At 51.6% G+C, this 138,103-nt stretch overlaps 5 protein-coding genes and 2 long non-coding RNA genes across 22 annotated transcripts in view; 3 read left to right on the top strand and 4 right to left on the bottom strand.

Annotated features, from left to right (window-relative positions):
• Nucleotides 1-6,076, top strand: part of LOC106828458 (G patch domain-containing protein 4) — an 8,882-nt gene extending 2,806 nt beyond the window's left edge. For all 6 annotated transcript variants that reach the window (XM_014836962.3, XM_014836963.3, XM_044758141.2 and 3 more), the window contains 7 exons: nucleotides 5-141; nucleotides 590-663; nucleotides 772-864; nucleotides 965-1,051; nucleotides 2,593-2,684; nucleotides 2,943-2,993; nucleotides 3,210-6,076. In XM_014836962.3, coding sequence (XP_014692448.1) covers nucleotides 63-141; nucleotides 590-663; nucleotides 772-864; nucleotides 965-1,051; nucleotides 2,593-2,684; nucleotides 2,943-2,993; nucleotides 3,210-3,993 — 1,260 coding nt within the window. In that variant the 5' untranslated portion in view covers nucleotides 5-62 and the 3' untranslated portion in view covers nucleotides 3,994-6,076. The remainder of the gene's footprint in view (nucleotides 1-4; nucleotides 142-589; nucleotides 664-771; nucleotides 865-964; nucleotides 1,052-2,592; nucleotides 2,685-2,942; nucleotides 2,994-3,209) is intronic.
• NAXE (NAD(P)HX epimerase) lies at nucleotides 4,836-7,646 on the bottom strand. The gene is made up of 6 exons (XM_014836964.3): nucleotides 7,166-7,646; nucleotides 6,932-7,040; nucleotides 6,676-6,786; nucleotides 6,477-6,590; nucleotides 5,560-5,707; nucleotides 4,836-5,198 (listed from the first exon to the last, which is right to left on the bottom strand). The coding sequence occupies exons 1-6, from the start codon at nucleotides 7,345-7,347 to the stop codon at nucleotides 4,996-4,998; spliced, it is 867 nt and encodes a 288-aa protein (XP_014692450.1). The 5' UTR covers nucleotides 7,348-7,646; the 3' UTR covers nucleotides 4,836-4,995.
• A 2,941-nt stretch (nucleotides 7,647-10,587) lies between these two features.
• On the bottom strand, nucleotides 10,588-17,993 carry TTC24 (tetratricopeptide repeat domain 24). Its single transcript, XM_070497748.1, is given in 13 exon segments — nucleotides 10,588-11,513; nucleotides 11,922-12,018; nucleotides 12,139-12,181; nucleotides 12,183-12,233; nucleotides 12,235-12,254; nucleotides 12,694-12,803; nucleotides 12,929-13,026; nucleotides 14,058-14,156; nucleotides 14,491-14,603; nucleotides 14,776-14,904; nucleotides 15,507-15,710; nucleotides 15,912-16,615; nucleotides 17,882-17,993. Coding segments are annotated over 12 exon segments (1,746 nt in total). The 5' UTR covers nucleotides 16,612-16,615; nucleotides 17,882-17,993; the 3' UTR covers nucleotides 10,588-11,431.
• Nucleotides 17,994-21,226: 3,233 nt separating this feature from the next.
• IQGAP3 (IQ motif containing GTPase activating protein 3) lies at nucleotides 21,227-60,972 on the top strand. 5 transcript variants are annotated; one of them, XM_070497376.1, is made up of 39 exons: nucleotides 21,227-21,465; nucleotides 23,712-23,799; nucleotides 28,274-28,430; nucleotides 29,067-29,144; nucleotides 30,425-30,501; nucleotides 31,246-31,313; nucleotides 31,403-31,516; nucleotides 31,762-31,940; nucleotides 32,403-32,490; nucleotides 33,064-33,227; nucleotides 33,754-33,841; nucleotides 35,492-35,655; nucleotides 37,139-37,296; nucleotides 38,730-38,851; nucleotides 38,952-39,115; nucleotides 40,303-40,393; nucleotides 41,298-41,465; nucleotides 41,559-41,698; nucleotides 41,803-41,973; nucleotides 42,694-42,873; nucleotides 45,345-45,428; nucleotides 45,567-45,638; nucleotides 45,745-45,814; nucleotides 48,538-48,746; nucleotides 49,434-49,586; nucleotides 49,880-50,043; nucleotides 50,379-50,603; nucleotides 51,476-51,616; nucleotides 53,061-53,145; nucleotides 53,565-53,797; nucleotides 54,140-54,272; nucleotides 54,406-54,508; nucleotides 55,172-55,298; nucleotides 56,380-56,467; nucleotides 57,335-57,547; nucleotides 57,995-58,161; nucleotides 58,472-58,573; nucleotides 59,013-59,121; nucleotides 59,808-60,972. In XM_070497376.1, exons 1-39 carry the CDS (start codon nucleotides 21,429-21,431, stop codon nucleotides 59,919-59,921), a joined length of 5,088 nt encoding a protein of 1,695 aa, XP_070353477.1. In that variant the 5' UTR covers nucleotides 21,227-21,428; the 3' UTR covers nucleotides 59,922-60,972. The 5 variants fall into 5 exon arrangements, with proteins under 5 accessions (XP_070353477.1, XP_070353475.1, XP_014692452.3 ...); XM_070497374.1 differs by having other exon boundaries at nucleotides 21,319-21,465; nucleotides 32,412-32,490; XM_070497375.1 differs by lacking the exon at nucleotides 21,227-21,465 and adding an exon at nucleotides 22,220-22,349.
• Nucleotides 60,973-70,409: 9,437 nt separating this feature from the next.
• LOC139041990 (uncharacterized) lies at nucleotides 70,410-72,917 on the bottom strand. The gene is made up of 2 exons (XR_011498136.1): nucleotides 72,758-72,917; nucleotides 70,410-71,072 (listed from the first exon to the last, which is right to left on the bottom strand). It is a non-coding gene; the product is annotated as an uncharacterized lncRNA (long non-coding RNA).
• A 6,267-nt stretch (nucleotides 72,918-79,184) lies between these two features.
• Nucleotides 79,185-112,337, top strand: MEF2D (myocyte enhancer factor 2D). Of its 6 annotated transcripts, none has more exons than XM_044757662.2 (12): nucleotides 79,185-79,544; nucleotides 95,620-95,811; nucleotides 96,432-96,635; nucleotides 98,371-98,505; nucleotides 99,349-99,559; nucleotides 99,780-99,836; nucleotides 101,529-101,719; nucleotides 102,218-102,238; nucleotides 103,521-103,650; nucleotides 107,155-107,383; nucleotides 107,842-108,148; nucleotides 108,482-112,337. In XM_044757662.2, exons 2-12 carry the CDS (start codon nucleotides 95,758-95,760, stop codon nucleotides 108,491-108,493), a joined length of 1,551 nt encoding a protein of 516 aa, XP_044613597.1. In that variant the 5' UTR covers nucleotides 79,185-79,544; nucleotides 95,620-95,757; the 3' UTR covers nucleotides 108,494-112,337. The 6 variants fall into 6 exon arrangements, with proteins under 6 accessions (XP_044613597.1, XP_044613599.1, XP_044613596.1 ...); XM_044757661.2 differs by lacking the exon at nucleotides 98,371-98,505 and adding an exon at nucleotides 98,177-98,314 and having other exon boundaries at nucleotides 79,187-79,544; XM_070496828.1 differs by lacking the exons at nucleotides 79,185-79,544; nucleotides 98,371-98,505 and adding exons at nucleotides 80,121-80,258; nucleotides 98,177-98,314.
• Nucleotides 111,813-120,021, bottom strand: LOC123280550 (uncharacterized). 2 transcript variants are annotated; one of them, XR_011497999.1, is made up of 3 exons: nucleotides 118,480-120,018; nucleotides 113,108-113,269; nucleotides 111,813-112,591 (listed from the first exon to the last, which is right to left on the bottom strand). It is a non-coding gene; the product is annotated as an uncharacterized lncRNA (long non-coding RNA). The 2 variants fall into 2 exon arrangements; XR_011497998.1 differs by having other exon boundaries at nucleotides 111,813-113,269; nucleotides 118,480-120,021.
• Between the last annotated feature and the right edge of the window lie 18,082 nt (nucleotides 120,022-138,103).

Genomic DNA, 138,103 nt, shown 5'->3' with positions numbered 1-138,103 from the left:
AAAGGGATGATGGTGACCTCCTCTTCTCTAATGAGGGCCTGAGGACAGTGACTCTTCTCACCATGAGTGTCACCCCGGAGGTCAAGAGTCGTGGGATGAAGTTTGCTGAGGAGCAGCTGCTAAAGCACGGATGGACTCAAGGTGATCCCCGTGGGGCCCCTTCCACATCCTGCCAACTCCCTGCCTACTGCCCAAGGGAGAGGCAGCATCCTGGATTACCCCCATGTGGTCCATTCAGTTGGAGGAGGAAAAGCGAGTTTAAAGGGAAATTTGCAGAAGAAAATTTCTGACTTTTCCAGAAAAGGGAAGAATGGAAGAAATTTGACAGTGAATAGTGAGAAAGAAGTGGCTGGGAGGACTGGGAGAGGGAGAAAGTGACATGACCTCTGTCCTGAAAGAATTATGAAGGAAAAGATAGTCTGGGCTCAGACAGAGGCAGGGGGAACTGCCCGGAGTGGGCTTCCAAGAGGGACAGGGCTTGCCCAATGCTAGGTGTGTGGAATGGCAAGCAGTGGCATGTGTTGGGGGTGCCATGTGAGGGCTGGGGGCAGGCAGCAGAATAAGCCAAGTCACTCACTGTCTTCTGCAGGCAAAGGCCTGGGCCGGAAGGAGAATGGCATCACCCAGGCCCTCAGGGTGACACTGAAGCAGGACAATCATGGGGTAAGATTGGACAGGCTGAGGGAGGTCAGTGTGGACGGGAGAGAGGAACCCTTGAGGATGGGGGGGGGAAGGGGACAGGTCCTGAGTTCATACTTCTTCCCCTGGCAGGTGGGACACGACCCTGCCAAGGAGTTCACAAACCACTGGTGGAATGAGCTCTTCAACAGGACTGCGGCCAGCCTGGTAGTGGAAACTAGGGAGGTATGAGCTCTAATAGATGGGCACATGAAACATGAGGGCCTGGGACCCATGGGGGGAGGGAGACATGGCACGTCACCCACTCACTGATACTTCCCCACAGGATGGAGTACAGATAAGGCGCCTTTCTAAGGAGACCACCCATCGTAATCATCCCAAGCCCAACTTGCTGTATCAGAAGTTTGTGAAGGTATTAGAGGCTGCGGGTGAGAGGGTCCATCCTTTTTTCCTTCCCTGGTCTCCCCTGGGGCCTGAACAATTGCCTTGTATGCCCTACCTGTTCTCAGGACTGTCCTAACATAGTGGAATCCTGTGACCGACCTCACTGTTGCTTCCTTAGACTGCCCAGACCCTCAGCAAGAATGGCAATCTTCGGGTTGCATGGATCCCTGCCATCTGCTGATGGGGCAGCAGTAGGGAGTGGGAGCAGGGACACAGTCAGGAGCTGCCAGGGCAGGGCAGGGAGCGGGTGTCTAATTCAGAGGACTCAGAAGCCAGGAGAGACCTGAGAGATCATCTGGCCCATCCTCCTTATTTTGCACACGTGGCCAAAAGTGGGGCAAGTGTCTTGCTGTAGAGCCCATGGCTGGCTAGCAGTGGCAGACAAGACTAGAAGCCAGGTCTTCAGACTCCTGCTTCCAGCATACCAAGAGACGGGAGCTGACATTTACTGATCATCTGTATGTGCTAAGGGCTCCACATGTTATCTAGCAAATCTGTCCCATTTCTCTTCATCTCTCTGGCCATCTTCTACCCTAGTTCAAACCATCATCTCCTGCTTAATTTCTTTCACAGCCTAGTAACCAGACTCCTCACCTCTAGTCTCACTCCCCACCCCAATCCTCCACAAAGCATCCAGTGTTCTCGCTAAAACACGTTTCATTGTCAGTGGCTCCTTTTCGACTTAGGATGACACTGTCTAGATTTATCAGACTGGCTCCTGTGGCCCTTCATGCCCGTCCCTGCCTTCTTCTCTAGCTTCATCCCTTGCCACTTCCCTCAGGACCTCTACACTTTGGCCAGATGGAATCTGATTCTTTTCTTTGAAGGTACCATTTTCTTTCACCTTCACGTTTTTGCACATGCTATTTCCCCTGCCGGGGACACACTGCTCCCTTTCCCCCTCTATCTGCTGACTTTTTCTTGTCTTCCAGAGCTCAGCTACTTCAAGAACCTATTCCCCAAACCCTGCAGTCCAACTTGGGTACCTTTCCTTTAGCACAGGCAACACTTGCATCACAATTGCCTCTGTTCTGCCATCGTCCTTTCCCCCTCATCATGTCGATTCCATCTGGGCTGGACCCCTCTCATTCTTGTTCCACTCTGCATCCCCAACCACTTGGCCCATAGGTTGTCAGTTAATCTGGTTAAGTAAAGTACTGTGCATAGGTATGGGGGTGTGAGAAGTGCCATCTTTATTGTCAGATGGCCACCAGGGGGCACTTGTCCCACTGTGAAGACCTGATGACCTAGAGCACTTCTTCCTCCCTTCTTTTGCCCACTAGCTATTGGTGAGCCAGGGAGGCCCCACCCCCCCAGGCAACTGCCACCCACTTCCTGCCCAAGTTGAAGTATGCAGTTTGGCACATCTCTCTGAGGGTCTGTAAGGAGTGACATTGGGGGCTGGCAAATTTGTGTCTATGCCTAAATTCGTGGGGGACTTCCAGGAGGGAAGGGGGATGGCAGTGGTGTTTCGTGGGCCTTGTCCACCCCCATAATCCCTCCTTCTAGACGGCCACACTGACTTCAGGTGGGGAGAAGCCAGACAAGGACTCGGAGAGCTGCAGTGATGACGACAACCGGGGGCCCGAGCCTCCAAAGATGTGAGACTTCATTTTAGCGCTGGGGGCACGTGGGAGGAGATGTCTTCAAATCTCAAGACAAAGGACCAAATCTAATGCTTGAGTGTGGGTTTCTTCGGGGTGGAACCATGCGTACTAATCTTTGTATCCCCAACACCTAGAAAAGTGCCAGGTCCTGAATAGGAACTCAGTGTAAAAGGAGTGTTTTAGAGGGGCGGAGAGGTCCAGCCTTTCCACCAGATCTGTTTGTAATTCCTGATCTCCCCATTCTCCCAACAGTCTGACCGATGAGATGCTGCTCCAGGCCTGTGAGGGGCGAACAGCACACAAGTAAGTAGTGTTTAGCTCCTTGGGCTCCCTTTTCTTCCCATCCCAAGCCCACCCTTGAGGAGGGCCTGTGCCTAGGGAAATAATTCCTACTGTCTGCCCATTGCTGAAGCTGCCTGAAGATAGGCAGCTCCTCCCCTACCAACTTTCCCTCCAGTCTCAAGGATTAAGCATATTTTCCCTGATACCTCGCTCTGACCTTGGCCCCATCTGTTTCAGGGCTGCCCGTCATGGGATCACGATGAAGGCTAAGCTTGCTCGGTTAGAGGCCCAGGAGCAGGCCTTCCTGGCTCATCTCAAAGGCCAGCACCTTGGGACTCCTCACCTGCAGTCTGAGAGCAAGCCCCCCCAAAAAAAGAAAAAGAAAAGGAAGCAGAAGGAGGAGGAAGAGGCTACAGCAACTGAAAGGAATGCAGAAGAAGAGTACCCAGAACACACTGATCAGAGCATCAGGAAAAGCAAGAAGAAAAGACATCATCAAGAAAAGGTCTCAGAGGAGAGAGAGGGAACAACCATAGGGAATGAGGAAGAAGAGGACGCAGGAGCAAGTGGGCCTGGGGAATTGAAGAGCAGAGAACATCAGTCTATCAGGAAAAGGAAGAAGAAGCAGCACCATGAAGAGGAGGAGGAAAAGGCTGCAGGTGCGGTCAGGACAGAGGAGGAAGAGAGCAGAGCATACCCTGACCCACATAGCACAGGCAAGAAGAGGCGGCAGCATGAGGAGGAGGCGGCTGTTACAGGTGGTGGGACCAGGGAAGCAGAAGGCAGAGCACGTGGCGATCGGAAAAGCAGGAGAAGTAAGAAGAAAAGACAGCGGCATCAGGAGGAGGAGATCTTGGATGTAAGGGATGAAGGAGATGAGGAGGATGGCAGGACTGGGGAAGTGGAGAGCACTAGCTCAAGCAGCAGAAGTAAGAAGAGGCGGTGGCAGCAGCCAGAGGAAAGAGCTGGAGGCAGCACTGACCAGAGAGCAAAAAAGAAGAAACAGAAGAAGAGAGACTGACGGTCAGGTCAAGGTGGGGCTCAATCGATTCCTCTTCAGGAGTTGAAGCCTCAGAGACCTGAGTCGGTGCAGGCCTTGTGCACCCTCGGGGAGGAGTCCCTCCCAGGGAGGAAACAGCTCAGGAACACCAGTCTGCTGTGAGAGCAGTAGCACCATGCCTTAGGTGAGGGAACGGGCAGGGTCCCCTCTGCAGCTTCTAACCCAGAGAGCGTCAACTCAAGTGCCTATTTCAGGGCTGCCCATCTTGGGATCACAAGGAAGGCTAAGCTTGCTCGGTTAGAGGCCCAGGAGCAGGCCTTCCTGGCTTACCTTGGCAGCCAAGGGACAAGGAGTGCTTAGGGCTGTGGGAACAGAAATGCAGATACCCTTTGAAGGGGGATCCTTGCTATAAGAAGCTGAAAATGTAGACTTATGTGAAATGTAATGGTTATCTAAATATTGTGAAGGCTAAGAAAAACATACACATTTAGGTCTCTGGGCTGCATTCAGCCCATAGGTTGCCAGTTTCTAACACTATACCAAATGATTGCATAAACATCAGCTTGGGCTCCTGTCTATAATAAAGTCCTGACTGGCATCTCCATTTCCCAGTCTGGGAACATCCTGAATACAAAGTAGAGTTTCCTTGGACTCCTTTGAAGAAATGCCTTCTGTTAACCTCCTGTCATCTTGCTACTCTGTTAAGCAGAAGGAGAAAGCTTAGAGAACCTCCTTCAGCTCCCTGTTTCCCTAATGGGTAAGAGTCTCGTGTGGGTAAAGGAGAGCACACCCCACTTGGGAGCCTCTTTCAGCATCTGAAAGTCAGTTTTCATTGTCCCCAATGCCAGAGCAACCTCTCTTGCCTCTTCTGTTCCCCTAGAGATATGGCACCTCGTCTCCAGTGTTGCTTTCTGGCTCCCGCCACCCATTAACCTTTATTGCCGGAAGAGCTCCCAGGACGCCACAGTTCTGGGAGAGAGAGGCACTAAGTCTTTATTGGGAAGAATGCCCACCCACCTTCCCTCATTGCAGACGATAGACACACTCAGTGTCAGGGTAGGGTGGCAGATTCAGCTGGTACTTCTTTTCCAGAGCAGGTGGCACGAAACGACCCCCCAGGTAGTGGTAGCGACCAGTAAAGTGGGTTGCAGACTTTTTGGGTGCTGTCAGGGAGATGAGCAAATCTGGCTGGATCCCTCCAGAGTTTCCTTTCTCCACATCCCAGCCTAAAAAGAGGGTGGTATTCAGGAAGAGCAGAAGAGGCCAGATGTCTGGTCTCCTTCCATACTTTCCTCAACCCTAGTCCTAAAGAAGTGGGAAGCTCCTCTGTGTTCCCACCTGAGGAACTCGCATCCTTGCAGCTCCACGTACCCCTGTGCTTTGGTCTCTTGGAGCTAATGTGTGAAGGGAACTCCTGAAGTCTTTGCTCCCCAGCCCTACTGTGGGATCCATAGGCTGTGTTCTGCCCCTCTAGACTCAACTCATTTTAGACTTGGTCTGAGCCTTGGGTCAACAATCAGGACTCCTAGGTACCTACCTCAAGACAGGGCAGGGCCCCAATCCCCCCAACCTCCTTGGACCCAGCACCTGAGGGAATGTCGATGCTGGCAATTGGCACAGTGAGTCCATTCAGGACACTCAGGATGCTGCGAAATGGCTCCCGAACGTCACCCTTGAAGCTGAAGCCAAAAATGGCATCTACGACCAGCTCATAGAGTTCATCAATCAGCATGGACTGTGGTGGAACAGAAAAAGGAAAGGATGCAGAGCCAGCAGCTGCACAAAGAGCCCTTAACAGAAGAGGGTTGTCCTCTGCACCCAGAGACTATTCAGAGAGGCACAAAGGTAATTTTCTCTCATTCAGATGGCACTCTGAGGCCTAGAGTTAAGTGCAAGTTGGTCACTGATCCAGGCCAAGCTGAGTCCAGACACATTTTCTGTTCTGAGTGCCTGCCAGCCCTTGGGGAGGCTACAGTGTGGGACAGCCTGAGACTGGGAGTCAGGAGGGCCATGATCTGGTTCTGTGACTTTGGACAAACCACTTCTCTGCACCTCAGTCTCTTCATCTGTAAAATGTGTTAAGAAATTTAAAAAAACAAAACAAGTTCTCAATTTCCCACCCCTAAATCCATGCATCTGCAGAAAGGGTCAAGGATGAGGCAGTCACTTCAGCCCCTAAAAGGGGCAGATAATGTGTTTACTGCATGCTGGAGGCAGAGGAACTGACTAGAGGGAAAGGAGTGCCCAGGGGAGATGAAGGGGACAGGAAGCTTTAGAGAGGGGGTGTTGGGACTCCGGGAGCACACCTTGAGGAGGAGAAGGCTCTTACACTGCTTCTATTCACAGAACATACTTCAGGCACCTTCTGTGCCAGACACTATCCCTACCCTGTAAGAGCTTATTGGGTAAAGAGGAAGATAAATGAGCGCAGCCTGGAAACGAGGGAAGAGCAGAACACAGGCAGTGGTTATTGTGGAGGAGGCCACTAAACTGGAGCCACCTACCTCTGGGGGCATTTCACCAAGGAAAGGGATGTCCATTTTCTGACACTGGGTCACCAGTGCAGTGAAGAGTGGCTTGTTAGGCCTTTTGGGGTAATAGATGGTTGGCTGGTAGCCCTACGAGGAAAGGAAAGGGGTAATTCAAGCCCAGATCCTAGAAACCTCACGCCCACCCCCCCACAGCCCTTCCCCAAATACTTACAAAGAGTTTGAGGTGTCGAGCACAGACCAGGCCATCTCCTCCATTATTCCCAGGGCCACAGACGACCAGGACAGTAGGGGGGCTCCTGGACATGGACGTTGGTGGATAGGCCTGAAGGCAGAGTCAAAGGGGATTCAGAGGGGCTTTGGGCACTAAGAGCCCAGGCTTGGTCCAGCTTACCCTCCCACTCCGTTGTGCCTAGGCCAGGGGGCTTGCACAGTGACTCGTCCCAAAGGTCGAGAGTTGCACCACTGACCTTGGCAATGGCTGTGGCGCAGCTCAGCCCAGCCAGCTCCATCAGTTGGTCCACGCTGAACTGGTACTCGTTAAAAAGCTCCTCGTCCACGGCCTGGGCCTCCTCCTGGCTGAGGAAAGCCACAGCCTGAGTCCCCGCCCCGCCGCGCAGCAGTGCCGCCCCGATCCCGCCCCCGGGAGTACAGCAGGCCAACCCCGTCCCGTGTCCCGCGTGCCCGCCCGCAGCCTCGCCTACCTCAGGTACTTCACCCCCGTGCTCGCCATGATCCCTGCGTCCCCGCGGCCGCCCGAGCTCAGGCGCCGCGGCTCCCACCACGTGGGTCCCGTGCGACAGACGCCGGCCTGGACTCTGACGCGCGACAGGCGCGAGCCCGCAACCAGCAGCCCGAGCCCCAGCAGCGTCCGCAGCCCGGACATCCAGCTCGCAGAGCGCGCGCCCCCGACCCGGCCTCCCGCCCCAGCGCATGCGCGGCTCCTCGCCCCGTCCCCGAGAGGCCGGGCCCTCGCGCCCCTGCCGGAAGCGGTCCTGGCGCGGGCGCCGAGCGGGTGTTTTCTTCCGGCACTTCCAGCCTGCGTCCCAGCCCTTCCCAAGAGTGTGTACGTATTGCCTCACACGTCCAGGTGGACCAGGAGCGCTTTGCTCCCAACCGCCCTTTGACGATAGTTGGTCATGTTTAGCATGGCGGTTAACCTGAGGCCCTGCCCTCCCACTTACTAGCTGAGTGAGCTTGGACGCTTTTGGTTTCGATTTCCTGTCGGTGAAACGGGAATACTAGTACACACTTCACAGGGTAGTAATGCAGGTAAAGCCGTCGACAGCGCCTCGTACGTAGAGCACGATAAATTAAGCTAATTTTTTACACTACTGTGTTTTGTATAACTTCGGACCCCTCTCCCCACTACGTTAGTTTCCCCTCTTTACCGGGATAGCACGCCATATTCTCTAATCATACGTAATATTTATCCCTCTTTATGGAGATAGAAAATTGTAAACTCTAAATAGGTTGAATATGCTACGGTTAAAAATGTAGTTGAAACCATAGACTCCATGTCACAAAAATATTTCAAGAAAAACCTGGAGAGAAAGACTTAAATTTTTTACCCAAGACACACTCTCGTAGGGTTAAGGGAGAAGTCTGCAGAATAACAAACCAGTTACCATCAAGGCACTAAAATGAAGATGAGTCTCAAGGTGGGGTGAAGGTCCTGTTTTTATGCTATATTTATTCTTTTTCTGTTTCATGAATTGCATTCCTGGCTAGTTCACTGAGAAAGGCAAGAACAAGCCCTGCTTTTAACTACTCCTCTGATGTCTCCTTTTTAATTATAGGAGGTTTCTCATTTCCTATAAGATATACCCTTAGCCTCCAGCTATGCTTGTTTTACATGTTTGTTGTGAGAAATTCAATTTATCGGACTGTGATTGTGGTGGAAAATTGTTTTTGTTAGACTGTGTTTGTGGTTGGAAACAGTTTATTCATCTAAATTGTAATGTACGGTGTATGTTACAACTGGATAATCTTATCAAAGGCCTCATTAACTTTGTTTTATAACTTCACCAGTATATAAGCAGCTTCACTTTTATATATTAGTCAAGTCGAGACTCCCTTCAGGCCTATTTGAGAAGATAAGTTTGGTGATTATGAAGATTCATTTCTAAAATGCGATGTGAAGTGTGTTTCTTTGACATAAGTAACATTTTGAATACTTATATGTGCCAAGTACTAACGTGAATCATTTCATTTTATCCTCACAGCAACCCTGTTGTTATTCCCATTTTACAGATGAGAAAACTGTCTCAAAGATGTTGAATGACATGCCTAATGATACAGTGATAGCTGTAGGTGGAGCTAGGATCCAAGTAGCTTGACTTAGAGTCTGCGCTCTGAAGTGTTATTTTATACTGAACTGCCCTCCCCAAATGCAGACATATGTAATTAAAGGGATGTTGCTGCTAGCATTTTGATGAGGTGTAACTATAGAATAGTAACACAAAACATATCCCACCACACACACCCAGAATTTATAAAACAACCAAATAAGGGCTGTCCCCAGGAAGGCAGTGCCCAAGATCTAGTCCACCTTGTTGCTGCTGCCTTTCTGACGTTTGGAGTTTTCTTGGGGAAATGTCTTCAAAACCCCTTTAGGAAGGGCACGTGGATGGAGCGCCTGCTGAGTTCCAAATGCGTTACATATGTTATCTAATTTAATCCTGTTGATCCTGTGATGTATTTTTATCCTCGTGTTATAGATGAGGAAATTGAATAGCAGAGAGAAGTCACGTAATTTTCCTAAGATGATACAGCTATTAAATGGTAGAGCCAGTGATGGTTGATGTTGGGTTGACCTGACCCAGTAGCAGTACTCCTGTGTGGCAGATGCTGCTACTTGTCCCTCAAAATCCATCCTCCTTTCTTCCTTTGGTAACAGAACCCCTGAGTTTTATCTGGCCACATGGCTGCCCAGCTAAACACTACATTTTCCTTCTCCCTTGCAGCAGCTAGGCATGCACCCATAGCTAACTTCTGACCAATTAGATGTGAGCAGAAATGATATATGCAACTGTGAGGTCATACCTTAAAAAAATGAATGTTTTCCTCCACTTCCTCTTTTCTTCTTATTGGCTGGAATGAAGGTATTACGGCTGAAGCTGGAGCAGCCATTTTAGACCATGAGATGGAAATCCTGTATTGAGGATGGCAGAGCATTCTGCCTGACTCCCCAAGCTCTATGGAGCCATTAAATCAGCCCTGGGCTGTTTATATGAGAAAGGAATAACGTTCTCTCCTTTTAAAGGCACTGTTATATCAGTCTTTCTTACAGCTAGTGAACTTGCATCCAAATCAAGACATCTTGAATGCCTGACAAGATAATAAGCTCCATTTAGATAAGGAAGATTGACAGCTGTGTCCCCAGCACCTAGTTCCACGCTTGGCTTATAGTAGGTGCTCATAAATATTTTAATGAATCTTCAAAATCTCATTGTGAAGTGGTTCACAGTACAGTAGCCCTCTTATCTGACATGATCAAGAGTGGATTATTTTATTTCAACTTAAAACAACACATTCATGGGGCTGGCCCCGTGGCCGAGTGGTTAAGTTCGTGCGCTCCACTGCAGGCGGCCCAGTGTTTTGTTGGTTCGAATCCTGGGCGCAGACATGGCACTGCTCATCAAGCCACGCTGAGGCAGCGCCCCACATGCCACAACTAGAAGGACCCACAACGAAGAATATACAACTATGTACCAGGGGGCTTCCGGGAGAAAAAGGAAAAAAATAAAATCTTTAAAAAACAACAACAACAAAAAACACATTCATTTGCCATCTGTCAAAGTGTGGTCAGGGTCTTTTCTTTGAGGATGGGGCCAATGATTGTAATTCTCCATCTTTCTTGCATAAACCTCACCAGTTATGTATCACCTGCAATTTCCAGTTTGCCTCCTTAAGGTGGAACAGACAGTTAATGGCATGTTTGAAGCGAGCTGAGTGTAAAATTCATCTAGATTTTTATTATTTTCCCTCAATCTGTAATAATCTTCCTGCTCACACTAATTCAACGGCAGTTTTTAAAGTGACTCACCTTAATCAAGTCTTCTAAGGATTCAACTTAGTTTTCATAGAAACAGTGCTTGTTTTCACACACTTAGCTCATTCATTTGTATAGTATTTAATTAAATTACAAATTACAATCACACATACAACCAGCATAAACACATTTGGTATCAAACGTAACCGGCTCTTGGTAAGCAATGGCTTAACTGGGGGAGTGGAACTGCACAGCATTCTGGAAGGTGCTCACTGTCTCAGTTTGAATCCTGGCTTCTCCACTTACTAGTGTGTGACCTGGGAGGACAGACTACATAACCTTTGTGCCTTCTCCTCATCTGTGAAAGGGGATAATAATAGCACCTCATAGGCTAGTGGTGAGGGTTAAAGGAGAAAACCCTTGTGAAACACTTGGAACAGTGTGTGGCAGGGACTAAGTGATCAGTAAATGTTACAGACTCTCTTTGTTGTGGCTGCTGGCAGCAGTTGTCCTCCAGGCTACAGGCTTGGGGTCCCGCAGCAGCATCCCTGCATCTCACGGAGGAAGCTGGGTGCATCAGTTGGTTAAGATGCATCTTCTGTAGTATCATGGCCCCATTTCTCATATGAGAAAATGAGGTCCAGAGGGAGTCAGTGACTCCAAAGCCTCTTGACCAGAAGCCTGTTTTAAGAACTGGCAAGGGCCTTAGCAGTCATGAGGTTTGGATCCAGAAAGAAAAGGGGAAAATTCACTATCCATCTTCCTTTTAACTTTTTCCTATTGAGTCCAAAACTCCCAGTGAGGAGCAAACTGAACACCTCCGTGCTGAGCCCGTAGAGCTCACTTGCTGACCATGTTGGGTTCCACGTCCATACAGCGCTGAACAACTGGGAAAGAGGCTCAATCCCAGGAATCCCTGCCATGTGTATGTTGGGGAGACACCGCGGGGGCCAGGGCCACAGCTAGGAGGATGGGGTCACATGATCGTGCAGAAGCCAGACTTGGTGGATCTCCTCTGAGGGTTCCTGCTGGGGGTTTCCTTGGGCCCTTTGAGTGACCTGAAGGAGGCAGAGAGGGGCTTGCCGTGGGAGGGACTGGGGAAGGAGCAGAAGGCAGCCTGCTCTGGCTCCAGCTTCTGTTGCCCTCTGGCCCTTACCTCTGCTGGTGGGCTCCAGGGCAGGAAGGAGTGGGCTTAAGCTGCATATCCCCCCATTCAGCAGGACTCCCCCTTTCTCCGAGGCCCACAGTCAGGCTGTGTTGGAGGCAGGGAACAACCCTGGATGAGGGTTGTTCAGATTGCTAGCAGGCAAAGACAAGGAGGCTCGGAGCACTACATCCCTAGTGACCAGACCACATCTCCCTCCAGCTTTAACAGTAATCATGTTCTGTTAAAATCATCCAAAGCCACGCCTCTCCTACTTTGTTTATCCATTCCCCAGGCCTCTTCCCCTCCCCTAGGGACCCACCTATTGGCTTGGGGACCATTAGGTGCCAGAATGCCAGGATACTTCATTTTGAGGGGGCCTTGGCCTCCAAATGGGACATGGGCCCTGGGTCCTGGACCTGGATGGAGAGGGACAGACACATTCATCACAGGCCTCTCTGCACCAAGAACCATCACAGTAGAAAAGAGAAAGCTTTGGGAAAACAAAGAGGGTGGGGGTTAGGGGATACGTTGGTCACTGTACACGGAGGGGGCCCCAAGGACTGTGCCATGTATGGGGCAGATGCTTGGCAAACCTGGGCCAACTAGAGGCTAGACTGTGGGAATGAATCACCAGTGCCTGGAAGAAAACACACTGAAAAGAAGACATCAGTGAATTCAAGTCAACAAGTAGCAAGCAACTCTGCCCCCAGAGTCCAAAGCCTTTCGGGGAGGAGAGTAGTAAACAGTGAGCCAGGGTAGGAAAAGTGCCCAGTGCCCAGGCACACAGTAGGCTTCCAACAAACCCTAGTGCTCTAAGATGCAAAGTTCTGGAAATTAGGAAAGCCGTGGAAGCAGGGAGGAAGAGGGGATTCAGGGAAAATGGGCCAGGGCCTTGAGAGAGGAACAGAAACCGGGGAAGGATGATCTGGGGCTTGGGACCCTGGAGAGCTGGTGGGGCAAGCCTCAGCATCAGGTCTGATGCTGAGACCTGGGCACGGGGGCAGGGGGGAACAGTAAGGGAAACGGGGATGGGGCTGAGGAGAGTGCTTCTGTTTTCAGGGAGGAGGAGCACACCAGGGACTTCGACTCACACTCCAGTCCCTGCGCCCAAGATGACTGCATGGAAATATTCACCGACCCCTCTTCCTCTTTCTCCTCATGGCCCTCCTCTAACTCTTCATCTTCCCACCCACCCGAAGATCTGTAGGGGTAGAGAACAGGGGGCAGAACAGCTCCCTGGAGGTCCCACCCCTACACCCAACTTTGACACCTCCCAACACCCTCCAGAGCCACATCCATCCCGGAAGCTCCACCCTCATCCTTCACCTGTGCTGCGCTTCTGCTGTGCTCCATCCCACCCTGGCGGGGGTGCCGACCGCCGGGCAGACCCCACCTGGAGCCTGAGGCCTCCGTGGAGCCGAGGTCTGAAGATGAAGGGGAGTAAAGGGAATCAGTTTGAGAAAAATGCCCATCCCAGCTGTGGATGTGTGTTAGAGTGTATGTTCCTTCTAGACACAGTGGCTCCAGAGAGACGGAGAAGTGCCAGACAAACCGGGGTGTGCTGCTTGTCTGAGAATGAAATTGCGGGGCAAGGCCCTTTGTTCTGTTAAGGTCCCACTAGTAACTCAATTTAGAACTCAAGCTCAAGGACTAGCAGACCTGGCCAGAGCCCGACCACCACCCCATCCTGCCTGGGCCCCCAGGGACAAAATCACAGAAAGTTGGTGGATGACTTCTGATGGAACCCAGGTCTTCTGACTCCACCCCCCATCCAGTCCTCTGCCTGTACCAGGCTAATTTAATTTCGCTTGCAAATTATTAACGTGGTATCCTAGACTTTAAAATAAGAGAGGATGTAAAACCTATTACATAAATATAATAAAGTATAATTTCAATTCCTGGGGTGGGAGGCTGCCTGAGGGTATCTCACAGTGTGAGGGAGGAGGCCGTTGGAGAGACATGGCCTGTTGGGATGGGCTGGGAGGTAGAGAGAGGGTAAGATGGAGTCCAAGAGAGGGGTATGGTGGAGACCCACAGAGAAATGGCCCCCAGAGAACCGCAGGTGGGAGAAAGGGACTTCCTTGCAGCACTGTCCCCATCCTGTGGCCCTTTCAGGAACTGCAACCAAGGCCTTAAAACTTTCCACCCCCTCCGAAGTACTGCTCAGGATCCTTGGTTGCACCCCGTGGCCTCCACCCACTGGGTTAGTCACCACTCAGCCAAAGCTCTGGCACAGCCCTAGTGTTGGAGACGTGCCACAGTCCCCAGCCCACCTCCCCACCCCCAAGTGGCTTCGGGAAAGTGATATATGTCCCATAAGCAGGCCCCAGAGCAGATGAACACAGATGAGCAGTCAAGCGCAACATCCCTGAGGACATTGGCTCTTCTTACCACCACCCGCTTCTCTGGGTAACCTCTCCCCACCCCTTACTCTTTGTCTCAGGTGTCATCTCACCAGGGTGTGAGTTGGGACAAGCCCACCCCGGGCCAAGTAGATCCTCATGGTGTCTGTCAGCTTGGCCACCAGCCGCTCTCGCACAGAATCTGGCTCCTTCTGGGGACAGGGTGGATAATGGGGTAAAGGGGAAGGCCTGGGTTTTGTGGTCCTCTGGGGATTGGGGAAGAAAGAAACAGGAAAGGGAGGAAGGAAGGGGGTTTGTCTCCCCTTCTTCTACCTCATCCCCGTGCCTTTGACAGGGTCCTGCCACTGCCTGCCCAGGGGACAGAGACGGACTCTCCCTCACAATAGTGTCCTGAGACCTAGCACACCCTGTGCCCAGTGCATGTCTGATGAGTGGATGAATGGTGGGGAGAAGACAAGGAGTGAAGGCAGGAGTGTCAGCTGGAAGGACAGCAGGGACATTAGATTCCGGGACAGAGGGTCTCACCTGACACCGGGCCAGTGCTTCCTGATAGTACTTCAAGGCCTGATCATGCTGCCCCAGTCTGGCTGCAGCAGCCCCCAGACCCTCACAGGCCTGCCACTGCCCTTTCACGTCCCCTGGGGAAGAAAGCCTGAGAGGTCCTCTCCTGGTTCCCTGCCCCACTGACCCTCCCCTCCAGAGGTACTCCCCAGCCCCAAGTCCCCCCATCTGCCTCTCCACCAACCCCGAGGACCCTCAGCCTTTGCCCACCCCCAACCCCCAAGCCACCTGCTACCCCCTCACCCTCACCAGTGTCCCGGGCAGCCTGCAGAGCATGCAGGTAGTTGTCTCTGGCGGCTTTGTGGTCCCCCAGCTGGCTCAGTGCAAATGCCAGGCTGCCAAAGCTCCGGCCCTGCTCCCACCGCTGCCCCATGGAGCCTGATGACAGAGCCCGGCCCACCCTGAGAGGGGGCCTTGGCTGCTGGGGCATCCAGACCCTACCCCCCAACCACCAAGGGAGGGTCCCAGGAGTCCTGGTGCTCAGCCCCAGCACACCGCCAGATGCTCCACAGAGGCCTGAACTGTCCACACCCAGCCTCTCCTCAGTCCTGAGTTTTGGCCTGACTGCCTCCCCCTGGCTAGTTGGAGCCATGCAACAACCCTGTGAGGCAGGCAAGGCAGATATTAATAGCTTCATTTTTATACGTGTGGAAACTAAAGCTTAGAAAGCAAAAATGACTCGCTGAGTATCACACCGTCATTCAGTCAGAGGAGGCACCGGGCTCCACATCAGGTTCCTTTTCCCAGCCAGTGCCCTTCCCTGTGCCCATTGCTGCCTTTCCAACCCCAGGCTTCAGCCTCTGGGCCCACAACCCTCTGTCCTGTCTGGCTGTCCTATCTCCTGCACCTGCCCCCTGGTGGTGGGCTTCCCGGCCCCATAACTAGTCCTAAAGGTCCATCTACTCTTCAGCCTTGAGGCCCTGAGGAACCCCCTCTTAGATCCTTGGACCGATTCCCATTCCCCAGCCCCTGGTACCCACCGTGCAGGTCGGCAGCCTTCTGGTGAAGCTCCCGTGCTTCCTGATAGTTGCCAAGGGCGTTGTGGGCCATCCCAAGGTTTCTTAGCACGGTGGCCTCCTCTCCTGGCCCCTGGCACAGGGGCAGGGCCTGCACGAAGGCCTCTGTTGCTAGCGGGAACAGCTGGAGCTGGGAGTAGCCCAGGCCTAGGTCATTATAGAGTTGCCCTAGAGGGCACAGCCAGGGTCACTGGTGGCCAGGGCAGATGCAGCTGAGGTTGTACTGGTGCAGCCCCTGTCCTACTCTCCCAGGGCTCCCCCAGCGCTTTCCCCAGCCCTCGAAAATGCCTCTGCTTCCACCCTCCTCTCAGAGTATCACCAGGTCTGAATCTCCCCACACCCCACACCTTCTCTGCCCAAAGGCCTCACCCAGCAGGCCCCGCTCGGTGCTCCTCTCGGCAAGCCTCCAGCTCTCCTCCAGCACCTGCACCACTTCACCCACCCCATGCTGCCCGCTCTTCAGCATACACCCCGCCGCAGCCCCCAGTGCGAGGGCTGCAGCCCGGGGCTGCCCTGCTTGTGCATAGGCCCGGCTTGCTTCCTGCAGGCAGTGGGCTGCTAGCTCAGGCTGTCCCAGAGCCTGGTAGCAGGCTCCCATTTTTGCCTGGGCTTGCCCCTGGTCACCGAGTGGCTGGTAGTGGCCCTGGGCCTTATGGTACCAGGCCAAAGCTTGAGGCAGGTCACCCAGGGCATGGTAGGCCAAGGCCACATTGAAACACTGGTCGCCATGACACCTGCCCTGTGCCTTCTCTTCAGGTTGGGCTCGCAGGAGCAGCTCAAGGCCTCTGGCTGGGTCCCCAGTCTCCACATAGGCAGCCCCCAGGTTGAAGGCACAGGCCCGGAGAACAGGAGTATCCCTTTTTCGTGGGGCCTTCAAGGCCAGGAGGAAGGCCCTTTGGAAGCTGATCAAGGCCTCATGGTTCCTGCCAGCCAGTAGGGCCCTGTGGCCAGCCTTAGTGAGGGTTTTGATGCTGGCCTCTTGCTGTGGCCACTTTCTTTTCTTCTTTTTCTTCTTGGAGCTTGAGGGCTCAGGCTCTTGGCGGGTATCCTCAGGGTTGGGGGAAGACATAGTGCTGACAACGGGGAACAGAGGGGTCAGTATGTCACCTTTGGCTTCCTCCAAAGCAGGATCCCTCAAGGACAATTCAGCTCTACCTGTGCCTGATGTGACCCTCAGGGTTTCAAGGATTTCATTCTACATCTCAATTTGCTTCATCTATCCCATTACGCCCCATATCAACTCTCCTTCTAATATCCCAACTAATTCTCATTCCTCCTTCAAGACTCAGTTCAACTGAGAGCTTCCTTCAGAAAGCCCCTCCTGAACCAACTGACTCCTTTACTCCCATAGCATCTTATGCCTATGTCTTTTATGGCATTTATCACCCTGGGTTAGAATTGCTGACTTTCATGTCTATCTCCCTTACTAGATTTGCAGTGACTTGAAGGGTCTGGCACATAGTAGATGCTCAATAAATGTTTATTGAATAAGATGAAACAGTTCTGGAGATAGATAGTAATGATGGTTCTAAGCAATGTGAGTATTAGTGCCACTAAACTGGAGACTAAAAAATGGTTTAAAATGGTTACTTTTATGTTATATATATTTTACCACAATAAAAATGTTCATTGAATGAATAAATGAATGGATGAATGAACAGAGCACATACAGAGCCTCTCCAACATCATCTTCACACTGTGACTCCACATGCACCCATCCACTCATAATCTAGTACTCCTACTGTCTAATCTCAAGATATAGCTCAAGTCAGTTCAACAAATACTCAGTGAGCTCCTGCTATGTGCCAGGAGCCATACAAGGTACTGGGGGCACAAAGTTGAATAGGCTATTGAAATGGCAAGGAGCCAACTTGCAGGAGCGAGGATTCTGTCTCTCCATTTACTGCCCACTCCCTATCTCAGGGGGAACCTCTTTTTCCCCTATCTCCTTGGCTTTCTGTCTGCTGCTAGTTCCGGTTCCCCAGCATCCTGCTGTGATCTCCAGAATCCTCTTAAACCCAAATACATTTCTCTCATCAGCATGTGTTTCCCATTACTATCTCTCCCCTTGAAAAGCAAAGCCTTTTCATGAACTCTCCTCCCAGGAAACAGGAAAGGAGTGGAAAAGACCCAGGCACTGGGCTCTCAGCCCCTCCCATTTTCTTCGTCCTTTTTTTCCGCCTTTTTTAGGAGAGGCAGGCAGAGGTGATTCTCTTTTTAAAGGAATTCACCGTGCTCCTAAGAACACCCAGGAATCCTGCCTCTTCAAGGCCCTCATCCCTGGGGCATTTCTGGCTACCCGCACCAGGTCTTGGGGCCCCAGCCACCGGACACCTTACCTCCTTCGATCTTCTCTGCAGCTGGCTTTCTGGAATGGGCCCTCTGGCTCACATTACCTCCCCTAGATCTTAACGCAGAGCCCCCGGGGTTACCAGACAACCAAGTACCGCCCTCCACTCCTACGGAATTCTTTGATTGACAGCTTAAGTGCCCTATCTCAGTGCTGAACCCTGTTGGTGCTTGGACACAGATACCTGGATTCCATTGCCCTTCCTGCCCTGCCACTCTCCACCCCTGCAGACACACCCCTCAAGTTCCTCACTTAAAGAAAAGAATCAAAGCATCATGGGCTTGTTACTAGTTACAACCTCAAAGATCATCTATCGCATACCCTCATTTCACAGAAGAAGGGACCAGGCTCAGAGAGCAGGTGTGACTAGCCTGAGGTCACAGAGCAGTCCTGTAGCTGGCATTAGACCCCAGGTTTTCTGATTCTGGGCTGACAAGCCTAGATTCCCTTCCACTACACTGATTGCAAGCTTTAATGAGGCTTGGGCTGTTCCAGAAGTGAACCCTTTCACGCATACCTACACGAACACACACACACTCTTATGCACTGTGCTTCTGTGTGGCAGTTTCTCATTTGGGAACAGGGTGAAATGCTGATGATCATGAAAGCCTTGGAGATCAGAAGAGCCTCCCTGGCCCCTGACTCCTCTTCTCAGTTCCACTGATCTGCAGCCTCCGAGTTCTGCTTAATGAGAGGACAGCGGGCCCCAGGACAATGGGCACCTACTGCCCTCACTCTCCAAGGGTGGCCTGCATCAGACAGCAAATGTCCTCATTTATCTGGTGAAAGCTCTCTTCTAAGTAAATGCCTTTGCCAGAAACAAAATTATAAGGAAGTAGTTGCGCTCACCTGCATTTGCCGGGCAGCCTTTGCTGAGTGCCTGCTGTGTGCGGGCACGGTGCTGTGTGCCACAGACAGTGCCCACGCCCAAGGCAGGCTCTCCCAGCTATCTGTAGCTTCTGTCCACAGGCTGGGCCTTCAGGATGCTACCACAGCCTGGCAAGGGCCAAACAGGCAGTACCATCTATCGCTCATTCAGCAGGCTTTCCTTAAGAGGAGGAGAGGATGATTTGGGGAGGGGACGGGGACTGCAACTGCTCTCATTAAGGTTCCAATGACCTCTCAATGATCTAGTGATGATTTCTGAATCATTTTCTTGTTTGATTCCCACTGTATCTGACATATCCCTGCAACTCTCTCCTCACTCAGCTTCCATGACCCACTGTGTCCTGGCTCTTTCTTCTGCTCTGACAACTCCTCTCTGTCTCCTTTGCTGGGCCCTCTGTCTACTAAACGCTAGTGTTCCCCAACACTCTGCCCTTTGCTTTCTTCTCTTTTTACTTTACATACTCTTCCACAGACATTTCACTCCTCTGATTTTGTTTTCTCTCATGTGGGTCCACTCCTTTGATTTTAACACCACCGATAAGCCAATAACTTCTAAATGTATACTTCTAGACTTGCCTTGTCCAAGCAAAATTCCTGTTTCCTCAAATCTACCCATCCTATGCTCCCAGTGTTAGCTGGTAAACCACCAACCCAGTCTCTAAGCTAGAAACCTGGGAGACACCCATGACTCCCCTCTCTCTTCCAGCTCTCTGTCCTGTTGGTTCTACCTCTGAAACCTCTATCCAGTGTATGCTCCCTTTTGCAGCCTCATGGCCATGGCCTTGGATGTGGTATAGTATATAGTGGTTAAGAATTCAAGCTTGGAGTTGGCCTATCTGAGTTTGAATTTTGGCTCTACCAGTTTTTACTGGTGTGACAGTTCTAAGCCTCAGATTCCTCATTTGTATTGTGAAGATTAAATAAGATGGTCCTTGTAAGATGACACTAAATATAGTACTGGCATATAGTAAGCACTCAGTGCATATTGTTTCAAGCCCCTATTCCACCAGGAAGGAGGAAACAATGTGAGTCCATTTAGTTTGTCTCCTCTTTTCTGCCAGGGTGGAGTCCAAGTTGGGGGAGGTATCGGGTGCTAAGACTTGAGAGAGAAGCCTATCTGGTCCATTTGCTATCCACTGACACCACCTTTCTTCTCATCTACCTGGCCCTTTCAGGTCCAGGGACCCTCGTGTCAAGCAGAAGAGGGGGTAACTCATCCAGATACTTCCTTTCTGGTTGGATTGGGCAATTTCTGCACAACTGTCTAAGAGCATACTACCTAGCTCATTATGCAGCTGTTCCTTCTCAGGGTCCTGTGCTTCCAGGGTCCTTCCCAGGAAGCAGGGAGTGGGACTTCTATCACCAGGAGCCACCAACATCTAGATTCTCTCTACTTCCCCCTGGGGGGGGGGGGGTGACAAAAGGGAATCTCTTCTGATTTCAGGTAACACTCACTCTCTTCAAACCCACGTCTCCCAGTTTTATCTCAGCCCTGAGGCACCTCTGTTCCTCTGAAGGTTTGTATATTTTCTGTTTTCTGCCCCTTCACATCTCTCCTCTGAGGCTATGAGCCTAGGCTGCCTAGCTGCTTGAATGGGGCGTTGGGGGGAAGGGCAAAAGGAGAAATACCCGATGGGGGAAGCCTATTAGGTAATATACCCAAAAGTATTTTTTCAGCATCGTGGTTGTTATAATTATTTTTATTAGTTCAGACCCTTATTATCTCTCACCTGTGTTACTGCAGTAAACTCCCAATTGGTCTCTGTCCCTAGCCTCACCCCACTCCAAGCCTCTGTTGCAAAAGAAATCTTTCTAAAATATAAATCTGGCTCTGACCTATGTCTAAAGTGTTCTTTGGCTCATGACTGCTCCCCAGACCACAGCCCAGCACCGTAGCATGGTGCCCAAGGCCCTGCAGGATCTGGCCCTGTGCCACTCCAGGCTTACTTCCTGCCTCTCCCTGGTTGAGCTTTGTTCTCCTATAAAACTGAACCGATTTTAATTTCCTGAACTCATCTCCTTGCTTTTGCTCATGCTGTTTCCACAGACTGAAATTCCTTTCTCCTCCAATCTGATTAATTCTTTTTAACTTTTCAACCCCAATCAGCTGTCACCTCCCCTAGGAAGTCTTCCTGTCCTTCACTGCGCTTAATTACAGCAATTACCTCCTCCCTCTGTGAATCATTGACCGCTGATTTACTTGACTATGTTTATCACTCTTTCCAGAACAGCAGGCTTCTTTAGGGCATTAACTCTGCTTATTTATTCCTACATCCTCACCACCTAGTTTAGTGCATAGCACCAAGTAGGCCACCCAGTTAGCGGGACCCAAGAATACCATACGAAGCGGAGCGTGGATATTGAAATAATAGACGCAAGGGCAGGGGTAGGCTCTACTTGAAATAAGACGGTTTAGCAGCAAAGGAGCCCTGGAGGAACAGCAACCCAATGTACCGTCGGTTGGGCAGCGCCCCTTCCCTCCTCGGGTGGTGCCTTTTTCCTCCCCACGGGCCGGCGAGTCTCTGCAGCCTGGAACTACAAATCCCAGTTCCCCTTGCGGCACAGGCCGGAAGTGTCTGTCCAACTGTGGCTACGGTGAGGGGCGGTGGCCCAGCGGCGGGAGATTCAAACCTGGAAGAAGGAGGAACATGGAGGGAAGAGGAGCGGGCCGGGGCCGGGCGATATGTGAGTGCCAGAACAGGCCGAGGGGGGTCCAGAAGTGGTGCCCTGGTCGAGGACTCGACAGTCCAGAGAGGGATTGGGGCGGGGGCTGGGCGCGGGGTCTGCCAGGCAAGGGCGGCGGGACTGTGCTCAGTGCGGAGGGAGCATTCCGGACTCCTGCGGGACCGGAGGAAAGCTGTGAGCTGCGAAACGCACAGCACCCCCCCCCCCCAGCCCCCTCCCCGCGACTTCTGTGCTGAGCTTCAAAGCTTACAAAGAGTTTTCTCCCTTATTCCCGAATTCTAAGGCTCTGGAGCTGGGAGAATGTAGGTAGTCTGGATGGCCTCTTACAATTCAGCAGTTAGGACGGCTACCCATACTTGTCAAGCGCTGCCAGGGGACAGGACGCCTAAAGAGATGGGGAGGGGGGCTCCTTCAGTTTTTGATACCTCTTTGAGACAGTGATTCTCAAATTTTAGTGTGTGGGAATTACCTAGGGAGCTTGTTTAAAATGCAGGTTCCTGAGCTTTAGCTCCAGTAGGTCCGGATGGGGGTTTATAACAAGCGCTGCCGTGCTTCTTCGTCACCCCAGGTAATTGTGATGCAGGTAGTCCTTGAAGCACACTTTCAAAAACGCTGCTGTATAAAGAGAGTCTGGGGTCCACAAGGATGGGAAGGCGGAAAGGTTTCCATCTGACCTTCACAATGAAAGGCAAAATCTGCTCCTTCTTCCACCCTCTTCCCTTCCTCTCCATTAGGATTCAAAAAGCAAAGTCCGCGTTTACTGATCTGTTGAAGGAAAGCTAGTTCCAGACCTGAGAAGAGAGACTGATTTTTTTTTTAAGACTCTGTGTGTGTATGAACAAAGTCCCGCCCTTCTCTCACAGTCTTCAATTCATAACTCTGAGGTGATGTCATTCACTTACTGGCTTATTTTCCAAGCTTAGCAACCAACACTTATTCCTTGTACACCCCCTCGGAGGAACTGATGGATTTCCTGCAATTGGCCAGTGCTTTCAAATCTTAACATGGAGCGGGGTGTGTGTGTGCATGTGCGCTTTAACTTGCTTAACTGCCAGTTCGAAGAAGCCCTTCCGCTCCCCCAAATCCTATTGCAGGGTATGCAATATAAGGAAATAAGATAAAGAATGGGAATGCTGTTAAGTGCTGAATCAAAGACAGATTGAGTAAGCTGTTTCTCCTTTCAAGCCCTCTGAGTTTATTTTCTTAGTGTATGTGTGTGGCTTTCTCTCATCCTCTCTGATTTTGTGTTGTCTTCCCTATGGGGACAAGAGAGATGAGGAGAGGAGGAAGGAGAATGATAAAGGGAGGCTGTGGCTAAGGCAGAATATGAGTGCTGTCTCATTTAAGGGATTCCCTGTTCTTGAGTTTGGGAGTCAGAGTATTTTCTGAGTTTTATTTAGCTTGGAGATTATTTTCCTCCTCGGGTGACCTACACAAAAAGGAGAGTAAAGATACCTTTGTGGTCTTTTAAAATTCTCTGTCCTTCCTCGTAATCCCAAGTGAGTGGCCTTTGTCCCATGGTTCCTTCTGTTGATCTGCCTTCCTGTTCATTCCTTAAGATTCTACTCATATGTAGAGCCCTTTACTTCCTCTGCTGCTTCCGTAGACTAATCATGGGCTATAGTCACATTTATCACTTTAGGTTGGAGTTTTTTACTTACATGTTTTTCTCTTCTAATAATAATCTCAGTATTTCTTGAGAGTGGGGGGCCACTAGCCCAGTGCCTGACATATAGGGGGTATTGAATGAATGAATGGCTGTTGGATGATGAGTCCTAGCTGGTTCTGTTAACCTGAGCCTCTGGGAGAGTACCTGAGGAGGATGACACAAGCCCAGTTCTTGAAAATCTCAGAGTCTAATTAGGGATGAAATAAGGAGCTAAATTCTCAGCCAAGGAGGGATCCGGACATCCCCGCTGAGAGTCACTGAGTGAAGGATCATGAAGTATATTTGGGGAGGAGGAGGTCAGGAAGATGGCTGGAGAGGAAAGGAAGGGACGCCTCTGATACAGGAGGGATCCCCCTGTTAAAGGGTAGAGAGGCCACCCTTTAACAAGCTTTACTGGATGCAAGCAGAAGATTGGAGCCTGGGGTGCCCTGGGAAGAGCAGGACGGACATATGGGACATGCTTCCGGTTTCTGAGCAGAGTTGCCTAAGAAAGTCTGTTAAGAAGAAGCTTCCATGCTACGGCCTGGCCCTCTAGCTAACGCTCCCTTCATTGACCTTATCCTCCTTCACTCCTCAGATGAACGCCTCACAGCTGAGGAAATGGATGAGCAGAGGCGGCAGAATGTTGCCTATCAGTACCTGTGCCGGCTGGAAGAAGCTAAGCGGTGAGCAGAGGGGCTGCCTCTTTCTTGTCCCCCTTTCCCTCCTGCCTACCCGAGGCGCCTGCCCCCAGAGCAAATGCAAAAGGACAAGAGTCCATTCTGTGGGAAAGGGGGAGATGAAATAGCCTCTTTTTTTTAAGACTTAATTTTTTTAGAGCAGTTTTGGGTTCATAGCAAAATTAAGAGAAAGTTACAGAGATTTCCCATAAATCCCCTGTCCCCACACTTGCGTGCCTCCTGCATTATCAACAGCCCCCACAAGAGTGGTACATTTGTTACAATTGATGAACCTACTTTGACATGTTGTTATCAACCAAAGCCCATAGTTTATCTTAGAGTTCACTCTTGGTGTTGTACATTCTATGGTTTGGACAAATGTATAATGACGTGTATTCATCATGATAGTATCAGAGTAGTTTCACTGCCCCCAAAATCCTCTGTGCTTCACCAACCCCACTCCCCCAGCCTCTGGCAACCACTCATCTTTTTACTGTCTTCATAGTTTTTTCTTTTCCAGAATGTCATATACTTGGAATCATACAGCATGTAGCCATTTCAGATTAACTTCTTTTACTTAGTAATATGCATAATGAGATGTCTCTTGACATTGTCTTTTGTACCACAGAAATTTTTAATTTTAGTGAAATTCAGCTCATCAATTATTTCTTTCAAGGATTGTGCTTTTGGTGTTGTATCTGAAAAGTCATTGCCATACCCAAGGTCATCTAGGTTTTCTCCTATGTTATCTTCTAGGAGTGTGATCGTTTTGTGTTTTACATTTACGTTGATGCTCCATTTTGAGTTGATTTCGTGAAAGGTGTGAGGTCTGTGTCTAGATTCATTTTTGGCATGTGGATATCCAGTTGTTCCAGCACCATTTGTGGAACAGACTGTCTTTGCTGCATTGTATTGCCTTTGCTCCTTTGTCGAAAATCAGTTGACTGTATTTGTGTGGGTCTATTTCTTAGCTCTCTTTTCTGTTCCATTGATCTGTTTGTCTCTTCTTTCACCAGTACCACACTGTCTTGATTACTGTGGCTAAATCAGGTAGTGTTAGTCTTCCCACTTTCTTCTTCTCCTTCGATATCATGTTGGCTGTTCTAGGTCTTTTGCCTTTCCATATAAACTTTAGAATCAGTATATTGATATCCACAAAATAACTTGCTGGGATTGTGATTGGGGTTCCATTGAATCTATAGCTCAAGTTGGGAAGAACTAACATCTTGACAATGTTAAGTCTTCCTATCCATGAGTATAGAATATCTCTCCATTTATTTAGTTTTTCTTTGATTTTGTTCATCAGAGTTTTGTAGTTTTCTTCATATAGCTCTTGTACATATTTTGTTAGATTTATACCTAAGTATTTCATTTTTGGGGTTGCTAATGTAAATGGTATTGTGTTTTTAATTTCAAATTCCACCTGTTCATTGCTGGTAAATAGGAAAGCAGTTGACTTATATATATTAACCTTGCTATATATTATCCTACAACCTTGCTATAATCGCTTATTCGTTCCAGGAGTGTTTTGGTCACATTCTTTCAGATTTTCTACGGACAATCATGACATCTGTGAACAAAGACAATATCACATCCTTTTACCCTCCTACATACTACAATACATATCTCTAAAATATATGGAGGAACCACAAAAGACCCCAAATAGCCAAAGGAATCCTGAGGAAAAAAGAACAAAGCTGGAGGTATCACACTCCCTGATTTCAAAATATACAACAAAGCTATAGCAACCAAAACAGCATGGTACTGGCACAAAAACAGACACACAGATCAATAGAATAGAATCGAGAGTCCAGAAATAAACCCACACGTCTGTGGACAGCTAATTTTCGACAAGGGAGCCAAAAACATACAATGGAGAAAGGAAAGTCTCTTCAATAAATGGTGTTGGGAAAACTGGACAGCCACATGCAAAAGAATGAAAGTAAACCATTATCTTACACCATACACAAAAATTAACTCAAAATGGATTAAAGACTTGAATGCAAGACCTGAAACCATGAAACTTCTAGAAGAAAACATAGGCAGTACACTCTTTGACATTGGTCTTAGCAGCATATTTTCAAGTACCATGTCTGACCCAGCAAGGGAAACAATAGAAAAAATGAACAAATGGGATTACATCAAACTAAAAAGCTGCACAGAAAAGGAAACCATCAACAAGACAGAAAGACAACCTAACAATTGGGAGAAGATATTTGCAATCCATATATCTGATGAGGGCTTAATATCAAAAATACACAAAGAACTCATACATCTCAACAACAAAACAACTAACAACCTAATTAAAAAATGGGCAAAAGATCTGAACAGACATTTCTCCAAAGAAGATATACAGATGGCCAACAGGCACATGAAAAGATGTTCAACATCACTAACTATTAGGGAAATGCAAATCAAAACTACAATGAGATATCACCTCACTCCTGTCAGAATGGCTGTAATTAACAAGACAGGAAACAATAACTGTTGCAGAGGATGTGGAGAGAAGGGAACCTTTGTACACTGCTGGTGGGAGTGCAAACTCGTGCAGCTGCTATGGAAAGCAGTATAGAGAGTCCTCAATTAAGAATAGATCCACCATGTGATCCAGCTATTCCACTGCTGGATATTTATCCAAAGAACATGAAAACATGAATGTATAAAGACATGTGCACCCCTATGTTCCTCACAGCACTATTCCCAATAGCCAAGACTTGGAAGCAACCTAGGTGCCCATCAAGGGATGAATGGATAAAGAAGACGTGGTGTATATATACACAATGGAATACTACTCAGCCATAAGAAGTGATGAAATCTGGTCATTTGTGATAACATGGATGGACCTTGAGGGTATTATGCTGAGTGAAATAAGTCAAGTCAGAGGAAGAAAGTCAAATACCATATGCTCTCACTCATAAGTAGGAGATAAAAATAACAACACGCACATAGAAACAGAGATTGGATTGGTGGTTATCAGAGCGGAAGTAGGGAGGGAGGAAGGCAAAAGGGGTGATTAGGCACATATGTGGTGATGGATGGTAATTAGTCTTTGGGTGGTGAACGTGATGTAATCTACACAGAAATCGAAATATATAACAATGTACACCTGAAATTTATATAATGCTATAAACCAATGTAACCGCAATAAAATATATATATATATATATATATATATTTGCTTACATAACCACAATGCCATTATAATATCCAAATAAGTTATCCATTAATCCTTGGAAAATCAATACCCAGGGCCATTTTCAAATGTTCCTGATTGTCTAAAAGGTAATCTGTTTTTACAGTTGGCTTATTCAAATAAGGATCTAAAAAACTTCACGTATTACATTGGGTTATTATGTCTCTTAACTCTTCTTTAATCTAGAACAGCCTGCCTCCCCTTTTCAGTTATGTCATTGACTTGTTGAAGAAACCATGTCATTTGCCTTGTAGAACATCCTCCCTTCTGGCTCTGTCTGTTTGCTTCCTGTGTCGTTCAACTTCTTCCTCTTTACCCCATATTTTCTGTAAATGGATATTGGCTCCAAAGTCAGGATAAATCCTTAATTCTTTCCTTTAATCAATAGTATATTTTTAATGTTTTCCCAAAAAGTAGGTAGGATGTGATAGACAGGAGATCAGGTGTCTGTGGCAGGGAAGGTGTGAAGTGAGATGTGACTGACTCTCTTTGAAAATGGTTACTTTCCTATAGCCCCCAGTATGTGGAGAAGTTTGGACATTCCATCTGAGGAGCTCTTATTCTCTCCCTCATACAAGCATCAGCAATAATATACTTTACATTTATATTCAAAGTGTTTTCACATTCGTTAGCTCATTTAATCCTGGCAGCTGCCCACTGAAGCTGGAAGTACAGGGGGTGTTTCTTCATTTTTCAGATTATGTAACTGAGGCTCAGAGGTGAAATGGGGGAGGTAGTGTGGAAAGCAGGTCTTCTGATTCCAAGGGCTGTGACCTTTCTGTCCCTTTGTGCCACTTCCTTCCCGTCAACTCTGAGGGTCCCCACTACCCTCACCGTCATCAAAGCTGGGTTATGGGCTGTGGAGATTGTTCAGGCAGAAGTGACTTTTCTGTCCCTGGGTTCTCAGAGAACATGCAGAATGAGAGAAGGGAGCAGATTCAGTCTGGTTCAACAGTCAAAGGCATAACCAGACTGAGTGAGAAGTTCTATCACTTCACAGATAAGAGCCTGTTTAAGCCTTACTGAAGATGGGCAGGTTCAGGATCTGTCAGGGAAGGATTTCTGGGATGGGTAGGGGCTGAGGATTGGCCAATCCAGGTGTTTAGGGCCACTTGGGAGAAAGTGGGAACAGCCAGGTAAAGGCCAGGGAGGGGAGCTGGGCGTAGGGCAGGAACAGGAGGTAGGAGAGAGTCAGGCTGCTTAGGGGAGAAAGGGAGGGAAGGTCCTGTGATTAGAAGGAGCTGCTGTCCTGCCAGAGTGGGCAAGAAGGTGCTTTCATGCTTTCAGCTGGATGGAGGCCTGCCTGAAGGAGGAGCTTCCTTCCCCCGTGGAGCTAGAGGAGAGCCTCCGGAATGGAGTGCTGCTGGCCAAGTTGGGCCACTGTTTTGCGCCCTCTGTGGTTCCCTTGAAGAAGATCTATGACGTGGAGCAGCTGCGGTACCAGGTGGGGAATAGCGGTTTCTGCTTTCCACCTTCTTCCTCTCAAACGAACCCTGATCCTCAAAGCTGTGAGGTAGGGTGAACATATAATTTATTGTCCAAAGCTGGACACTTTGGGGGTGAAGGAAATGCTATTAATCATTGCTCAGGGACAACAGTTATTAATGGGTGTCTCCCAGCCAGGCAGTGTGTACCATCTTTATCAGCAAGGGACACTTGCTAGCTGGGCTTTGAGATGCCCCTGATATGAGAACCTCCAGGCAGACTTGTCTACCCACAGTCTACACTCAGAGGCTTGTGGGCTGTGCCACCCGGAAGCATTTCCTGGGCACGCTGCCCCTTCCCTGTGCTCTAGCCAGCCCCACCCTCCCTTTTTTCCCCTCCCAGCTCTGGACTCCCGTTTTCCAGGAATACTAAATTGTTATTCCCACCCTGTGCCATCCTTTCCAAATGACCCACTGGGTCATCCATTCCTCGTGGTTTCTGTGTCTGTGTGTCTGTCCTGGGGGGATGGGAAATCCATAGGGCAGGGTCCTCCAGCTCCCCCTGCTCCTTGAATCTCCAAGCTGTGGTCTGGGCTCTGCCCTTAGGGAACCCTGAGGATGGTGGAAACGTTATCTTCTCTTTCCTTCCCTTTCAGGCAACTGGCTTGCATTTCCGTCACACAGACAACATCAACTTTTGGCTGTCTGCAATCGCTCACATCGGTCTGCCTTCGGTAACACTGAGCCTCAAGATTGGGGTTCCTCTTTGCTCTTCACCAGCACCCCCAGACATGCTTTATCTCCCTGGGACCCTTCAGCCCTCATCTCCATGTGTCTTCTAAACTAACTTAATCTAAGAGTTTAAGTTCTTGGGGACCGTGTATCTTTGAGCCCTGTTACTTGGTCTCTGCCTCCACTTCCCTGTGGGTAAAAGGAGGTGAAGGCTCCCTGGCCCAGCTTGCGTTGTTCCCATTAGGCAGTGAGGCCCCTGTGTAATGTAGGAGATGGGGTCATAGTGGCCAGCTATCTTTCCACCAGAATTTCATAGTGTGGAATTCATCCCCAGGTGGTAGATTGGAAGCCTAGGCCCAAGACCCCAGTAGGACACATGCTGCATGTCCTCTCAGCCTTTGAATCTCAATTGGTTTCTCATATGTAAAATGGGCATAGTAATCCTGGCCTTGTCCACCTTATAAGGTTGTCAGGAGGATCACATGATCTTTGTGAATTCCATTTGTGAATTGTAAAGAACTATGCAAATTAAGGCACAATATAGGATTCTACGATGTATAATTTCTTTCTGTTTTGTTTTTCTTCACTGTAGAAGGGAATTATAAGACCAGGAAATAGCAGTAAAGAAAGACGCTTTGGTGGGAGGCAGGAGCAATGGAGGCCATGTGTCCTCAGTGGGACTGGAATACTTTTAAGTCTTTAGATTTGGTCCTTTCTTATGAATCTAAAGTAACTGAGAGGTATTGAGGTTAGACCTCATTCTAGTCACCAGGTAGCATGGGAAGCCATACATGGGATGACTCGGTTCTTAGAAGGGCCCCACTGATCAGACACCTCTGGCTTGGAGACAGGGATGACATGCCTCTTTGTGGTCCTTGGCAATATATGCCTCATTGGGCCCTCTGTGGGAGCGTGGTCAGCTTCCCAGCATGCCACCTTTCTATTGAGAGTCCAAGGTGAGGAGCACAGGTTTGCTGTGTCTATAGGATGAATAGGGGCCTGTTTCTCTTGGAGGATATGGCCTGCATCCTATAGCCTTGATAGCTTTGCGTAGTGTTTGGTTAATGTGGGGCTGTGTGTCTGTGGCTGGGTCTTGGCTTAGTGTGTATCCCTTGTGCCTTTCTTTTATACCGGGCTGGCTGTAAGTAGTTGGGGAGACTGACCTAGAAGCCCCAGACAACAAAGGAGCACACACCCCAGGTTGGAGATGAAGATCCATTCTCTCCAAATCTGGTGCTGCTTAATGGTCTCCAATGGCAGTAACCAGCAGTTTCCCCTCCAGACCTTCTTCCCGGAGACCACGGACATCTATGACAAGAAGAACATGCCCCGGGTGGTCTACTGCATCCATGCACTCAGGTGAGATACCCAAACTTTCATCATCCAAGTTCCTGTAGGTGGAGGCAACCAACGATTGACAGCAACAAACATTGCAGCAGGAAGGATGGAGGCAGACCATAGGGAGCACTTCTCAGGAGAGTGGGGTCTTAGAGTTCTGTAGTTGTGTTTGGATTTATGTCTATGTTTGTGGGCACATTTATATGTGACCTGTGCGAGTGAAGGAAAAGGGCAGGCAGGGAAGGGTCTTCAGCTTGTGACTGGGGTACAAAGGAATCAGAACAGGACCCATCAAGAGTGTCACATGCCAGTCACTCAGTGTGAATGGCCACGGCTGTTTGCTCTTACTCACAGCCAGCCATCTGCAACCAGTTGGCTAAATCAGAAAGTGATTGACCAGTTCCTGTGTCCACCATGCCATCTCTTCCTGACTTCATTTCCCATGTCCTTTCAAGCCTCTGTGCCTTGGCTCAGCAGGTCTCTTCTTGCTCTGCCCTTCCCACCCTCCGTCTCCATCCTGCTACTGCAATGTGCCCTTCTCTGTGAAGCCCCCCAATTTCCCCAGACCTTCCACAGCATCTTATTTATCTTCTATAGCGCTTGCCTCAGGCTGACTTACAATAACATCTCTCCCTGTGGAATCGGGGTGACTTGAGGGCAGGTGCTGAGTGGTCTTCATCTCCAGGTCCCCTAGTATCTCCTGCAAACCCATTATGGGCAGCATGTCACAATGAACAGGCCCCAATGCCTTGCATTTTTTCCCAGTCTCTTCCTCTTCCGGCTAGGATTGGCCCCTCAGATACATGATCTATATGGGAAAGTGAAATTCACAGGTAAGCCCAGCTCCTTCCTCAACTACCACAGTCCCGGCAGGGTCTTGGGGTTCTGGGCCTGATGCGGGGCACCTGTGGTATCATTGCAGCCGAGGAACTCAGCAACATGGCCTCTGAACTGGCCAAATATGGCCTCCAGCTGCCTGCCTTCAGCAAGATCGGGGGCATCCTGGCCAATGAGCTCTCGGTGGATGAGGCTGCAGGTAGGGGGTGGGCTCTGCCCTGCTAGGAGTATGCTCGGCAAGAATGGGAGGACTCTGAGCCTCACAACTCTCGGATGGATTCTGGCTACCTCTCATCCACAGGCAGGGCCATCAGGCTACCTGGTTTCCCTGGCCCCTGTGGCTGGAAAAAGGGGATGATGTCGGAGTGGCCTGCAGCTGGTTGTGCTGCAGCTGGTCTGGGGTTTGTTCCGGCCTCCTGACCTTGTTTCCATGCCCCCTCCCAGTCCATGCAGCTGTTCTTGCCATCAATGAGGCAGTGGAGCGAGGGGTAGTCGAGGATACCCTGGCTGCCTTACAGAATCCCAGTGCTCTGCTGGAGAATCTTCGAGAGCCTCTGGCAGCCATCTACCAGGAGCTGCTGGCCCAGGCCAAGATGGAGAAGGCTGCCAATGCCAGGAACCGCGTAAGGAGGAGCCCTGGAGTTCGGGGCCTGAAAATCTGAGTGGCCTGGAAAATCTCAAGTGAAACCAGGACTCCTGTCTGTCCTGTCTCTTAAGTTCCAAAGTTGCTTAGAGAAATTGTAACTCATCAGTCATTTTAGAGAAGTAGGAGAGAAACTCAGGAGAATGATGAGATTTCAGAAGAGAAGACAGGAGAAGAGGTTCTGTGGGGATGGATCTTCAGAGGGGCTGAGAGAGACTCTGGAATGTAGAACTGGATCAGATTGGACTGGAGATTCCAAAGGTTGCTGTTTGACTTAACTGTTTCAGTGCCAGGGGCTTGGACCCCACGATTTCTTCAGATTCCTTCCAACCAGACTGACCTTTGGCCTTGGGAAGGACTCCAGAAGAAGAAATAGGAATAGATGGGAGGGAGGAGTAGGAGGAGATTGGATTGGTTTTCCCAGGTTCCCCTCTCAATGCAGTCTTTGCAGGATGATGGAGAAAGCCAGGACATCTATGACCGCTACCTCACTCAAGCTGAGATCCAGGGCAACGTCAACCACGTCAATGGTGAGAGAGAGGGGCCACGAGGGGCTTTGGGGGTGCTCTCAGGGTAAGCCGCCACACAGGGGGGTTTGGGGAAGGCTCTCAGGCCAGAAGGCCCTATGACCTCACTTGGGCCAACCCACGTCTCAGGGAAAATCAGAGTCAAGGCAGTGTGTGCTCTGTTTTATGGCTATCAGTGTCTGGAGAAGTGGTCCCTGTCAAGGGGGCTTCTGTTTGAATGGAGATCAAACAGATCTTGGTGCTGCGGGCAGTTGAACTGGGGTCCTTCAAGGACGATGGAGGATGGATAGGAGAGGGGGCGAGCAGAGCAGGAGGGGCTGCTTGAAGGCTCAGGATGGATGGGCATCTGCCTCTTTGAGTCAGGATATCCTCAGAGTCTCGGGTGGTGAGATGGGAAAGCTGGGAGGATTATGCTAAAGAATTTGGGCGGGTCCAATTAGGCCCCAGGAACCTAGAGGGCAGAGGTGGGGGTAACTCTGGGCAGGCAGGAAGAGGGCAGACTCCTAGGGCTGGGCTGGGGATGGTGAGGGGTGGGCTTTCTCACACCATCCTTTATGGAAACTTGGTCTTTTTCAGTCCATGGGGCTCTTGAAGTTGTTGATGATGCCCTGGAGAGACAGAGCCCTGAGGCCTTGCTTGAGGCTCTTCGAGACCCTGCGCTGGCCCTGCGAGGAGTGAGGAGAGACTTTGCTGATTGGTACCTGGACCAGCTGAGCTCAGACAGAGAGCAGAAAGCACAGGTTGGGCTCTGTCTATCACCTGCAGCCTCCTCTCTCTGACTGTAGGATGGGGGAGGGCCTCTTAGGCGTCACCACTGTCAATTCTTTATATTCAATAAGTGCCATGTTTACATGGTTAAATCACCCCAAAGCCTAATGGAGTAGACTGATCAGCTTCTGCCTTTGAGTCTCTCTCAGACTGACCAGGGGGACCCAGGGGCAGACCAATAGGCAGTGATATGCTCCCCTACTGCTGAATTGGGTCCTCAACTCAGCAATCTTATTTTCAATACTGTTGACTCTTTCCCTGATACTATTTATATTTGTGCTGCTTCTGTTGTTATTTCAGATGTTTGCTGGGTAATAAAGAGCCAGAAGTTAGAGATGGGTTAATGGGGACGGGTGGGCCTGGCTGGTCTGCCTAAAGGGGAGAGGCGCGATTGAAGGTGGGTGACCAGGTGGACCTGAGAGCTCATGCTGGCAGCTCCTAAAGCATGTTCATGGCCCCAGGAGGACTTTCTTCTACTGCATCTCCTCCCTCTTCCAGGAGCTGGGCCTGGTAGAGCTTCTGGAAAAGGAGGAGGTCCAAGCTGGTGTGGCTGCAGCCAACATGAAGGGTGATCAGGAACAAGCCAGTAAGTCATCATCAGGCTGAGGCCTGGCCTAGGTGTATCGCTGGCTCTTGGAAGAGCATCTAACCCCTTTGCTGGCCTCCGTGTAGGACAATGCAAACTGCTGCCCAATTTTCCAGCCTGGCAAGGGACTTCTCCCCTCATCTCATGTGCCCTATTCCTGGCTGCCTGCAGGGACACTACAGATAAGTTCATTAAGGCCTTAGAGATAATGACGGCCATGACTGCACTGAGCTGGACTCCTGGAACAGGCAGTTTCCTTCTAGCCCTTAGCCTTACTCTGTATTTTGACAGTTTCAACCTTGAGTTCCTTTGGTTTCTGAAATGTGATTTCCCAGATAAGAGAGAAACTCATGATCCAACTCAGTTTTCCTTAAAAACATTATATATAAATACAATTCTTTATTAAAAGAATGTGCGTTAGTGATTGTCTCCCTCCAAGGGGACCAACCTGGATAGCAGGAGGGAGGAGAATTAGAGTGCTGAGGTGCCACGCAGCAGCCTGTGACACTAGACCTGTGACAGGTGCTTGACTCCATCTTGACTTGCTGTCGGGTTTTGAGGTTGTGCCCTAACCATTCCCCTTTGTCTAACAGAGCTCTCAGATGCTAGCTCGAACAACCCCCAGCCAATCCTGGCTAACTCCTTGCTTATCTCAGTTCATTCCTGTTGACAGAGTAATCTCTCAAGCACAGATCTGGTCTGATCTTCGCTATTGAGCTTCTTCAGACCTTTGTGGGTTCTTTCATTTTGTATCCTAGACTTTAATCTCCTCAGTGTGGCAGATAAGACCTTTTGAGTCATCCCCATCCCTTCTCTTCACATTCCACCCAGCCCAGCTGAGCTAGATAACCTGTTCTTCCTTGCTTGGCCCCAGCCTTTCACACTTCCAGGCCTCTGGATTACATTTCTCCCACATTTTCACCTGTTGAAAGCAGGTGAAAACCTCCTCCAGAGCTGCCTCAGATGCGTCCTCCTCTGGGAAGTCCTCCTACTCTCTCCCCCAGAATCCCTCCTCCCGGCACTGCCATAGCATGTGGGGGGAGGGGCAGTACCTCTAATGTGGCATTGACAGCAATGCACTGTAAGTCTCTTTGTATCCTTATTTCTCCCCAGTATTAGTGCGCTCCTTGATGCTAAGGCCATATCTGCTTGGCATTTTATAAGCCCCAGCGTTTGAAAGCTAAAACTACAGTGATGCACCCTTGCCCCTTTTTAGCTTACTCCTTCCCTCTGCAACCCAAATGGCTCCCCCTCGGAGCTGGTTCCTTATTCCTCTGCACTGTCGTCAAGATTTGGTCCCTGGAGCCCCTTGACTAACCTCATCTTAGTTACGCTCCATAGCCTCCTGTCAATCTTGTGCTCCCCACCTCAGGAACTCACTTCTGCCATGACAGCCCCTCCGTGTTACCTGCTGAGCTGCTCAACTTCTGGGCCTGACAAATCGCTTCTTCCAGAGCCTCTTCTTAAAGTGACCCAGCCCCTTTTCCTCCTGAACATTTAGAAATGCATTTGAACCCAGCAGAGTAGTTTTCAAGAGCAGTTACAAAGCCTTTTCCCCTCAGAGATCCCTAGCAGAGCCTAGTTGGCCAGGAGAGAAGAAATGGCACTGAATGCCCAGCCCATGCAGCCCCTTTCCCTCCTCCCCTGCAGTGCTCCAGGCCGTGCAGAGGATCAACAGAGCCATCCAGAGGGGAGTGGCAGCTGACACTGTGAAGGAGCTGATGTGTCCCGAAGCCCAGCTGCCTCCAGTGTACCCCTTTGCTTCGGCTGTGTACCAGCAGGAGCTGGCAGTGCTCCAGCGGCAGCAGCAGGGGGTAAGCCCCAGAAATGACGGTCTAGCTCTTGGGTTCCTGAGCAGCTGGAGGATCAGGGCAGTCAGTCCAGAGCACCCTCTGAGGGTACTCCTAGATGCTGGCAAGAGATTAGGGGAGCGAAGAGGGCTACCGTCCTTGCCACCCTGAGCATATTATAATAGCCAATACCCTTGAGCAAACACTGCTTTACTAGCTCATTTAATCCTGAGAAGAGCCCCATAAAGTGAGTAGTAGTATTTCCACTTTAGAGATGAGGAAACTGAGGTGCAGAGGTTAAGTAACTCATCCAACTCAGCTGTAACTGGCAGTGCAGGGTGAATGCTCTTGAGGCCCATACTTCTAAACCACTCTGCTATCCCATCCCCGTCCTTCAGCTTCTCTGACTGTGAGGTGATCGGGCCCTCCCTTAGGGACTTCCTAGTCTGGTGGAGGAGTTAGAATATACCTGAGGGTCCAGACAGAGACAGGGAGGGAAGAGTAGATGATGTAAGTGGAAGATGACTTCCCAACAGGGAAATGGGTGGAGCAGAGCTGGGGTAAGGCTTCCTGGAAGAGAGGAGACTCGGTAGAGAATCATACCCACAGCAGGCGTTGATAGAGCATCGACTCCAGGCACAGCCCTCAGGAAGGGCTCAGTCTCAACACAGGAGTCTATGGTACAAGGGAGCAGACAATGAGTGCTAAGAGTAAAGCACAGTGACTGAGGCTGTGGACTTTAGAGCCACACTGCCTGGGTTAAACTCTGGCTATGCTCCTTCTCAGCTGTGCGAGCTTGGGCAAGTTATTTACCTTCTCTGCCCCTCAGTTCACGTGTAAAATGAGACAATAATCTATCTATCTTATAGGATCGTTGTAAGGATTAAACAAGTTAACATATGTGCTTTGAAACCAGCCTGGCGTGTACGTTTTAGCTGCTATTATTGCTAGTATTCACAACACTCTGTTTGTAGAGGACAGGAAGGGTGCTCTAGACAGAGGGAATAGCATAAGCAGATGTTTGGAGAGGAGAAGCCTGGGCAGGGAAGAGGGGCCAGGGCCTCGGATGTGTGGTGCAGCGTGCAGGTGCCCTGCCCACTTGATCTTCCTCTCTGAGTGCCGGGGTGGTGCAGTTCTTGATGAGTGGGAGGGGCCAGAAGGGAGCTGGGAGAGCTCACTGGTTGAGTGTGGGCTCTGGAATCAGGCAGCTTGGTTTAACGTACATTACTTGACTATGGGCTTATCTGTGAAATGAGGATATTAATGATACCTACCTCACTGGCTTGTTATACAAATTAAATGATAATGTGTGTGAAGTACTTACACATTGAGCATATAGTAAGCATTCTTGAGTATTAAGATGATTAACTGTTAGTGAATGAATCAGGCCATTGGGGTTTTGGGATAGAGACTCTGGGATGTAGGAAAGTCTTGGGGACAGGATGGCAGGTAGGCCCCCAGACCCTTTACCAGCCCACTTGGGAACCAGCTCTCCCCTCTGTTGTAGGAGCTTGGCCAGGAGGAGCTCTTCGTGGCCGTGGAGATGCTCTCAGCTGTGGTCCTGATTAACCAGGCCCTGGAGGCCAGGGATGCCAGCGGCTTCTGGAGCAATCTGGTGAACCCTGCCACAGGCCTGGCCGAGGTGGAAGGAGAGAATGCTCAGCGGTGAGAAAGGTTTACCCACATGTTGAGAGTGAAGGGATGTGGGGAATGTTACCAACACCCTGAATTCTCCTGCTTGGAGATTAGCCTTCTGCGTGATGCCCTGTTCTGGGGCCCAGGCCCACCCTCTGCGTCTGTTTGCAGCACCTTGGCCTGTGTTTCCTCCTGGGAGTGGGTGAGTTCACGCTCATGCCCCTTTCCTCCATTTGTTCATCCTTTCATCGTGAAGGTTTGAGTACCCACTCATGTCAGATACTGTTCTGGGTGCTAGGAAATGACACTGAACAAAACAAAGTTCTTGCTCTCATCAAACTCACATGCTAGTAGAGGGAGACAGACAAAGAACAAACATGTCAGATGATTAGAGGAGAAGAAGAGCTCTGGCGAAAAGTAAAACAGGGCAGAGGGGTTAGAAGGTGGGGACGTGGTGGGGCGGTTTGTGTATTTTACAGAGTATGGTAATGGAAGTCCTCTTTGTAAGGGGTCATTTTGAGAGACCTAAAGGGCAGAAGTGATGCCACGAGGCTGGCTAGGGCACAGGCCCTGAGAAAGAAGCATGTTTGGTGTGTCCAAAGAACGCCAGGAAGCCAGTGTGGTGGAGCAGAGCAAGGAAGGGGGAACAGCAGGAGATGAAGAAGCAGAGGCCAGACCATGCAGGCCTCTGGCTTTCACTCTGAGCGAGGAAGCAAGCCGCGGGAGGGTTCTGAGCGGACAGGGAGATGATCTCACCCACTGTTAGCGGCATCACTCTGGCTGCTGTGCTGAGAATCAACTACAGGGTTAGAAGGGGAGAAACAGGGAGGCCTTGTTAGACGCTTGTGGGAGGAATCCAGGCCTGGCCTAGGGCGGTAGCAGTGGAGGTAGAGAAAAGGAGTCAGATTTCAGATATGTTGTGAAAGCTGAACTGACAGGATTTGGTTATATAGTGGACATGGGTGTGAGAGAGGGTAGAGTAGGCTCTGACTCCAAGATTTTTGGCCTGAGAGGTTGGAATGACTATTTACCAAGATGGGAAAGATAGGAAAGAGCTAGGGGGAATTGGGGGGGATCGGGAGCACGTGGGGTTTGAGTGGCTCAGTAGGCATTTCCGTGGAGATGCCCAGGAGGCAGCTGGGACTGATGAATGGGCTAGAGGTGTGCTTTGGGGAGTCCTTAGAATATTGTGTTTAAAGCCGTGAGGATAGGTGAGATCACCTAGGATAAGAATATGGAGAGAGAAGAGGTCTGAAGACTGAGCCTTGGGATGCTCTGATGTTTAGAGGTCAGGGAGGAACCAGCACAGGTGGCTTAGAAAGAACAACCTGTGTGGTGAGAAGAGAGCCAGCAGAATGTGATGTCCTGGCGGCTGAGTGAGGAGGGTAGTTCAAAACTTTCCCCTGACTTCTGGCTGATGATACACGCGCTGCTCACTGCTCTCTCTCTCACCCTGCTGCCAGTTACTTTGATGCTCTGGTGAAGCTGCGACAGGTGCGTGGAGTGGATGGGACCTTCCTGAGCTGGAATGACCTGCAGGCCACTGTGAGCCAGGTCAACGCCCAGGTCCAGGAAGAGACTGATCGTGAGTGGAGTCTGGGGCTGGGAGAAAACGGCCCAACACAGGCAGCCCATCCCTTAGCCATAAGTCTGGGGCTCTGCCTACCTAGATCTCTCTTCCCCAGAAGTCCTTGCGCTCAGCCTCATCAACGAGGCCCTGGACCAGGGCAGCCCTGAGAAGACCCTGTCTGCCCTGCTGCTTCCAGCGGCTGGCCTGGACAATGTCAGCCTTCCTGTCGCCCCTCGGTACCATCTCCTCCTTGTGGCAGCCAAAAGGCAGAAGGCCCAGGTGAGGTTCGGGTGGGCTGGGTTGGTCACCGGAGCGGGAAGAACATCCCCTGTGGGTAGAGCTGTGCCCAGTATGCACCGTGGGAAAGCCCCTGTGGAATGGACACAGTCCCTTCTCGGGGTGTGTATCAGGAGGGGTTCCGGTCTGATGGGGGAAGGTAGCTCCCATTGCCAGCACTGGACAGAGCTTAGTTGGCAGCACAGAGAGAATGTTGGGGGCCTTGTGCATGGGAAGAGCACAGGCCTGGGAGCCAGAGAACTTGGGTTGGATTTTCTGCTGTGACACTTAGTGACCATGTGACTCCTAGCAAATCCCTAATGTCTCTGAGCTCTGCTTATTCACCCGTAGAACACTACATGCCCTGGTCCTACCTACCTCCTGCAATGGGGGTGAAAATCGGATGAGTTGAAGAAGGCGGCAGGGTTTGGCCTGTAATTCCCTGAGTATGTGGCCGTTTAGAGAGCAGTTGAGGGCTAAAACTCCTGACCCAGACTACTTGAGTTTGCATCCTGGCAGGCTGACCCTGCACATGTTACTTACCCCCTCTGCCTCAGTCCCCTCACCTACAAATTTGTGATAGTAGTGAACTTATCTCAGAGTTGTGGGGTTTAAGTGAGATGATATGACAGTAGAACCAGCTAACGTTGGTTGAGTCCTCACTCCGTGTCAGACATTGTTCTATGTGCCTTATTAATGTTCATGGCAAAGTGCTTTAGAACACTGCCTGGCACATAGTGCTTATTCAAATGCTAGTTTAGAAAGTCCACTCTGTTAATGAGCAGAGTTGGGAAGGAGAAGAGTCTAGGTTGGGGTTGGGTGAGGCCAGGGAGGGAACAAGCCTGACAATTTGGCAGGCACAGGCTCACTTGACCTGTGGTTGCACGTAATCTGCCCGTCACCTTGTGTGGGAGAGGAGTGCTGAGTGGGAATGGGAAGGAGAAAGTGGCGGTCAGGGTCAGGATCAGCCTGAGAAGGTGTGAACGGTGGCAGAGGGGAATGGGGAGCAGGGGCAGGGAGGTGGAGCCTGCAGCGTGGGCTCCCCCTGGACGTGGCTGAGGCGCGAGGGCAGGAAGTGAGCTGTTGAGAAGCTGGGGGATACCGAGTGCTGCAGGTTGGTTCCAACAGGCCTGGGAGCCTGGGGAGACCTCCCTGGGCTCTCATCTTTTCCCGTCTCCTCAATTTATCAGGTGACAGGGGATCCTGGAGCTGTGCTGTGGCTGGAAGAAATCCGCCAGGAAGTGGTTAGAGCCAATCAGGACACAAACACAGCTCAGAGAAGTAAATGGGCCGGGGAGGTGGGGTAGCTGCAGGAGTGGAAGGGAGGGAAGGCGATGTGGGCTCAGCAAGAGCCCAGATGATCAAGTAGCCTCCCCAGTCACCTCCCTCTCCCTTTCACCCTCGGTGGGGAGGTGGGCCAGAGTCAGAATAGGAGGGTTGCTGCTTGGACCATAGGATGGATTTCCCAGCAGTCAGCTGGGCAGGAAATCCTCAGGAGTTGAGAGCCGATAGTCCATCCGCTGCCTCCTTCTGTGCCTTCCTGTGGTCGCTTTGCCCTACAATGTGAGCCTGTGAAGTCAGGTGGTGGCCAAAAATCCATCCCATTTTCTGCTGGTAGCTTGAGTTTGGGTTCCCACGATCAGCCCTGGCTAGAGAATCTTTAGTCTTAAGGGTGGAGAAGAGGGGTTGGCTTTGAGAAAAAGCAGGCAGGATCAGTGCAAAGAGACGCTGGTGTTCTGGTGTGGGGTGCTGATGGTGTTAGTTCTCAGTGCTTGGAGGCCCTCTGTCCATCTGTCTGTCAGTGAGTGCCTGGAAGGCAGGTATTGCATCAACCACTCCCACTTCTTCGACTTTATTCTCCTCCTAAGTAGCTGTCCTGAGGTTCTCTGCCCACAGCCTGCCTTTGAGCTTCTGTCCGAGCTGACTTTCCTTTTACCAAGCCCTAGCCCTGCCCCATGCTGCCTCCTTCCAGGAAGCCTTCCATGACTGCTACCTTTTCCTCCAAGCACAGCTGTGTGCTGCTTCTTTTCATCTGTGTCTGCCTCCATCCTGGGATGTTCCCTGTCCCCTGTATCAGACGGGGTGTTTTTGTGTCCTCCTCTGAATCTCTCCCCCGTGGACAGGACAGGGCCCATGGGAGGGACTCAGGGAAGGATTGACTGCTCCCTCCTGATGCCCCTGTCAGTGGCTCTTGGTGTGGCCGCCATCAATCAGGCCATCAAGGAGGGCAAGGCAGCCCAGACAGAGCGGGTATTAAGGAACCCCACCGTGGCCCTCCGAGGAGTGGTTCCCGACTGTGCCACCGGCTACCAGCGAGTCCTGGAAAGTGCCATGGCAAAGAAGCCGCGCCCAGGTAATGGCCCCAGCCTGAGCCTCTGCTCCTCTCTCTGCCCCCACCACCTCTTGCCTCCTCTGAGCCTTCTCTGCTTACTTGGCTTCTGCTTAGGGGACGCAGCTTACTGGGTTCAACATGACATGAAGGATGGCACCACCTACTACTTCCATCTGCAGACCTTCCAGGGGACCTGGGAGCGACCCCCCGGCTGCCGCCTCAACACCTCCCACCTTACTCGGGAGGAGATCCAGGTTGGCAGGACCCCTGCGAGGGAGGGGGATCATGGTTGGGGGTTCCCTGTGGGAGGGGCTCCTACCCACCAGGACACCACAGTCCCTCTCTCCTGCCTCCACAGTCAGCTGTCACCAAGGTCACCACTGCCCACGACCGCCAACAGCTCTGGAAGGCCAATGTTGGCTTCGTCATCCAGCTCCAGGCCCGCCTCCGTGGCTTCCTGGTTCGGCAGAAGTTTGCTGAGCATTCCCACTTTCTGACGACCTGGCTCCCGGCAGTCATCAAGATCCAGGTGACAGGTTCTGGCTCCCTAAGTCTTCAGGGCCTGGACTTATCTGAGTTCCAGGATTTCCTTCCTACTTCCTTTTTGCTGAGTAGAGTTAAGATGCTCTTTGGCCTCTGAACAGTAGTGGCTAACAGCATGGATTCTGGAGCCCAGACGACCTGGGTTTGAATCCTGGCTCTACCAGTTATGAGCTGTGTGACCTTGACAAGTTACTTATTCTTTCCCAGTTTTCTCACCCAAACAATAGGAACCTGAAAATTGTAGCACGTACCTTATAGGGTTGTTACGAGGTTGTTACGAGGAGTCAGTGAGATAATATCTGAAGTGCTTCTAAACAATGCCTGGCAGATAGGCAAGAACATGGTGTAAGTGCTAGTTACTATCATCATCATCACTATGCAGAGGGTGCGAGAACGACTTTTAGCTCCCCACACGGAGACTGGGATAAGATTTAGTAAGACATTGGGTTTAGATGCCAGGAGGACTTCCTGACTGGAATAGGAGTGGTGAAGGGGTGGTGGTGGTTAAACAGAAAAGGGTGCGATCCCTTAGGGACAGAACTGCCACCTTTTCTCTCCAGCCAGTCCTTTCCACATTTTTTTTTTTGAGGAAGATTAGCCCTGAGCTAACTACTGCCAGTCTTCCTCTTTTTGCTGAGGAAGACTGGCCCTGAGCTAACGTCCGTGCCCATCCTCCTCTATTTTATATGTGGGATGCCTACCACAGCATGGCTTTTGCCAAGCGGAGCCATGTCCACACCCGGGATCTGAACTGGTGAACCCCGGACCGCCGAGAAGTGGAACATGCGAACTTAACCGCTGTGCCACCAGGATGGCCCCTGCCCTTTCCACTTTTATTATTCCAACCTGTGGAGGGTCCAATGTGACCTCTGAGACCAATCCACAGGTAACTGAGACACGGGGCCAACTGGGAAGATAGGCCTTGGACCTGGGCACTTTACAAACCAGGAATTAGGGGAGTTGAGCAGAGACCTCCCTGGGTAGATGTGACGCGGTGGGCCTCGTGGAGAAGTTGGCAGTGTAAAGAGACTTTATTTAATAAATGTCTCTGAATGCCCAGGATCTGCAAAGGCTGCCACTTAGCACTGGGCACGGGAGGGAGATGGGTGTGAGAGACACAGATGAGTGATCACGTCTCTCCCCTCGAGGGAACTGGAGTACAGTTGATGTTAGACGTCGTGATAGTAGGGACACAAAGACAACACCAGAGAACCCCAGGGGAGACAGATGCACGGGCTGAGACTGGCAGATGGCCCGCGATTATGATCTAGGACGTGTGGGGTTTGGTAATTGAAAGCTCAGGCTTTGGAGTCACAGACTGGAGTTTGCCTCTGGGTCCTGCCACTTCCAGGTCCTGTGACCCTGAGCACCTTACTTAAGCCCTCTCCCACACTCAGTTTCCTCATCCACAATGACAGTACTTGCCTCATATGCTGACTGTAAGGATTAAGTAGGAACTTTACACGTAGCACTCAGTGCAGTAAGCGCTCCATTGGTGATGGCCATCATGAGATGTTACATTTCAGGGCATTGGTCCCAGAACTCAATCCAGAACCTTAGGAATCAGCATTTAGTGGTTTGAATCATAGGGATTCCTCCCTCCTGAGTCCAGACTGGAATTTCGCACCAACTCTAAGGAGCTGAAAAGCCACATCAAGAGTGTAAGAGGGAATATAGTCAGAGGGTTCATTTGCTCCACTCCTGGAGCTGTGCAGGCTCTGGCCTGGGTCCTGGGAGACAGAGACAGGGAGAGGTGGCCTAGAGCTGCAGACCACTTGCCCTGCAGCTCTGGGGAAGTGAGTCAGAAATGAAGCCACTTGGGTGTGCTGAGACTCTAAACTCTCCAGAAAGCTCTGACTCTGGCTGGGACCCAAGTTGGGGTCCTGAACTGTAAGCAATCCAGATTGGGAGGCCTCTTCTTTAAGGAGGAGCCACGTGGGGGTGGGTAGCGGGTAGGTGCAGAGAGGAGGCCCCTGTCTTTCACTACTGGAGCTGTCCAGAGGGTATGTCAGGCAGTACCTGGAGTAGGAGAGGAAGGAGTGCTGAGTAAACACATGGAAGTGGGGCTTCCTGGCCTCTAGGCTCCAAGGTGGACAGCAGTGTTGTGGGGCCAGGCTGCACCTTATACATCTGTCCCAGCAGAGGGGCAGTGTAAGCCTGAGGGGAAAGCCTGGCCAGGAGAGCTGGCTTCAGGAGGGGCTGGGACGACAGTTGGCTGAAGGAGGATGTTCTTAATGCACCAAATGCAACACTGTCAGTGGCGGAGTATCTTCCAGGGCCTGAGTGCCCGGGGGAGGTCTGACAGGCACTGAAAGACGGAAAGGATCTCCGTGGGTAGAAATGGGGCTGGGGGGCGGGGGGCATAAACAAAGGTTCAGGGGCTGGAAATCATAAGCCTTGTTTAGCAGAAAGTGAAATGTCTGATGTGGCTAGAATCTTTAAGCAGGGACCTGTGGAAGGTCAGATGGGAGTCAGGGGTCAGATGGTTGAAACCTCTTGGAAACTTGGAGGCTGGGAGAGACGTAGGCCGGTGGTGCTTTAGGAAAATTCGTCTTACACAAGCTTGGGATGAAAGGGAAGAGGCCCTTAGGGAAGAGACCAAAACGAAAGGGGGCCATGAGATTGCTGTCTTAGAGACCAAAGGCGGCGTGATTTAGGGAGGAGATGGTCTTTTAGACCCTTTGCCGCAGACTAGTCAGTCTGATAAGACTGAGAGCTGAATTCCTGGGGACCTTGCAGGGAAGATTTGTTTAGAGCTGGGGTAACGAGCCGGATGGTGTAGTTGTAAAGAGAAGCGCGAGTTACCAGAGCTTTAGTGACCTGCTGCCCATTAGCAGAGATGGTGGGTGCACAGCTCCGTGCCTGTACACCCTTTCCATCCATGCCACCGTGTGCCTCTCCAGACTGTGCATGTGAGGGAGACAGAGTGGCTGATAGTGTGTGGGTGATCTCTATATGGGTGTATGAGTGAATTTGGGGGGGATATGGTGCATGCTTTGGTGAAGTTGGTGAGTAGGTGTATGCTTTATAATATCTTTTAAGCTTGTATCTTATGGTTGAGTTTCTGTGAGGAGGTGTTGGTTAGCATGGTGTGTGTGTTTGATTGTACAGTGCATGTGTGTGTTGCATACAGGCTGGGACCGGGGAGTGTGGCAGAGGGCACGGTTGGCTACACGCAGACATTTGGTCTCCCCCATGAAGCTGGAGGTTCTTTGAGAACAGGGCCAGTTTCCCCTTCCCCCTCTACTTGCCTGCTCCTGCCCTCCCCTGGATAGCCCAGCATGAAGCTTTTCCCACAAGCCTCTCAGGCCAACAGAGACCAGCTGGGGTTACCTCTTTTTCTCTCCTGACGCACAGGCTCATTGGCGGGGTTACAGACAGCGGAAGCTTTATCTGGAACGGCTGCAGTATTTTAAAGCAAACGTAGACGCCATAATCAAGGTAGCTATCGTGATTGGGCGGGTTCCTATCTCTCTTCAAGGACCCTCTGGGAACAGTTTTTCAGTCCTCTCACCTCCCTGTGACCTCTGGAGATGGCTGACTTGGCCTGGGTCTGAGGTAGCACGTCTCTCCTCCCAGATCCAGGCGTGGGCCCGGATGTGGGCAGCTCAGAGAAGATACCAGAGGCGTCTGGACTACTTCCAGAAGAATGTGAGTGTCATCCTGCCCCCCCATCCCCCGTCCACATAGCGAACGTTTACCCGTGAGACCAGGCAAGCACAGCCAGCGACCCTTCCCCCACCTGTGCTCCTGGCAGGTTAACTCTGTTGTGAAGATCCAGGCATTCTTCCGAGCCAGGAAAGCCCGGGATGACTACAGGATGTTAGGTGAGCTGCCTGCTGTCCCCTCTGTGTTGTAAGTAAACTGCCTGGTTTCCCTCCTCTGTCTGTGCGAGTGTCTGTCTGCGTGAGCCTCCTGGCTTTCAACAGTCAGCAAGGCAGAAAGTCACACCATTCCACAGCTTACAAATTGGGGCCTCAGAGAAGTTGTCTGGCCTTCTTGGGTCCTTTTCTCTCATCAACAGCGGATGTCCCCAACCTTGAACATTTCTTAGGACCCAGGGCAGGTGGAGGAGTGAGATGTGTTCCTGCCTTTGGGGATTCCCCAGTTTGATGCAACAGATAGGAATTCCGCCAGAATCAGAGTGGTCTAGATATCCCTCCTGGAGCTGCCCAGCAGATAAGGAGAAAGGTACAGGTTGTCTGCACAGGAATGTCGAACAGGGATTGTAACAAAGGCCCCCCTGCCCACCCCAATAGCAGCCTCATCACAGGGAAAGCCTCTCTCACCAGGTTATGTCTGTACCAGGCTTAGATTATCTTCGTGTTGCTACCACCAAAGCCAAAAAAAAAGAGAAAGATCTTTCTCCTCTCCCTAGAGGCCCAGGCTTCTCCCACTTTCCCCTCTTCCCTGGTCCGTGCCTCTTTCACCTCCCACCCTCTGTGGCCCAGCACACACGCAGCCAGGTGAGGTGTGTGGCATTCTTTATGCGGTGCTGGGGAGCTTGCGGAGAAGCCCTTGCGGAAGCCCCGTCCTGCCCCGTACTTCCCGTGGTTGGGAGTGCATTTAAAGCCGTAAAGAGGTCCTTCTAGGCTGCTCTTGGCTCCTGTCCTTAAAGTCCAGAAGCCCAGCCGTGGAGGTCCCCCTCCTTTTTATGAAATGGACTTGGGGTCCATCTCCAGTTCCCCTCCAGCCCTTGGCTTCCTGAAGAGGAGGCCCCTTTCCTTTCTGGGCCTGAGGCCACACTCCTGGGCTTCAGGTTGGACACACTGTTCAGGAGTCATCTCCTCCGCCTCCTCGGTCCCTCTTCCCACTCTGTCCTGCCTGCAGGGGCCCCGTCTGCCCCTCTCCGGCCACGGACACTTGGCCCATCACTTCCAGGAGCCAGCTGCTTTTCATCCTCACCCCTCCCCAGCCTGGCCCCTCCTATTTTTTTTCTTACTGTTGTGCTAATGCCGCTGCCCTGGCCATCCTTTATCTGCTTTTCCTTCTCTTTCGTTTATAGTTTTTCTGGAAGAAGTTGTTTTTCCCACGTCTGTCTCCCAATTTCACTAACCCAGGCTGCACTCAGGGCACTGCCACGTGTTAGCTGTGTGGTTCTAGGCGAGTTCCTTAACTTCCTTACTGCCTCAGTTTCTCACTTATAAAATGGAGATAATGAGAGTGCCTCTCTTGTAGGCTTGTTTTCAGGATTAAATGAATTAATGTGCTTTATCGCTGTATTTCATCGAATCTAAGAGGCCATCAGTTGTCTTTGATCCCGCCATTCTTCACTCCTCGAAGACCTACCCTCCGTGCAGTAGCCAGATTCACCCATTAAACCTGTCCCTTGGCTCTTGTCACTCTCCTGCTTAAACCCTGTCAGGGACTCCCCGTTGCCCTGGGGATGAGTCCCGTCTCCTAACGCCAACTTCCAAGGCTCTCTGTGATCCAGCCTCTCCCTGCACTTCTGGCCTCACTGCCCCCCAGCCCTGTCCCTCGCCACCTGTGCCTTCTGCACTGTGCTCCAGACATGAGTGACTTCCAACACTCCCGCAAACAGCTGCGTTCACACACTCTCACCTCCTTTACATAGACAGCAGGTTGGGCCTCACCTCCTCCGGGAAGCCTTTCTTCACTCCCCAATGGGGCTTAGGTGGCCCACTTTTGTTTTCCCAAAGGTCCCCCTGCTCCAAGCACTAACCACACTGTAGTGAACTGTGGTTTATTGGTTTAGTCCCCTTCCTGGACTGCCTTTAAGGACAGGGCCTAGTTTTATTCATCTTCACATCTGACTCCTTCATTTATTACTAGCTGTGTAACCTAGGGCAAGTTGCTTACCCGCTCTGTGCCTCAGTGATCTCATCAGTAAGTTACAGTATCCTGACCTCACAGGGTTGTTCTAAGTGTATAAAGCACTTAGAACACTTTCTGTCCCAGAGTGAACTTTATATGTCTTAGTTTGTTGTTATGCCCTGTAGCTTAGCTCAGACGCTCCTCTTTGCCCAAACACCCATTCCAGAAGAGATTCAAGGACAATTGCCACCTAGCTCTGACCTCCCTATATTATAAAATCCACTGAACAGTCCCACTATCCATGCTCCCCGCTGTGCAGACCCTCCTGACAGAGGAGGGTCGTGTGAGGGGCAGGCGGGGCTGAGTGGAGCTATGGATGGAAGTGAACTTGGGATAAAGGAGGAGAGTAAGGTGGCCGAGCAGGAGTGAGGAGTAAATTGGAATGGGGGGCCTTGGTCAGAGGGAGTGAGGGCTCCGACTTTGTTGTGGGAGGTCCCTGGGATAGGCCCAGGTTGGGGGTGAGTCCAGAGGCAGGGGAAGGACAGCTCTTACGTCATACCTGCATATAAGACAAGGAGCCCAGGGCCAGGACTGGCTGGGAGGCTGTCACTGCCCTCCAACTGCAGGCAGAACCAGTTAGAAAGGGAGCTGGGGTTGGGGGCCTGCTGGCCCAAGCAGGATGGGGACTGAGGGTGAGGTAACCGGGATAGGGGGCTGGCGAGGAAGCCTCTGGTGAGGGCATGTCTAATCCCGACGCCTCTTCCCTTCCTGCCAGTCCACGCGCGCCATCCCCCTCTCAGTGTGGTACGCAGATTTGCCCACCTCTTGAATCAAAGCCAGCAGGACTTCTTGGCGGAGGCAGACCTGCTGAAGCTCCAGGAAGAGGTGGTCAGGAAGATCCGGTCCAATCAGCAGCTGGAGCAGGACCTCAACCTCATGGACATCAAGATCGGCCTGCTAGTGAAGAACCGGATCACCCTGCAGGTGAGGGGCCCGCTGGCCCATCCCCTCCCCCAGATCCAGCTGCTTCTGGAGAGGTGATGCTAGTCATTCTCTGGTTGCTAATCAAATATTTTTTAAATGTCTGGCTTTTATCACCTGGCTCAGGTCCTTGTTTCAGTGGTCCTCTGCCCTAGTAGTTTGTTGGGGGCACGTCATCTAGTGGAAAGAGCACTGGACATGGAATTGGGACGCCCGGCTCTGCTGAGATGGGACTGTAGGCTGCTCATTTAACCTCTAAGCTTGATTCCTCGTTAGTAAAGTGGGAATAATGAGAGTGCCCACCTCACCAGGCCAAATGTAGAGACAGATATGAAAACTCCTTAAACTGTAAATGACCATACAAATATGCAGTGACGGGGAAGAAGTGATATGGTGATATCTGCACCTCAAATTTGTACCACAGTCTAATTAAAACCGAGACACAGTGCCTCAGCCTGGCAGCCCAGTTCTCTCTAGGGACTCACCCTGTGAGAGCAGAGGTGCCAGATGGAGTCTCAGCGCGGTAGGAGGGGCCGTTTCTCACCCTAGACCGTTTCTCTCCCTTGGCTCTGCCTTGAATACCCTGAACGACAGAAAGCCCTGGCTCTTGAAGGCGCTGATTCTAGACCACGTCTTCTGTGCTGTGTGCTGGCCTGGGCTGGTTTATCACCTGCTCCCCTGCCCCTGCAGGAGGTGGTCTCCCACTGCAAGAAGCTGACCAAGAAGAATAAGGAACAGCTGTCAGATATGATGGTTCTGGACAAGCAGAAGGGATTAAAGTCGCTGAGCAAAGAGAAACGGCAGAAACTAGAAGCTTACCAGCACCTCTTCTACCTGCTCCAGGTGAGCAGAGGACTCGGGAAGGAGAGGACTCCACCATCCCCTGGGGGTCTGAGACCTTGAGGCCTTCACGTCTGTGCCTTTGCTTCCATGTAAGGTGTCCTTTCCCACAATCCTAATGCCTTGGCCCCAGAGAAAGAGACTGCCTCCTGTGTGTCTGGAATGTTTCTAGTACCCCCAGGAAAGTGTGGCAGTGCTTTCTCCATTCCAAGTTCCCATCAGGAAAGCCTGTCTTTATCCGATCACTAGTCCTCGAGGTGCATTATCAGCCATTCCTGTCTCCCCATTGCTTGCAGACTCAACCCATCTACCTGGCCAAGCTGATCTTTCAGATGCCACAGAACAAAACCACCAAGTTCATGGAGTCAGTGATTTTCAGTCTGTACAATTATGCCTCCAACCGCCGCGAGGCATATCTCCTGCTCCAGCTGTTCAAGACAGCGCTCCAGGAGGAAATCAAGTAGGTTTTTCAGATGAAAAGGAATGGGAAGAGAAAGGGTTAAGAGTTGCCACTGTTGGCTCCTTCACAAGGTGACCATTTACTGAGGTTTGTGGGTAGAAATGGAATTAGAAAACCTCTTTTCTCTGCCTCATGTGTGGCAACTGTAAGTAAGACATTTCCTAGGACAGCACAGTAGGAGGACATCAGCTGACATGTTGGCACAGAGGATAAGACAGAGATATCAGGACGCTTCTTAAGAGGAGGGACACCAGAGCAGGCTTTGAAGAGCCAAAATCTCAAAAAGGAAAAGCAGCTATTTGTCCTACACAGCTTCAATGACCTCTTCAACACAGGTCAAAGGTGGAGCAGCCGCAGGACATGGTGACAGGCAATCCAACAGTGGTGAGGCTGGTGGTGAGATTCTACCGCAACGGGCGGGGACAGAGTGCCCTGCAGGAGATCCTGGGCAAGGTTATCCAGGATGTGCTGGAGGACAAGACGCTCAGTGTCCACACAGACCCTGTCCACATCTACAAGAGCTGGATCAACCAGACCGAGGCCCAGACAGGGCAGCGCAGGTGAGCAGACAGGTGGAGGGAGAGCTCTCTTTGATCCACTTGGTCTTGGGCCTCACTGTGGGAGTTTCGGTGTGCTTTGAAGGTGGCATATAAATGAGCATGCTGATTTATGCAAATGTGACACCAACCCTGTAGGATGAAGTAAGGTAGCCTTTTAGACCTCCTCTGGTAATTAACATGGAACTGATGTAAATGACACTGGACCTGGTGTGCCTACACAGAATGAGCACAGATGAATATGCAAATGTGTTTAATTGCTATATCAGCTCTTGCAAACGATATGTCAAATTTGTTGGGAGTTGGGATATGGACTCCTCATTGATGGGGGTATAGATGAATATTTAGATTTACAGACGAATAGGCAAGTGAGATGGTAGGAGAAATAGGGCTGCCTTACAGATTGAGGCATTACTCAGGTGCATAGGTACTAGGGAAATGGAGCTGCTGAGGAGAGCAGACAGTGCTGGTGGCTTCTCTGGGTGGCACGCAGGCTTGTCAGTAGGGGGACTGCAAGGCCCTGGCCCAGTCTACCCTGTTGCCCCAGTTTCCAAAGACTAGATGCAGGGAGGCCCTGGTCTCCTCCGGTTCTCCTTAGGATCTTTCCACAGACTCCGGATTTCCCATTCCCTCCTACTCTCTTCCTCCATCCTGTGGGTGCTCCAACTCTTTTCTCTTCTTCTTCCACCCACATTGCTCCCGTCCTTTTTGAGTCCCTTCTCCTTTTCTGGCCTGATCCCCTTCAGCGTGCTGGGCTGCCCTTAGCATGTGTGTATGAAATCCTGTTGTTTGTTGAAACTTTAAGGGGTAGGGTCCGGGGAGGGGAGGCCATGGGAGGGGACTCTGGCTGACACCTTGTCTCTCTCTGCCCACAGCCACCTCCCCTATGATGTCACCCCAGAGCAGGCCTTGAGCCACCCTGAGGTCCAGAGGCGACTGGACATCTCCCTCCGCAACCTCCTCACCATGACCGATAAGTTCCTTGTGGCCATCATCTCATCCGTGGACCAGATTCCGTATGTGCAACCCCACCCCAGCCTGGGCACGGGATCTCAGGAGGGCCAGGCCACTGTGGGAGCAGAGCAGTCCTGAAAGGAGGAAGGCAGGAAGGGAAACAGGGCTGGGGGTGCTCCAGGGCTTCCGGGAGATGGGTGGAGAGTGCTCGAAGCCCCTGCTAGAGACCTGAGCTGGAATACAGCACACGGGTCTGCGTGCGGCCTGTCAGGACATCACTGGAGCCGGAGAAGGAAACTTCAAGTGAATATGGCGACGTATTATTGTCTGAGAGCAAATGGGGAAAAAGTAGATCTCTCAGTCCACAAAGTCAAAAATAAGAAATACTTCAAACCAGTAAAGCACTTTATAGTTCTCTCCTTTCTTAAAATTTGGTCAATAAGTGTTTTTTAAAAAGCAAATGATGGAAAACGCTGACAAGGCAGGTCTCATCTAGATCATCACTCAGCCAGCCAGCCTTCCTGGTCTCAATGCTGCACGGGGCAAGGTGGGGGCGCTGCAGAGGGGACCCCACAGAGCTCATGCCCCTACTCCCCAAACCTGGGGAATGGGATTAAGGGTGTACAATTAGGGCTCAGCAAAGATCGTTCTAGGACTGATAAAGAAAGTATGCAATGAGCTGTAAACTTCTGTCTGCGGTACCCTAGGAGGTGGAAATATCTTTGAAACAAATGTAATTAAATTTGTAGGTGGCACATCCATAATAAGAATAATAAAAATGATAATAGTAATGAAGGCTAGCTCATTTGAATAGCACTCTACTGTTCTACATTACTCTCACAGACATATTTTCACTTGATCCTCACAAAAAGCCTATGAGATAGAGAGGACAAGGATGATCATTCCCGTTTTCCAGACCAGGGAACGAACTGATAAGCGGAAGGAAATAGCCTCAGCCATCCTCTCTGGTTAGTGGTAGAGTCAGGACTGGAGCTTCTTCTCCTGGTCACTGTTCTCCTCGGGCCCTGCCTCTAGCCTCAACCAGGCCCCACATGGGTATTCCGAGATGACAGACAAGGTTGGCCACCTCAGAGCCTCCTGGGCTGTCCTGGGACAGGGTTCTAGCTGTGAGTGTCAGACACCCAAGGTACAGGCTAAAGGTGCCTCTGTTGGGGAAGGTGGGATGCATACTGGGATCTGGGGTGTCCCCCAGGGAAGACTAGAGGGAGCCAAAGAAGAGACTCTCAGGCCAGGTTGGAGACTGTGCAAGCTCAGTGGATGACAGGGCCCTGGTCCTGGGTAGTGACTCGAGGGCAGGAGGGAGGGACAAGGCCCAGAGCTGTCTGGAGGAAGGCAGCAGGGAGCTGGCTGTGGACAGTGGAGGGCCGGTGCTTGAGCTCAACTCTGGTGCGGCTGAGCCCGGTGGAGAGAGATGGGAGTGCACTCAGGCCCTGGACTCCGGTGGAGGTGGGCAGAACCAGAGTACACCTATTGCTTTGTCCCCAGCTATGGGATGCGATATGTGGCAAAGGTCCTGAAGACAACTCTGGCAGAGAAATTCCCCGATGCCACGGAGAATGAGGTCTATAAGGCAAGTGTTGTCTTCCCTCCTCAACCTCCCGAGCTGACCCTGCGGTGCCTGTGAACCCCCAGACTAGGACCAAAGGACAGAAGGCCCTATGCTGTAAAAACCAAGGATATTATGCTCCACCCCGTAAATAGACCCTGCCTCACCAGCAGGACTTCAGGTAGCAGACGGAAAGGCACCTGGGACATGAGCTAACAGAGTGGACAACTCTGGACTTGTCGGGAGTTCTGGGTTCTAGTCCTAGCTCTTGCTCCAGTTTGCTGTATGACCTTGAGCAAGTTGCCTGCCAGCTCTGGGTCTGTTTTCTGTAAAATGATGGGGTTGGCCCAGGTGGTCCCTTCCAGCTGAGTGAGCTGGGAGAGGGGCTGGGGCTGTCAAGGTGGACCCCAGGCTGCTTCTGAGATAGTCTCCTCTGCCCTCAGGTGGTAGGGAACCTCCTGTACTACCGCTTCCTGAACCCAGCTGTAGTCGCCCCTGACGCCTTCGACATTGTGGCCATGGCAGCAGGCGGCGCCCTGGCTCCCCCCAAGCGCCATGCCCTGGGGGCTGTGGCTCAGCTCTTGCAGCATGCTGCGGCTGGCAAGGCCTTCTCTGGGGAGAGCCAGCACCTGCGGGTCTTGAATGACTATCTGGAGGAGACACACCTCAAGTTCAGGTCTTGGGTCCTGGCATCCTATTCCTCCCTGTCTCCCTTTTCTCTTCCCATCCTCCTTCACGTCCCACTTCCCTTCTCTGGAATCCGTGAGGAAGAGAAGCATAGAGGTGACGAGCATAGTTAGCAAGCCAGAGGCTAGACTGTGGCAGGGGCTCCCCAGGGGAGAGAAAGGAGGACTAGTGAAGGAAGTTGGCTTGAGCGGACACTGGGAGAGGGGTAGGGCAGGGCACAGGGGCCAGAGCCGAGACCAGAGACTCAGAGTCGGCTTGGGCTGAGGGGAACAGCACACGTGTAGGGGTGCTGGCCCGCCCCACAACCCACATGCCCTCCCTCTGGAGACAGGAGGTTCATCTGCCGAGCCTGCCAGGTGCCGGAGCCAGAGGAGCGTTTCTCGGTGGACGAGTACTCAGACATGGTGGCTGTGGCCAAGCCCATGGTGTACATCACTGTGGGGGAGCTGATCAACACGCACAGGGTGAGGGGCCACAACCACGGGGGCACTGGGTAGGCGGGCAGGGCTTTGGAAGTCTACCATGGGGTGGTGGGCTGGCCCTCAAAGAAAGGCCAGGGCCAGACCTTGCATCTCTTTTTCTCCCTCCGTCCTGCAGCTGTTGCTGGAGCACCAGGACTGGATTGCCCCTGACCACCGTGACCCCCTGCATGAGCTCCTGGAGGACCTTGGAGAGCTTCCCACTGTCCCTGACCTCATCGGTGCGTGCCATCCTTCACAGCTGGGGCTATGGGGGGAGCCTGCCGGGAGGGACAGACAAGCAGGTGAGCAGGGCATGTGAGCATGCCCTCTCTTGAGGTTTTGTTCAGTGTGGGATGTGTGCCAGGCAGCTAGTTACACACCCTCCCTCCCTGTGGTTCTGAAATGGACACATGGACACAGACCGATGTGGAGAGTGGGCTGATAACGGAGAGACCCAGTACCGTCATATAAACGGCCAGTTAAGTCACGTGAGATAGCTGTGGAGGGACTAGGGCCTGTTTGGGGTCTCACAAGGTTTCTCTGGTGAGGAGGGATTTCAGGAGCTGTGGAATGGGAGGCAGCTGGCATATTGGGGTGGAAGGGCAGGATGAAGGTGGTGACAGACAGCTGAGAGCCAGGGGCTCCAGGCTCAGGGAGGCACAGTCCCCACCCCCAGGGCACCTCGGCTGAGGGTGTCACGGAGGCACATCCCCAGTAACGCAAGGGTACGCTCTGTGGGTAACAGCCCTTCCATCAGTGCTCAGGGTTGAGGGCACAGGGTGGTGCCACAGGGCAGTGTGGGAAGGCTTCCAGGAAGAAGGGCGCATGGAGCAGCGCATTTGCCGTGACCCCATCTGAGCGTATGTGTATGTTTGTCTCTCTCCTTCCTCACCTGACCTCAGGGGAAAACATAGCTGCAGATGGCAACACGGATCTGAGCAAGCTAGAAGTGTCCCTGACACTCACCAACAAGTTTGAAGGGCTGGAGACAGACGCTGACGACGCCAGTGCCCGGAGCCTGCTTCTGAGGTGGGCGGGAGCCGCTCGGCCTGCTGCCCTGAGCCGCTCCCTCAGGCCGGGAAAGTGGCCCTCTCTGAAGTGGCCATTCCACCTTCTCCCTGGGTCTCTTATCCTTCCGAAAGTTCTCCCTGAAGCCTAACTGGCGTTCCCCGTGCTGCAGTCCCAGCTGTTTTCCTTCTGGCAACCTCAGCTGTTTGCTGTGTTGTAGCTGAAGGCCAAGGAGCAGTTAGGATACTGGCAAGAACAGGTGTTTGCATATTGCTGTGCTGTTTACCAAATGCCTGTATACGTTATCATTTAATCTTAGAAGCAAACTACGAGGTAGATGATGGTTTCCCTGCTTCCCAGTTGAGGAGAGAAACAGGTTGAATGACCTTCCCAAAGTCTCACAGCGGGCTGGTGGTGAGCTCCGGCTCTAAGTCCTTGTCCTTGTAGAGTGATGGTCAGGAGATGGGCATGAACTCTGCTCCCCCAGTTCTGCAAAAGTTAAGGAGGACCCCCCCGAGGGCTGGGCTGGGCATCTGGGCAGAGGAGGACTCAAGTCATCACCTCAGTGTCTCTCCCAACAAGTCAACCCCCTCCATTCATCCATTCACCCCAATAAACAAGTGAGCTGGGTATTCAGCTTGGTCCTGCAATCGAAGGTTTTATAGCAGGGTGGGGCTAGGAGTGGACACATAGCCAGAGAGCCAGCAAGAGGGAGGTGGGTGTCAGGTGCATTGAGAGCTCAGGAGAAGGGACACCTGGAGAGGGAAAGGTCTCACAGAGGACGAAGTGCATAGTTCAGCCCAAGGACTCAAAGGAAGACAGTTTATGGGAAGGCACTGTAGGCAGAGGACACAGAGGTGCAAGAGAGCACAGTGTGTTCAGAACTATGATAGTTCTGTATCATCAGGCCCATCAACCCACCTCTGGGTATCCCTCCTGGGTTGCATTCTCCTCACAACACCTCCCCGTTCCTTGCTCGCTCTCCCTTCCCAAGCATCCCTGGCGGCCATGATGCAGGGCAGAGTCCACTTACCCTCAGCACTCTGGCCAACCCCATGTCCAGACCCTTCCCCTGTTCCCCATCACTCCCCTCCTCCTGCAGCACCAAGCAGATGCTGGCTGACATCATGCAGTTCCACCCTGGGGACTCCCTCAAGGAGATCCTGTCCCTCTCAGCATCCAGAGAGCAGGTGAGTGGCCAGGCCAGCCCACGGGTACTGTCTTGTCCATCCCTCCCTCACCCCACCAGCATTGCTGAGTCCTTCCCCTGGAACCCCCCGACAGTCTCCCACCTGTGCTCACCAGTGATGAGAGCTCTGGAGGGCCAAGGCCTTTGCCCTTGACCCCCAGAGACCCACAGGCTGAGGAGAGCGGCCCTAGCCTGCAGATCCCGGGGCTGCGCTTCACCGTCCCCACTCCCCACTGAACCTGAGTGAGCTCTGCAGGGACGCCAGGCTCTGATGTCAGTGCCGGCTGTCCAGGAGGGGCTGCCGAGAGGCAGTTTGGGCAGCTACCCTGAAGAGCACCGAAGGGGGGACTCAGCAGAGGGAGTGGGCCCCCTGAAGGCCTGGAGGCAGGAGAGGGTGGTGAGTGCGTGGGGGCCAGGGGCAAGTTGGGCCAGCTGAAGTGAAGACAGCCAGGGGCTTCCCAGAGAAAAGGTAGGGACACCCAGCAGAGGCATGTCTCCAAACACAGGGAAGATGGAGGGAAATGCCCCCAAATACCCTGGAGCCGTCACAAAGCTCCATGGTTGGGAAGTCACAGCCAGTGTCTATCTGGAATTCTTTATGCTGTAGCTTCTGTTTGGGTCTCCCTTGGGCCAGTCCTCCCTCTGTGGCAATCGCTGAGGTCCTTCCATGTCCAAGATGTCCCACTTTGATGTTCTTCACAAGCCACCCAACCCCAGTCCCCGTCCCTGCCCCTCAGAAGCTGGGCTCTCCTGATGAGACCCCAAGTGCCCACATTTCCCTTTGTTGCTGGTGCCTGTGGGGCCTCCTCTGACTTGGGGGCAGAATGGTAGAGCCTGGGTAGATCCCTCCAGCATCTCTGTCCCCCAGGAAGCGGCCCACAAGCGGCTGATGTGCCGACGCCAGGCCTGTGAGGCCCAGACCCCAGAGCCCCTGCGACGACACCGCTCACTGACAGCTCACTCCCTCCTGCCGCTGGCGGAGAAGCAGCGGCGGGTCCTGCGGAACCTGCGCCGACTCGAGAGCCTGGGGTTGGTCAGTGCCAGTGACGGCTACCAGGGGCTGGTGGATGAACTGGCCAAGGTGACGACCTGGGATCTGTGTGGGGGTGTGTGTGTGTGCACGTGCCTAGCATTGGCCCCTCAAGGGCAGGCCTCTCCCTTGTAAGTGCCCACCCAGAATTGTCACCAGCCAGAGGAAGGCCACGGGACCTCCAAAGGGTCCTTTTTGAAGGAAAGATCTTCAAATTAGTCAGGGAAGGGGGTGTTCTTGCACCTCTCTTTACTAAAAATCCAGGAGCTTTGAAACAGTCACTCCTCAGCAGGGGAGAGGTCCTGAAGACATCCTTTGAGGGCTTGGGATGGAGCCCGTCAGACTGTCCTCCTCCCAGGAAAAACAGCCTTGAAATATTCCTCTTCCTGCTTTTCCCGAAGATCCTCACAGTGGGCTGTTCTCGGGCCTGAGTCAGGCCCTGAGCCTCTCCTGCCAGGAAGGGCCAACTCACCCCTCCCTTGGTCCCCCCAACCCCAGGACATCCGCAACCAGCGCAGGCACCGGCAGCGGCGGAAGGCAGAGCTGGTGAAGCTTCAGACCACCTTCCAGGGCCTGAGCGCTAAGACCACCTTCTATGAGGAGCAGGGCGACTACTACAGCCAGTATATCCGGGCCTGCCTGGGCCACCTGGCCCCCAGCTCCAAGTAGGTGCTGCCTTCCTGCACTTGGGAGGTGGCTGTGACCTCTCGCCCCTGCCCATGTCGACCTTTGCCCCGCTCCCTACCAGCTTTGAAAGGGGCATCTCACCCCAGCACAGCATGGTCCCTTCCTGACTCTGGTCTTTGGGTCTCACTTACCGAGTCATAGGCTCAAGTGCAGCCCCCTCCTTCGTCATCTACCAGTGAGAAGTCTTCCTCGGCGTCTGCCTTCCTTCCTGCCGCCCCCAGAGAAAGCTAGTGTCTTTGGTGTTACCGAGTTTGGCGGATGAACTCTCTGGGGCCTTTTTTCAATTAGGAGTTCTGGGAAAGGGAAGAAGCAGTCATCTCTTCATTACACTGCTGCCCAGCTCCTGGAGAAGGGCGTCTTGGTGGAAATTGAAGATCTTCCCACCTCTCAGTATGTGTCTCTGGAGGGCGGTGTCAGACCCTTCCTGTGCGCTAACCTGGGGCTCTGCACCCGGTGGGAGGGAAGGAGAAGCACGGTGCCTGCCTTGAAGGAACTGTTAGAATGATGGGCGGATAGGACACCTGTGGTCAGAAAGTTTAGGGCCATGGGCATGGTCTGGCACAGTTCACACCCCAAGGCAGAGGAGGCTGGAAAGCTTCCTGGAGAAGAGAACAGCTGATTAGGACCGGGCAGATAACAGACATGTGGGTGGTCAGCAGATATAAAATTGGGAGAAGATGAAGGGCTATGCCCCCCGGGAGCGATGGAGGGTAAGTCTGGGCTCTGGGTGATACACACCGCTGCCTAGGACGAGAGCAGTGGATGGAAGAGTGAGGCTGGGGCCCTGAAAGAGGCAGTGGGTCCCCATTTTGAATCCTGTTCCTGATAGCTTCAGAAACGTGATCTTTGACATCACCCCTGGAGATGAGGCGGGAAAGTTCGAAGTAAATGCCAAGTTCCTGGGTGTGGACATGGAGCGATTTCAACTTCACTATCAGGTGAGGGGACACTCCCAGGAGCCCTCAGATGCCCGCTGGGCTTTAGGTGCTAGCCTAGAGACAGTAGGCTGACCTCGCTTCCCTAGGCCTCTGATGACATCAGCTCTGTTCCCCACCCAGTCAGTATCGTCTGTGCCTGAAGAGAAGGGTGAGGGTCTGTGCAGGCTCAGCCCGTCTGTCCCTGTGCCCTGACACAGACCCCACTGCCAAGCATCGGGAGAGTGGAGTGGGCTGGTGATGTCGGGAGCAGGATTAATATTTGAAGCCCTATCGCATGTCAGGGACTTTACACGTTGCGTCATTTAATCCTCTCCACCGCTCTGAGGCATTATCCCTATTTTGCAGGCTCTGAGGCTGACGGGTTAAGAAGCTGGCCTAAGTCATAGGACAGTGTTCAGGGAAGCAGTCATTTTAAATCTAAATCTTTTTGCTCTGCTATTTTGCCTTTTGAATGAGAGAACTGATTTCAAGCCCTGGCTCTGCTTGAATTGACGTCTGGTCAAGTCACTGTACCTCTCTCTTGGCCTTGGTTTCCTCATCTGTAAAGTGGGGTTTCGATGCCCCACTTCAGTGGCCAGTGCCAAGGATGATTGTGAAAGGCTCCAAGATGTTAGTGTGCTGTCGCCTGGCTGGACCACAGTGAGGAACCCTCAGACTCCCCTCCCTGCCCCTTCCCTCCTTCCTAGGACCTCCTGCAGCTCCAGTACGAAGGTGTGGCTGTCATGAAACTCTTCAACAAGGCCAAGGTCAATGTCAACCTTCTCATCTTCCTCCTCAATAAGAAGTTCTTGCGGAAGTGACAGCGGCAGTGGGTGCCATGCAAGCCCTTGTGACCTCGCTGGATGCTTGTCTTAACACTAACTCACTGCCACGCTTCCCTGCAGACACCCAGAGCTCAGGACTGGGCGAGGCTCGGGGAGTCTCACCCCCTCTCCGGCTCAGGGGAGCCTGTCTACCTGGCCACAGGCAGGGTCTCTGACTGGCTGAAGTGAGCCTTGCCTCGGGGTATGGCTCTGTGGCCTTTAAGTCCCAGAACCCGATGGTTTTCCAGCCAGATGGTAGGGTATGAACCTAGGCCTGCCCTTGGCCTGGGAAAGCTATTGCTCTTGTGTCTGCCGCTGCTTTCCCACAGTCAGCCCAGTATTACAAGCCCTGCCCTGGCGGCCTGATTTCTCTCCACCTTCCTTCTCTCTGCAGACCCCAAAGCCAGGGCCGGGCTCCCTATCCCTACTCCACTCCTCAGCAGCGCGTGTTCCTGCCCTTTGAGCCCCAGGCCGCTCTGCTGCTGCGATGCCTCCCCCCAGGGCAGACGGTGCTTGTTAATGCCCACGTGGCATTGTGGCGCTGTTGTCCTCCGTGGCGGCATAGGCAAGATGACCCTCCATTAACCTCAAACCTCACTCCCATGTCTATGGTCTGTTTTATATGTGGGTCACTAGGGTATTTATTCTCTCTCCCACCCCTACACTCTGGATCACTGTGCAGCCTTAATCATGGTTAAGTCTTTCTTCTTTTTGAGCTCAGAGAAAGAGTTCTCATTTCCCCTATTCAAACTAATATTCACGCCGATCTTTTATACCTTGTATATAAAGTCACCTTGGGTTGGGGCAATAAGATTGCACTCATGTTTAAGAGCTCATTATTTTGGCTTCATGCGGTACAAAGAGCAGTCTTGCCCTTTTCTCCTTCACCCTCAGGACTCTCGCACCTTAGAGCTGACTCTTCCAGGCAATTTTGATAGATCTGCACTCTTGTCTCTGCCCCTGCTCTCTCTCATCCCCACATCTACCCAACTTCCCGTCCCTGTTGTCCTTCTGATGTCATTTTAATAAAAGCAGCTGTTCCCCCCACATCTGTTGTTAACCTCTTATTTCGTTTCCTGCAGAGCAGGCCTCCCAGTTCTGGGACGGATCTTCCCCGAGAGATCTGGGGAGTCCTTCCTGCAACCTCCCCGGCCCCCTGCCTGCCTCCAGCGTGGGCCCAGTCTGCCAGCCAAAGCTCGTAAAAGCTTAATGAGATGTGGCATTTATTCCTCTCTTCCCTCCCCCAGGGCACAGAGAGGAGGAAGGAATGCTTAGGTTTCGATTCTGTTTTTTATCGGCCACTCTGAAGACTAAAGCCAAGAGGAGGAGACACCAGTCCGAGTTCTACTCCACCCGTTTTGCACACATTCCCAGCAGGGTTCTGGTCCTGAGTCTTGGGTCACGACGCCAAAGGTGCCTCAGCTGCAGTTCCTTAGGTATTGTAGGTTCTGTACTCGGATCAAAATCTCCCTTCCAGGAGGAAAGCCCCCTCTCCCTTCCTGCTTTCAGGAAGCAGGGAGGGAGGTCTGTGGAGAAGGGGACAGCACAGCAGACACCTGCCTGACATCTGAACTCCGAGGCAGCCCCAGTTGGGCACCCGCAAGTTTGCCTGGTGCAGCCTGCCTCCCCACACTCCATTCCATTCTGTCACTCAGGATCTATCTTGCTGTCACATTCAATCTCAGTCACATCCTCTTCCCCTCTTAACATGTCACAGCAAAGACTTCAAGTACTGCCTTGCTCTGGGTGACACTGACACATACCAGTGGATCCAAGTTTCTACCCATGATCAGTCATCATTAAAAACCTCACACTCACCAATGGCTCCAACACTATCCCACTGTGAGGCTCACCCACAGTCACATGATCGCAGCTGCAGACACCACAGTTAGAAATGTCACAGTAGCTACCCTTATTGAGGGCCTGTCATGGGCTAAGATATTTACATCCATTTACTCCTCGCAACAACTCTACAAAGGTAAGCAGTGCCCTCTTTGTTTAACCCATGATGGAACTGAGGTAAGCAGGGTTGGATAGTTGCCCAGGGCTGCACAGCTGGTCAGGGACAGAACAGGGCTTCAAAGTGAGGCCCGCCCACCCAGAATTTACATTCCCCTGCATTATTCTCCGGGAGAAACATTTCCACCTCCTTCAACCCCGGCTCTTAGGCCACTCTTTCCAGCTTACCCCTCTCCTCCACCCTAGTGATGGTCTCTGATGAGCTTCAGTTCATCAGTGTCTTTTCCCAACCTTCGATGCTCAATCTGAGATACAGGCACTTAGTTTCTATGGGTGGGAGTACACACCAGTGCAATCTCTTTGGAGGACGATTTGGCAACATTAAAAATGTAAGTGCAGGGTGCCAGAACAATTCAATGGAGAAAGATGAGTCTGTCCACCAATGGTGCTGACACAACTGGATATCCACATACAAAAGAATGATGTTGGACCCCTACCTCACACATATACAAAAATTGAAATGGATCATAGACCTAAATGTAAGAGCTAAAACTATAAAACTCTTAGAAGAAAACAGATATAAATTTTCATGACTTTGGATTAGGCAATGGTTTCTTAGGACACCAAAAGCACAAGTGACGAAAGAAGAAAAATAGGTAAATTGGACTTCATCAAAGCTAAAAACTTATGCTTTCAAAGGACACCTTCAAGAAAATGAAAAGACAATAAACAGAATGGGAGAAGATATTTGCAAATCATATCTGATAAGGGACTTATATCTAGAATGTATAAAGAACTCTGGCGACTCAAAAATAAAAAGACAACCCAATTAAATGGGCAAAGAATTTGAATAGACATTTCTCCAAAGAAGATACATGAATGGCTAATAAGCACAAGCAAAGATGTTCAATATCATTAGTCATTAGCAAATACAAATCAAAATAATAAGATACCACTTCACCCTCACTAGGTTAGCTAAAGTAAAACAGATAATAACAAGTATTGGTGAGGATGTGGGGAAAGTGCAAGTCTCAATTATATTGCTAGGAAGGTCGTAAAATGGTGGACGTGCTTTGGAAATAAAGTTGACGGTTCCTCAAAATGTTAAACATAGAGTTACCATATGATTCAGCAATTCCACTCCTAGGCATAAACCCAAGAAAATTGAAAGCATATGTCCCACAAAAATCTGTACACAAATGTTCATAGTATCTTTTTTTCTTTTTTGAGGAAGATTAGCCCTGAGCTAATATCCGCCACAATCCTCCTCTTTTTTTGTTGAGGAAGACTGGCCCTGAGCTAACATCTGTGCCCATCTTCCTCTACTTTATATGTAGGACGCCTGCCACAGCATGGCTTGAGAAGCAGTGTGTAGGTCCACACGCAGGATCCAAACCGGTGAACCTTGGGCCACTGAAGTGGAACTTGTGAACTGCTGTACCACTGAACAGGCCTGCATCATTATTAATAATAGCCAAGGGGGCCAGCCCCATGGCTGAGTGGTTAAGTTCACGCGCTCCACTACAGCAGCCCAGGGTTTTGCTGGTTTGGATCCTGGGTGCGGACATGGCACCGCTCATCAGGCCACGTTGAGGCGGTGTCCCAAATGCCACAACAGAAGGACCCATAACTAAAATATACAACTATGTACTGGGGGATTTGGGGAGAAAAAGCAGAAAGAAAAAAATTAATAATAGCCAAAAAGTAGAAATAATCCAAATGTCCATCAACTGATGAATGGATAAGCAAAAGGTAGTATATCCAACCAATGGAATACTCTACAGCCATCAAAAGGAGTGAAGTACTGATACATGCTATAACATGGAAGAACCCTGAAAATATTATGCTAAGTGAAAGCCAGACACAAAAGGTCATATATTGTATGATTCCATTTATATGAAACATCCAGATAGGCAAATCCATAGGAACAGAGCATAGATTAGTGGTTCCCAGGGTCTAGGGAGAGGAAAGAATGGAGAGTAATTGCTACTGGGTATGGGGTTTCTTTTAGGGGTGATGAAAATTTTCTGTAATTAAATAGTGGTTATGGCTCCACAACTCTGTAAATGTAGTAAAAACTACTCAATCGTATGTTTTAAAGCGATGATTTTTGTGGGATGTGAATCATATTTCAATAAAGCTGTTTTTTTTTTTAATGTAAGCGCACATACCCAGCAAGGAATTTGTCCTATGGATATACCTGCATGGGGGGCAAAGAGCTCTAGAGTATCTGTGGCAGGACTGAATGTAACGGCAATGGTCTTAGTGCAGACACACAATGGAACCTTATGCAGCCAATAGAAACGATGAGCTAGATCTTAGTGTACTGATGTGAAGAGCTGTCACTGGTATGTGCTGTCTGGAGCCACACACAAGAAACTTGGCAGTGGTCACCTTTGGGGAGTAGGAATGAGGGGAAGTATCTTTCTCTGCTGTGATTACAATGAGCTTGCATTACTCTTATGAAAAGGAAAGCCAACACAAACGTTAGCTCGAGAACTGAGGTGTGAGCAACATGGAGGAGGGGCGTGTCCGTTGTTCTAGGGCAGTGCTGCTTGGAGTAGGCTCCACAAGCTGTTCCTGGTCCATGACCAGATACCTGCAGAGACGGAGAGCCAGCGTTGAGAAACTTCCAGCCAGCTCGTCGTTTCACCCCTCCATCTAATAAAAAAAATTGAGTTTAGGGGCCGGCCGTGTGGCTGAGTGGTTAGGTTTGCACGCTCCACTTCAACGGCCCATGGTTTCATGGGTTCGGATCCTGGGCGAGGACATGGGACCGCTCATCAAGCCATGCTGAGGTGGTGTCCCACATGCCACAAATAGAAGGACCTACAGCTAGAATATACAACTATATACTGGGGGACTTTGAGGAGAAGAGGAAGGAAAAGAAAAAAGATTGGCAACAGGTGTTAGCTGAGGTGCCAATCTTTTAAAAAGAAATTAAGTTTATATTTTATAGGTCTTTTTTATTTCATTTTTCTAGTAACTAGTTTTTATTGTATTTCACAAAAATATCAGTGCATAACAGATAGGAAATTTTAAAAAGTCGTCCTTCACTACAGAACTACGAAGGCATACTTCTAGGAAAGTGACATAAGAATGCATTAGCACCATTGAATTAAACTAGAGAGACTGAGTTAAGTAGCTGAGATCATACTGTACAAGCAATTTTAGATTCTACTTTATTCATTTAGCCATGAAAAACATTTCCCCATGTCTTTAAAATTTCTTCAAAAACATTATTAATGTCTATAATATAGCCCCTATGTCTAATGTATTTAGCATTCCTACAATATTGAACAGTTCTCCATTTTCACTATGGTATATAATTCTGTGATGGATATCTTTGTGTACAAGATCTTTATTTACATTTCTAATGATCTCTTTATTTATTTTTTTATTTATTTTTTTTGAGGAAGACTAGCCCTGAGCTAACATCTGCTGCCAATCCTCCTCTTTTTGCTGAGGAAGACTGGCCCTGAGCTAACATCCATGCCCATCTTCCTCCACTTTATATGTGGGATGACTACCACAGCGTGGCTTGCCAAGTGGTGCCATGTCCGCACCTGGGATCTGAACCAGTGAACCCCGGGCTGCCGAAGCGGAACGTGCGCACTTAACCGCTGCACCACCAGGCTGGCCCCTAATGATCTCTTTAGAATAGAATGCTAGAAGAGAAATTACGCGATCAAAGAGCATGAACTTAAAAAAATTTTTTTTCCTGATTATAATACATACTCATCACAGAAAATTTAGCAAATATTTAAAAAGCAAGAAAAGGGTAAAAATAACTCATGATACCATCATAAAGTGATAACCACTTGTAACATTTTGATGTATTTTCTTCCAACCATATTTGTAATTAGAATCACACTATGCATCTTATTTTGTAACCTATTTTTTTCCATCTATATTGTAAACATTTCCCCACGTTAAACAGGATATGCTATAATTTACTTCATCCATGCACTATAAAATAACCATCTAAATGGTTTAAGTTTCAATATATAAAAGAATGCTATGTGGCAAATCCTTTGTGGTGGTTGTCTGTTGGGGTTGCTTTCTCTGGGTCTCTTTTAGGTCTTTTAGGTCTTTTAGGTCTCTGGGTCTCCTTTAGGAAACTGATCCTCCCTCCTTCCACGTGACTGGTAGGGTTAATGGTTAGCAGAGTCTGCCTCCCACTGACCAGGACCTTGGGCTCAGGACTCTAGAGCAGACACTCAGACTCCCTTCCCCTCTGCCGTGGGAATTAGAATGCTGAGGGCGGCACCCAGGAAGGGCAGCCAGTTGGAGCTGAGTCACCAGCTGGTAGCACCCTGGAGAGAGGGCCACCAGTCTCTGGCACTGAGATCTCCAGAAGGGTCAGTGTGGCATCTTTCCTAGATCCAGTCATCTCACTCCTTACAATCCTGATTGCTATTCAGCATCTCTCAAAAAATCCCTACTTGTTGAAGTTCCTCAGCACCATGTTTTGTTTACAAAGATTTTTTCCTGATTCATCCTTGTACCTAAACCTTTGTGCCCATGTTTATTTCCCTGGATTATATTTCTAGAAGAGAAGTTGCTGCGTCAAAGGGTATGTACCTGATAAAGGACCTTTTTACATATGGCCTAATGTTCTCCAAAAAGTCTATACCAATTAACAGACAGAGGGCACAGAAGGTGAAAGGAAATGGGTACACCACACGGGGGCCAGTGGTCCAGGGTCCAGAAAGGAGTTCAGCCTGACTCTGCTGCAAATCAACACCAACCTGCCCTTGCTGAGGCTGCGAGACCTCACAGTTGCCTCTCCACCAGTGCAGCGTTAAAAGGGCCCTTTTCTCCACAAGGAACAAGCACATTTAAAAAACACGGATGGCCAAATGCAACGTGGTACCCTGGACTGAATCCTGGGGTAGAAAAAAGGACATTAATGGGAAAACTGGTGAAATCGAATGAAGTCTGGAGTTTTGTTAATAGGGATATGTTAATATTAGTTTCCTAGTTTTGACAAATGTGCCATGGTAATGTAAGATGTTAACCTTAGGGAAACTGCGTGAGGGGTATACAGGAACTCTCCTGTACTGTATTTGCAACTTCTCTGTAAATTTAAAACTATTCCAAAATTAAAAGTTTATTTAAAACTCTACTGCACCAATTTATAGTCCCACTAAGAGGGATAGAAGTGTTAGTCTTACCACAACCTTGCCAGCAGCAAGTATTTTTAAAAACTCAGTCCTCGAACAAATATTTATTAAGCGCCCTCGGTGTACCAGGCACTATCCTAGGTACTGGGGACCCATCATTAAACAAAGCAGACACAGGTCAACACCCTCACGGAGCTGACACTGCAGCAGGGAGAGACAGACTGTTTAGTATGTTAGAAGTAATAAGTGCTTTGGAAAAAGGAAGGAGCAGAATAAGGGACAACACGGGTGACGGAGAGGAAGAGGGGTGGGCAGCAATTTTAAATACGGTGATGAGACGCTTCATTGAGGAGGCGACCTCTCAGCAATGGCTTGAAGGAAGGGAAGAGGCGAGCCATGTGGCTATCTGGAGAAAAGGTTTGAGAGGTAAGGTGGAAGACAGATCACGTATGGCCCTGTAGGTGCCATGCAAGGTGGCAGAGACCACCAATCTCTCACCAAAAATTCTGTTTACTCTGCTACATTTCCCAGCCTCCTTGCAGTTGGGCAGGACTGTATAACTAGTTTGGGCCAATGAAATAAGACTGGAAGCGTAGTGTGTCACTTCCAGGTTCAGGCAACAAAAATCCTGCATATGATTCCCTGGCCTTTCTTTCCCTGATGTGGTAGCCGCGTTCCAGGTGGTGTAGCTACAAAATGGTAGAGCCTCCATGAGCCTGGGGTCCTGAGTGACTACGTGGAGCGGAACCTCCCCTACTAACCTGCATATGATGTGCGTCCTGAGCTGAGTCGCCAGCTGGTAGCACCCTGGAGAGAAGCCGCTGTCCGGCACTGACTCTAGGTTAAGCTTCTGGGATTTAGGGGTGGTTATCACAGCAGCGCAGCTTAGCCCATCTAGCCTGACACAGAGGACTCGGCTTCCACTCTGCGTTAACCGAGTCAATTGCCATTCATTAGAAAAATACAAGCATCATTGCTTAGTTTTAATTTCTTTGCTATTTGGTAAATGTAGGAGACTGTATTTTCTAAAATGGCCATACCAAAATCTCCCATGCCTCATGCTCTTATCATGGCATTGGCACTCCTCTCATTGAGAGGAGCATCTCTGTTCCTTCCCCTTGAATCTGGGCGGGCCTGTAACTAGAGTGAAAGTGAGGTTATGTGACTTCTGAAGCTACGTCGTAAAAAGTGATATGGCTTCCATCTGGGCCTGTTGGGACGTTTGCACTTGGAAGTCTATTGCCATGCTATAAGGAAGCTGAGGTCATGTGGAGAAGTCAAGGGTAGGTGTTCCAGGTGACCTTCCCAGCTGAGGTCCTAGCTGACAACTAGACATGTGAGGGAGCCTTTGAGATGGCTCCAGCCACTGTCTGTCTTCAACCACATGAGAGACCCTGAGAGAGAACAAGGCAGTTGAGCTCAGTCAGCCCAAAACCATAACAATAATAATGTTGTTTTAAGCCACTAGGTTTTAACGTGGTTTGTTACATAGCAATAGATAACCGAAGAGTGAAGCTGAACATCTTCACCATTTTTATCTAATATAAGAAGTCTTGGGGCCAGCCCCGTGGCCAAGTGGTTAAGTTCGCACGCTCCGCTTCGGTGGCCCAGGGTTTCACGGGTCCGAATCCTCGGCGTGGACATGGCTCCGCTCATCAGGCCAGGCTGAGGTGGCATCCCACATGCCACAACTAGAAGGACCCACAACTAAAATATATATACAACTATGTACTGAGAAAAATGAAATCTTTTAAAAAAAAGTCTTTTTACACTAGGATGCCACCTCCTTGACAAGCCTGCTTTTGTCGTTCCAGATGAAAGTGCTAAACAGGATGAGGCAATGGATGAAATTACGAGAGATGCCCCTCAAAGCTGACACAGATCATTAACAAGATGTTCTGAGTATAGCTGTTCAATTAATACACAGTAGGTGTTCAATAACCATTTGTTAAGTGAATGAATAATGCTGTCTATGGAGCGGGGAATACAGAGAGGTTGGTCAAAGGATACAAACTTCCAGTTACAATGGGAATAAGTCCTGGGGGTCTAATGTTCAGCATGGTGACTATAGTTAACACTGTATTATATACTTGAAAATTACTGAGAGAGTATATCTTAAATGTTCACACACACACACACAAAAAGGCAATTATGTGAGGTGATGGAGATTTAACTAACCCTATTGTAATAATAATTTCACAACCAATACATGCATCAAATCATCACATTGTACATCTTAAACTTATACAATGTTATATGTCAATTATCTCTCAGTAAAGCTGGAATAATAATAATAATAATGCTGTCCACATTTCTGCATCGTATTTAAAATATATTATAATCAACCAAATTAAATGCTTTGATGAAATTCAGATGTATTATGCAACATTCCCCAGAAATACCAGTCTATTAAACCCTTTTATTATAAAAGGCTTACAGCAAAGTTGGCTTATTTTCTCCTTCTTTTTTTTCTCTTTTGTTTCCTTTCCATCAAACAAACAAAATAAGTATATACCATCTCAATGTAAAAGATTCAAGGGGCCAGCCCGGTGGCGCAGCTGTTAAGTGCGCACATTTCCCTTTGGTGGCTCGTGGTTTGCCAGGTTGGATCCCGGGTGCAGACATGGCACCGCTTGGCACACCATGCTGTGGTAGGCGTCCCACATCTAAAGTAGAGGAAGATGGGCACGGGTGTTAGCTCAGGGCCAGTCTACCTCAGCAAAAAGAGGACGATTGGCAGTAGTTAGTTCAGGGCTAATCTTCCTCAAAAAAAAAAAAAAATTCAAGTAATACATATGAAGGAAAGGTGAAACATATCTGTACCTCATTTGCCCCAGAGGCAAGCCTTGCTGACGGTCTGGTACAGATCCAGGCCTTGTCTCTGTACGCTTGCATTCATGTATACGAACGTAGTACAGCAGAGTGTATTTTCCAAAAATGGCCACAACAACATTTCCCATTCCACATGCTCTTCTAAAACCTTGCCATGCTGCCTGAGATGGAGGCTCCGTCCACTACCCCACAACCTGGGCAGCCTCTGTGACTGCCTCGCCCACGTATGACAGAAGTGATGTTAGGTGACTCCTAAGGCTAGGGCAGAAGAAGCAATATTGATTCCCCTTGGCTCTCTATCCCAGGACACACACTACTGGAGCCCTAAGCCACCTTGTAAGAAGTCTGGCTACCCTGAAGCCCCATGCAGGAGACACCACACAGAGAGAATAGAGAGAGAAAGGATCATAGCTTTTCCCAACCCCACCTTGCTTGAGTGCTCCCACCCAGGCGCCAGACATGTGAGACAGCCTCCGCCCCAAAGCCTGTCAGAAAGCAACAGCGTGAGACTCCGACTGAAAACCACCCAGCTGAACCCCAGCCATCAGCAATAATAATATAATGATAGTTGTTGTTTTAAGCCACTCAGTTTATAGAGAGTTGATTAATACACATATCCCCACACCTGCTTATTTGCATAAATGGCCTGCTGTTGTATAGATTGCTCTGAGACTTCCTTTCTTCATTGAACAATTTGTCTCTGAGACTATGGTGCATCAGTGGGCCCAGATCCACTTCCCGCTTTGCAAGGCCGTGGGGCATTCTATGGCATGGATATTCCATAACAGACCACAGAGGAGTTTCAAACAACTTAAGCTGTGGCCCGGCTCTTCAGAGGAAAGCTTACTTGGAAGCCCACTCTGTGAAACAAGTGAAAGCAGCCACCGGGCCCCCACAGTGCCTCTCATTAGTAACCTCCCTGGAGGGAGAGGCCCTTGAAGGAACTCCTTCTGCACCACAGGGCCCATCCCTCATCACTCCCCCAGCAAGTTTCATAGCTGCTCAGTAAATACTTGTTGAACGGAAGTGCTCCTTCTGGATAGGAGCTTCACCAATAAGGGAAGTGAAGAAGCGTGGTGATGGCCCTGTGTCAACAATGAGTGAAGGCCTGCGCTGCTTCCTGACAAGTCCTCAGACCCGTTAGAGATGCGGTTGGATGGGTGACAAGGCGCAGAGGAGAAAGAATACAGTCTTTCCTATCGATGGTTCCCTCTGTCAAACTCCAGTCAACCTAAAAATAAATTTAAAGTAATAGGATAAAAATAAGGAAATACAGTGGAGCACTTCAGCTTTGAGAACACTGAGCTTCCAGGATGGGTGAGGAACCCCCGCTGACAGGGTGCCTCTCTTCTGTGTAGCCTCCCATTCCATCTCCCCACCAGGCTTCCCACCTTGGGCCTTTGCATTTCCGGAGAGTCGCCTACTTTTTAGAAGACAGGGCAAGCCCTCGAGCCCTCCTGTCACCCCATGAAAGATGCTTAACCTGGTTATTCATCCCCTACCCCCTGCCCGGCCCCCGCCAGCCCTCAGAGATAGTGTGAGTGTGGCACAGGTGCACACACACTTACACAATCATTAACATGCTGACTGGGTGAGGAGTCCATCCCTCCTCTGTAACTGTCGTGAGGAAGATGGGAGAGGGAACCTCGAGCTTTGTCCACCCTGCTCCTTTACTGTCTCCCTGCCTCCCCTTGGTGTAATCAGTGCCAGGGCCCCCTCCTATGCCCTCCAGGTACACAGCCTCTGGTTGCTTAGCAACGGCGTGCCTCTTCCCCCTACCTCAGCAACCTCCCCTGTAGCTCTAGTAGCAGCTGCAGCAGGGAGAGCCAGGCTGGACCCCACAGGAGCTGCCGCCGCTGCTGACAGGGAATGTGTGGGAACAAGCCCCAAAATAGGCCCGAGTGTGAAACCCAAGGTTCTTTTTTAAGACCCAGGTCCCACACTGACTCTTGGAAAGTCCTGCCATGCTCCCCTGTCCCCAGCATCTGCCAGGTGGCTTGTTCCCCCTCCCATATTGGGTGTCTCAGCCCACTTCTGTGCTGTCACATGTCTGCCCTTCTTTCTGCCTTGGGTCTCTGGATCTGTCCCTGTGGTCTCTCCCTTTCTTGGGGCTCAAGGCTCCTTGTCTTTTTGTCCATCCCTTAACTCCACAGCCATGTGTGTCTGTCTCTGGGGTCTCTGTAGCTGCCCCAGCCTCTCTTGCAGCCCCTCCTGCTCAGACCATGTAACTTCTCCTTCACTAACACAAATCCCCTCTCTCCCCACCTCCAAGGGCCCATCATCACTGTAATAATTCCATGTTGCCATAGCAACCATGACCACACCCCTTGTTACCAAATTTCTAGGAAAGGCCTGTGGTGGGAATGGGTCACAGAAGAGGCCCCCAGGGGAATCTTCCTTTCCTCACTAACCTGCCCTGGGTTTCAGCTTCAGTGGAAACTCACACTGGACTTCTGGCCAACCAGAAGAGGGCTAGGGCCAGAAAAGAAAGAAAGGCCTTCCTGCTGCCTTCCCAGCATCCCCTCAGCTACACTGTCGAGTTCCCAAGAGAAGCCTCGGGAGAGGCTCACCTGCCATGGTCAGGAGCCTCTCCCACCCGGAACAGTGCTCCCCTGCCCCCAGCTGCACCACGCCTCCAAGGGCATGGTGTCCATCTCCCTATCTGTGTCCACCTGACTTGACTTCTTTACACTCCCTGCCACCCCACCTCCCTCCGTCCTGAATGCTTGGGTCTGACAATACGATCTGCAAATTAAGAAGCAAGACTAGGGAGCAGCCAGCAAAGAGTGGACCGAGAGGATATACTTCCAGAGTAAAGGGAGGCAGGGCAGAGCCCACCTCCCAGGCAGAACAGGGTTGGAGGGACGCTGAAATGAGGGCAGGAGGGAGGTTTGGGGAGGGGTGTCTGGATTCTACCTTCTAGCAGAGGAAGCAGGCAAACAGCAGATGGAACTTCCAGGCAGGAGGCCGGACCAAGTGACCTCACCCAAACCCTGTGGTCTGCTGCTATTGCAACCTGGCGAGTCTCCCGGCTCTCCTGGGTCCCCAAGTAGGAGAGCTTTTTATAGTTCACTCCCCAACTTGGGTTTGAATAATTAAACAAGATGGACAGAAATAGCAGCTGGACAGTGAAGGCGGGTTATTTTGGGGTTTTCTGGAACACAGAGTGCTCCTGGGCGTCACCCTATCCCTGCAGGGGGTGGAGCCACCATCAAGGCTGATGGGAGATCCTGTGGGGGAAACCCACCCGCACCCCCCAGGGTTCCTTGGGTTGACAGTATTGCTCTCAGCCAAAGGAGGGTCTCACTGCTTCTTTCTGGTCTTCAAGGAAAGAGAGGGCTCTCGCTACCCTCTGCTCATAGCTCCTCCCCTGGCAGGAAGACCCTGTTGTCTGTCAGCCCTTCCACTTCAGAGATGGTGACAGATGTTGAAATCAGATCGATAAGCAGCTGCAAGACAGGCTGAACCAGGACGAGGTGGCTACTGCTCCTCTGGCCAAGGAGCTGGAATCAGGTGACAGGAGGTCTTGTTCCCCTCTCACCCCCCACCATAACTATTGGGAAGCTGTGGACGGAATGAAGGTTAGGGTGGAGGATGGGAGGCAGAGCTGGGGAGAGGAATTGGTGGAGGAACAGATCAGGCTCCAGAGAAGAAAAGGCCAAAGATGCATTAGTGTCTGGGCTGAGAAGCTCTGAAGGGGCAGGAAGTTCCCCTCTTCCAGCTCCCTTTTAGTGTCCTCTGTCCCTGGCGGAAGCCCAGCCTGGGTTTCCTGGGACAGGTTTTAGAGCTGAGTTGGGGATGTGGAGAGGTTGGGAGGCCCCCCCTTGGGTCTCCACTGCAAACCAATCATTTGCGGCTTGTTTGCATAATGCTTTTGGTTTAACCACAGAGATTAGAGCCTCACCCCAATTCTACCTTGAGGCTGTACCACAGAGCTTAAAACCTGGGGTACAGAGGGGGCATTTGTAACGTTTTCTCCCTTCAGGGGTGGGTTTGGAGGTCAGATTCCAGGAAGTACTGAAATCATTCACTCATTCAACAAACATTTTAAAGCATCAACTACAAGCCTCACATTGTGTTGGTACTGGGAATACATTAGTATGGCGAGGTCTTTGCTCTCAAGAAGCTCACAGTTTAGTGGGGGAGATGGCCATCTTAAAACTACTCCTTACGATTATTGAGCACTTACTATGCAATAGATACCACACAAGAGCTTCGTAGAAATTGTTCCATTTAACCTTCATGGCAAGTCAATGGTCTAAGTAGCATTAGCCCCATTTGACAATTATCAGAACTAAGATGAAGAGACTTGTCCAAAGTCACTCAGCTAGTAAACAGTATAAATGGAATCGGAACCACGCTTACATGATTCCAAGGTTTGTGCTCCTAACCACTGCCCAGTGGTCCCTAATGCATGGAAGGAAGAGGTAGGTCCCTTAAATCATTAAATGGTGCGGGTGTTCAGAAGAGAGTGAGATTGTCTCTAGCTGCAGGTGTGTACTACGAGAGGGGGTTAGGGGTGTGGGGGGGGGGCGGAGCAATCAGGGAATGCGTCCTAGGGGAGGTGGCTGTGCACTGGACTCCATTTATTCTACAAAGACTTAAATTGACTATTTACTACGTGCGTTGTTCTTGGTGCTGCGGGTACCAAAGTGAACAAAATCCTTGCACTGTGGACACTGACAGGGATAGAGGAAAGGCTGAAATTATAATTGGGTGAGTCTTCAACGCCAAGTCTCCTTTACCTTCAGAATTATTCTGCTCCTCCTGGGTTTCTCTCCCAGGCACAAATACCCAAATTTCTGGGGAATCTAGAGAAAAGGCTTGGCCCTCCTACCCTGGGAAGTCCTTCCTAACGTCTATCCCGCATTTCTTCCAGTTCTAATAACTTTCCACACCCATTCCTCTTTTTCAAGGCCAAATCTCACAGCAGTAACCCGGGCAGGCCAAAAGCATCTGGCCCTTTAAGGCCACTTTCTTCCCCCCACGTGCCGTCTGGTTGGGCTGGCGACGCTGACGCACGCGTGACGTCAATGGCAGCTGGCGGAGTCTGGGCACGAGGAGCAAAGTTGGGATGGGGGTGGGGGCCGAGAGCGTGAAGGCGGTTCATTTGCATTTAAAGGGGCCACTCCCGGGTTAGTGCTCAGAGCTTTAAAGAAATGTGTATCTGGCAAACTTTCCGTTTTGGGCTATGGGGCAAGAAAAAGGCGTGGTACAGTTGAAGTCAGTGGTGACTCGAGTTTGCGATGTCAATTATGTCCTTCCGCGGAAAGGGGAAAATAGTCCGTCGGTGCCCGAGCTGAAAGCACGTGACCTGGAGGGGGCGGATGGCGGGGGGAGAGAGAAGGAGGGAGGAGCTGGGGAGACGACTGTCAGGCTTCGTTTCAGCTGCCCCCACCCCCACATCCTGCCCACCCTCCTGCAGCTGCCACCACATCCTGCCCAGCCGGGGGCAGGGAACTCTTGTGGGGGGGCACTGACCGAGGACCTGGCTTTGGTACCCCTTCCCTGCCCCCTTCACTTCCAGGGTGGGGCCTCTGCCCTTTGCCCCGGGCCTGGCCCCAGGCACCCTGGCTCTGAGCTTGGGGCACAACTCTGCCAGCACAGCCTTGGACACCTCTCTGCCTGACTAGCACCCCTGGCCCCCCAACGCTGGCCCAGAGTCGGACTTGTCAGAGCAGAGCCCCATCCCTGGGCTAGCACAGTTATCAGTGGACAAATAGAGGTGTTCAATAAAGTTTTTATAATCTTGAAGCAGATACACAGCTACATACATACACATATACAGATTCATGTAACAGACATCTGCTGAGCCCATTCCATGCAGGGTCCTGCAAGGCCCTGAAGACCCAAAGTTGAGTTAAAACTGCTGCCCTCAAGGAGCTCAGGATCTGGTGAAGAAGAGTAAATTGGAAACCCAAAACATCAGTACCATATGGTGTGTACTGATGAGGTAAATACAGAGTAGAGAGCACTGTACACAAGTGGAGGCGGAGGATGACACACATGTCCACATGGAGAATATATACACAGAGGACCACCAGGACACAGGCTGATGGCCTTCCCCTCACAAGCAAGGTGGAAGATTTGGGGAGAGATGGGGGAACTTGCTGGGATTACTGTAAAACTAGGAGGAAGAATGATCAGCCCAATGGAGGGGATGAGATGGATGAAGGTCAGGGGTGGAAATTGTCCAAACGACTATGGGGAAGGCAAGAAAGGTCAACCAAGCAGCCATACAGAGGCTGGAACAACAGGAACGGCATCCCAGAGTTACGGAACAGCAGGCAGGAAGAGGAGCAGCCCTTGAGATGAGGAAGACCTTTCCAGATTAAGTTGGATTAGGGATGCTTGGGGGGGCATGGATAAGGGAGCTGTTGGTGTCCCATTGCCATATAAACTTTTGAAGATGATACTGCACAGAGGAGTTTACACATACTTTTTAGGACTTTGGTGGGCATCTGTCTGACTCTTAGGGGATTTTATAGAAACTTTGGGCTGTTAGATGACTTTTCTCTAGGAAAGATGGGTTAGTAGCCAGAAGGGGAGAAGGAAAAATGAGACTGAGGTGTCTGAGCCTGCTCAGGCATTTTCCACCTAGAGGATTCTAGGACGGGTTATCCAGGGAATAGGAGAAAAAGATGTAGTGAGTCACTTTTAGGAAATCATTATAATCTAACTTCCAACAACATTATTCCCTAGATCCTTTCTTAGTCCGCCACGGAAATCAAGACCTCATGTTTGTTACTTATCCTTTCTCATTAAGTTCTCTCGATAAATAAAGAAAAATTCTGCCTCATTTGCCATGTGTGCCTCACCTACTCCTACTCTGTTCTCTAATGAATTATCATTTCAGCATCTCAGGGGCCAGGACACTCCATCTCCCTTACTGAGCTCTTCCCTCCCCTCCTTTCTCCCTCCTGATCTTGGCCCTTTAACACCCTCCCAGGTGACTCACCTTCCTTCCTCATTCCTTTGTTAAGGACCCAACATTCCATGGCAAGGAGGACTAGCTGGCCAATCACGGCCCTGGCAAGCCTGCCTCGGGCTTGAGATTGGCTGGAGCTGTGGTTGGCGGGAGGCTCACGACGCAGTTCTATAAGGGGTTGGGAAGGGGGTTTCTGGGAATTAGCCCTGGGAAAGAATTTGTTCTGGGGCTGCTTAGGTTTTGGGAGTGAATCCTTCAAGTGGAGCTGGGGCCAGAGGGGTCTCTGGCTTGGAGAGCCTCAAAACTAGGGGCAGGCTGGGAACTCAGCTCTCTTGGTCTCCTGCGGGCTTGGCTGCCCCCCTGCCCACTTTGGTTTTTTTCTGTGATCTGGGACCCAGTGGTCTGAAGGCTGAGTTCCCAGGCCTATTCGTAAGAAGTCTTTTCCAGCAGCCCTGGATCTCTCCAGTCTCAACATTCTGCTTTCCCGACGTCGGAAACAGCCGGAAAATAAACACCCTGATGACTAAACGGTTTCTCCAGCTAGAGCCTGGGGAAGCACTAAAAATAGAGGCCACAAGTGAGGGGAGGTTCCCCACTTGAGGGAGGGGGGGCACTTTCCCATCCTGCTACTTCCAAAGCCCCAGGCCTGGCACAAGGCTCTGTTCTTCTCAGAGTCCTTGGGGACGGGGCAGATGGCTCCCCCTGCCTACCCTGAAGTCCTTCAGGCAAGTTAGCCCTGCCTGGCAAGGAATGCTGACATCGTCTGGTGCTGGGGCCCCATCTCCCAGATCCAGTGGGCAACTGAGAAGCTACATTTGGGGACAAAGTGGGACACTGTTTAAATCAGGTTTCCTGAGGGAGGGGCCAGGTGGAAGGGTTGGAAACTGAGGCCAAGGAAATAGGAGTCTGCTGGCTTCTGGTCTTAGGACTACAAGACAAGCCTTCAACCTATTTGCAGAGCAATTCCACTGAACTTGCCTCCTTTGAGGCTTGTATAGGATAATGGGCCTAAAGGTGTCTTTGCAAGTCCAGCCCTTGAGTTATTATAATGCAGCATGAGGCACTGTTCTAAGCAATCTACTTCTATGAACTAATTTAATTTTCACACCAAATATATGAGTTAGGTACTATTATCCCCATCTCCCTTTTTCCCCGTGAGGATCATGAGGTACAGGGAAGTTAAATAATGTGCCTGTGTTTAGTTAACAAATGGTGGAATAAGGATTTGAACCTAGGCAACTTGACTACTCCAAAGTTGATGCTTCTAATCACCACGACATGCTGCCTCTCTCTGTATATAATAGTCTCTTCGGCATTTGACCCAGAATCAGTTTTTGTTCAGTAACTCAGACCCAGCCAGAGAGAAATCAGGGTGTGTGAAGAACTGAGTGCCCTTCTGTTCTGCAAGGTTCTTTGAGATCTAAGCTAGATTCCATCATTTCCTCAACCTCCAGGTAGAAAGCAGCAGGACTTGGAGGTTAACAGTGATGCGAGAGAGCAAAGGTGACGGGACATTTGTCCAGTAGGCACAGCCCCTACACTCCTGCTTAGGACACAGAAAGATTCACCACACCCTGGGACAACCAGAATTTTAAATTTTAATGTTTTTCAAAGAGCTACTACTGCTTCTTTAACAAAATGCTTTTGGGCGTTTCCTACGCTGGGAGAAATTAGGGTCCCGCCCCTTTAAATTGCCCCCCTCGGCTGTAAGTGCTCTGGGGCCGCAGGCACTGGGGATTAGGTCACCCTACAAGTATGAGCTGTAGCTTTAAATTGCTGGGCGTCTGCCGAGCCGGGCCCTGGGAGGGGAGGGGGCCTGTCACAGGTAGAGGGAGCAAACGAGCTCCCCAGGTAACTCCCCAGAAATGAACATGTCCCTTTAAGTGAGGCTTCGGCACACACTAAGTGGAGGAGATGGAATCTTTTCCCCACTTAGTGTCTACCCTTAATTTATCTACTTCGACTCCCACCTCCCAACTCTCTGGGGGCTTGGCGGGAGGAAGGTGGGGACGTCGAGATAACGTGTGTCTGGGAGAGTGTGCACGGAGCCCGCGGAGCCTCCCCGGAAAGGACCTCCTTGAGCGCGTGGTGGCAGCAGTGCCGGGCGGCCGTCCGGCGAACTCGGAGGGGCAGCACGGGCGCGGGCCGATCCCTTTAAAGGCCTCTGGGTCTCGCCTCCCTACTTCGCCTGGCTCCGTCCCTTCCTCCCTCCCTCCCGGCTGGCGGAGGGATCTGCCGCTCCCGGCGCTGCAGCCTAGCTTTGGAGGGCGGTGGGGTGGGGGCCGACCCGGACGGGCCCGGCCGGCCCGAGGGAAGCGAGGGGCGGGGCCGCGTCCTCAGGTCCGCCCCTGCTCCGGCCCCGCCCCTCCGCCCCCACAGGTTCCTCCCATTGGCCCCCCCGCCTGTCCATCACCCCTGTCCCCCCACCCCTCAAGCTAGGCTGAGCTGTGCCTACGTCGGCCTCGACTCCCGGGGGCTGGAGGAGTTACCTTTGGAGCCCGAAAGGAGGAAGGAAGCAAAATATCAACAACAGCCGAGGCGGCTCGGGCGCTCGGCCCCGGTCCCCTGCTTGACCGCCGCCCGCCTGCCTACCCCCGTGCCCACGAAGGGGGCCCAGGCCCCCCGGCGCCGCCCAGGGCCCGCGCGGACGCCAGCCTCATTTATTATTCCCCCCGCCCGGATCTTCGGCTTCCCGGTGTTGAAGATCTCCCGGACTAGGGGCGAGGGCTACCCCCTCCCAGCCGTGACACCCCCCCCCTTCTCCCAGCGGGGCCGGTGAGTAGAGAAAAATAATGCTCCTGCCGCTTTAAGAGGCCCCCTCCCCCACCCCGTCCTGGGGTTGGGGTGGAGGGTGGTCTAGACCGTCCCCCTGAGGGGTGGGATGGGGTGGCCTCCTGGGCTGGGAGGAACTCGCGGAGCGGGCTGTGTTGTCTTGCGGCGTTGGTGGGAGATTACATGAGGACTGTTTGTTTGTGTTAGGGAGTCGGCTGTGGGGGATAAGTGAAGTGGGCTGTATTCCCTTAGGTGTTGGGGTCGGGGTGGGCACCGGCGGCTTGGGGGCGCGCCGGTCTGTTGGTGTCTGGGGGTTCCGACGGCCTCCGAGTGGTCTGGGAAGGGATGCCATCCTCAGAGGGGGTCTCCGGTGACAGCCGGGAGCTACTGACATTTTAACAGCCGGCCCTCCCTCCCTCTCCCTCCCAGCGCCGCCTGTTCCCTCCTCCTTGGCCCGAAATGGTGCAGAAGGGGGCCTGGGAGGGCGGCGGGAGGGTGGGGGCGGGGGGAGCCGCAGCTGTTTGGGAAGCGGGGGAGGGAGGGGGGATGTTGTTCAGATGACACCGGGGTGGTGGGTTGGGGTGCGTGAGGGTGTGTGCGTCCGGGGCCCGGGTTTGCCGGGTGCCTGTGGAGTTGGGACGCAGAGTCACCACGGAGGTGGACACCACAGGACCCTTCCTTGGGACCTCCTAGCTCGCTTCTGAGACCCTTGATCTGGTTTGTCAGCAGCCCCAGCTGAAGAACCCCCGACCAGAAGTTTGCAGCTGTTCAGCATCTGGGCAAGAGTTCTCCACTCCCTCTCTCCACCTATGGCAGGCTGAACGGGGCTGGGAGTGGGGGTCGAGGGGATGTTGGGGGGGCTTTTGGGTAGGGAGGGCCAAGGAGACTCAAATGCCTCTAGTCTCTCACCCCAGTGCCAGCCCACATCCCATGAGATTTGGGTCTTACAGGGTTTGGGGAAAGGGCCTCCCTCCCCCCCTGATTCAAACTGACCTCTCAGCAACCTCCAGAGGTCTCTCCCCATAAAGGAGGGCTCCTGGGTGTGGGCACGCTCGGTGCCGCTGACTAGGTTATCCCAGGTTTGCCCTTCTGAGTGGGAGGTACTCTCTGCCTCCCCTTAAGCGGTGCATTGTTGATGGGTTGGGGGAGGGTACAGTGGGTGGATCCTTTCTCCCCGGCCCTGTACCCAGCCCCACTTTTGAGGTCCCCTCGTAGGCCTGGTTTCTTTGGTTTGGGGGAAACCAAATGCCCCTCTCCCCTGTGCTTTCAGTGGGTCTCCTAGGCAGTTCAGGGGCCAGCCTGGACTATGGGAAGTTCGCCGTCTGGGGCGGTGACCTTGGGCTGCTCTGGCCTGGAGATAGCAGGGGTGCTCAGGCCAGCGTGAGATTGGGTGTTTTGAAGTTAGGAAGCTGTCCACTTCCCACTCCCCTCCAGCCCCCCAACAAGGAAGTCTCAGTAGCCACAGAGAGCACTGAAAAGGCACATGGCAGTGTTCACAGATGTCTACCCGCCTGTGGCCGCTGGGTCACACCCGCCCCAGGACTTAGCCTGGCTGTCCCAGCTCCCACGGCCTGCCTGGGAATGAATTTCCTTCCTGTGGTTTCCCAGTGTGTTGGACAGGAGATGGGGGTGGGGTGGGATCAGTGTGAGGGTTGCTGAGGACCTGTTTAGATGGGGTGATGGGGGGACACTGGAGCTTATGTGTAACTCTTTCCCCACTTGCCCCAACACAGGCATTTGGACCCTTGGGTCTCAGTGATCAGATTCTCTTTGTTGTAACTCCTCTGCTCACTCCCCCAACAACACACCTCATATGTGTTTGTATATGTGTGTGTATATGAATGTATGTGCATGTATATTTGTAAGGGGAGGAGTGTGGTTTTTCTGGGGAAAGGAGGATCTTTCACGCATGTTCCTTTAGAGACCAGAGAGGTTGAGCTTTTTACCTGAGATCACACAGCAAATCTGTGTTAGAACTTTAGCCCCACCACTGCTCTTTCAGGCACAGCTTCATAGTAGGAGAGACCATAGGAAGAAAGACACAGTCCTTAGTCTTGGAGGCCCTGGTCCAAGGGGAGAAGCAGGACCCAGTCAGAGAGCTTCATAACCCGTGTGTTGGAGGATGGGCAGGGGAGATTGGGCTAGAGCTTCTGTCTGCTGTGCCCAATGCCTGGAACAGAGTAGTGGAGGACTTGGAAGGGAGCCGGTGCTGCCCATTGTCCACCTCACTGTACCCGCTGCTCCTGGGCTGAAGGGGCTGGGGCTTCCCAGCTCTGCCCCTCTTGGCTCCTGGCTCTTCTCATAGGCTGGGAGATATGATAGTCTTTCTGGCTGCTGTTATATAATCTCTCCCCAGCAGGTTTTTGTTGTTTTTTTAAAATCTTCCCTGGGTCTTTCCTGGGAGGTATGATGGGGGGGAGAAGCCAGAAGGTAGACTCCCCAGGTGGGGGGCTGGAGGATCATTAGCAAGGAGGCTGGGAGAGGCCCCCTGGTCCCTGAGGGGGACAGGGGAGAGGAGGCCTTGGGATTAGACCATCATTCATTGTGACCTAGCCCCGCCCACCCTCCTCCTCTGACCCTGCCCTGGGAAGGTCTCTCTGCTGTGGGCCTCCCTGGCCCTCGTGCCCTCAGAGAGGCCTGGCCCTCTGCTCGTCGTGTCAACCTTTTCCTTCTGGCCAGCTGGGCCCCCTGCCCTCCCTGGTTGGCACTGGGTCCAGAATCTCAGTGCTTACCGTGGCCTGGTGTGGGCGGGCCCTGTGTTGAACACTTTGCCACCCACTCTGTACCTCTGTGGGCAAGGGGAGGCAGGGACAAATGGGTGGGTCCAGCATTTCCCTAGTTGTATTTGGAGCCAGGCCCCTGCTTGTCTGCCGCTCTAGTCCGGAGGGTGGTGGCCTTACTGGAGAAAAAGACTTGGTGCGGTGGGTAATAGAGGCCTCGACCTCTTGTGCCGGCAGAAGTCACAGTTGGTGTTCACCCTGGTTCCATCAGTGGGTATGAGGATCAGACGTGGGCCTGTCACCCATCATCAGGGTCAGATTCTGGGTCTTATGGCATGTGGTGGTGGGGTCTCCCCACCACTTGGGACCATGGCTGGGACTTGCCAGGCTCTCAGAGGCCAACTGGTTTGAGGCAATTATCTCCCTTTTACACGGAAGGAGGAGATGGTGTCAGGGCTGGCATAGCCTCAGCATCACTGTAATTGCTGGTGGCTTTTATGAGCCAGTCATGGGGCCAGAGTCTGGCCAACCGTCTGTTCTGTCCCAGTTTGGTGACTTACTTATGCGGGGGAGGGGAAGGTGTTAGGTACTAGTAGCTCTGTTCTGGAAGCTGGACACCTTACTGTGTTGTGGTTGATGTTACCTTGTCTGTCCACAATTGCAGCAGGCAGAATGGAACTTAGACTTCAAGAAGAACTTCCCAGTGGGGCTAGATGGGAAAGAGAGAAATGGCTCTAACTTGGCCTGGAAAAGAAGGGGATCTCAAAGCACTTTCTTCTCTGGTGGCTCTTGGTGGCTCTGCTGAAAGGCCTTGAACATTGGCCTAGCAGAGATGGTGCTCTTTGGCTCCTGGAATATTTATTTTCTCTTCTCTCCCCCTGCCTGGGGCTGAAAGTCTTCTGGAGCTGTGGGGGCTGGGTGGATGTCTGTGCAGGCTGGCATGCCCAGATGCACCTGGCAGGTCCACGGCATTTCGTGGTGGCACACATGCATGAAGGTGTGTGGCGCATACACACCGGTGTGTAGACACCCCCGGAGCAGCTGCCACTCTGTGGGGGGTGGGGGGAGGGGTAGTGAATGGCAAAGATGATTAAAGGATTGGAGACTGGGGATAGGGTGGGGAGACTGGAGGCAAGAAGGCGAAGGGCATGCAAGAGCTCTGGAGAAAGGAGGCTTGGCTACAGCAGGAGGGATTGAGGTTAGACCACAGACGGGCAGGCCTAAAGCATGGCTCGTAAGTTGAGAAGCCCTGGCTGACTTCCATCACTACCCCTTACAGTCCCCCTCATTTATTCCTCTCTGTGGCCCTGGCCCAGCCTGCCTCTGCCCCTCAGCAACCATGTGTCCTTGGGTAAGTCAGCTTTCTAGACGTACAGGAGTTTCGCCAGCCTCATGGTGATCAGAGCACCTGGGTGTTTTGGTGGTTTGTCACTCGACTCTGTTGCCCTCCCCACTCACGCTGAGGAGCGAGGCCACTCTGAGGTGTCCAGATTGCATCTGCGCCCTCAGGCATTTTGGGGCAGATCCCTGGCCTGGGTGATCCCCAAGGCCCTTTGCATCTGACTTTTCCTTTTCCTGAGGCTGCTGCTACAGCCTGCCCTTCCTGAGAGCCTGGCCCAGCTTCTGGCCAGGTGTGGAGACAGACGGATGCATTCACTGACTCTGCCCAGGACCCCGATAGCCTTGGGGAGGGCAGGCCCTTGTACCTGCTGTCTCTCCCTTCTGCTGTGGGCTGGGAGGGGAGGGGCCTGTCCGCAACTCTGGCCTGTTGCTGGCCACACCCAGGCGGGACCATATTTACTCATTTAAACTCACCCTCCCAGGAGGCTCTGGGCTCCAGGCCTGGTCACTGACCTTGGCGTGGTGCCTCTGGCGGGGTGCTCTGGCCACTCCCGTAGGAGTTGGGCAGACCAGGGAAGCATATAGAGAAGGAGCTGTTTTTGACCCCTGGTGAAGAGAGCTTCAGTCTCAGGCAGTGCCCCACTCTCCCTGTTTTCTGATATACTTTGGAGACCCAAAACTAGAACTTTCGAGGTCCCTGGGGACTGGAGGAAGGAAACTTCCATTTGCTGTGCCCCTGTGTGCCAAGCTCCGTACTAGGCATGGAAACGTATGGAGGCTCATTTGTTTGTCTCCACAACTGTTTTTTATGTTTGGGGCGACTGAGTCAGATTTAAGTGACTTGCTCAAGCTTTCTCAGTTAGGAGATGATAAGGGCTTCCGTCTGGGGTTGGGGGAAGGATTCTGCCCTGCAGCTGGGGCACTGGGAAAGGAGGTCCGGGGGAAGGAGGAGGATTTGCTGAAGGAAAGAGCTAACCTAGTAGGATTCCCTGCAGAAGGCAGAGGATTAGGGTTTGGTGGCAAATTGAGGGGGGTGTGCTTCAGTTCCCTGAGAACGTGTTGTCTTCTGATTGACCGCCATGGGAGAAAGCCCCCAAAGCAGTGGTATGAAGGCAGGAACGGATGGCACTCAGGGACCCCTCCTGCGTACCCGTTAGTACCCCTTGAGCTACCACCTCAGATGGATGAGGAGCGAGACTAGAGTGGGACGACTTGAGCCACAAGAGTCCTGGGCTAGTCTGAAGGCAAGAGGCATGGCTGATACGAGTTTCCCAGGCTCAGAAATTAGGGGATCTGCCATGGAAGGAATGTGCTGTAACTCTCCGGTGGAGGGAGACCCTGCCTGCTCTCAGTCCAGGTCACGCGGGGAAGCAGTGTGCTCAGGAGTCAGCCCACCTCTGCCACTTATTTCGGGTGACCTTGGGCAAGTCCCTGCCTGTTTCTGAGTTGGTTTCCATTTCTATGAAAGAGAGAAAAGGAACCTCCTTCCTCATTAGGAAAGGAAGGAGGTTCAGTGGGAAAATGTATGGTGCTCAACTCAGAGTGGGTGCTTAGAAAGGGGGTGCATCCTTTCTTCCAGACATCAGCTCCAGCCCAATGTCAAGGCCTAGGACTTGCCTGCTAAGGCAGCCACCCAGAAGGTGGGGTGAAGTCAAGGTCCCTGGGTAAGGACTTGGTGTGGAGGGGGGCTGGGGAGGCCTGAGGAGACCTCCAGGTCTGGGGCTCAGTCTGACCCTGGGATGGGCTTGGGAAGCAGAGCCCAGCCCTGCCCTCCCCAGCCAGCTGTCTCCTTGTCTCCGAACCTACCCCCTCCACACTTCGCCCCATGAGTCTTACCAAATCCCTCTGGCTGCGTGCTTTCTTACTCCTCATGATTTCCCCACCCCCACCCCGCCAGCAAATACTTGGGGTTGAGGGTTGGGAGCACAAGGAATAAGAGGGAGCTCATCCCCAATCCTCAAGGGAAAACTTACGGTGGGAGTGGGTGTAGGTGGGGAGAGGAGGGGTCGGTCTCTTCCTTTTTGTGGAATCTCCCCACTCCAGTTGGATCAAGTGACATGGAGACAAGGGGATGGAGCAGATGACCTCGCACCCGGAGTTTTTCCTTTCGAAGCATGTGTGTATTCTGTGTTCAGTGAGGGACAATGGTTGGGGGTAGACCAGGAGGAAGGGCTGATCTCAAAGAGGTGCTTCGGGCCTTCTCAGTCACATCTCTCCTTGACCTCTGAGCCCCTTTCCTCCTGCCCCCACAGCTGCCTGCCTCTCTGCTGACTCCCCTTTGCATACCCCATGGCAGGCCTGTGGGGCCCCGGCTGACTGGGTGGGGACAGGTGTCCTGGCACAGCTGCTCTCTCTTGTCTCCCCCACCTGTCAGTCCAGGGGGTGGGGAGCTGACAGGGAGGGGAAAGGAGGAACCTCCTGGCCCCTCACCTGCTCCCTGGGGTGGGGCCCTGGTTGTAAAGTATAGCAGAAGGATTGAGAGTAGACAACAGGGAGGACTTCCCACTCAGAGGAAGGACAGCTCCAGGTCATAGAAACGGCAGAGCAAGCTTGGTGGGCAGGGGTGCTAGGTGGCAGAAATCAGAGGGTTCTTTGCACAGTGTCTTCAGGAAAGAGTGAGGAGCTGGGTGTTGGTGAGGGGCACAAATCAAATCTGGGGGTGAGTATTTGTATAGCTGTGTGCAGGTACCCACCCCCACCAAGCCGGCCGCCCGGCCCCCTTCCATCTGGCTGGGCATCTTAGCTTCACCTGGCACCTTTCCTGAAAGCAGCAAGCTAATCCTGTAAGAGCTGCCTGGCTGGCCGCCTCAGCAGGCCCACGCAGCCGCACTGCCTGCCCTCCCCTGCCAGGGGCTTGGAGGACTGTCCTTCGAGTCAGAAGGAGACCTGGCCACTGCCCTCAGCGGCCCCTTTAAATCCTCCGTGGCTTCCTGAGGTCATGATGTCTCTAGGAGGATTTGCTTTCCCTGATTGGATTGGCCTCTTTCACCCCCCTGGCTGTAATTGTAGGTGGACACTTCACATTCTGATCCTCCACCTTTTCTGCCATCAGCATTGGTGCTGTCCAGTCTGAAGGCCCAGGCCTCGGGGCCCCCTGCCCTCTCTCCTTGCCCTCACCTCCCAGCAGTCAGGGCCCAGACCCCTTTCATCTGCTTCAGCCAAAGCAGCCATGCCCCTGTTCTGTGGGGAAGAAAGGATCTTGCTCTTTAAACAAGGGGACAAACCACTGCCCTGAAAGGGAATGCCCTTCTGAGACTGTCTACTGCCTGCTTTTCTCCACTTTTTCCCTGAGCCTGCTTTTCCTTTGGCCCACACTCCATAGTTGCCCCATGCCCTCATTTCCATGGGAAGTCCCTCCCCTGATCTAACCATCAGCCCACCTGCTGCAATGGCAAGTAGCCCAGACCCAGCACTGGTAGCAGTATACTCACCCCAACGGCTCTTAAGCTGACCCGCCCCCAAGGCCCCAGCTGCCACTTTCACTTCTGTCTCCTGAGACCCCAGAGGGAAGTTGGGTGGGGAGGTGGAAGGTGACACACTAACCGTCCCAACCGCCCCCACCTCTCCTCAGTCAAGGCTTCGAATAGCCAGGGGCCCCTGTCCACCACTCTTGTCCACATGACTGACATGGGCTTAGGTTGCAATATAAGGGTTGGCTGCAGTAGGAGGGATGGTGGTTAGATAGCAGGAAGGACTTCCCAGGAAAGGAGACCACTGCTGGGCTCCATTGTTTCAGAGGGTATGGCTGGAGGTGTAGATACTACAACTGGACAAGCGGAGGTCAGTTTGACCTCTTCAAGGTAGGCAGGGGACTGGTTGTCTTCCTGCTCCCATTGGTTGGAGTGTAATGCCAGGGCTCCCGTGCTCTCCCAAATGTTACCGGCTGCCCATGCTGGGTTGGGTGACTTCTAACAAAGCAAATTTGAGCCCCAGCGGCTAATTTGAGGCCAAGAACTCAGACCTGGGAAGTCTTCTCTGTAGTCTTGCATATATCCTGCCTGCCGTACGAGGCCGTTTCCCCTCATTTTGCACTCTCACGAGTGGATTTTAGAAGTGGGAACAGAGGTAGAAGGAAAGCACAGCCCACTCCCATCCTGCTGCCGCCCCACCCTCGGCGCTAAGAAGGGGAATGAGGCTTTTCTGCTGCGGAGCCCCAGGCAGCATCACTGTGGAGCCATCACACTTCACCCTAGGAATTTATCGAACTCCTTGGCTGCAGTGCTTGCTTATTTCTCATAATCTCACCTTCCCCTGCCCACTTCCCTTCCTGGACAGGGGACCTAGACGGGAGAGGATGACCAGTTGGACTGAAAGCTCTAGAAAGATGATAATCCTGGGGGTATTTATCAATTCAGACATGCTTTCTGGAGGAGAAGAATGGCACTGGAGGCCTGAGGTACCAAGAATGCTGCTTGGGGTCCCTGAGTACCTAGGGATGCTGAGTGGCGGTGGCCCAGGTCCTGGAATGGGAAGTTGAGCCTGATGGAATAAGGTCAGAGACACTATGCAAATCCCCATGCAAATGAGTAGTAGTGAGTCATTACCGATCATGAAGCAAGGCTCAGGCTTGGGTTCCAGAACTGGCCCCACTAATGACCATGATATTGACCTTGGGCCAGTGGCCACTCAGTAACCAGAAGCAAGACCTCAAGCCTTGGGTCTGACAGGCATTCCAGGTGTGTGAGGAGATTGGGATGGCTGAAGCTCTGCTGCCAGGGCCTTGTGTGCCCCACCTGGCACCTGCCTCAGCTGACCACGAGCCTCTGTCACCCCTTGGCCGTCTGTTGTGGGGGTTACTGTTTAGAAAGCACCTCTGTCTTCATCAGCCCCTCTCCACTCTCTTCTGGCCTCCACATTGCCTTCCCCCTCAAGCTGAAGGACAGTGAACCCAACCGGCCATCTCTTCTGTTACCTCTCCAGAGAATCATAGCCCTGCTCTCCCTTCCTTTGGGCCTCTCTAAAGAGCACAGGAACCAAATTTCTGGGCTGTAAGGGCACTTGGGTACCTAGTCCACTCCACCCACCCACTGTACTGGCCGGTGAGGTGAAGCCTGGAGGGAGGAGGAGGCAGTGACTTATTCAAGGTCACACAGTGAGTTGGGGCCAGAGTAGGGACTAGACCCAGGCATCCTGAATCCCTCCCGGACCCCCATATTTCCCCGGGCTATTCATTGCTCTACTTCACCCACCTCTTTTCTACTAGGACTCAATCTCCTCTTGCCCCCAAATTCTTCCTGAGATCAAGCTGGGTGGCTCTAGGAACTTGCGGGGGTTGGGAGGGGTTCCTAGGAGCCAGTCCAGAGGCCAGAGGGGAAGGCCAGAGCCTGGGGTGGGAGGTGTTGGAGCCTGGCTGGGGGGCTGGCTGCTCCCTCTGTAGGGAGGCAAACAACCTCACAGCTGCTACAGGAAGGATGAGAGCTAGACTACAGGAAGGACAAGCTGGGGTGGGGAAGCAGTAGAGGAGGCTCAGGAGCCAGACCCTCACTGGAGAGGCATCTCCTGGGCAGAGAACAGGATGACCCCGTCCCAGGAGATTTGCCAAGGAGAAGAGGGCGGGAAGCCTAGGGTGGGGCTTGAGAGAGTTGTCCAGCGGAAGCTGGAGGGAGGGCTCCCAGCCCTGCTCCCCACACTGGTGCTCCTCTTGGCACCTCAATTCCTGTTCCTTAAGCTGAGGCTGCAGTGCCTGCCTCCACTTGTGTTCCTAGGGTGCCTGGGGCCCAAGACCACCCCTGCCCCAGGTTCAGCTTTCCTGGACTGGTCCTTCCCTCCCTCCCCCCAGCCTGACAGCCCGCCCCCAGGTCCCTTGTCGGTGAGTTAAAATTAGCTCAGTGCCCAGGCTAAAAATAGCCCCTGCCCAACCCTGAGGCTGCTGGGCTGGGGGAGGGGAGTCCCCGAGGGAGGGGAAGATGGTGGGAACCAGGGGTTTGAGAAGTGAGCCTGCCAACAGAACTTCAAAGGGAGGAGGATCAGGGATGGGGACCTGCCTGCGCCTTTGAGAGCAGACCCCAGAAGAACTCTGGGGTGAATGAAAAGAGGCTGCCATGGGGGAGGGGGCAGAGAGAATGGAGTGGAAGAAGGAGCCGGGGAACAGTGGGTGGGGACCAGGCTGGGGAGAGGGGTTAGTGTGAGACTCCAGCACTGCCTTCGCTCAGACTTCGGAGGGGTGATGCCCCCACTTCGGGGCCAGTACAGTGTTTGTGAAGGAACGGCTCCCTGTGTGTACCCCAGGGCCCTCTTGCCTGGGCCCCATCTTTCTGTGTTTGGGGGGTAGTCGCTGAGTTCACCTTCCCACCCTGTCTTCCAGAGCTCCTCAGCGTGTGTCTTTGCTTAGAGGGAAGAGGTCCGAGGGCTGTGCTTCAGAGAGTGACTAGGAAGGTTGTGAGCCGTGGGGGTGGGCTGGGAGTGGGGGCCGTTCCCAGGGGATTAAGAGGCCCTAGGCCTGTGCTCACCTCTGCCAGCTCTCGGGGCCTGCCCTCAGGCTTGGGGAGATGCTCCATCCCAGGCCCAGTCCAGGTCCCCAAGGGCCCCTTGCCTCTCCTTGCCCTCGCCCTAGATGGGACCTGGCCTTCCCTTGTCTCTCTTGGCTGGACTGCAAGTTTTCAGAGGGCAGGGTTGGTGTCCTGTCAAGTTACGCCCACGCCCGGCCTAGCTTCAGGGTTCTGCGAGCAGCTGTTGCACCTGTCTCTTGTTCTCTACCTGTTTCTCTCTGAATCTTTGTCTCTATCTGGTCTCTCTCTCTCCCTCTCATCTGACCCTTTCCTTGTCCGTCTCTGCCTCTGCCCCACACTCTGCCTTCCTCTTGGCCTCTCTGCCTCTTTTCTCTGTCTCCTTTCCTGCGTTTGTGTGTCTGTCCCCCTCTGCCACCCCCCTCATGTCTGCCTCACCCACGCCTCCTCCCTCGTTAGTGAGCAGACTGCTTGAGGCCGCCTGACTGTGGGGGTGACAGGTGGATTGGATTGTCACCCCCTCCCCCAGCGCCTGCTGCTTATTTCATGCCCTGCAGCCCAGCCACGGGGAAGGGGCGGGAGGAGGGATGACAGCTGTCTCCAGCGCCTCCTGCCTTCTCCTCCAGTCCACAGCCTGCAGCCTGGAGCAGCCTGGGAGGGAGGGATGAAGGGCTGCTTAATGAGAGATGCCTTTCTCACTGTGTGGAAGAGCAGGGTTGAAGCCCCGTTGCTCTGTGATGGGGGGCTGCTCACTCAGCCTCTCTGGGCATCTGCTCCATTTTGGCCTGTGCTGGTATGGCAGCTCTGAAAGCAGATGCCCTGCAGTTCCTCTGAGCCTCTGGGACAGAAGGTGGATATGGGTGGGAGGGTGCAGGGGAGAAGGGTGGTCGGTACTGCCCTGCCTACAGCCGGAAAGGGGGTGGAGGCCAGCCATTGGAAGGCACGGCTCCTGCACCTCCCCAGGAAGGGCCGCCCTGCTGCAGCTGCAGCTCCAGGAGGCCGCCCTGACCTCTCCCCCCAACTCTCCCCACTGGCCCCAGGCCACCCTCACACAGGAACTGAGATAGCATCATTCTGAAACCCGAGAATGGTTTGAATATTGCTCAGGTACCAAGAGGTGTTACATTGGGGGAGGCAGGGGCCTGTTTCTTCTCCTTTACCCCCTCCAAACCAAGACCCCTTTAGGGTACCTTTGGTATATTATTTGTACCTCGTTTACATGTAAATACGACCCACAGGTTCCGGTTGGGTCTGTAGCCCTGCTTGGAACAATAGCTGTCCAGGGGGATCCTTCTGGATCTCCCCAGCTCTGGTTCCCTCAGCCCTTCCTTGTCAAGGGTGTTTTCTGATGAGCCTCCTACCCTGCGTCCTCTCTGCTCTCCATTTGCTGAGGCTTGTCTGCAACCACCCTTCTCTGCAGAAAGTGGGCCTGAGCCTGGCTCTCTGGGGCTCAGCCCAGCTGCCATCCTCCCTCCCTCTTTGCTCATTCTGTCTCCATCGTTGTCATCATTGTAGAAGGCCCTGCCTCTGCCTGCCCCCAAGCCCCACCCCCCAGGAGGGCCACCCTGCCCAACCCTGTCCTGCCAGCACTGCCCTGAGTGGGTGAATCAGAAGCAGCCAGAGCCTTCGAGGGGGTACTTTTGGTGACACAGATGCTGCCAGCCCAAGGAGTCATAGCTGTGGCCTGAGGTCAGGATTGGGTGGGTCCTGGGGCCTTCAGGATGGCCATCCTGACCAACCCCCTGTCTCCATGCCAGCCCTAAACCCTCCCAAGCCCTGGGCTCCAGGAGAAGCAGCCAAAAGCCAGGTCATCTGGGAGGGCTTCCTAGAGGAGGAGCAGGCTGGAAAGGAGAAGAGGAATGGGGCCAGGCCAGGGAGAAAAGGCTCACATCTGGAGAACAGATGCCCAGGCCTCTGGCTCCTGGCAGTTGGTTAGGTAATTAGGCAGAGGGCTAATTAAGGAGGTCCAGGTGTTCATTAAAACCTCCCTAATTGAGCAGGAGGGAAGCTTGGACAAGATAGGCCTCCTTACTTTGGATAGGATCAGTTTAGGGTCCTTTGTGCCCATCCAGGCCCCAGCTACTCCTTCCAAAGTCAAGGCTAAGTTCATGTTCTTGCCCCAGGGCTTTCAAACACTGCAACAATGTAGAATGGATAGCAGAAGGGGAAAGAGATTAGTCCAGACTGAGCCTTCTTTGTTGGAGGGCTCCTGGTTAGATTGGAGGAAGGACTGCCCAAGGCAGGGCACCTCCTCCGGTGGCAGTGTTGGCACAGGTAGGAGCAGCAGTGGGGAAGGGGCCCTGGGAACGTGGAGTTAGGAAAAGTGCTTTGGGCAACCTTGGCAGAGACTTGGGAAAGATGGGGCCTAGATTTTTTTAATCCTGACTTCCCTCTGTCAGAGGATGCTCAGTGGGCCTCTATGGCTTCCCTATCTTCTCAGCCCTGATCCCTCTCCCATCCCAGCTCCCCCAGCATGAGGCGGGGGTGTGGGGGGGGCGGTGTAGGAGATCAGCCAGGGAGCTGGTTGCCAGGCGACAGTTGCCTAAGCAACCCCATCCTCTCCATCTCCATGTGTTCAGGGCTGCTCCTTAGAAGACTTCAGAGTCTCACCCTCTGTACCAGCCAACTCGAGGGTAGGGAGGGTTGAGGACTGAAGTAGCAGCAGTGTTTAGAGGGTAGGTGGTATCCAAATGGACAAGCTTCAGGGGCATCTGGGAGAGGAAGTGTTCTATCTCCACAGAGGACAGAGTGAGAGGAGCTGGTCCTGCAGCAGGACTGATTCAAGTTAGACAACAAGAAGGACTTCTTACAGGATCTCAACAATGAAACAATCATTTCTTCCTTTCAACAGACATTTCCTGAGGTCTTTCTTACAGGGGACAGAGTAGTAAAAAAAAAAAAATGTGGTTCCTGCCCTCAGGAAGCTTCATGTCATTGGGAACCAGGCATGTAATAGAAGCACAGAATTGTAATTATTTACAACTGTAAGTGCTAGAAAGAAAAGAACAGGATGCTCTGAGAGTACATAATTGGGAGAACCAAAGGAATGAGGTTGGATGGCAGGAATGACTTTCCTGAGGCTCATGAGAGTAGAGAGAGCGTTCTCTCCCAACTTGGAGGAGGAGGTGGTGTTGGCCATGAGCTGATAGAGCTTACAGCTCAGCAAGAATTCGCTTACGAAGGAAAGGTGGCCAGCGGGAGACGGTGAAATGGGAGAGGGAGGTAAGGCAGATGCTCTAAGCCAGGGGTGTGCAGCAGTGACTGCATTGATCAGTCTAGATGGGGGGGTGTCAAGGCCAGGCCTGTTTAAAAGCCCTCTTCTTAGCGCCCCCTTGCCCTCAGTGTGCCCTCCCCACCTTCCCTGCTGAGCCCATACCACTGCAGTTCCAGAAAGTACAGCCTTTGGATTGCACCGGGAAGCAGGGGAGCTGGAGTCCTTGGGCTGAGGCCTTTGTGGTGGGGGTTTGGCAGAGATGGAGGTCACAGGCAAGGAAAGAGGTGGCTGCTGAGCCACTCAGGGCTGGCAGGGCTGGTGTTGGTGTTGTCCTAGGGAGTGTGTGAGGGGGGACAGTAGGAGGCCCAAGGAGCACCTTGAGGATAAGGAAGAGAGGAAGAGGATTCTGGGGTCCCTCTCTGGAGAGAGAGAGTGAGGGGTGGAGGGAGGGAGCACATTGTTTTCTGAAGGTATCTGGACAGAGCAGAAGCCTTCTTTCCACCGGGGCTAGGGGAAGCCCAGGGTACAGTCCTGGTAATGGGAAAGGGTAGGAAGGGGTATTCCTGGCTCCTCCCAAGTCCATAGATTCCCTGCCCTCCCTTCCCCCTTCCCTCCATGGCCAAGATGCCAAGGTTGAACTTTGGCATCTACTGTGGTACCTTGGGGGCCACAGTTGAGTGGAGCTGAAAAGGCTCCAGGGAAGCTGAGCAGCCATTGGAAATGGGGGCTGGGGAGGGGGTTCATAATTACAGATATCTGTCATCAAACACCCCAGTGACCCCTCTGCCTGGGTTAGAGGGGAGGTCAAGACAGAGGCTCCCTGGATACCTCTGCCCAGGAGAGGTGAGAGCCCACCTTCCTGGACTCTGCAGTGGGGTCTCTGGAAGGGACTGTGTGGAGGGGGCGTTCTAGAGGGGAGGGCTAGACTTCTGAGGGCCACACTCCTCCAAGGACCCAATCAGAGTGGCTTTAGAAAGCTTGGGCTCCATGCTCACTGCCCTCCACCATCTCCCAGGAGGCTCTACCTCTGGAATCACAGAGCTAGAGGGGTCCCGGGGTCATCTCATGCCTCCATCCCACCCTGAGCCCTTCCAGTCCCCGAGGGCTCACCCACCCTCTTTGGGCACTGTCCACCCCTGAGACTGCGTACCTTTTCTGGCCCAGGCTGGGCTCCCACTCCTGGTCCCCCTCCCATCCTGGAGGTGTACAGTGCGGAAGTGTTTCTTGTCCTGGCTCGGTAGTCTGTGATTGGTTTACAGGTGTTCTGGGATGGGGATCCCTCTGCCTGGTGCCTGCGTCCCCTGGCTGCCAGTGGCCTCCTTGGTTTATCAGTAGGCTCTGTGTTTTCTCTCTGTGCTTCAAGGTGGACAGGGTTGGGAAGCACTACTCTGACTGAACTTGGGTTCTAGACCTGGCCCATTCCTCTAGAGCAGGAGTCGGCAAACTGTGACCCAGGGGCCAGATCTGACCCGTGCCTGCTCTTCTAAATCTAGTTTTATTGGGGCACAGCCGTCCTCGTTTGTTTATGTGTTGTCTACAGTTGCTTTGATGCTGCACTGGCAGAGTCAAGTAGTTACAACAGAGACTGTATGGCCTGCAAAGCCTGAAATAGTTATTATTTGGCCCTTTACAGAAAAAATTTACAGACCTCTGGTCGGGGGGGGGTGGTTTATTTATTTTGTTTATTTAAAACAGCAGAACCGTTCCTTCAAACAAAAATTTTAGGCCGAGGCTGAGTAAAGGATTGGTGTGGAGGAGCCCTGGTTGAGGGGATGGGGTCCTGCAGCCCCAGCCCCACTCTGGGACGCCAGGCTCCAGGGTTCCGTGAGCTGAGTATGAGTACCACTGCTCTAGACCTGCTCTGCTATGTTCTTGAGCTAGGGGCCCCAGAGCACTCCCGTCCTGGCACCAGGTACACTGTGCTAGCTGTTCAGAGCCTTGGCAGGTGTTCACTCAGCACATTCTCTGCACCACGCTCCAGAACGGGAAGCACCATTCTAGGCCAGAGGGGCAGCTGGTGAACCCAGATGTCTCTACTCTGGGCAGGCGCTGGGGAGAAGGGGGTGGGGGGTATTCTCTAAGACCCAGACCCTCTGAAGCCAGGGAGCTCCTGGTACTCTGACCTAGGACCTGAGGGCAGGAGTGATGGTGTGAGTCCTGGGCCCTGAGTGTGAGTTCCAGCTTGTGCCTGGCTGTGGCATGCCATTGCCTCAGGTTACCACCATTTCCTCACTTTGAGGATGGGGCTCAGATGCCACTAGCCCCTCAGAGGGATGCTGTGAGCCTGGCCCGTGTGGTCAAGGAGCAGGCTGAGGGTTGCCAGGTCTGACAGTCCTCTCGTGACCACCCCCTCCCAGGAGGCTGTACAGAAGGTGTCCTGCAGACCATGAACTGAGCGCTGGTCCCAGACCGTTCATGAGCACAGTGTAAGGCGTGCCGAGACCCACCACCCAGCGATCCCCTCCCCTCCCTGGCACTGAGGATCCCCGGAGAAGATGGGGAGGAAAAAGATTCAGATCCAGCGAATCACTGATGAGCGGAACCGACAGGTGAGGAGGTCTTGGAGCCACACAGAGTGGGTGAGGGCAGGGAGCTGGCCTCTGCCTCCGTTCCGTCCAGCCACTCCAAGAGGGTTTCCTGGAAGAAGGGGGCTGTGGAGGCCATTATGGAAGGGGAAAGGCTGAGTTGAGAGAAGAGGAGCCTCGCCTCCCTGCAGCTCTCAGAACCCTGTGTCCCAGAACCCTGAGGCTCATCTGTTGCTGCAGCCACATGGACCTGTGCCCCTCCCCAGGAGCTGCATACAAGCTGCAGGCCGCACCAGGGCTGCCCCCTTTCCGAGATGAATCCTTCCCCTCTTCCTCCTTCAGGGGAAGAGCCAGGGAGCCCTTCTCTTCTCCTTCCCTGACCTCTTTATAGCCCCCAGCACAGAGGTGTGGAGTTCTGTCCATCTAAATCCTCTCCCTTCAGTGAGTTGACTCTGGGCTATGTCCTGGCCATGTGTTGGCAGAGAGGTCCTGGCCTGTTCATTCCCCAGACCAGGGGCTCCTTAGATCAGGGCTGTGTCACCCTGAGAATGGGGCCTCCCAAGGCAGGGGCTCTTTCCAGCTGCCTGTAGGCTGGGACTCCTGGGCAGGCCTTGACTGAGCCAGACCTGACTGCCCACCTACAGGTGACATTCACTAAGCGGAAGTTCGGGCTGATGAAGAAGGCCTATGAGCTGAGCGTGCTATGCGACTGCGAGATCGCGCTCATCATCTTCAACCACTCCAACAAGCTGTTCCAGTACGCCAGCACCGACATGGACAAGGTGCTGCTCAAGTATACAGAGTACAACGAGCCGCACGAGAGCCGCACCAACGCCGACATCATCGAGGTGGGCCCACATACCCGGACCCCACCCCCTGCCTGCAACTGCACATCACATGCCCACGCAGCACGTACACACGGACCTGCCCGAGCACATGCCTGTGTACACTGGCCCCTCATAGCCCCTCACCTGCGTGCACACACGTATAAACCCACATCCTCTCACACAAACCCCGGCCCAGGGAGGAAGGAGGGGCAGCAAGTAGATGTCAGGTGGGGCTGCCCACCCAGCCCACTCCCACTGTAGCCCTCTCAGAGAGCCTTTCTGAATGTGTGTCAGGCGTGACATGACAGCTCTCTGCTCTGTCTTCTTTCACACTCTCTCTCTCTCTCTCTGTTTCCCCCTTCTCCATCTTGTGGTCTGCTCCTGCATCCGACTCTTTTTCTTTGTCTCCATCTCTCCTGCTCTGTCTCTGTCCCTTTGTGGGTCCCTATGGCTCAACTTTCTGTTTCAGAGAGCTGACGTTGTGAACTGTTGAAGGACATGGGCTTTGGGACCCAGCTCTGGCCTTTCCTGACCACGTGGCCTTGGGCAGGTGGTTTTGCCTCCTCGAGCCTTGGTGCCCACCTCCGCCAAATGGGGCCACTGCCTGCTTTGAAGGGTGTTGTGTGAACTGAATGAGACAGCCCTGTTCCTGCTTTGCCCAGTGAGGTCCATGTGCTTTGGGGGTACATAACTTTTGCTGATGAAGAGGGTGTCCGGAAGCCCCAGGCCTGCCTTCCTGGAGTGAGACTTTAACTCAAAGATTTGGAGGAAATTCCTTTATTTTTTTATATTAGAGAAAACAGACTTATTCTGGGCTAGAATGTAAAATTTGCATTCATTTTATAGACAAAACAAGTATCTGTGAAGCTGTTTTGAGCATGGAGAGGGCAGCTTTGGGGTCTCCTCCAGACCCAGCAGGTGTGCCCTGCCTTGTGTGGACACATGCACACATGTGAGAAGCGCTGGCCTCTGGGCAGGGACAGCGTGTGGGCCGGTAGAGTGGGGACTCAAGTGCCCGTTCCCTCTTTTCCTTTCTCCCTCTGATTCCTCTCCCTCTCTTCTCTTTCTCTCTTTCTCTCTCCCCTATTTCTCTCTCCCTCTGTTTCTCTCTTCTTCTGAGGAGAACCCAGGAATTGAGCTGGGCAAAGCCAGTGTTGAATATTTTCCCCTGGGGAAGTCTCCATGCCTCTGGCTGGCACTTGCCCAAGAGTGGTCAGTCCGGGGCTGGCCCAGGGCACCAGCCCCTCAACCCATGCCCCAGAGAGCCCCCTCCCCACATATCACCTTGGAAGCACGTGTGTCTGTGCCAAGTGCCTTCTCTGAGTTAGGCCCACCTTGCACATGACCCCTGTATTCTGATGCCTCCCCCACCAACCACATCTTCACATAGTGCCCCAGGAGGGGAGGGGCACACTGAGGGAGGGGGCTGGGGAGATGCTGGGAACCCTGAGGAAAGAAGTTGGGGAAAAGTAGGAGGGTCTTAGGCAAGGGCTGGAAGGAGCTCTGGGGAGGCGGGCGGGGGAGGACCCTCACCCCCGCTGACGGTAGTGGTGCGGTTACAGACCCTGAGGAAGAAGGGCTTCAACGGCTGCGACAGCCCAGAGCCCGACGGGGAGGACTCGCTGGAACAGAGCCCCCTGCTGGAGGACAAGTACCGGCGCGCCAGCGAGGAGCTCGACGGGCTCTTCCGGCGCTATGGGGTGAGCCCCACTCACTCTCTCTCTGTTGGCCCCCCTCCCGGCCCCTTCCCCCCCAGGCGCTGCACAAGAAGCACAGGGAATGTGAGAGCCCTGAGGTGGACGAGGTGTTTGCCCTGACCCCCCAGACGGAGGAGAAATATAAAAAGATAGACGAGGAGTTTGATAAAATGATGCAGAGTTATAGACTGGCCGTGAGTAGTCGCATGGAGGAGAGCCTCCCTGTGCTGCATGGTGTGGCTTCGCGCCCCGGCCCGGCCCTCGGCTGCCTCTGATGGGTGTTCCGCTCTGAGCCATGCTGGGGCTATTGGTGACCACTGAGGAACCTCTGACCTTGGTCATAATAAACTTGTGACACTTGCTGAGACTCATCTTGGATGAAGCATAGGCCGGGAGAGGCTTGGGGTATTCCCCTCACCAGCAAGAAGTGTGTAGATGACTTGAGATCCTTAGATGAGAGGAAAGTAGAGAATGTGCTCTTTGTCTGGATCTTTTTTGGGGAGAGGGCCCCTTGGGCCTGCTCTGACATCCCCAGCCTAATATACTCTAGCATTATTTAGGGGAAGCAGAGATTGCTAAAGGGGAAGGCAGTGAGGTGGGGTGAGCACCCTTTGCAGCAGGCTGGATGGATGAGAGACTGCAAGTGAAATGACGTCTTGACCCATGGTGCAGGCCTTTAACAGCTGTGTGTGTGAATTTGGGTCTGTACTCAGGGCCTCTAACCTGCTCCCTGTGTCCTGCCTGGCTGAGGACTAACCCACCTCCACTAGGGGGGTTCCAGGTCCTGTCTGCAGTGAACAGAGCCTTGTTCTCCTTCTCTGGGCCAGAACTGGATCCCAAAGCCTTCCCACCAATGGACTTCCTTGGTGGGAGTGGCAGGCAGGACTCCAAGAGGGCCCAGAGCAGAGAGATGGAGCTGCCGGCCCTAGGATGCACAGCCTAGAGACTAGAAGAACCCTTGCGTGCCCTCTCAGGCAAAGTGGGTCCCGTGTAGGAGATCACCCTGGCCTGACCCTGCCTCTCTGTTTTCTATCTAGTCAGCTGTCCCGGCCCCCAACTTTGCCATGCCCGTCACGGTGCCCGTGTCCAATCAGAGCTCACTGCAGTTCAGCAATCCCAGCGGCTCCCTGGTCACCCCTTCCCTGGTGACGTCATCCCTCACGGACCCACGGCTCCTGTCTCCCCAGCAGCCAGCACTACAGAGGAACAGTGTATCTCCCGGCCTGCCCCAGCGGCCAGCCAGTGCGGGTGAGTGGGCTGGGAGGTGAGTAAGTGAGGTAGAAATGAGGTGTGATGGAGACTCAGGGACCCATTTTCAACAGTGTATTTCCCTTCACCTACCTCAGCAGTCTCCCGTTTATGTGGCTCCTGAGGGAAGGAACTGTGATTCCTCCCTCTGTTCAGTCCCCAAGACTCACTCTGGAAGGGGGCCTCCTGTCAGCTCGTCATGGTTCTGTTCTTTCTTCAGGGGCCATGCTGGGAGGGGACCTCACCAGTGCTAACGGAGCCTGTCCCAGCCCTGTCGGTGAGTACAGCTGCCCTGCCTGGGGGTGGGGTGGGATCTTCCTGCTCAGTGGCGTCAGGGGCCAGGGAGCAAGAAGGATCTGGATTAGAGGAGAGGAAGATCCCAGGGCCTGAATTGGATGTAGAGTCTGAGGATTTTTAAGCCCCAGCATTTTCTTGTCTGTGGCGTGATTGGTGTGGATGATCAGCAGAGATGGAGGCTCAGGGAATTCTGGGCAAGTGGTGAGAAGGGACCAACAATTCTAGTTGGAGGAGAAGACCCAGGTTTTTCCAGTTGAATGAGGGCGTCTGGGTGGGATCTGGAGGGTGTGAGTATCTGGCATTGCTGACAGACAGTAGGCACAGACTCACACACAGGCAAACATCCTCACTCTTGTGGAAATATCCAGACATTAGATGTGAACTTGTGAGCACACATCTATAAGCCACAGAAGAAAGGCTGCTTTCCCTGCATCCCCCCACCCCCACAGCTGACAGCCCCCTCCTGCCCTGTGCCGTTGTCCGGCTGGTGACTATGACTTCGAATGTCACCATTGACGTCACCCTGACATTCCTGCCATTCCCAGAGTGATCCGGGAATTGGGATGGAGGTGCCACACACTTCCAGGGCAACAGTGTACTCTCAGGGGACAGAGCAAGGTGACACTTCTGACTGTGGTCACCCCCACATCTCTGGGCTTTAGAATCCCCCAGCTTAGCCCTACACACCATATAATACCGCTTTGGCAGTAGTTGTGTACTGGGGTCAGGAAATGGGGGAATGGGTGAATACCCCTCCCTCTGGAAGGAGAGGGCCAGAGAAGTGCCTTCAGATCTTAAGGGAACAATGATACTTGTGGGTCCTGAAGTCCAGCACGTGGAAGGCTTTGTGGCCCTGGACAAGTCATTACATCTCTGCCAACCAGGCCTCAAGTTTCCTCTTCTGTAATAGGGCTAATGATACACGTCCTGTCCGTTTTGCAGGATAAATAAGATAATATGTGTGTGAAAGCCCTGTGTAGATTGTGGAGTGTGGAACAAATGTAAAAGATAGTCATTATGCTTGTTATTTCCAGTCTAATTATGGTGGTGGCTATGTTAATCAGTCCCCCAGTGCCGGTAACGACACCACCACCAGCGCATGGCTCCTCTGCCCCAGAGCTGTGGGTGTCTCATCATGTGCTCGTCTGCATCACAGCATCCCCAGCTCATGGCGAAGGGAGTAGTCAGTGGTTGATTTGCCCTGGTGACCAGGATTCTCATCGAAGCCCAAATTCCAGGCCACCATCCCTCCTCCAACCTAGGTCACTGTGGGCCCAGTTTGGGGCAGCTTGTGGGATCAGAAGGTGCCGGATTTCCTGTCCGTGGAGACCCAAGAAGAGAAAAGGCAGGGAGAGGCTTGGCTGCGGAAGAGCCTCTTGGCCATTGCGGTTTCCATTTCCAGTTCTTCCTACAATCTCAGAGCTCTGCCACCCAGCCTCATCACGTGTAGTTTGGAGGCAGGGGGATAAACCCAGTGATTTGGGAGTAAGGCATCTTCTCCCTTTTCTCCAAGACAGGATGGTTTTAGGGGAGAATCAGAGAGCTCAGCACCCACTCAAAGCCTGCGCATGGCTTTGTGAGGTTCTTGGTGATAGAAGTCCTGGCTTGGGGGCAGTTAACAGGGCTGAGGGGTGGGTCCATGTTTTCCCTTCTACCCTCATCTCTTCTCCAGGGAATGGCTACGTTAGTGCTCGGGCTTCCCCTGGCCTCCTCCCTGTGGCTAATGGCAACAGCTTAAACAAGGTCATCCCTGCCAAGTCTCCGCCCCCACCCACCCACAGCGCCCAGCTTGGAGCCCCAAGCCGCAAGCCTGACCTGAGGGTCATCACTTCCCAGGGAGGGAAGGGGTTGATGCATCACTTGGTGAGTGGATGTTGGGAGAAGGGGCAGCAGTGGGGCATGGGAGGGTGGCGAGGGAGGAGAGAGCCGGCTCCAGCAGGAGGGATGAAGGTTAACCAGCAGTTAGGACTTCCTAAGAGAGCATGGAAGCATGGCTTTTCATGAGCTCTTGCTTCTTAGAGGGCCATACAAGAGGTTGAAACACAGAAGCACCAGCCTCAAGGGCAGTAAAAGGGACAGGAGGTGGGAGAGAAGGTTCTGTGATGGGGAGGATGATAGGAAGGATTTGCCATTACAGCAGAGGGATGGGAATTAGACTGTGAGGATTTCCTAACCGATGGACATTGGGATGTGGCATTTTCTGGAAATCACTCAAGACAGTGAAGAGCTCTGTCCTAGGCTGGTGAGAGCCATCCTGCTCCTCTGCAAAGAGGTAGATGGGATGGCTGTGAGGGCAGGGGTTTGAGGGGAGGGCAGAGGCTAGAGATTGAACCATCCCCTTGGTTTTGTTTCTGCTCCCAGACTGAGGACCATTTAGATCTGGTAAGTGAGGCTATGAGATGTTTGCTGTGGCTTTGAATTCTGGGTCAACCCATTGCTTTCCGGTCGCCCAGCATGGAGTATGTGTGTGCCCTAGTCCTTTCGCCTGTGTGTGTAGTGTGTGTTGTTTGTTTGGTTATTTGCCAAGAGCTGCGCTCAGTGCCAGGTGGCACACACAGGTGAATGGGGTGGGATGAGGGATTAGACATGCATGTGTGTGTATCTGTTTGTACATGGATGTCTTTATGTGATGTTACATTCATGCAGACACACCGTTGTGTGTGTGTATGTGTGTGTGCAAGGGGAGTGGGCCAGCTCCACGTTTCAGAGGTCCCATCTCCATGGGTCCCAAGATACCTGGGTTAAGGCTCTTGGACCAGGGGCTGGACCACACTTGCCCTCTGACTCCATTCAGGCCTACCGAGCATTCTTGGAACCCAAGACAGGGACCTCCTTAGGAGGGCTGCCAGGTGGACAGTAAAATCAGTTTTCTAGGGGAAGCTGAGGCCCAAGGAAAGGCCAGAGTTGTCCTTGGTGGGGGGGCTTCCCCACCTCTCCCCATCTCCTTGTGCTCCCTCCTGCACACAGCCCATCTCACAGGCAATCAGAGACAGACACAGCCACTCTTCTCTCTCACACACACACTTGCATACTCACCCTCAGCCAAGAGTGGGGTGGGGGCTCCTCCTCCCCAACTCCCTGACGGGAGGCCAGAGAGGCTGGAAAAGGCAGGCAGGCTTTGGCGGCCAACACGGCGGCAGTTTCGGCCCCAGCGTGGAGCTAGAATAAACAAGTGACTCAGCGGCAGATGGAGCTGACAGCCCCACACACGTGTGTGCATACACGCAGGCACACGCCACGCCAGGCCCCGCATTCCCCTCACAGATGCCAGCACACTTCTACCAGGGCGTGTGCTGCAGTGTGATGGATGGGGAGTAGGCTCCAGAGGGACTAGCCGGGAGAAGAATGATGTGTCTCCCTTCTCTCACTCTGCCCTAGGAGACAGGCCCAGGGTTGGTGTTGGGGCCACAGGGCCAGCATACATGCCTTCCTCTTTGCTTGGGTGTAGGTGCGAATGGATCTGTGTGTGCATGTTTCTCTCCATGGCTCTCAGTGTCTCTGTGAATGTGCCAGCGTGTGTTTGGGTGTTTATGGGGGGCCTCCATGCTGAGGCATCCCACCTGAGCCTTGGGATTCAGGCACTCCAGCCTGGCCTTGGAATGGAGGGCCAGGATAAAGCAGCCCACCCATCTTCCACCTCTTGACAGACAGTTTTCTCCTGCAGAACAACGCCCAGCGCCTTGGGGTCTCCCAGTCTACCCACTCGCTCACCACCCCAGTGGTTTCCGTGGCAACACCAAGTTTACTCAGCCAGGGCCTCCCCTTCTCTTCCATGCCCACCGCCTACAACACAGGTGAGTGTTCGTGTGATAAGTAGCTGTGTGCGCTTGGCCTTGGGGCAGGGCTGGGACCAGAGAGGGAACATGAGATATTCTCTGGGGGATGCTGCAGTCTGAGGAAGGCCGCGGATTTGGGGAGCCCCCTCCTGATTAAGGTTGCCAGATTTAGCGAACAGAAACATGGACTGCCCACTTAAATTTGAATTTCAGATAAAACAGTGACTAATTTTTTAGTAGAAGTATGTCTCAGAGACATAGTTCTGCTAAAGTATGTCCCAAAGATATACTTAGGCTAAAAAAATCAATCCTTGTTTTGTTTGAAATTCAAATTTAAGCAGGTATCTGTTATTTTTAATACAGGACTTAATGGAGAAAGGAGGCTGTGTCCTTAGGGTCCTCTCCCATCTGAGGAGGAGCCAAGCCAGAGATGGGCTGAATAGATGATTCAGGCCCACCAGCGTTGGGGAGTGGGGAGGGGGACATGGTCAGTTCAGCAAGGCGTCCTGGAGGAGGAGAATGAAGGAATGAGGAAGAGAAGAGACGGGAGGCTGAGGAGGCCAGAGAGGAGGCATGATCAGGAAGATGTATCCAGCTTCCTAGGAAAGCCATGTGGGGGCTCCAGGGCAGGGGGGAGGAGGTAGGGGGCCTCTCACCCCGATGCTGGCTTGGTGGTAGGGTAATGAGGGAGGAAGGGAGGAGGAAGACTGGTGAGGTTGGGGAGAGGGCTCTGAAGATGAAGAGTCACTTGGGGACAAGGGAGAGGTCTTTACGTAGAAGAACTCAGACAGGACACCCAGTACCTGGGCTGTCCTGGGTCCCCAGGGTTGTCCTAGCCTGTGTCACCACCCACACCCTCCCAGGAACAGTCTGTGACACTCTCAGCCATCCTTGCCTCCACTCCAAGCAGCAGTGTCAGAGTGGATTTTGCAGTGGGGAGACACCTTGTCACCTTGTTTGAGAGCATTTATGTGGCTGGGGAAGCTGCTCTCTTTCCCACTGAAGAGCCTCTGCCTTTTCCCACATTCTCTGACCTACGAATGGCTTGCGTTAGAGTTGTTTTGTGATGAGACCTGGCTAGACCAAAAAACTCCTAAACTTCTCCCCCCTCCCCAAGCCCCCATTCCAGAGTTGAACCATGCTAGGCCCCAAACACCAGTACAAATAGCCACAAAAATCCCACCTCTTCACCGTGAGTAAAAATCCAGAACCCAACCCTGTACATAGGAAGGTCCCTTGGGGCTGGTAAGAGAACTGGAGGAAACGCCTCATGTTGAGGGGCCAGACTCTGGCATGTGTGTCTGTGTCTAGATTTTGCCACCCAAGTGTCTGTATAGCCCCTTGTCCCTTGTACATGCTCCCATGCGTGTACCCACTCCCAGGCTATCTTATCCTCAGAGAGAACCTCTTCACATGGCCACTCTCCTCAGGTGTAAGGGGCGGGGTGGACAGGAGGTCTCTGAGGCTCTCCCAGCCCTGCCAGCTGGAGCCCTGGGGCCCACCTAGAAAAGCTGTCTCCAGAGAGCAGACAAGGGTGGTTGGCAGAGAGCAGCACAGACCACTTTTGGGGAGCTCTTGTTTATTTAGGAATTCCATGGCAGTGGTCTTCTGCCGTCTTCTCAGGTCCCCCCCGTCTTTGTGAAGCAGGAGGGAGGATAGAGGGGTCAGTGAACCTGGGACAGGCGTTCAGCGAGGCTAGACTTTAGACTGTCACTCTGGTGTGAAAGCAGATTCTGATGCTGGGCCTGCCCTGGGAGCCCCACTGGGAAGTGTGCGGGCTTTCTCACATCGTCTCAGAAATGGGGGCTTCAGTTCCTCTTGCTGCAGGAGTAGTTAAGCAGCCCTCGGTTTAAACAGCAGGTGTTTTCAGGTGACCCTAGGTATATAAACAAAACCCCATTGAACACGTGAGTGTTAAGTTGTTCACTGTTTACAGTCCTTGGCTCCAGTTCAAGTTCCTGCTCGGGGTGACCTGGCTATGGTAATGTCTTGGGTAAGGGACAGCCCTGGCCCCTTCTTGACACTGGCAGCAGAGTTCTGGCTGTGGTCACTCTAGGGGCAGACCGAATGGGCTGCCAGGTGGCCTGTGGGCCATGTTTCTGCTGGCCCCAGTGGGGCAGGCCTCCAGGTAGATAGGGCTGGAGTGCGGTGCGAAGTGCGGGCCTGAGAGCTGAGTCTCTACCATTGGCTCACTGAGGGATGTCGGGAAGGCACCGCTGTTCTGGGCTTGGCTCCCTTGTTTGTAAAATGAGGGTTGGAAATAGCTGGTCCTAGGGGCCCCTTTCTGCCCTTGCTCCACTTTTAAATAGAAGCATCTCAAAACTCCTGGCTAACGTTGTTAGGAGACCAGATCTTTTGGATATTAACTGTGTACCAGACACTGTTCTACATGCTTCATGTGTATTAACTCACTCAGTCCTCACAACAGCTGTGGGATGCAGGCAGGATTATTGCCCCCAGTTTATAGACACAGAGTAAGCAGCTCGCCCACGGTCACATGACCTGTAAGTGGGGTAGCCAGGAAGTTTGACCTCATCGCTCGTGCCCTTCACCTGATTGTTCTGTTGCACAGACATTGCTGTCCTCCTTGCATAAAGACAGAGGTGGGGCGGATGACCTTGAGTCAGAGCGTGGTGGGAGCGGGTCGGGGTGACTGGAGGCCTGCTCATGCCCTCAGCACCGCAGCCCGGTCCCCTGCCCTGTGTTCCTCAGGGAAGACATTTTCTAATCTCTCCCAAACAGGATGCAACATGAAACATAACAGTGCTGTGTAAATTGTGAAACGTCTCATGGTTCTGTTTGTTCTGTGACAGTGCAAACATCACAGTTTCTTCATTAAGACAGAAATTTTAGATAATAATGAGCGCCACCTCATGGGGAAACTTGCCAGCACCTTGGCCAGCTGTGCTGCAGGCTCGTTCCCCTCGCTGCGCCTCTGTTCTTGCAGACACTTCTCGAACCCCTGCTGCTGCTTAGTTTACATGCTGACAGGCTTCAGGAGACTCGGGCACTTGGCAGAAGGTGGAGTGGTAGTCACAGTAATTTGCTTCGGGCGCCCCATTCCCCTGCCATTTACCAGGATTCCCCTCTGTCTCAGAAAGGTACTTGAAGGCCTGGTAGTTGACAAGATGACAGTTAGACATATATTAGACCTTTCCTACTTACCATTTTCCCTTTCTTTTTTTTTTAAATCGACATTCTAAAAGTGATACCTACACATGGTGAAAACAAAATTATTTTATTTTATTATTTATATTACTTTAAATAAAATTAATTAATTTATTTTAAAAAACCACCTCTGTTTTCATCCTGTTAAAAACAGCACCTCATGGTTATTACGGTTTGCTTTTCTTTAACTATGAGTGCCATCTTAGCTGAATTTGTATGTGTTTAATTATTCACATCTATCAGCTGCGCCCCCCCATCTCTCTGGCCCTCCTGGAGGCGGCTCCCCACAGGAGCCTCAGTCCCCTCCCTCCCACTGCAGGAGGCTCACCCTCGCTTTCCCCCCACCCCCTGCAGATTACCAGTTGACCAGTGCAGAGCTCTCCTCCTTACCAGCCTTCAGTTCGCCCGGGGGGCTGTCGCTAGGCAATGTCACCGCCTGGCAACAGCCGCAACAGCCCCAGCAGCCACCACAGCCGCAGCCTCCGCAGCCCCAGCCGCAGCCGCAGCCCCAGCCGCCCCAGCAGCCGCAGCAGCCACCTCAGCAGCAGCCCCACCTGGTCCCCGTGTCTCTCAGCAACCTAATGTGAGTTCTTGGGGGATACCGTGTGAGTAAGTGGGAAGGGGAGGGGCCTCTAGAGATCGGATCCCTTCGAAGTTGTCTGTCATTGGTGGATAGTATGTGAGGCACCAAGTGGCAGCTCTGGAGTCCCCTGTACAGACCTGGGAGACCCACCCTGAGCCCCTCTCAGCCAGCCCTGCGTGGGGGTCGGGGTGGGGGGCCCCGGACTGCAGAAGATGACATGGGATAGAAAGAGAACTAATACGACTTATTTCTCTTCTCTTCCCTTCACTTGGCCCTCTCTCTTCTGATCTCTCTGTCTTCATCCACTTGTCTCTCCCCTCCCCCCTCACCCCATCCTCCTCCTTCTCATTCTCTGTCCTCTCTCATTCTCTGTCTTGTGACCTCCCATCACTTTTTGTCACTCACCTCCTCTGTTTCTGTCCCCTGTACCCCACTCCATCCCCATCTTCTGTCTCCAGCCCGGGCAGCCCCCTGCCCCATGTGGGTGCTGCTCTCACGGTCACCACCCACCCCCACATCAGCATCAAGTCGGAACCAGTGTCCCCAAGCCGTGAGCGCAGCCCTGCGCCTCCCCCTCCAGCTGTGTTCCCAGCCACCCGCCCTGAGCCTGGCGATGGTCTCAGCAGCCCGGCTGGGGGCTCCTATGAGACGGGGGACCGGGATGATGGACGGGGGGACTTCGGGCCCACACTGGGCCTGCTGCGCCCAGCCCCAGAGCCTGAGGCTGAGGGCTCAGCTGTGAAGAGGATGCGGCTCGATACCTGGGTACTGTAGCATCACCCCTCCTGTCTGCCGTTGTCTGCTGCACCCAGGGACTGCCCCGAATGCCCCCAGCCTGTCTTATCTCCCACCTAAGAGGCCTTGTGGCCAGCTAGCCCTTCCATCAGCACTTTTGAGGCAGCACCGACACCCTTTACCCTGCCAAAGGCCCATCTCCTACCTTCCCTCCAGCATCAGTCCTTCTGCTCAATGACCTCCTCCCTCAGGGCTGGCCCTGCCACTAGAATCCTTGCCCTACGGGAGAGGGGAGTGGGGGGCACACACCCAATAGCCTGGGCCACCCCCTCACATCCCCTTCTCCATCTCCTCTCTTCACAGACATTAAAGTGACGATTCCCACTCCCCTCCTCTCAGCCTCCCTGATGAAGAGTTGACAATCTCACCGCCCACCCCTCCCTGTCCTGGGCTCCTCCCGCTCGACCCCCACTTCCTTTCTTGTGCTCCGTGTCCTGTTGACGGTTACATTTGTGTATAATTATTATTATTATATTATTATTATTATATTTTTTTTAATTTGGATTCTCGCTTTGGAGAGGGGGATACTCCCCTCTCCTCTTTCTGCACCCCCTGCCATTGTCACTGGCTGGGGGGCTGTTTTTTGCGGGAAGGGAGGGACACTTTGCACGTTGTACACATATGCTGCAGGAGGGGGTGGGGGGCCCAATGGGCCTTTGGGAAAGGACAGGTGCCGAGCCCTGCATGCGGAGCCCTCCCACCCCATCCCCCTGATAGAGAGAAATAACCAAAAAAACTACCAAACAACAAAAACCCCTTACAATAGACTGAAACCCCAAAGTCGGCTTGGCGGGTGGGTTTGTGTTTCAGGGGGAGAGTGAGGCAGAGGTTCTGGAAAGGGTCTCTGCTTCTGGGCTGTTCCTGTGGCCACAGGCACATGGGGCAGAATACCCAAGCCTGGCCCCCAAATGCCCCTGCATACACACAACACACTCTCAGTGATTCTCATGTAAGCTGCACCCCAAGGTGTCGGGGTGCTGGCTGAGCTTTTGGGCTGGGAAGGCTGGCTGGGAGTCTGAGACTGGGGGTAGGGGTTTGAGGTGGGGGCCTCTCTGAAGCACGTTTGGAGAGAAAGACAGCCATGAGGAGAGGGCTGAGCAGGGGCAAAGGACTGGGGAAAGGGGTGAACTGGGACCCCTCCCTCCCCCAGCATTTTCTCTAAGATATACAGTGCAATATCTCCCCTTCCCTCAGTTGACACCAGCCGTGTAAAGCTGGCCACAAAGTGCAGGGAGAACCTGGGAGAGGAACTCCAGTGAGGTGGCTCAGCCCCAGACGGCCTTGGGCACCCTGGGTGCCTGAGGATGGGAACCCCTGCATCCAGGGGCAAGTGTGAGTGAGGGGACTTGCTCTTCCTTGCACGTGCACATCCCCAGAGGAGTGGACGCTGGGATGGTGTGTGAGGGTGGGAGAGGGGATGGAGGAGGTCTGCAGAAGGCCTGCCTCCCTTCTCTCCTCCTTGGCCCCTCTCCCCAGCCCTCCTCCCAGCTCCTTCCGCTCCTGACCCCACCTCTCTGCTCTTGGCGCCCTCATTGTCTCGCTACCTCCTGTCCCACCACCCCCAGGCCGCATCCCACCTTCCCTCTTGGCTACTGTAATTGTAAATAGCAACCTTTGGAAAACGTTAGCAGTGTAACAGTCCAGGAAACTGTTTTTTTGTTGTTGTTGTATTGATATGAAATGAGATTCTATTTTTGTCAAAGTATATTGTAATAATAATGACTCAAACGGCCTGTACTGTACAGACGAGATTCTTCTGCTGTTGTTCTTGCTCCCCTCCCCTCCCCGAGTCCGCCCCTCTCTGCTGCCTCCCCAGTAGGGGCGGCCGAAGCATGGGGTCCTGAGACCTTGGGCTGGATCACAGATCAAACTGGAGGGGGAAGGCCCCCAGCCCATGATCTACCACCAACCCCCCGCCCTAAGGGGCCTGGGGTGACATGGGCAGGCAGACTGGGGTCTGCCCCACTCCTTCACAGAAGCCCAGCTCCTCTGCCCAAGGGGTGCAGCGCTCCCTTGAGGTTTCCTCCTGGTGGGAAAGTAGAGTTAGACAAGGCCTGGTTTTGTGGTAGGTGACTGTCTTTGCCCGCCTCCTTGACCCAGCCAATTGCAGTATTTCGACACTTGATGCAGGGAAGGAACCAGAAGCAGAGGGGTGTGTGTGACCGCACATGTACCTGAGTGTGTTCACGAGGGCATCTGGTATTGGTGTGTCTGAGTGTACTTTTGTATTTATGTGTGTGAGAGGTTGCATAGGTGTATCTTTGTGTGTCTCTGAGCCCATCTGGGCGTCTACGTGAATCTTTGTGTGAATTCAGCTCTGAGGGCATGTGTGTGTGTGTGCATGTGCGTGTGTTTACAGAGGGACAGGTGGCTGTTGCAGCCACACAGCCCTGGCTTCCAGCTCCATAGCCCTCCTTCCTGAGCCCTGCTCCCTTCTCCCCTGCTCCTTTGCCTGTCCTCACCCTCAGCTCGGATTTGTTGATACTGCAGTTAGCGGGGATCTGGCTCTTGGCCTCTTTGCTTCTCCCTACAGCCCTGCCTGTCCCAGAGCTCCACACACAATTGTCCAGTCGGTCCTCACACCTTCTCACAAGGTTCCCTTTCCTGGAGTATGCTCTTCCCCCACCCCAGTCCTGCTGTCAGGGTGAACTCAAGTTCCTCTTCCTCCCTGAAGCTTGGTCCTCGCCTGGGCAGTGATCCTTCTTTGCTCACAGCTTAACCCCCTGCTGATTGGGCACACAGCATGTCCAGTCTTCCTGAACGTTCCTAGAGGGAGTTTCAAGAATCGATGAGACTTGATCAGGGCCTCAAAAGGAGCCAGGGTGCAGTCTTGTGCATGCATGCATCCCAGAGCCTTGCCCAGTGCCTAGCACAGAGTTGGCACTCAATAAATGCTGAACGGGTGAATGGTTGAATGATAGGTGCTCAATAAACATTGAATGATTGGCCTTCTCTTCTTAGGCTACTCCTGCCATCAGTCTGCCCACCTGTCTAGGCTGGACTTGGCCACCATTAAACACGGGGTGGGGGTGAGGGCCCCTGCAGTTCACGGTGCAATATTCACCAGTTTTGCCCTCTGCCTTGTAGGGGCAAACCTGGCTTTAGATTACCATGTGTGGATGTGTGTCTCTTCTTCTCTATCCCTGGGACAGGCGGTGGTCTGTGAATGAATATGTGACATTTCTGCAATTCAGTATCCCAAGGTTTCTCTGGGGGGTAGGGGCTCCTGGCCGGCCAGATGAATGGGTCCCTGGGAACCCAGACCTCAAGCAGGACTTCGTTTGTTCTTCCTCTCACAAGCCAAATTTGCCTCCACCCACTCCTTCCTCTGAAGAACTGGGCATTTGCCAAAGTAATCACTGGAGTCATCCAACGCCCCTCCCATCCACAGGTTTCCCACAGCTTTCAGGGACAGTGGGCAAGAGGACCCCCCCCACCCCCCCACGAATGGAACACACCATTTCCCCTCCCCGCAGCAGTGCACTCAATGCAGCGAGACTGACCCCTGACCTTTACCCAGCCCTCCCCACCTTGGACAGGAAGGAAGTAATGCACCTTCTCTTGCTGATTATTTATTTGTTTGGAGAGACAGAAATGATGTAAAAGTGTATCTAGAAATATCTATATCTATATATTTTTAACTGACTCTTTGAAATCCCCTGGGGTGGGGGTGGGGGGGTGAATTTAGGCTTTCATGGAGAGGAGGAGACAGGGAGCCTGGGAACTCCTCGTCCCCCCTCTGCCACCTCTCTCCACCCCCTAAGCAGTTGTAGAAGGAATGGGATTTGTATGGGGGGAGGGGGCTGGAATGTTATACGGAGAATCTGGATTCTCTCAGATGTCTTCCCCATTCAGGTCCCAGAGGGAGGGGGGAGAGGTAGGGGGGACAGGCCATGGAGATGCCCCACCCCCAAACCCGACAATCACCCACACTCCTGGGGCTCCTCCTGGGTCCTGGGCAGGGCGAGTCCAAGTGTGTGGCTGTTGATTTGTTTTCAATATTTCTTTTCGTGCTGTATGGTGATGCTTTCTTAGTATTCTACACAATAAGAAAAGACAAAGTCCTCGAGATTCTTATGAGTTTTGTTTGAAAACTCTTTCACTATATTTGTTGTAAAGAGGTTTACTATTAAAAGAAAAAGAATACACGTTTCTGATACTTCGGCTTGGGTTCTGGTTTCTTTGGTGCGGTCGGTCAGCTGAGGGGGAGAAAGAAGGACAGCGTGGCCCTGCCACCGTGTGAGCCCGGAGCTTCCCCTCAGCAGGAAAGAAGGCAGTTAGCCTGCGGTGGGGGGCGTTTCAAGGTGTCTGAGGTGGGGTTTTCAGGTGAGAGTATCTTCCAGGTGCTCTGTCAGAAGCAGAGGCAGCCCCAGACTAAGGAGAATTGTCTGGTTAGAAGCCATAGGAGGGATTCTGGAACACAAGAAAAACAAATCCCACCCAAGGCCAGGTCAGGAACAGGACGGTGTGCGGTGCGGGCAGTAGGATGGTAGAGGCCCTGCAACTACTGAATACTTTGCCGCAGCAGCAGCTCACCCAGGCGCCATGTCAGGCACAGATGGAGTCCACCTCCACGGCCCCCACAGAGTTTGCTCCAGCAGGGGCCTCTGCCCTTCCCCTCCCTTTTGAAGCCATTTGACAGTACCAGGGGGCTTCTCCCTGCTCTCCTCACATCCCAAAGGGCGCCCCCACCCGGTGCCCTTCTGCAGGGGCTGGCGCCTCTTACTCCCGCCTCCCCACACCCTGCACAGCTGTGCTGTGGGGCAGAGGCAGGGGCTGTGGACGGAAGAGCCCAGGGCTTGGCTCACTACTGACAGGATCTGGCCACTTCTCTGTACCAGGCCCGTGCCAGGTGCTGTAGAGGCAAAGATGGAGCGTGAGGGGCCCATATACAGTGGCAGAGACAGGCCTACAGATTCCCAAATCTACCTCCTACGGTTAATGCCTTGGTTGCTGCAAGAACACACGGGAGTCAGGTAAGTCACACAGTGTCTTCGTGCCTTGGGCTCCTCATCTGCAAAATGCAGCGATCCGTACCAGTCCTGCCTCCCTCTCAGGGTCATTGCAGACTTTACCTCCCTTCTCCCTGAGCTGGAGAAGAGACGCAAGATGAGCTGAGCAGGAAGGAGTTAAGAAGATACTATACTCCAGATGAGGCTCCCCTGCTGGCTGCCTGTGGTAGCAGCTTCCAAGATAGCCTCTAATTACGCCAACCTGGTCCTCATGCCCTTGCATAGTCGTCTCCCACATTGACTTATGGTTGGTATACATGACCAGTAAAATACAGAAGTGATGACTTGTGATTTCTGAGGCTAAGTCGTGGCTTGCATCTCTCTCTCTTTCCCATCATTTGCTCTGGGGATGCTAGATGCCATGTCGTGGGACACTTAGGCAGCTCTGTGGGGAAGCCGACATGAGAAAGAACTGAGGCCTCCTGCCAACAGCCATTTGAGTGAGGTCCTCTTCTCCTCTGTCTTTAGAGTTCCCAAGTTTCCCCAGACACTGCTACAGGTGAGAGCCCACTGGTAGGTTGTAAACTGATTCAGGTCAGCCATGCCCATGAGGTGACCAGAACAGCCCTGACCTAACATCCAAATCCTGAGCCAAACCGCTGTCCTTTGTACGTCTCATATCTGCTCCTCAGACTGTTTGGCCTGCCCCTCGTTCTCTATGGGCATCACCCCCTGATGTCCTGGGGAGGCATTACTATTCCCCTCAAGTATTTCCTGTTCTTTTCCCCTTCCTGGACACACAGAAGACTATTTCCCAGTCCCTGTGTAGTCAAGTGAGGTCACTGGACTAATTCTGGCCAATAGTCTGTAACGGGAAGTAATGTGTGTCACTTCCAAAATAAAGCCAGTACATGATTCTCCAAGTGCTCTTTCCCTGCTGTGGGAACTGTGGAAGCACATCAGAGCAGCCCAGGTTGCTGAGCTGCCTTAAGGTGTTGCCCAGCATCACAGTGGACTTCATGTGAATAGAAAAGAAACGTGTGGGGCTGGCCCCGTGGCCAAGTGGTTGAGTTCTCGTGCCCTGCTTTGGCAGCCCAGGGTTTTGCCACTTCGAGTCCTGGGCGCGGACATGGCACTGCTCATCAGGCCATGCTGAGGCAGCATCCCACATGCCACAACTAGAAAGACCCACAACTAAAAATACACAACTATGTACCAGGGGGCTTTGGGAGAAAAAGGAAAAATAAAAACTCTGTAGAAAAGAAATGTGTTGTGTTAAGCCACAGAGATTTTGGTATTGTGTCTGCAATATAACCTATCCTATCCTGAATGGTGGAGTATCCATTCACACTTGGACAATCTTGAAGCCCCATGTACTGCAAACCGCCTGTGGTGAGGTACAAAGATCTCTGGACTTGACATCACCCAGAACTGATTCAACTCCTAGTTCTGCCACTTACCAGCTGTGTGGCCTTGGGTAGTCACAATCTCCCCGAGCCACCGGTTCATTGACTGTAGCAGCTAATAGCTCCCTGTTTTCTCTAACCCCTGCCTTTCCCTTCTCCAGTCCATCCTCCTATCTTTGGCGCAGCTCTGGTCATCTGTATACCTCAGGGTTCTCCGCTGCCCACCATATAAAGTCCAAACTCCTCGGCCTGGCTCCTGGGGCCTTCAAAGAACCAACACAACACTTCTTTTCCAGATGTAGTCCATGCATCCCTGCTGCACATCCCTGGGACTCGAGGCTAGCCGGGCAGCCCACTCCATTCCTTTACAGATCCTTTGTATCTTTGCTTATGCCATCCTTCTGTCTGAAATGCAGCAAACACGTATTAAGCACTGACTGTGTGTGAAACCCTTTGTCAGGCACTAAGGATATGGAGAGGAGAGAGACAGCTCTCAGCAACTCTCACTCTACTGGGGACAAGAGCCAAGGGAACCAACAGTCAAGTTGTAACACTTGAGTCAGCAGTCTGTGTTAAAACATAGGAAGGATATGAGTGGGCTGTGGGATCAGAAACAAGGCACAGCCAAATCCAAGCTGGGGGAGATCAGGGGAGGCTTCTTCGAGGAAGCGTTTGAGCTGGATTGAAGACGTGTATGAGTTACCTGGACAAATGACAGCAGGGAAGGCATTCCTGATAGCAGGAACAGCATACAAGGTGTGAAGAAAGAATGGTGCATTCAGGAAATCTAATACCGTGGTGCAAGTCAAAGGAAAAGCAGATAAAGCTGAAGAGGGAGGCAGAAGCCTCATTGGGAAGGGCCTTGATTGCCATAATTTGGACTTTATTCTGCAGAAGATATTTGGTCATCAAAGGATTTTAAGTAGAGGAGGGACTTGATCAGATTTGCATTTCAGAAAGCCCCCGCCAGTTCAAGCTCCCTGACAGCAGTGCTGAGAACCAGTTGGAAGGAATGCAAAATTGAGGCTCAGTCAGGGTCCTTTACAAGTGAGAGGATGAATTTAGTAGATATTTAAAAGGAAGAATAACAGGACTTAGAAATTGCCTGGTGAGGGGAGAGGGGGAAAGAAAGGGAGGAGAGTCAATGACTCCCAAATTTGTGCTTGGACTACTGACTGGATGTGGTTCCAGACAGGGCCACCAGGTATGTCCGGAGGAGAGAAGTTTGATTTCAGACGAACTGAGTTGGAGGTGTACATGGAAGCCACTGTACGGTACTGAAAGATGGTCATCCTGTTCAGGCCAGCAGAGAGAAAGGTAGGGAGAAGGTTTCTCTGAAGAGGAAAGCCATTCACAGTGTCGGTCACCATGAAGAAGTCCTCAGGAAGTGGGAACTCCAAGGACACGGAGGAAGGCTGAAGGGCCAGGCAATAAGAGCCTCGAATAGAGGGCCCCCAGCTACATATGGGTAGTGGTGTGTAGGTTAGATGAACCAGAAATGTATTTCCTATCTGTGATCTCCTAACTTTACTAAAGCCTTGCCTGACTCACTAGTCTGGTGCTAACCTTGAACAAGGGAAAGCTCACTGGTGCATTATCTGGGGCATCAAAGGTGGGGAAGGGTGCTTTGTTTCGCATGGGTAATAGCAGCGTTGGGCATGGTGGTCAGGGGTATGGGTGCCTTAAGAAGTTCTGGTTCTAAAGGCCAGACACCCAGTGCAACCCTAGAGGTCGTTGGTTTTCTTTCGATAAGGGAAGATGACACTTCTTTACTAAGTACCTGGAGGATATTTAGGAGGAACTACCTGGTAGGCAGCTGGATGGATGAAGCTGGGGCTCAGGACGAGACCTAGGCCAGAGAAGATGAGAGTAGACTTGTGAAACATCAGCCTAGACAGTACCTTAACCTCTCCATGTCTTAGTCACTTAATATGTAAAATGGGTTTCTATGAGATTTAAATAAATAATACATATAAATCACTTAAAACCATTCCTGACCCATAATAAGTGCTCCATAAGTGTTAGTTATTATTTTTATTACTGCTACTTGTCAAAGACATGAAAACAGATGAGCTGACTTGGGTAAGAAGAGGTCTATGGGCAAAAAGCTGCTCTACACCCCTGTTTCTGTCTTTGCAACCTTTCCTATCATTCAAGGTTCCACTCCTTCAACTTTCTCCCCAAAAAACTTTTCCTGACTTCCCATTCTACCCAGCTGGCTATGTTACTCTTCTCAGATGAGATGTGTTAGGAATCTGTCCCTTCTTTATAGCACCTACCTCATTCTACCTGAAAATGTAGATACTAGTTTCTATTTTCTCTCTACAACTGGACTGAAAGCTCCTTTAAAAAAATGCACTGCCTTATCCATTTTTTTGTGTCTGGCTCAGTGCCTGGCACACAGTATGTGTTCAGTCAGACTAAAATGAGATCATGCATGTGAAAGTACACTTGTAAGCTGTGGAGTGCTACAAACCCCAAGGATTTTTTTTTTTTCTTCAAGGGTGTGATGACTTTCTGCAGCTTCTCTTCTACTTTCCAGCTCCAGGACCAGCTCCTGAAGGAGCGCCAGATCCAATGAGGCTGAGGAGTGTGGGCTCCAGTTTCCTAGGCTTAGCTATCAGTCCACTGAAGAATGAGCACCCACTGGGCTCCTACCCCCAAAGAGATGGCTCTTGGCAGGCAGGAAGCAAAGGGTGGTATCTGATCGTTCCAGCCAAGAAGCAGGCCAGGCCAGTTCCCTGTAACTCATGTTCTTCTGACTCACCGCTCAGTCCCATGGGCTGAGTAACTTTTCCAGCCTTGTGATTGTGGAAACTTGTTTCAGGAACAGCTAGCGGATGTGAAAGGGACATAAGGCGACCCCACCCCAGGCTCCCAAGTGGCTGCTAGTGGAGCCCATATAGGCTGCTTGTTTCTGTTCGCAGCCTTAAATCACTGTGTCACTGCCCGGCCAAGAGGCACGAGCAGCCCTCTGCCCTATTCCACAGTTAGTAAACCCAAGGCCCAAAAGTAAAAGGCAGCTCTCGGGTTCTCTCCACAGCGCCTCCCGCAGTCCCCAGTTAGGACTAGCTCAGATCAGCCTGGGGGCCTAGGATTTATTGCTTCCAGTTGGCTTGATTTGCATTTGCCACCCTTTGCTTTGTACTCCTGTCCACGTGTTTACAGCTCTCAAGCCTCGCTCGGGCAGTTTGGTTTCTCTTAAAGTGCGGTCCCCGCCTTCGCAGCGTGGCGGCCCAGAGTCACTCCTCTTTACTGCACATCAGCCGCCACGTGCCCAATAAAAGCTGGTGACGACGCCGCGGGTCCAAAGGAGGAAGGGAAGGGCCCCGCCTGCTGGGTGTCACGCGCCCGCCAGGCCCCCGCCCCCACGTGACCTCGGCGCTCGTCCTCGCCCCGTCACTACCCTGGGCTGGGAGCGGAGGCTGGCGCCGGCGCCGTGACGCCCAATCCCTGCGCTGCCAGCCAGGGCCGGGCAGGGGCGACGGAGCGGTTCGGGGTTCGGGAAGAGGAAAATCTCCATCTAAGGCGAAGTGGAGGGAGAGAGGTGGAAGGCAACAAAGGCACTTGTTTAATCCGCCCCTCTAAACTGTAAGCTTCCATGGAGGCAAAGATCACCGTTCCAGAGCGCCTGGGGAGTGTCTGGCACCCAGTAGGCGCTCACTGAGTTGATTGGCCACCACCCCTCGGATACTGCCGGAAGCAGCAATGACCCCACCGCCCTTTAGACCGGCCCCTTCACACCCCCATTCACCCTCCCCGCTGTGACACAGCAAATGAGGCAATCGCTCAGCAGCAGGTGAGCCAACAGACCCCAGTCAACTGCCCGCGCCCAGAGAAATTCCTCACTAGGGTTCGTTCACACGGGCGTGGGTGCAGACAAAGACCGAAATCCGCCTCCAGCGCCCCCACCGTTGGGCGGGAAGTGGATCTTGAGGCTCACCCCATTGGTTCTTCCAATGACGGCTGGAGTCGTCAGCCAACCGCAGCCTGGGCAAGACGCATGCGTACACAAAAGATTCAGCCCCTGTATGGGGGAAAAAAGCCCAGCGGAGAGGACCAATTTTGGCTGGGTCTCGCCGGGCCCTCTAGGAGGAGGTGCGCATGCGTGAATCTCAGCTCCTCTCCGTCCCTCTCCAACCTGAGGGAGAGACAGCGCCCTCTGGCCTCATGGCGCTTTTCCCAGACCTACAGCCTCTGTAGATACTACGTCGGACCTGGCACTGCCTCGAGGAGCCGGAAGAAAGCAAGAATCTCTGTCCCAGCCCTCGGGGACGACACGAGCGTCCCCCAGCACAACCAGAGAGCCGTTGGCCTGGATCTTTGTGCAGAGACCCCTCTGGGAGCTGTGGGCCAACAGTAACGAGAATCTTAATTTGAGGACAACGCTTCGCAGTTTACCAAGCATTATATCCATTATCTTAGGAGTTCCTCACAAAACCTCCTCCAAGTAGGTTCAAGTAAAAATCAGAGGCTCAGGAAGGCGAAGGCAGGAGGCCGAGGACGCTGCAAGGGTGGAGCCGGGACTGGAACCCAGGCCGCCCAGCTCCCCACTCAGTGCTCTTCACCGTGGTGAGCTGCCTCCCTGCTCTCCAAGGAGCTTATTATGTCTGGTTGAGGTGATGACACTTAAGATATAGGAAAAGTGAAGGTACACTTTCAGCCCATTCTTTAATAGACAATGAGTGCTGGAGGCATTTAAAGCGGGGAAGATCACCTTGTGCTCTTGTGATTTGAAAAGGCTACATGAAGAAGATGACTTCAAAGTACATACTTGGCGTGGATAAATCTTAGGAACATAATATTGAATGAAAAAAGAAGTCCCGGAACACTACAAACATTTGAAACGATTTTTGTAAATTTCAAAAAAACAAGCAAAATTAAACAATACATTGTTTAGGTATATATGACAAAACATTTTAAAAAGCAGAGAAATGATAAACACAAAATTCATTAGTAGTAACCTTGAAGAGAGATTGGGGATGGGATGGGGAAGAACAGGCGGATGCTATTGGTAATGTTTTAGTTAATGGGTTAAATGGTAGATTTATGGGTATTTCATTATAAATATATGTGTGTGTGTATATATATACATATAAAACAGGGGCCAGCCCCGTGGCCCAGTGGTTAAGTTCGCACGCTTTGCTTCTGTGGCCCAGGGTTTCGCAGGTTTGGATCCTGGGCATGGACATGGCAATGCTCATCAGGCCACGCTGAGGTGGCGTCCCACATAGCACAACCAGAGGCACTCACAACTGCAAAATACAACTATGTACTGGGGGGCTTTGGGGAGAATAATTTTAAAAAAAGAAGAAGATTGGCAACAGTTGTTAGGTGCCGATCTTTAAAAAAAATAAACACATATAACAATTATTCTTTTGTGTGCATAAAATATAATTTAAAAAATAATAATGGAATCACTTCCCCCTCCAAAAATATATTACATAGTTGGAGAGAAGGGAGAAAGCCTTACTTATATTACACTTAATTTCCAGAGCATTTCTACACATTTTATCAGTCGATCCTCAGAACAACCCTTCAAGATATTATCTCCATGTTAGCAACTGAAAGTTATTTAAGGCAGTGAGTGAAGACAGGAAAGGTGGGAGTGCAGAAGGCCAGTGGGGAGCCCTGTGCAGCTGACTCTCCAGTGTGCCAAGCACTGTGCCTGGGACAGAGAACATGATCAGTGAACATTTGTTGAGTGGGTGCCTGAACTGTCTAATTACTTGGGCGTCTAGCAGTGAAACGAACTGTCCTGGAAGTAGTTGAATACCGTACACAGCAGCCGGCTGACCATTGTCAGGATCAGGCATACTACAGAAGGGATTCTCTCTCTGGGTGAAGGCTGAATAGATAACCTCTAAGGTTCTTTTCTTTTCTTTGAGGAAGATTAGCCCTGAGCTAACTGCTGCCAATCCTCCTCTTTTTGCTGAGGAAGGCTGGCCCTGAGCTAATATCCATGCCCATCTTCCTCTACTTTATACGTGGGATGCCTACCACAGCATGGCGTGCCAAGCGGTGCGAACTGTGCCACCAGGCTGGCCCCTCTAAGGTTCTTTTCAATTCTAAGTCTCCATGAGTTTATCAGAGGCTGAAAGAGATGTTAAGATGATAAGTCTCTCCACTGGTGTGGTAGAAGTGGTCACCAAAGAAAGGCCAGGATAAAACAGACATTTTGAAGGATAAGTTAATAGGACCTATTGCCAGAATAGATATGAGGTGTGTTGTAGTTGTTGTATGTGGCTACAGGATGTTGATACAACCCAGCTGGAAGAATGGTTGTGCTACTAAGTAAGTAAAACAAGGACATTCATTTAGAAATGCCTAGGGGCCGGCCCGGTGGTGCAGCAGTTAAGTTCGCACGTTCCGCTTCTGAGTGGCCCGGGGTTCACTGGTTTGGATCCCGAGTGCGGACATGGCACCACTTGGCAAGCCACGCTGTGGCAGGTGTACCACATATAAAGTGGAGGAAGATGGGCACGGATGTTAGCTCAGGGCTAATCTTCCTCAGAAAAAAAAAAGAAAGAAAGAAAAGAAAAGAAATGCCTAGTAGGCAGTTGACAGTACAGGATAGTACTCAGGAGAAATAGGGGCTGAAGACACCCTGAAATGTAAGAGAAAGAGCACTGGAGTTTGAGTTAAGAGACCTGATTTCTAGACGTGGCCTTGCCTTTAATTAACAGTGTCACCTTGGACAAGTCACTTAATCTGTCTGAGTCTCTTTCCTCACATATTAAAGAACATATACACACAACAAGAACTAAAAAGAAGAATGTGCCCTATCCCCTTCTCAAGATCTAGTGAAATCTATTCATATAGTGAAATATACAGATATCCATCACTGGAACTTTGCTTTCCTCTGTTGTCCCATAATGTGATGTTCTTTCTCCACTATAGGACTTTTACTTTGTACACATCTGCTAGAAGTGAGTTCCTTGAGAGAAGGAACCCTATCTCACTCAAGTTTATATTCCTCCACGGTGCCTCGCACAACATAGGAACTCAGTAGATGTGTCTTGGATTGCACAGAATTGGGTGGTAAAGTAGAAAGAGCGTTGTTTAATCTCTCTGAGAGTTAAAATTCCTTACTTGTAAATTAAGCTAGTTAATTTTTAAAGTTCTTTTGACTTCTAGAATTCTGTTATCCAACTATGTTCTAGGGATTGAGAAGACTGAAGTATCTGATCTCTAAAATCCTTTCCAACCCCAATATTCAGTGATTCTATAATATTGAGTTGGAAGTCGTCTCATAGAAGTGATAGTTAAACAAATTCTCAGAGGGAAATTGTGTAGCAGAAGATTGAGATCAGAAGCAACACCCAGCTATCCAATACAAGAAAGAGAATCCAATGAAAGTGACATCAAAGCATCAGTCTGAGAAGAAGAGATAAAAATAACCGGGGTGACAAAATCAGACGCCTAGAGGAGCCAGGCAGATAGTGTAAATGAGTGAAGTGGTCCTGCGGTAATCGTTAGGGAGTGGGGGAGACTGGAGAGGCCATGGCCCATCTAAAGATGTCAACTGTCTCAAGTTACCAATGCTTGTGTTGCCACATCTTCCAGTTTTTAAGGTGAAGCTGGAAATCCAGGTTTTTATTTGAAATTTCATGATTTTTTTTTTTTAAAGATTTTATTTTTTCCTTTTTCTCCCCAAAGCCCCCCGGTACATAGTTGTGTATTCTTCGTTGTGGGTTCCTCTAGTTGTGGCATGTGGGACGCTGCCTCAGCGTGGTCTGACGAGCAGTGCCATGTCCGCGCCCAGGATTCGAACCGACGAAACACTGGGCCGCCTGCAGCGGAGCGCGCGAACTTAACCACTCGGCCACGGGGCCAGCCCCATGAAATTTCATGATTTTTAAGTGTTGTCAATCAATTCAGATCATTTTAAAATTCTATGTAGGTAAAAAAAAAAAAAAAAACCCACAAACAAAAGCCAAAAAACACATCTGTAAGCCAGATTTGTTGGGCCACCAGTCTTTAACCTCTCTAGTATAGTACCAGGGAGGAACACTTTTCCCACCCTCAAATTATACATGCTTAAGTATGATTTTAGTGGAAGAGCTTCCGGTTCCTGTTCCTGTTCACAGCAGTTCTATGACATCAATCCCAACCCTGCTTGGTACCTCCAGGGATTTACCCTGTCAATAGCCCCTCGCTGTCCTGTTTCCAACTTCTCCCTTTCTACTTGCATCTTTCATTCAGTCTAACAACATGCTGAAGTCTCTGCATGTGCTAAAAACACTGCTCAACTATCCTAAAATCCCTTCTAGGTACTTTCTAGAAAGTTCTTTCTTGTTTCTTTCTCCAAGAAATTTCTTGACAGAGTCAATTGCATTTGCTATTTCTGCTCCTTCTCTTCCCATTATAATGTGGCTTCATTCCTCAACTCACAAATGTCCCACCACTCCACTGAAGCCTTTCTGACCAAGGGCAAAGGTCTCTGTTGCTAAATTAATTGAACTGCTCCAACTGGGCTAAATTCCTCAAATATCAAGGATTATGCATTTGTTTTTTTTTCAGTCTTAGCACTTAAGTGATGTTCCATCAATGTTTATTGAATCAAAGAGGCAAGTATTTTCAAGAAAGAAAGATGGTCAGCATCATCAAACTTGCAGAAAGATCAAAGACTATGTTGGTCAAATGAAACACAATTGAATTTTAGTATAAGGGGATTATTGGTGACTTTGAGAGGGCAGCTTCAGCAGAGGATGTTGGAAGCCATATTGCTGTGGTTTATAAAGGAAAGGGCTGTGAAGCGATAACAGAGAGTATAGATTATGTATTGGAGAAGTTTGGCACTTAGAGGGAAGAAAAATCAAGCAGGAGATATTGGAGACAATAGTGCCAATTGGAGTTCTTAAGATTGAGGAAATCCTGGCATGTCTGCAGGTAAAGGAGACAAAACCAGCAGCATGGGAGATGCTGAAAGTGCTTGAGGAAGGGGCCTACTTGAGAGTGCACCATCAGAGGTGATGGGAGAGAACTGAGCAAGCAGCCAATTGAAGGGGTTGGTTGGCCTTTACAAGGAAGTGAAAAGTCTCCTCCGAAGTAGGCGGAAGGGTCAAAGGCCTGAGTCATGATTATACACAGCTCTGGAGTTGGGGAAGGGTGATATAGGAGAGCTCCTGTGCATTTTATCAACAAGATGGAAGCAAGGTTATGTCTCCAATAATGGGGTGGTGTAGCAGAACGATAGATCGTTGGCGATCTGAGAGACGTTATTCTTTTCTGGCTATGCTCCTTTTGCTCACTCTGTCTTGTTTCCCGGGGGTTCTGTCTCTGGCTGCCCTCTCTACTCCTTTTCAGGGAAGTGTCACCTACTCCTAAAGCAACTCCTAAATGCTGATGATGCTCAATCTGTATCTGTAGCTTAAACCTCTCTTGAGCTTCAGATCTATGGATCCACCTGCCTGTATAACATATCCCCAGGATATTTCACAGGTTAAATTGAACAGGAACACAGTATCTTCAGGACCGATGCTGTTAATTTCTCCTAAATTCCTTATCCTAGCTAATGGTCACAATGCTTTCCCAGTTGCTCAAGCCAGATACAGGATACAGATTTTCATCTCTCTCTCTCTCTCTCTTTCCCTCTCCCTCTCTTCTTTGTTTCTCTCTCTCTGCAAATGTATGTGTGTGTGTGTGTGTGTAAGTAGATATTTAAAAGAATAGCAACATACTTACATTTTATGTGTGATGTTTTCTTCTTCCCTTACTAATGTCATGATCATTTATCATATCAATAAATACTTTTCTACATTTTTGCCTCCTACACATGTGCTGTGTTCTACTGCCTTGTTGCAAATTCTGTTTCCTTTTTTTCTATTATAAATGGCACTGAACATATCTGTACATGTCTTTTATTTCCCTAGAACTGAAAATGGAAGGCGAAGGAGTGCGCACATTTGAAAAGCTTTTAATACATATTGCCAAATTGGCCTTCCAGAAAAATTGTACCAGGAGTATATGGTAACATTCATTTGCCTGTCCCTTTGCCAACATTGGATATTATTATTTTTAATTTTTGCTGATTTGATAAATTATATCTGACCCTTCAACTCTGAGCCCCTGTCTTTCTCCTAAATCTTTCATCACTCCCTTCTGAGCATTCCCACAACTCCCCTGGGATACACACCTTACTTGAAAGGCAGAGGAGAAGGTGGCAGCAAGTTTCTCGTAGGGGTAATTCTCAATCTTCTGCACTTTCTGGAAGCCTCTAGCCAACTTTCACTGCTCTTGTGCACAGTGGTTTCTTTTTTGTGACTCTTCAGTGTCTTCCCTTATCTCCCTCTTTTCCTAAATTCCTGTCGCTGAGAGGTTGTTTTTCCTCCCTTCTCGTTATGGCAGACCCTCCAAAAGTGCTCCTGTCCTTCCCTCCTCCCCTAGAACCTTTGTCTTATGTCAGCACTATCTCCCATTAATAGAGTATTAATGCCTTCCCTTCTGCAACAAATACACTTAAATCTCTCCTATAGAAGGAAAAAAAAGTGTTCCATCAGCTCCTTTTACCCTCTCACACTACTATCTTATTTTCTTCTTCCTTCACCATCAAACTTCTCCAAAGAGTAATCAAGAAGTGTCTACTGGGGCCGGCCCGGTGGCGTAGTGGTTAAGTTCTCGGGAACTCAAGTTTGTGTACTCCACGCCTGGCACAGACCTATGCACGACTTATCAAGCGACGCTGTGGCACACGTCCTGCATATAAAGCAGAGGAAGATGGGCATGGATGTTAGCTCATGGCTAATCTTCCTCAAAAAAAAAAAAAAAAGAAGAAGCATCTATTGACTCTCATGTACCTCTCCATGTTTGAGCCCCTTCTTCTTTCCTGAAATTGCAGTCTTTAAGGTCCCAAGCAACCTCAAAGCTGTATTGAAGTCTTGGTCTCCGTCCTCCTCCTTCGCTTCTTAGTAGCTTGTGATGCAGGACCGTGCCCTCCATATCCTGAGGCTGTCTTCTTCTGGCTGCGTGATTCTGCCCTCTCCTGGTTCTCTGCTCTAAGGAGCGTGTCTGTGATTCCGCATGCCTTCTAAATGTTTGTGTGCCTCAAGCCTCATCTCTTCCGTCTCTCCCCTCTCTCCTTGGGTTTTCTCACCTAATTCTGTGGCTTCAATGATCTCCTTTACATTGAGGCTTCACAGCCTCTCTCTTGAATTCCAGACCCACATTATGTAGTTGCCTGTTAGACAGCTCCACCTGGATGTGATTCCTCAGCATCCACAAGTCCCAAACTGAATTTGTTAGCCAACAACCTCCCTCTCTCCCTCAACACACACACATGGGAAAACCCGCTCCTCCCGCTGTGTTTCCCATTTCAGTTAATCCATCACCCTACTTCTAGTCATCACGTTCAAAACCGTGATCTAATAGCTGCCATGTATTGAGTACCCACTGTATGCCAGGTGCTTTCCAGACATAATCAAATCAGCCATCCCACAATAACCGTGTAAGGCCCATTTACTATTCCCATTGTTGTTATGAGGAAACTACTAGAAAGTGGTGGTATTCAATGGGTCTAGTTAGTGCTAAAGTCTCTGGTACTTTGCCACATAATCTCTTCCTGCTTCTCTGTACATATCCAGCCAGTTTCCAGGTCCTCGTATCTCTGCTTGGTCACTGAATGGTCACACGTACTGTTCTTTTTTTAAAATTTTTTTTATTGAGGATTTTTTTGAAGGGAGTAGAGGGATTATTTTTGTTGTTGTTGTTTTATTTTTTCTGCTGAGGAAGATCAGCCCTGAGCTAACATCTGTGCCAGCCTTCCTCTGTTTTGTATGTGGGTTGCCACCACAGCATGGCTGATGAGTGGTGTAGGTCCACAGCCAGGAACCAAATGCAGGCCGCTGCACCAAATTTAACCACTCCGCCACAGGGCCAGCCCCGAGGCTCTGTTCTTTTTGCCTGGAAATTAACAAACCCTCTTCAACTTTAACTGACAGATTTCATTTCAGACATAGTTTTAATGTATCGCTACTTTTTTTTAAAGATTTTATTTTTCCTTTTTCTCCCCAAGGCCCCCAGGGACATAGTTGTATATTTTACCTGTGGGTCCTTCTAGCTGTGGCATGTGGGATGCCACCTCAGCGTGGCTTGATGAGTGATGCTGTGTCCGCGCCCAGGATCTGAACTGGCGAAACCCTGGGCCGCTGAAGCAGAGCGTGTGAACTTAACCACTCAGCCATGGGGCCGGCCCCTAATGTATCACTACTTGCAAGTAAAAATCCTGGCTGCTCTTGGTGAAGCTCTAACCCTTTAGCTTGGCATCCAAGGTGCTCCACCCTCTAGGGCCAGCCTTTCATCCTACAGTGCCCTTTGTGAAGCTCATTTTCCATCTAGTGAGAACATGAGCCTTTATCTACACCCTGCCCCCTGTATTTGTCTGTTGAAGTCCCACCCACACTTAAAGCCCAATTCACATGCCACCTCCTCCAGAAAATCCTTTCAGATCCTCCAAGGAGTTATTTAATTCTACCTCTTCCAACCCTTACCCTTAGTAATTTTTTGCCTTTCTTTATCTCCGAAATTTTTGTAAATGTTTGTCTCCCCTACTAGTCTCTGACATTCTCAGAGGACATGGACTATTTCTTAGCTATCTTTGTATCTCCCACATTATCCCCCTACTAAGCAGTGTCCAAAGTAGGCATGTGCTGTGTATTACTTTTAGCTTGACTGATTTGAACTAATCAAATAAACATTTGGTCCATTCTTGCTAATCCTTCAACTTCCGTATTCCAGGCTGTCAGGTAAGCTGTCGTGCTGTGTTTCTGAACTAAATTGCCTTGTAGGAGGGAGTCATTCGTGCAAGCTGGAATAGATCAGAGATACCCCTAAGAAGAGATTATTTTTTCCATTGGATTCTGACCTAAATAAATTTTGCCTACTTCCACACAGTATTCTGAGTGTTGGGTAGAAGGAAGCGATGTTCTAGGCTTTGGAGTCAGACGGATGTGGATTCAAGCCCTGGCCCCACTGCTTACTACTCCTGTGACTGGGCACACCTTGCTTAATGTCTCGGAGCCTCGGTGAGTACCTGCGCCATAGAATTGTGAGGACTCAATATAGTGCAAATGAAGTACTTAGAACAGCGCCTAGAAAAGATTGAGCTTAATAAAAGTTAGGTATTGTAGTAATAGTAGGAATACATAAAATACATTCAAAATGGGTTTTAGATGTTTATACTTTTTTTTCCTGAGGAAGGTTAGCCCTGAGCTAACTGCTGCCAATCCTCCTCTTTTTGCTGAGGAAGACTGGCCCTGAGCTAACATCCATGCACATCTTCCTCTACTTTATATGTGTGATGCCTACCACAGCATGTCTGCCAAGCGGTGCCACGTCTGCACCTGGGATCCGAACCGGCTGTGAAGTGGAATGTGGGAACTTAACCGCTGCCCCACCGGGCAGCCCCTGATGTTTATAGGTTAATATAAATGTGCCCACCTTTCTGGAAATCCATATCAGTGCAGATTAAATGACACTGCTCCCTTGCCTCTCTTCCCAGCCTAGCTCAGCCCCTCCAACCCCTCTTTCCTTCCTTTCCTCTCCCCACTCCTCCTGTCAGGAGGAGGACATTGTCATAGCCTGGCATGGCCACCGGGAGGAGCATTTGTGCCACAGAAGGCGTTCCAACTCTGCCAGAAAAAGCGGGCCTGAGTTTCCTGGCCACATCCCTCCCCTCTGGGGCATATTTCTTGCAATGTGCTATTTTGTAATGCCACCACTGCCATCTCCCTGGGTCCTCCTTCTTCTTGCATACATGGAGCTTGCTTTCTTTCTTTTTTTTTAAGATTTTATTTTTCCTTTTTCTCCCCAAAGCCCCCAGTACATAGTTGTATATTTTTAGTTGTGGGTCCTTCTAGTTGTGGCATGTGGGATGCTGCCTCAGCGTGGCTTGATGAGCGATGCCATGTCTGCGCCCAGGATCTGAACCAGCAAAACGCTGGGCCACCAAAGAGGAGCACGTGAACTTAACCACTCGGCCACGGGGCCGGCCCTACATGGGGCACTCTAGTTCTACGTTTCCATTTTCTTCTTTCAGACAGTCTGCTCTAAAGGAATGGACCCTGAGTGGGAGCCGGGAGACCTGTCTGTGCCTCACCCAGCTTTGCTGCTAGTTAGCTACATCCCTGTCCTTTAGCTGCTTGACTTTCTTTAGCATCAGTTTCCTCACATGTGAAATGAGGAGACTAATACCTGCCCAGTGAGCCTCACTAGGTTGCTGTAAAAATTAAATATCCTGACATATATTGATCATATTTACTAACTATAAGGTGCCAAACGTTGTACCTTTGTTTAGTCTCGTGCTGTGTCATTTCTCCCTTCCGCTGTCTCTTCAGTGGACACTCTTCACTCCCATCAACCCTGTGCCTCGGGCTGGAAACTTATTGTTAGAAGGGATTACAGTGCATCTCATCTCTGCTTTTGCTAACACAAAGGAATGAGATTGAACCATAGGAAGAAGGGTTGGAATTGAAGTTATCTGGAACATTTAGAGGAGACAGACTGGAGCCTCTTTCAACAGGGAGGAGAGGGCAGAAAGGGAACTGTCTAGAGCAGCATGAAAGCAGGGACACCTAGAAACACGTGGAGGGATGGAGTGACTTGCTCTATAATCGGCCAGAGAGAAGGCTTATTATCTTTGCCAAAAGATTAAGTGAATCAGTGAATGAAAGAATGAATGTATAAATGAATCTGAAGGAGTGACTGACTGAATGAAATATGGTCCTTCCCTAGGGTAAGATATTTTAAGGTTTGGGGACACTAGGTGGCAGCACAAGGCAACAAACCAAGACGTGAGCACCTCTTCCTGGCTGCTCCAAAAGAAGGGGCACTTCACTGTATTGCCCTGGCTTTAAGCCCGTCTTCCCTTTCTCTGCATATGTTCTTTCAAATGATGACACTCTCTCTAATGGTAAAGATGCTGAAGCAGGCAGGGAAGAGAAAACCTGGGGAGAGCCAAATACATATTGCCTAGGGTTGTTTTCAGATAGGCCCTGGGAGCCCCTGAGAGCTGGAGTTTTCCAGCTCTTAACAGGGTATAAGAAAGGGAAAATGTGGAACACTGCATGAGGAATCTGGATTAGGTTAAGGAAGCATTTAGATAGGACTCCCTAATCTAGACTGGGGAAAGAAATGGTGGCAGAAATCTTTAAAAAAAAAAAAAATAATGGTACCCTGAGAAAGTTACTGCCTCATCCATTCCTACCTTGAGACATCTTGGACATCTCCCTTCCGATTTCTCCACAGATAGAGAGCCCACAGCCTTTCTCAGCAGAGCAGAAATCAGGCCATGTAGATAATAGAAACTCTTCATTTTATCCTTCCAAGTATTGGTTCTTTGCTACAGGAAAAAAGGCTCTGCCAAAAGCCAGGGGCCATTGAGTAAACCCCCATCTCAGCCAGGAAACCCTGAAAAGCTACTGTGATACGAAGCAGGGAGCTCATCATGTCGCCTTCGCCACCATAATGCAAGTCGTGAACATAGTCCCAACGGAAAGATGCTGCCTTCTCCTTAGCTTTGCTCTGCTTGGTTTTGTAACTCTATTTCTTCTAAGACGAAATCTCCCTTTCTATATCATTTCCATTCCTTCAGTTGCTCTGTTCAACATCCTATTTTAGCAACCAGCATGGATGTGCAGCCCAGCAATATCTCTCCCAATTTCCTTCAGCACAATAGAACCAAGGCCACTATCTTAACCTGTCTTCTCTGTCTATGAACTAGGATTCCCTGGTCCTTCTTGTTTCCCCCAGACCTCACTTCTTCCCATGCTTTTCCTTTGACTGAACTCCTGTAACACTGTCTTTATAATAGTGCATGTAAAGCACTTGAAACAGAACACTTCGGCCCGGGGTTTGCTGGTTCGGATCCCGGGTGTGGACATGGCACCGCTTGGCAAGCCATGCTGTGGTAGGCATCCCACAGGAAGATGGGCACAGATGTTAGTCTTGCTCAGCAAAAATAGGAGGATTGGCAGCAGTTAGCTCAGGGCTAATCTTCCTCAAAAAAAAGGAGAAAGAGGGCTGGCCCCGTGGCGGAGTGGTTAAGTTCGCACACTCCGCTGCAGGCGGACCAGTGTTTCGTTGGTTCGAATCCTGGGCGCGGACATGGCACTGCTCATCAGACCACGCTGAGGCAGCTTCCCACATGCCACAACTAGAAGGACCCACAATGAAGAATATACAACTATGTACGGGGGGCTTTGGGGAGAAAAAGGAAAAAATAAAATCTTTAAAAAAAAAAAAGGAGAAAGAAACAGAACACTCAATAAATGTGAACAATTATCATTGCTACTTCCAACTCCCTGCAATATTTTACAGTTTACAAGAACTTTCGCATGCGTTGTCTAATTCATTCATTCATTCATTAGACAAATGTTTATCAAATGCCTGTTATATGCCTGAAACTATTCTTGGCAGTTGATAGAGAAATGAACCAAATGGGCATGATCCCTGCCTTCATGGAACTTTCAAAGAAGCTTATGGTTTTCAGTTTAAGCTGACATGTCCACGGCTTTGTATTAGAATCCTGGCATTGGAAAGTATGTTAGAAACCAGCTAGTTCAATCACTTACCCAAAAAAGAAATTCCTTATTCTATATCTTTGATGGATGGCCATTCTTGACCAAACATTCTCTATATTTGGTCTTTTCCAGACATTTGTATATTCTTCCTCATGCCAACTCTAATCTGCTTCCTTATTTCCATTCACTGATTCTTCTCCTGCACCATTAAATACGTCTGCCTCTCTCCTACATGATGGCCCACTAAATAGTTAAAGACAGATATCATGTCTCCAGGATCAGTTTTTTCCCAAGGCTTCGCTTTAAAGAGGTCCTCTTTTTCGAGAATCATTTTCATTATTTCCACGTGCCAGGCACTTTAGTTGATGTTTTCATATAATCTCATTTAACCCTCACTTACTGTGCAGTAAATAGTGTTCTCACTTTCCTGTAAGGAAACTGAAGAGGAGACAGGAAAAGTAACCTGCCCAAGGTCACACTCTTATGGATGACAGAGCCCCCTCACTATTTTTGGCTAATTCTCTTCTCAGTGCTCTCTTATGTCAGTATCTCACTTCAGGTAAAGTCAGTTCAAAGAACAGTAGTGTTGTCCATCTTTCTTGATCTGGATATGATTCTCCCCTCACAGAGGCAAAGGCATATTAGTTTTCAGCAGCTACATCATGTTCCTGGCTCCTAATGAGCTTGTGATTACCTAAATGTTCAAGTCTGCTGATATGTATTATCATCAAGCATGGTCTCTCATTCTCTGCTTTCCCCTACGTTCTGCGTGTTTGGGTCCTATCCACCCTTCGAGGACCACCCAGCTCATGCCACCTCCTTAACGAAACCTTTTCTGATTTCACATTACCCCAATTGAACGTTCTCTCTTTCTCTCTCTGTAGAATTTCTATCTCATTTTCTGAGCACATATCATGTCCTGCTATGTATGCCCATCATTTATGTCCTTGTTTTCACTCTTTAATCAGGGCATATGCCTCATTCACCTTTGTGCCCCTTAGTGCCTTATGCATAGAGGTATCCAGCAAACACTTCTCCAATGAACAAATCTTGTAACTGGGAAATTCATATTTTGTCCCTAAATATGTAAATTTACACATTCCTGTTCAATGTCTTGATCAGACCCTTCCTAACTTCTCCATGCTCCTGGGGCTCAGTTCCTGCTCTGTCTTGCATGGTATTTCCTACAGAGCATCCGCTAGGAACTGTACATTAGCTCGTTGAATTTTCACAGCAGTCCTGTGAAGTAGGAATTATCTCTGTTTTACAAATGAGGAACTAGGGAGTCAGAGAGTCAAGGATCGATCCAGACCCAAGATCACACAGCTAGGAAGCAGCAGAGGTGGGGTGATTCAAGCTGAGATCTTCCCGACTCCGAGGACTGTGGTGTTTCTGTCACTGTGCTGCTTTTCTAAAGTAAGACCTGTGCGCCTTCTAGAGACCAAGTGTGTCTGGCGCAGTCACCCCACGCAGGCACATGTCGGGCAGGTGGTCCTGCCGAGGAGAAGACAGGCTGCCCGGAGCCCCGGCGGGTTCTTGAGCAGATCAGAAAACAGCTAAAAATGATGGTTGAGGGACAGAATGGAATAGAAATGACCAAGACAGAAGGAAACTGTGAGAAGAGACTGGCTCTTCTTTGTGTGTGGAGCTCACTCCTGATCTCCTCTTGAACCACGCTCTCACCTCCTGCAAGTATTCGCTCAAATGCCACCTTCTCAATGAGGCCCCACCTCTCGTTTATTTTCTATGGCAGTTATCACCTTCTAACGTGTAACCTGCAGGATGTGATTCCTGGAGGCTGCTCTGCACACACACGTTCCTCCTGCTTCTGGCCCTAGACTTCCCGTGAGCCTGCCCCAAAGCCTCTTTCTCCCTCACTTAGGAAGCCCCTTTCAGCGACCGAGTAATAACAAATAAGAGAATAAACGTGAAAAGCCTCTGGAATAAATGAATTTTAGATGAAATCAAGTTAGTGTTTATGTGGATTTTCCCATCCTTTTCCCCAGTTCTGCCAAGGAGGGATGAAAGTTAGATTTCAATAATTATTTCCCAACAGTCACAGGTGGGAGAAACTCGAAGAGACTAGAGAGAAAGAGACCAGAAATGAGCTGGGGCTAAGGTGGCCTGGGAGCTGAGACAGCAGGACGGCGGAGCACAGAACAGCCTGTCCCACACCTCCACAGGGGGCTGATCCTCAGAGACCCCCAGAGCCCCGGGCCCGCCCCTCTCCCCGATTCCCATCGTCGCAGGCTGCCGAGAAGAATGCAGGTCAGGAGCATAAGTGACCTTTCACACCTCAGACAAGCTAAGTTTGTTTTCTCCTTTTCTGTCCTCCCCGCAGCAGGAGGGAGGGGGAAATAGGATGGGCCTTGTCGAACTTTCTCCCGGTACAATACCCCAGAGGAGTTGAAGTGGAGGGAGTAAAGGATCTATTTATTTTGGCTCAGGAGGGACAATGTAAGCAGATGGTCTTTGATGGGATTAGCGGCGTAATCTCTAAGACCCTGGTAAATTGGAAAATGATCCATTATATTCCACGAACCTTTGGCGGCTTCAGCTCCTGGGGAGGGAGGGGCAGGGCCCGAGGGCACCTTGTTAGAAAGGACCCCCCTCTGGGAGCAGCCAAATCCCGCACAGAGAATTTGGGAAGAAGTTCGTTAACTGCGCCGCGCAAGCCCCTCTCCTCTTGAGAGAGCGCAGAAATAAGAATTCTCCCTGTGCCCTCTCAGAGCCTCTTTCTTCTCCTTTCCCCAACCCTCTCTTTTGAGTGTGCTGGGGTGTCTTCACTACCGTCCCCTGCCCCAACCCTTTCCATTCCCAGAGTGTTCAGGGGACTCTTCTTTGGGGAGAGAATGATATGGGGTCGCCTGTGTTGGAAGGTCAGAAAAATTCTTCTTAGAATCCAAATTATGTGCCTCCCACTACAATCTTGGTCCATCTCCCGCTCCAACGCTACAGCCCAGGAGGACCTCCTCCTCTCTCCGTGTGCTTGAAAGCCAGGCAGAGAAAGAGCCGGGAGGAGGGGTAATGGGCAAACTGCAACTGGGAGTGGTGATTGGGGAGGAGGGATGTGAAAGGGGAGATAAGGTGATAATGAACCACTCTGCCCAACCCTCCACCCTCTTAACTCACCTCCATCCCCCAGAGCCCAAGCGCCTCCGGGCCTAAGATCCCCTCCATCTGGAGAATCTGGGCCACTGAGTTGGGGGCATATGGGAGACCCGTTCAGTAGGAGGTGTGGTGAAATATGAGGCATTGATGTAGGTTGGGTCTTATAAGTTATTTGCGATGTGTCTGATATCTTGCATTTATATAGCATTTTGGCCGTTTATAAAGAAACTTTGATGTGCAGAATGTCATTCGGATCTCCTAACAACCAGGTGAGGAGGGCATCCAAAAAATTGGAAAGCAGGTTTAGAGAGGGTCGGTGACTTGCCTAAGGTCACCCAGTCTAATAATTGACAGAGCCAGGACTGAAACATAACATCATTATACTGTGAGATCTATTCATGTTGATAAATATAAGTCTAAATTTTTCTTTTAACTACTGCACAACATTTTATTTAGTCATTTCAGCATTTAAGTCATTTCCAAAACTTTTTTGTTACAACCATTCCTGAACAGGTGTCTGATTGGAATTGTATCAAATTTATAGATTTAACTCGGGGGATTAAAAACCATAACAGCAACAGTTGAAACATGCATTTTCCCATAAACAGAGTCTCCACAATTCTCTGAAAATAAGTACGTAAACAAGGAAAGTGGGATGGGGTGGGCAGATAGAAAGGCAACACAAATTGATCAATTCCAATAAAAATTCCGACACTTTTGCGTGTATTGATGAGTGTGGGAGAGGTAGCAGGTGACTGGTGGAGGTTCCAGGAGGAATGTGACTTGTACGGTATTTTATTTCAGGCTATTTCAATGAATTGAGGGATGTTTTATTTTATCTTAGCATCATTTTTTGAAAGAGTGACACTTTAAGTTACATATTTATTTATTTGAGATAATTTGAGGCTGATACAGAGATTTGTAGACTGGTTAAAACAGGAAGGCAGAGTGGAGAGGCAGCAAGCTACAGCCATGCCCCACCTCCCCCCACCCCAATTACTCCCCTCCCCAATACAAAAATCAAAAAGCTGACGTGACAGTCCTGAATTGGAAGAAAGCTACTATTTCTTGGGTATCTCTGAAGGGCCAGGCAGGCACTGGGTATGTTAATTCACTTAGTTCACAACCCTGGAAAGCAGGTTTCCTCTCCTCCATTTCACCTGTTCAGAAAGGAGGCTCAGAGAGTTTAGGTAACTGGCTTAGCGTCACACAGCCAGTTAGGTGGGGGAGCTGCCATTGCAGACTGTGCTCTTCCCAACACCCTGCACCCTCCACCAAGCTGTCTGGCCTTTTCCTCATCCTCTGCCCGGATCACCCTGCCTGGTGATTCACCTCATGGCAGGGACCTTCTGGGAAGTCCTCTTGCTCCCTGTCCTCTTGGGTTTCTCTCATAGAAGCGGCCCACTCCTGACCTCCCACCCCACAGCTGATGGCTTTCTTTTAGCTTGGTTCACATCAAGCCCCAAATTAATATTCAATATGTTTATTGATGAAGTCTAAAATATCCTGGGACGAGATTGATCCGCCAAATCTGAGTTGGTCTCATTCCTTCCTGGCCCTGACCATCTTTCCACTGGAAGGACTTTGGTGACTCCCAGCCCCAGGCTCTTCTTCTATAAAGGAGGAAAGGGGTGGAGGAAACGACTTGGCCAAGGTCACACAGTTGGTCAATAGCAGCCTTTCCCCACTAGTCCACAGATATTGGGGGGAGGTTGGAGGGGGAAGGCCGTGAGGAGGTATTTATTCAGGTGTTCTGAGAGTGGCATGGTCACTGGTCCTCCCGACACTGAACTCAGCTGGTGAGCTCTGGACCCAGGCAGCCCCTCAGTGGCTGTGATTCCACAATCCCAGAAATGGCTCTGCCCCTACATCTGGAGGACTAGGGCTCTCCGGGTCTATCTCTTAGGTACCCTCTCTGTACCCTAAGATGTTACAGCTTCCCCATCGCCCTGCAGTCTCTCCATCTCCTTTCCCTGCTTCTGAGAGCCACAGACATGTTCCGCAGAGTCTGCACGCTGCTAATTGTTTGCAGCCTGTCCCCATCAGCTGCTGGAAACCCAGGGTCTAGGGGCAGAATTTGGCAGCTTTGGAAGAAAAGGCAAGGGGCTCCCAGTGGCCACTCAGGGGAGGAGGTATCAGGACCTCTGGCCAAACTCCCTGAGGGGCCCTGCTGCCCTTCCACCGCCCTTCTCCATCTCTCTTTTTTCCTGTATCTCTCTGTTTCCTTATCTCCAGGCCTCTCTTGTCCGCCTCGTTCTCGGCCCCCTTTTTTCTCCTCTCTCCCAATCTCTGTCTGTCTCTCTCATCTTCCTTCTCCTCGGCTTGCCAGCTTGTCCTGGTTATTTTTACTCAGTCCCCTGGCCCCGAACCACCGTCCGGGACTTCCCGCCTGGGGCTGGTCCCGAGCCGCGGGCAGGGAGTGGGGCGACCGCCGACCCCCAGACCCCACGCTCTCGACGGGCCAGGGCTTTCCCGAGATTCCCTTTGGCGCCGGGAACCCAGAGAGCGTCTCCAAGGGGCTCTCGGCCAAGAACGCGAACCCTAGGGAGAACTGACTCAGAGATGTGGCGGGTCGGAGGACCATCCTGGGCTTTCTTTCCCCCCGGGGATGGGTCCAGCGGCAGAGGTAGGGCCAGAGGTGGTCCTCTGTGTCTCCCGGTCCTCGCAGTGGCAAGTGGGGACTAGCAGACCCTCCAGCGGGACTTTTCGCCCCACCCGGGTCGGGGGAGCGGGCTCGGCTTCGCCGGCGCAGCGCCGGTTCCCCGAGGCTCGCCGGCGCCGCGGCGCCCCGTCCGGGCCCCCTTCCCCTCGGCGGGCGCCTGCGAGCTTCTTCTATTGCATTTTGTTTCCTTGCCTGAATTTCTATCGCTTAGTTTAACATTTTTAATGCCTTTAGTATGTTTCCTTTGTATTTCATTTAGCGTTATTTTATCCCTTTTGTTTTAAGGCTTTCTTTCTTTTCAAATGGATTTTTTCCCTTTTTCCCTGTTTCTGACTCCCTATTTTCTTTTCCTGCTCACTTCTCGCCTCGGCTCCTCTCGGGCTTTCAATTCCTCTCCTCGGCGCCCGGCCGTGCGGCCCTCGCTCCCGGCAGCGTCCAGGGTCTTCCGGCCCGGGAGAGGGAGTGAGTGTCCCCCAGCCGTCGCCCTCCCTCCCGGAGCCCCCTCGGCGCCGCCGGCCGGTGCGCGCCCTGAGCCGCGCCCGAGCTTGGACTTTGTCGGAAGCGGGAGCCCGGGCGCTGCGCCCACACGAGCGCCGAGTCGAGGCAGGGGCGCGGGCGGGGCGGCACGGGCTTGGGCCCGGCCCAGGGGCAGAGAGAGGGAAGCCACAGGCCCACACACGCTGGGACTCAGGGGCCAGCAGACCGCAGTCCACGAACCACACAGACACACACCCCGTCTCACAGCCAGCTCAAGGGCGAGCGCGCACAGCACACGCCGACAAACACTGAGATCAACAAAAGTCACACATACAGCCCCAAACGACACACATGCGACACTCACAGAGCCTAGACATATGGACGTATATGTGACCGTAGTACACGTTCGCCAACCAGCACACGCGTGATTGTGCCCTGCCAACAGACATGACTCAGAGAGACATAAACCTACTTGCACCCACTCAGCAGCTTAGGGGGGTTCAGCCCTAAGTCAACCCATCCCAGTGGTGACCCTCGGGAGAGCACCAGGCCTTGGGAAGAGAACCTGCCTGGTCTCACCAGCAGGCACAGCAGCAGCTATACACACAGCCACCCAGAGTTCAGTACCTCTGCCGGGACTAAGGTTGAAGGGGGTCTGAAAGGTGGGGAATACTGGCTGCTTGTTTAGCTGAGGGATCCAGCCCAAATCCAAGAGCCTGAGGCCCAGAAATGAGCATCAGCCCTAGACAACCCTCTGTGAATCAGCCAGAAGCCAGCAGTGCACCAAGAAAATGGCACTA

The sequence above is a fragment of the Equus asinus genome, chromosome 25 (genome assembly GCF_041296235.1).
Source record: "Equus asinus isolate D_3611 breed Donkey chromosome 25, EquAss-T2T_v2, whole genome shotgun sequence".
NCBI lineage: Eukaryota > Metazoa > Chordata > Mammalia > Perissodactyla > Equidae > Equus > Equus asinus.
Note: the sequence above shows the minus strand (reverse complement) of the source record. Positions and strands in the feature narration are given on the sequence as shown.

Excerpts from the sequence above, each read along its gene's own strand:
- IQGAP3 (XM_070497376.1), top strand. The coding sequence starts at position 21,429 with ATGGAGGGAAGAGGAGCGGGCCGGGGCCGGGCGATAT. Across the intron at positions 41,974-42,693 it reads CGGCAGTCATCAAGATCCAG|CATGGCTTTTGCCAAGCGGA; the intron begins GTGACAGGTTCT and ends TGCCTACCACAG. Across the intron at positions 54,509-55,171 it reads CACTGTCCCTGACCTCATCG|GGGAAAACATAGCTGCAGAT; the intron begins GTGCGTGCCATC and ends ACCTGACCTCAG.
- MEF2D (XM_044757661.2), top strand. The coding sequence starts at position 95,758 with ATGGGGAGGAAAAAGATTCAGATCCAGCGAATCACTGATGAGCGGAAC. Across the intron at positions 99,837-101,528 it reads AGCCTGTCCCAGCCCTGTCG|GGAATGGCTACGTTAGTGCT; the intron begins GTGAGTACAGCT and ends TCTCTTCTCCAG. Across the intron at positions 103,651-107,154 it reads GCCCACCGCCTACAACACAG|ATTACCAGTTGACCAGTGCA; the intron begins GTGAGTGTTCGT and ends CACCCCCTGCAG.
- NAXE (XM_014836964.3), bottom strand. The coding sequence starts at position 7,347 with ATGTCCGGGCTGCGGACGCTGCTGGGGCTCGGGCTGCTGGTTGCGGGC. Across the intron at positions 6,591-6,675 it reads CTCGACACCTCAAACTCTTT|GGCTACCAGCCAACCATCTA; the intron begins GTAAGTATTTGG and ends CTTTCCTCGTAG. Across the intron at positions 5,199-5,559 it reads CAGCATCGACATTCCCTCAG|GCTGGGATGTGGAGAAAGGA; the intron begins GTGCTGGGTCCA and ends CCCTCTTTTTAG.